This window comes from Erythrolamprus reginae, chromosome 2, assembly GCF_031021105.1.
Source record: "Erythrolamprus reginae isolate rEryReg1 chromosome 2, rEryReg1.hap1, whole genome shotgun sequence".
In the NCBI taxonomy this organism is placed as follows: Eukaryota; Metazoa; Chordata; class Lepidosauria; order Squamata; family Dipsadidae; genus Erythrolamprus; species Erythrolamprus reginae.
The window spans coordinates 142,580,726-142,707,363 of NC_091951.1; the positions used below are offsets into that span (position 1 = coordinate 142,580,726).

General features: G+C 41.2%; 2 protein-coding genes across 2 annotated transcripts; both read left to right on the plus strand.

Moving 5' to 3' along the window:
- Positions 1-5,374: 5,374 nt before the first annotated feature.
- LOC139159441 (cytochrome P450 2C23-like) lies at positions 5,375-39,167 on the plus strand. Its single transcript, XM_070736758.1, has 11 exons — positions 5,375-5,551; positions 6,687-6,842; positions 7,658-7,664; positions 8,770-8,916; positions 11,401-11,561; positions 20,884-21,060; positions 23,287-23,422; positions 24,407-24,594; positions 33,450-33,591; positions 34,466-34,642; positions 38,956-39,167. Exons 1-11 carry the CDS (start codon positions 5,375-5,377, stop codon positions 39,165-39,167), a joined length of 1,680 nt encoding a protein of 559 aa, XP_070592859.1.
- A 21,128-nt stretch (positions 39,168-60,295) lies between these two features.
- Positions 60,296-119,521, plus strand: LOC139159442 (cytochrome P450 2H2-like). Its single transcript, XM_070736759.1, has 11 exons — positions 60,296-60,466; positions 69,189-69,351; positions 81,954-82,100; positions 83,502-83,662; positions 84,319-84,495; positions 94,750-94,885; positions 95,877-96,064; positions 100,324-100,465; positions 107,637-107,813; positions 109,171-109,546; positions 119,251-119,521. The coding sequence occupies exons 1-11, from the start codon at positions 60,296-60,298 to the stop codon at positions 119,519-119,521; spliced, it is 2,109 nt and encodes a 702-aa protein (XP_070592860.1).
- The last annotated feature ends 7,117 nt before the right edge of the window (positions 119,522-126,638 follow it).

Below are 126,638 nucleotides of genomic sequence, written 5' to 3' on the forward strand. Positions count from 1 at the left end.
GTGGCGCCTGCCCAGGAGCAAAGGGAGGACCCCCTCCCACCGCAGGCCTCTTCATCCGAGCCAGGTGATGCTGACCCAATGGCCCAAAGACAGCTGGGTCGCCACAGCGGATCTTGCTGCAGAGCGGCCAGCCCAAAACATGCACTGCAACGCCGTTGGTTTCTCCCCACGAGGGCTATCTAAAAGAGGGCAGAGAAAGGTTAACATGCGTGGAGTCCTGCTCATCAGAACCAGCAGGCCAAACATAAGCCAAATAGGCCACCGACCTCCAGCGACCAATCTTCCAGATCCTAGCACCCAGGAAGCCACTGTGCTAGTGGCAGCCCCTATTCGGAATGAATGCATCCCGTACCAGGCAGGGTCAAGGCCGATCACAACCAGTGCCCTGGTCATAATTGCCAAAAATTGATACCGGGTGAGTGGAGAGCTATCCTGATGGCTAAAAAGATACCTCTGCCCCGTTCCTTGCAGATTACAAAATGAGGAAAGGGCAGCCACTGGACAGACAGACATGTCAGCAGCAGCTGCTAAGACTACCCTAGACCCCCTAGACCCCCTACCTAATTGATCCGTTTTAGACAACCTCACCAGCAAAGATACACCAGTGCCTTCAAACTGGAGGTCCAAAAACTGTAAGGCACCTGTCTCCGCGGGAGGAAGCCAAAGCCTCATTAACACGGAGAGCCCAAAAAAACATCACACTGGCCACTGCCTGAAAAAGGTGGGCTTCATAGTCAGAGGGACACAGCTTCATCCAGACTCTGCTAACGTCGGAGAGCTGCTGCAAAGTCAGTGCCTGTCTGCAGTCTACTGAGTGCCCGGGTTGATCTCTAACCCACCCTTCTAGCAAAGCGCTTCAAAGGCCGATATCAGAGCCAAACACTGCTCTGAATGTGCCGGCCCGGCCATCAGGAAGTCATCAAGGTAATGAATTATAGAACCCGACCCAGATCGCTTCCCAAGGGCCCACTCCAAAAAGGTGCTAATGCTCTCAAACAGGGAGCAAGATATAGAGCAGCCCATAGGCAATGCTTGGTCCACGTAATAGCCACCCTCAAAGTGGAAGCCCAGGAGCTCAAAGTCATCTGGGTGTATGGGGAGGAGCCATAATGCAGACTTGATGTCACATTTACCCATCAAGGCTCTCACATCACACTTCCTGACCATGGCCACTGCCACGTCGAAAGACGCGTAGCGGACTGAACAAAGCTCGTCAGGAATGTAATCATTCACTGACTCCCCTTTAGGGAAGGACAAGTGGTGAATCAACTGAAATCCACCACTGGCCTTCTTGGGGACCAGCCCCAGAGGCGAAACCTGGAGGACAGGTGATGGCAGGCTAGCAAAAGGGCCCAAACCCCTGCCCTCGGCCACCTCCTTCTGAATCTTAGATCTAACAATGTCCTCATGACCAACCACCGACTTAAGGTTGCTGGACATGAAGACCTTCCTAGGTCCAAAATAAGGGATCCTAAACCCCTCCTGAAAACCCTGCAGAAGCGCAGCCACGCTTCTATGTGGGTGATACTCCCTCAACATAACCTTCAACACTTCCAACCTAACTGGACTGGGGCCCTTTTCACCCAGGGGGAAGCTGCCATTTGGACGGCCCAGCCCCGTCCTTTCCATCCTTGGGGGACTTGGATTTAGGGCAAGCATGGGTGGCGTGAGAGCCGCCACAGTTCCCACATGCATGCCAAAATCTGCATGCAGGATGAAAAGAAGACCCCCTGGCCATAAAATCATGACACAGGCAGGCAGCCCTTGCCCCAGCCCCAACCCCCGTGCGAGCTGCGGGAGTCATCATAGGCTTGGCCTTCATAAAGTGGCCACTGTCCGTGCGCTCCCCGCCTCCCGCCCGTGCAAGCTGAGTTGCATGGAACCATAAATCGGGAATCACCATGTCCCAGGGTAGGGTGTGTTCAAATGCCACCTGCATCCGGAAAGACTCATCATACTGCAACCATGCAGTACCCTCGTACTCATAGTGAGCCTGAGCGATGAGATCAATATATTTAATCATGGAGGAAGCCCGCGCAGGCTCCCTCTCAATGACCACCGACATATAGGTCAAAAAGGCATACAGCCATGAGCTGAAACACCTATCCACTTTGACCTTTTTAGGCCTGTTGGCCTTTGCCTCATCATCCTTGTCCTTCTTGGGAACTTCGCGATTCAGAATGGAGAACAGATCAACATATTCGCCCTTCCAAATTCGCTCCCTAATGGAGGGATGCAAGTGAAAACCCAAGGGGGTGGAAGGCAACCCCCAGGGAATGGCAATAGCCCATATGGAAGCTAAAAGATCTGGCATGGTTAGCTGCCGCCACAACCCCCATGCCCTCCCCAGCCGGAGGGGCAGCAGATGCCACAGGGGCCTGGGCCGCCACAGCAGCAGCGGCAGATGCAGCCCTGATTACAGGTAAGGGCGGGGCAAATTGTGCTGTAGCAAGTGGTCCCACTCCCCAAAGCTGGTGGCATAAAAACCTGCCTGGATAAGGGAAGGGGTAATGTGTAGTGTGACTACATAACCATCTCACCTGACACCATGGTACCAGGCGTCCCTGAAGAAGATCCTGCAGAGACCGCTCCGGATGCTGCTGCGAAAGACGAAGCCTGCACGGTCTGGGCCTCCACGTCGCTCAGGGGTCTGCCAAGAGCCACAGGAGCCAAACAGCGTGCGCCTCCCGGCCTGTAAACCGACTGCCACCTGGTGTCTAATTCATCCAAATGCTCTATTACCCTAGACCAGGAATGAGCAGGTATGCCGGTGTGTCCCAGGGCCTACCCCCCACCCTCCTGGCCCTATTCTGAGCTTCCTCATTGGCCAGCCTAGCCCTGACCAAGGGCTGTAATACCCATTGCGGCCTAGCCGCCGGCTCTGGGGTGGGAGGCAAGGTCCTTTGCTTTTGAGGGGGCATGCCCACTAAGAACCCTAACAACCAGACCCCTGACTCCCTCTCAAAAAAGGGGGGTGCCAAGCTGGCTATCATGCCTGGCTCTTCAAACCCAGAGGGCTGTAAGCCCGAAGACAGGCCTGAAGGCCTGTTCAATTCCACCACCACCCCGAGCCTAAAGGCCGAAAGGGGCAGCAAGCCTCTGAAAGGGGCCAATTGCCACCAAGAATCCACCAAATACAATTGGGGGGGAGAAACCAAAGCTCCTCTCACCCCCTGAAAGGAAGCGAAGGGCAATCCAGCCCAGCCAAGCCTGTAGGCCTGGTCCTCTTTGCCCTTCCAAAATGGCCGATGCCATGAGGCCACCACAAGATGGCCGCTCCGCTCTTCAGCGAACACCAGCCAGATATTCACCTGCTCGTCGTTGGGGCAAAAAGAAAGCCCCAAGCCAGCACAGCCCTTTATAAAGGTCTGGCTGACCACACCCCGATGATGTCATCGTCCGGTGCTGATGAAAGACCTGGCCGGGCGAGATAATGCGAGATCCCAGCCAACAAGATGGCGGCTACGCATTTCCCTGGCACTGTAGCAAATCTGCCAGCTGGGCATTCCACAAATGGTATAAACAATGTTACTGAGATTTCAGAGTATTTGTAAATGCAAATGTATGTTTCACTCAGAGGTGAGTTCCTCCAGGTTCAAACTGATTTTATGGAATGGGTAGAAATGTGGTGTCCTGGGTCACTGGAACCAGCAGCATCCCAGGCCTGCCACACCCCTGAACCAGCAGTCTCAGAGGTGCCATAGGAATTGCTATTTTGTCTTTTGCTTCTGCACATGCACAGAAAGTGTTTTTTGCTTCTGTGCATCCTGTTCACTGTTGTTGTCAAAAGTTAGTAAAAATGACATGAATGCACATCTTTCGCTTGAACATCAGGCTAAATGCAAAGATGTTATTGCTTTGGTTTATTGGGTTGCTGTCATTTTGGCAGATTGCTAAATGCAGAAATATGCCAAATTCTTGTGTACTTTGGAACAGATGGACCTAAGTTTATCTAGGGCCATGATGTAGAACAGTGTTTCCCAACCTTGACAACTTGAAGATATCTGGACTTCAACTCCCAGAATTCCCCAGCCAGCGAAGTTGCCAAGGTTGGGAAACACTGGTGTAGAACCTATGGCACGCATGCCACAAATGGCACACAGAGCCATATCAATGGGCATGTGAGGTCAGCTGACTTTTGGGCCTTCTGGGCCCACTACAGGTCAGGAAACAGCCTGTTTTCAGCCTCCGGAGAGGATGGGAAAGGCCCATTTTTTTGCTCTCCCAAAGCTCCAGAGCCTTTCTAGGAGCCTGGAGAGGGTGAAAATGGCCCTCCTCACCATCACTACCCAGGAGGTCCTCTGGAGGCAAGAAATGGCTCATTTCCCAATATGAAGAAATTGGCAAACAGGCCATTTCTGGCCTCTGGAGGGCTTCCAGGGGTGAGATGGGGAAGTCTGTTTTTGCCCTCCCCAGGCTCCTAGAAAGACTCTAAAGCCTTGGGGAGCAAAAAAACAGAACTTCTGGTTCAACCAGAACTTGGCAAATGGGTCATTTCTGACCTCCCGAGGGCCTCTGCAGGAGGGAGGCTGTTTTCATCCTCCTCAGACTCCTAGAAAGGCTCTAGGGAGAGTGAAAAATGGGCATACCATTGTGTGCCAGGAGTGAGGGATGTCATGCACCTATGCACAGGGAGGCCTGCATGGAATTATGAGTGTGGTCAGGCATGCATGTGCCCCCCCCCCACCTCCTCCCTTTTTGGCACAAAGAAGTTTTACCATCAGTGAAACTAGGAGTTGGTAAACAATTATGGGAAAGATTATCCAGGATCAAAAGAGGGATCACTCTGGTATTATTATGCAACCACAAATGAACAAAGTACAATTCACACTAATCACCATTGACCCGTATCTACTCAGGTGCTGACCCTTAGATGAGAAGACTCATAAGCATAGGCTTGGAGTAATAAATCAAATTGAACCTTCATGTATGGTCATAGTGTTGTGGTTTTGTTTTTTTTGCTATCAATCAATTTTTCAGCTGCAACTCTCTCATTCTCTAGATGCTGATTATGCTGTTTTCGAATAAAGTCCAAATATTTAGAAAGTGCCAGGCTGTTCCTGTTCTTATTTTGCCACTGTTTGCCCAAACAGTATCGTAGATCAGGTGTATCCAACCCACAGCCCGTGGCCATATATGGCTTTTCACAGCAAGTAATTCAGTTTCATAAGATCATAAATGTTTAATATTGTTACAAACATTACCTATATAATGCATTTTACATGTGACACAAGACAATTTGGGGAGTAGATGGGAGAAGACTAGAGAAACAGTCACATTAACTTTGCTCCTCTCATTCTCATATGACTTTTGCAGCTTTTTTCCAGCCCCGAAGTCTCATTCCTTCTGCTCCATCAAGGCCAGAAGAATCAACATGCAGGTGGATCTGATCCCTGGGACAATAATACTGTTCATTCTCTTTTTGTTCATATTCTGGGCCTTCCGGTTTCAGCAAGCAAGAGGCAGGCTCCCTCCTGGCCCCAGGCCCTGGTTCTTTCTGGGGAATCTATTGCAAAAAGGTGTTCTGCCTCTGTATAAAAACTACCCAAAGGTAAGATAGTTTTTGATATGATTCCTTTCTTAATGGGAGAGAGATTAAGAAGTATTTGGGAGATTACCTGTTACCTCTAAATTTGAGTTTAAATCTTTCTTTGCATTTGTTTTTACCCCAAAGGAAGAAATAATCCAACCTCTCAAAAGCAACACTGAGAAAGATAGAATAGGCACACAAGTCAAAATACCCAAGAAAATAGTAAGAGAATGTCTAACCACTCTGAATGAGTTCAAATCATCTGTACCAGATGGTTTATATCAGAGGGTTCTGTAGGAGCTGTCAGATGTGATGGCTCAGCCACTGAATGTTGTTAGATATCCAGACTCCCTGTTTCCAAAGGGGTCCTGCATTCAGATGGGAAAATAGAGATCCCTGATTGGTTGGGCTACCTGACAGCTCCCTATATAACAAGCTAGCTGTCAGCTTGGCTGGCTGCTGGATTGTGTAGAACTATTGTCTTGAAGTATCTTCTGTCCCACAACTCAACAAATGTAACATATGAGAACTACCAGAGGATTGGAAGAGAGCTGATGTGATGCCCATCTAGAAAAAAGGGTGGAGATGGATCCAGAAAATCAACTTGACATCAATACCTGGGAAAATTCTGGAAAAAATAATCAAGTGGAGGGTTTCTGAGCTTCTAGAAACAAACAAGGCCATTAATTGAAGCCAACATGGGATTCTTAAAAAGAGATCATGCCAGACAAACTTTATATCTTCCTCTGATAAAGTGGATATTGGTGGATCAGCAAAATGCTGTGTATATATTTCATTGTTCTGTTCACAGTAATTATCTTATGACTTCATAAATTTCAATTAAAATAGTCATGAAATTTGGTCATAAATGAAGAAGTATGCCTGTAAAATTTGTAAGAGTTGTGTACATGGATGTGTACATTCTCTTACACAACAATGCTGTCTTTGCTAGATATTTCAAGTTGCTTCTGAATTCTACATGTTGGAATCACTTCTTTCCTTTCTCTTAAATCCTGTTTTCTTTCTTGTTTAAAGATTTTAAAGACATTATATTAAAGATTAATTTAATAAACTTTAGAGATCCTGTCAGCCATTAAATGAATCAGATATCCAACAAATTCTATTGATTCACACCTTTGATGGATTTTGTCCTCAGCTCAGTAAGACATATGGTCCAGTTTTTACTATCTGGGTAGGACCAAAGCCAATAGTTGTGATTTGTGGATATGAGGCTGTGAAAAATGCTTTGGTAACTCATAGTGAAGAATTTGGTGGGCGAGCTCCAGCACCTATCCTCGATCAAATAACAAAGGTATACAGATTATTTTCACATTGATTTCAAATGTAGTTTTCATTTCTAGAGGAAAGGGGAAAAAACCTTAACTTTTCCAGGCAAGTGAAGGCGTCCAATTTTTTTTCTTTTGAGGAATAAAAAAATGAAATAACTAAATCTGTTGGAGGTAGTTGAAAATCTGTTTACTTAAAATATAAATTAAAGGATAAAGTATTAAAACAAGAAAGCAGGGCACTGAAACCTGTGTTAATACATGTTTAGAAATTACAGATTTCAGAACTGCCATTTCCTCAGGGCTTTTAAAAACCAAATTTAAAAGTAAACTAATTAAATAGGGCCAAATCCAAATTTTAATAGTGGAAAAACTTTCAGTCAAATCCAACAGAAATATCTACTGATATGCTTTAAAATATATTAGATAGTGCTAGATATATTTTTTCTTTAGAATTTCATAGTCATTAAGTATCAAGTTTCAGCTAGAAGCTTTGACAAAATTTATTTCCAAACTACAACATTGTGCAATACTGTAACTATCAAACAAACAAACTTCTTGTTTGTTTGTTTGTTTGGATTTATATGTCACCCCTCTCCAAGGACTCGGGGTGGCTTACAATATATATAAAAAGAAAACAATACAATATAGTAGTCTCAATTCAATTAATTTAAAACTAGATATACTGTATTACTCTATAATCCCTAATTTTATTAAAAAAGCAATCTTACCCACTCAGACAACAACCATACGTGACATTTATTGGCCAAGGTGTTAGTGTCTAATCGCCCCAAGCCTGGCAGCATAGACGAGTCTTAAGAGTTTTGCAGAAGGCAAGGAGGGTGGGGGCAGTATGACTCTCCGTGAGGAGCTGATTCCAGAAGGCTGGAGTCCCCACAGGGAAGGCTCTTCTCCTGGGCTCCACCAAGCAACATTGTCTAGTTGATGGGACTTGGAGAAGGCCAACTCTGTGGGACTAGACCGGTCACTAGGACTCATGCGGCAGGAGGCGGTCCTGCCAGTAATCTGGCTCGATGCCATGTAGGACTTTATAGGTCATTACCAACACATTGAATTGCATTTGGAAACCAATCGGCAGCCAATGCAGTCCACAGAGTGCTGGAGAAACATGGGCATGCATAGAAAGCTCCAGGGCCACTCGCGTGGCTGCATTTTGCACGATTTGTAGTTTCCTAATGCTCTTCAAGGTAATACATTTTGAAGCCATCAGATACCACTTGCTGCTTTGAATGTTCATCATGCTGATCTGCACATCTACTTTGAGGGGGTGAATTGATAGAAAATCTATTGAAATGAAGCACTCTTTCAAAGCTGGGCATAGCCTAGATTCAAAAATTAATAGATTCAATAAATAATAAGATTCAAACCTTATAATTTATTGAAATGAAGCATTCTTTCAAAGCTGGGCATAGCCCTGTTAATGAGATACAAACCTTCTAAAATGAATAGTTTGCAGGTAGGTGTTTCAATCAGGAGCCCTTTATCCAGTAATTCAATTCTCATCAGATTGCTTCAAGTTCCAAAACTGAGGATGTCAAATTTCAGGGTATATTAAAGCAATAGAAAATAACACTTTTGTTTTTCAAATATAGCTTTTGTTTATGTATGTTGGTGGGAAGCACCTAAACAGGTATATTGGGTAAAATGAAAAGTACTTCAATCCTTTTCATGTGTTTATTATAGTTATCAAAATCCTTCTTAACAATGCCTAAGATATAAGGTTGAATAAGAAAAGTTCAAGCCCATAATCAAATTTAATTTCTTTTCCTTTTGCCAAAGTATCAATGTTTTCTCAAAGAAGAAATAAAACTTTATTTGAGAAGAGCAGATGCTTTGTAGATGGGATGAATATCATATAAATTGGTTTTTATATTCTTTAAAACAAATGTTCTAATGTCTGTTATTGGTTATTGTCAACTTTTATCCTTCCAGGGCTTATTAGTGAAAGCAAGAAATGGAATATTTTGCGTCGCTTTACTCTCACCACACTACGGAACTTTGGGATGGGACAGAAATCAATGGCTGAACAGATATTGGAAGAATCCCAATGTTTGGTGAAGAAGATAACAACCTTTGAAGGTGATCTTATGTTGCAGAAGATATTTATTTATTTATTCATTCATTCATTCATTCATTCATTCATTCATTCATTCATTCATTCATTCATTGAATTATATCCCACCTTTAGGCATATAATACAAGGTAAAACTGGAAGGGAAAAAAATGAATTGAAATTCAATGACAGATTCAATGATGCTAAAAATAGAATATTTAATTAAAAATCAAATAACAATTATTTAAAATTAAAGTTTATAACAAGGGAAAATATAAACTATTTGTACGGTACTAGCAGGGTTCACTAAGTAATAAAATCTATACCTTCCATAGGTACATGGATTATTTTTGGTTCTGTCACTAAATATGAACAAAAAGTCATTACAAATGTCTTTCTCCAGTTTCTAGGTCTGAGATAGAGGAGCAAGACAAAGCCGTGTAGTGTAATAATAATGTATCTAATAAAAAAGCTGACTAGCTCTTAATTGTTGATGGTAATATATATGGGATGACTTTTATAACAGCAATGTCTGGAGAAAGCATTGAACAGACTTGTTTCTAAGCAGACAAGTTCTATTGTCAATCATGGCAGAAAAAGACTCCATAGCTCCTGACTTGGCATTTATGAATTTTGACACAATAAGGAAAATTGGCCACCCATCTTTCAATTTAATTCCTTTTGTCTATCCCATATGAAAACACTGACTGCCTTTCTCTGGTGAAAAGGTCCTTAGGTTTGTAGAAAAAAGAGCTAGCAAAAAAAAAGGGCATTACAGTTGAAAACTAGGTATCGCTACAAAGGTGATCACTTCTTGGATTCTGGGGTCAGCACTAGAGTAATCGAGGGAGGACAGAATCCAGGAAGTGATCACCTTGCCATGCTTAGCAACCCGACTGCACAGCGCCCACAATGTGGAGCTTTGCCTCCGCGCGCCGCTGCTGTTGGGGTGGAGAAAAAGCAACAGGAGTGTCGTCGCTTACCGGCAGGCTGCTAAGCACACCAAGGTGATCACTTCCTGGATTCTGGGGACAGCACTAGAGTAATGGAGGGAGGACGGAATCCAGGAAGTGATCACCTTGGCATGTTTAACAACCCGACCGTGCGGCACCCACCCTGAAGCCAGTGCTCGGCTTGCGCGAGACCTCTGCAAACGACAGGGAGACTTCTTCCTGGTGCGTGGCTTTATTTCAGCTGGCCAGGAAGAAGTATCCATGACATCAAAGCTCTGCCCCCAGAATCCCATCGTGGGATTCCCCAGCTCCTTTTGCTTGCGGCGCGGCTGGGGCATCCTTCCACGCAAAAATAAAAAAAATTATGAAAGGACCTCCCTTTGCTTGCGGTGTGACTGCGGCCTCCTTTTTCGTAAAAATAAAAATTAACAATTCCGTAAAAATAAATAAATAAAAAAATTAAGTAAAAAAAAAATTATGGGATTCTGGGGGCGGAGCTTTGATGTCATGGAGACTTCTTCCTGGCATGTGGCTTTATTTCAGCCGGCCAGGAAGAAGTCTCTGTGTCGTCAAAGCTCCACCCCCAGAATCCCATCATGGGATTCCCCACCTCCTTGGCGTCCTTTTCCGTAAAAATAATATATATACTGTATATATTTACGGAAAAGGATGCTGCAACAGCGCTGTACCAAAAGCAGGTGGGGAATTCCGGTGTGGAGCTTTGACATCACAGATACTTCTTCCTGGCCGGCCGAAATAAAGCCACATGCCAGGAAGAAGTCTCCATGTCATCAAAGCTCCATCCCCAGAATTCCCTTGTGGGATTCCCCACCTCCTTTTGCGCCTCCCTCCCAGCATCCCAACCGGCCGACAGCTCCCTGGTGTTCACCTTCCTCTGCCGCTACCAGCGCCCGACTCCTCCTCCTCTTCTCAGCAGATGACAGCCGGGTGGCAGCGCTTCGCAGTGTTTGGCATGAACACTGAACTGGAACCCGAACTTTTTTAAAAGTTCGGGTTCGGGTTCAGCATGTGCAAGTTCAGTTCACCCAACACTAGTTATAAAGCTTGTTGGCCTCAACTTACCACACCCCATCTGGCCTCACAGAAGTGATCACAGTGGGATGGGGGGGATTGCGAAAATCAACTTATAGTGGTAACACCATGCAGAAGCAATTGCAGAGGGGGTGGCTATGTCAAGCAAAATGGACCAAGCCATTGCTGCCGCATTTGGGAATCTCTGTGATTCCCGTGCTGCTGAGGGATAGCAAAGCTGCAGGCAGGACAAGCTTTGGCTTAATTTTCTAACCAGAAGCAATTCAGAGGCTTCATTTAGTTCTCCCCCACCCCAAATCCCTTGTAATTTGATTTGGTGGTATGAGGGGATTGTCAGACCTTCACAATTAGATTATAACTCTATAATCTAACATTGAACATTGAAAAATCACTTAGCAACTGGTCACCTATTACCTGTATAAAAATTATTACAAAGTCATTACAGAAAAAAATTGGAAATTAAAATGTGGTCACACAACCTCTTCTTTCTTTTTGATGTTACAGATCAACCCTTTGACATAATCCTACCCATCACATCTGCTGTTTCTAATGTTATATGCTCTGTTGTCTTTGGAGATCGATTGTCTTATGAAGGCAAAACCTTCTCTGAACTATTGGGATTCATTGAGGCATTCACAGAATTCATTGGGAGTTTTCCAGGAATGGTATGTTAACTGTATGTGTTTCTGCAAGTAAATATTTCTTCTTATCAATCCTTCTTGCCAGTTATTGAATACATTGAGAAATGGTGGCACAGTGTTTAGAATGCAGTATTAGAGGGTAATTCTGCTCATAGTCAGAGTTTGATTCTCACTATCTCAAGGTTGACTCAGCCTTCCATCCTTTCAAGGTTGGCAAAACAAGGATTCAAATTGTGAGGGGAAATATGATGAGGGGGCTATAAAGCACTGTTAAACATAGAAACATAGAAGACTGAGGGCAGAAAAAGACCTCATGATCCATCTAGTGTAGCCTTATACTATTTTTTGTATTTTATCTTAGGATGGATCTATGTTTATCCCAGGCATGTTTAAATTCAGTTACTGTTGATTTACCAACCACGTCTGCTGGAAGTTTGTTCCAAGGATCTACTACTCTTTCAGTAAAATAATATCTTCTCATGTTGCTTTTGATCTTTCCCCCAACTAACTTCAGATTGTGTCCCCTTGTTCTTGTGTTCACTTTCCTATTGAACCTTATTTAACCCTTTGACATATTTAAATGTTTTGATCATGTCCCCCCTTTTCCTTCTGTCCTCCAGACTATACAGATTGAGTTCATTAAGTCTTTCCTGATACGTTTTATGCTTAAGACCTTCCACCACTCTTGTAGCCCGTCTTTGGACCCCGTTCAATTTTGTCAATATCTTTTTGTAGGTGAGGTCTCCAGAACTGAACACAGTATTCCAAATGTGGTCTCACCAGCGCTCTATATAGCGGGATCACAATCTTCCTCTTCCTGCTTGTTATACCTCTAGCTATGCAGCCAAGCATCCTACTTGCTTTTCCTACCGCCCGACCACACTGTTCACCCATTTTGAGACTGTCAGAAATCACTACCCCTAAATCCTTCTCTTCTGAAGTTTTTGCTAACACAGAACTGTCAATTCAATACTCAGATTGAGGATTCCTTTTCCCCAAGTGCATTATTTTACATTTGGAAACATTAAACTGCAGTTTCCATTGCTTTGACCATTTATCTAATAAAGCTAAATCATTTACCATATTACAGACACCTCCAGGAATATCAACCCTATTGCACACTTTAGAGTCATCGGCAAATAGGCAAACCTTCCCTACCAAACCTTCCCCTATGTCACTCACAAAGATATTAAAAAGAATAGGACCCAGAACAGACCCTTGTGGCACACCGCTTGTAACCTGTCTCTGCTCAGAATACTCACCATTAACAATAACTCTCTGATGTCTACGCTTCAGCCAGCTGCAAATCCACTGAACTATCCAGGGATTAAGTCCAATCTTCACTAATTTATCTATCAGCTCTTTATATGGAACCGTATCAAAGGCTTTGCTGAAGTCCAAATAGGCAATATCCACGGCACCACCTTCATCCAACACCTTTGTGACATAATCAAAGAAATCAATGAGATTAGTCTGACATGATTTGCCTTCAGTAAAGCCATGCTGATTTAGGCACAACACTGGCCATTGTCCAATCCTCAGGAACATCTCCTGTTAACAGGGATTGGTTAAACAAATCAGTCAGGGGGGTAGCAATGACAAAGCTGAGTTCTTTAAGAATTGGGGTGGATGCCATCTGGACCCATTGCCTTATTTATCTTTAATCGTTCAAGTTCTTCTAAGACATGGGCTTCTAAGATCACTGGAGCTGAATCCGTACAGCTGGAAGCAATGCTATATCCATCTATAGTATTATATTGTAAGGTGTCTTTTGAGAAAACTGAACAGAAGTAGCTATTGAAATGGTCAGCGATCTCCTTATTCCCATCAATGCATGTATTATTCCCGGTACTAAGCTTCATGATGCTGCAGTTTTTCTTATTCCTATCACTAATATATCTGAAGAAGGTTTTATCCCCTTCTTTACAGATTTGGCAATTTCTTTCTCTTTTGAGGCTTTAACAGCATATATTATCTGTTTCTCCTCCTTCTGTCTCATTTTATACACCTCTCTATCAGCTATACTTCCAAACTCTTTATACCTCCTATAGGCAGCCTTTTTTTCATTGACTATAGCCCTTACATCATTGCTAAACCATAGCGGTTTCGTCTTCCTTTTACCTTTAGTTATTTGCCTTACATACAGTCTTGTGGCTTTAAAGATGGACTTTTTTAATACAGTCCACCGGGTGCTCACTCTTGTCATTTTATCCCTCCCCTTTAATTCATTATTTAAATATTCCCCCATTGCATTAAAATTTGTTTTTCTGAAATCCAATACTTTGGTTGCAGTATAGGATTGCTCACAATCAGTTTTTACATCAAACCACAAACATAGATGGTCACTGCAACCTAAATTTTCTCCCACCTTAACCTCTGAAACCCAATTCCCATTCGTAAAGACTAAATCTAGAATATTCTCCCCTCTAGTGGGTGTCTTAACCAGCTGTGCCAGAGTTGCTCCTGTAATGGCCTGTACTATATTCTTACTTTTGCATGTAAGGGCACTGGGGATATTCCAGTCAACATCAGGCATGTTGAAATCACCAATAACCACAATATCTCCCTTCACTGCCATTTGAGTAATTTCATCCACCATCTTGTTGTCATATTCCTCAGATTGCCCTGGAGGCCTATAGATAACCCCAAGTCTAATGACAGAACCTTCTTTATTTTGCATGCAAACCCAGAGAGTCTCCATATCTTTACATGTATTTTGAATTAGTGTTGTTTTTAGACTTTCCTTAACATAAATGGCTACTCTGCCTCCCCTTCTCTGTATTCTATCCTTCCTATACAGTGTATATCCTGGTATGGATATTTCCCATTCATTAGAATCCTTAAACCATGTTTCAGTTATGGCAACCAGATCCAAATTATCTCTAACTCAAAGAGCTTGTTGCTCAAGCTTCAAGCATTCGTGCACATTACCTGAAAAACATTGTTTTCATTATTTTAGTTTGCCCCTTATCATCAACAACTACATCTATTTTATTTGCAGCTCCCTTATCATAAGCTTCCAGAAACTGATTTATTCTCACTGGTTGGGGACAGAAATCATCCACATCAGTTACATCTCTGTCCCCTTTACCTAGTTTAAATGCCTGTCCAAAAAAGTTCTGAACTCCACTTGGTAATATATAAGTCTAAGTACTATTGTTATAACGCTTCAGCCTTGCTTTTTCTGAGCTAACTATTATATTACCTATTTTAAAGTGACATTCAAAAATTATTGATCTTTAAATCTTCCAAAGCTACTCTATTATCATTCTACTATTTCTCATAGTAGCCAATGAGGGGGAGGGGAAACATAACTAGAGAAACTTAGTGTTCATAGCATAGATATCTTATATTCATTTAATCAGCAGGCACTATAGAAAATCAATAACTTGTCTTGCATAAGGAAGGAGGAACTCTAAGGAACTCTGAGAATGGAAACGCCAGAAGAGATGTCTGGAGAAGCGATGGAGGAAAAGCAAATCTGAATCTGATCGAACACTTGTAAGAACTCACATTAAGACTTACAAAGTGGCACTCAAGGCGGCAAGATATCCGTATCATGCCGCTTTGATTGCATCAGCAGAATCCCAGCCAGCCGCTCTGTTTAGGCTGACCCGCTCCCTCCTTAAAGTTTTCGCTGATAAAGATGCTCAGATCTGGATGAGCCTTGACTTCGATTGGACTGCAGTGTCGGCTGACAACGAGTCAGTCGAGGTGACCGGGGTTTGTCCTTGTCCAACTGTCTGGGAGGAGTTTGACCTGGTGACACCTAATGAAGTGGACAAGGCCATTGGAGCTGTTAGTTCCACCACCTGTTTACTGGATCCGTGTCCCACTTGGCTGGTTTCGGCCAGCAGAAAAGTAACACGGAGCTGAGTCCACAAAATTGTCAATGCTTCTTTGAGGGGGTTCCTTCCTTTTTTTTTTTTTTTTAAATATTTTATTTATTGATTTTTTAACAATTTAAAATCACACAACATAAAACAGTGCATAGTGAAATGTGAATTGTGCCCATCACCCCGACATACACACATTCCCCACCACAAGGGGGTTCCTTCCTGGCTTCCTACAAGGAGGTACTTGTGCACCCCCTCCTCAAGAAGCCTTCCCTGGACCAGCATGCTTAATAACTATCATCCAGTCTCCAACCTTCCTTTATGGGGAAGGTTGTTTAGAAGGTGGTGTCACTCCATCTCCACCAGTCCTTGGAAGAAGCCAATTATCTAGGCCCTCAACAGTCAGGATTCAGGCCCGGCTACAGCATGGAAACAACTTTGGTCACACTGATGGATGATGTCTGACAGGCCTGGGACAGGGGCCTGTCCTCTGTCCTAGTGCTTCTTGACCTTTCAGTGGCTTTCAATACCATTGACTATGGTATCCTTCTGCGCTGGCTGGAGGGGTTGGGAGTGGGAGGCACTGTTCTTCAGTGGCTCTTCTCCTACCTCTCCGGTCAGTCGCAGTCGGTGTTAGTGGGGGGTCGGAGGTCGACCTCTAGATCTCTCCCTTGCGGGGTGCCTCAGGGTTTGGTCCTCTCCCCCCTGCTGTTTAATATCTACATGAAACTACTGTGGCAGATCATCCAATGGCATGGGGTGACGTATCATCAGTACACTGATGATACGCAGTTGTACATCTCCATCCCTTGTGCAGTCAGTGAAGTGATAGAAGTGAAGTGTCGGTGGCTGGAGGCTGTTGGGGTCTGGATGGGTGTCAACAGGCTCAAACTCAACCCTGACAAGACAGAGGGGCTGTGGGTTTTGCCTCCCAAGGATAATTCCATCTGTCCATCCGTTACCTGGGGCAGGGAGTTATTGATCCCCTCGGAGAGGGTTCACAATGTGGGCGTCCTCCTCGATTCAAAACTAACATTAGAGCACTATCTTTCAGCTGTGGCAAGGACGTCATTTGCTCAGGTTCGCCTGGTGCACCAGTTGCGGCCCTATTTGGACAAGAAGTCATTGCTCACAGTCACTCATGCCCTCACCACCTCGAGGTTCGACTACTGCAACGCTCTCCAAATGGGGCTACCTTTGAAAAGTGTTCAGAAACTTCAGATCGTGCAGAATGCGGCCACGAGAGCTATCATGGGCTTTCCTAAATATGCCCATGTCTCATCAGCACTCTGCGGCCTGCACTGGTTTCTGGTCACAATTCAAAGTGTTGGTTATGACCTATAAAGCCCTACATGGCATTGGAACAAAATATCTCCAGGACCGCCTTCTGCTGCAAGAGATTAGGACTGTCCCCACCCTCCTTACCTTTCACAAACCTCTGAAAATCCACCTATGTCACCAGGCTTGGGGAAATTGACATACCCCTAGCTGTTCCATTTCATGTATGGTTTGTTTGGATTGTATGACTGTTTTATAATGGGTTTTCTAATAATTGTTTTTAATATTAGATTTGTATTTCTGTATTATTTGTTCTGAGCTGCTCCGAGTCTTCGGATAGGGCGGCATACAAGTCTAATAAATTATTATTATTATTATTGTTGTTGTTGTTGTTGTTGTTGTTATCATCATCATCATCATTATTATTATTATTATTATTATTATTATTATTATTATTATGTCAATGCAACGCAGCAAATGGGATCACTATGCTGGATTTTGTATTTCATCACCAGTCGGGCACTTCCCAAGCACCTAGGACTGGGTGATGTAGCGGAGAATTATGTTTGCTGATCCCAGTAAAGCGACCTTTTGCAATTGACAGATGGAGATTTTGTCAATTCCGATGGTTTTCCAATGTCCGCTGAGATCCTTTGGCACTGCGCCCAGCATGCCAAGGACCACTGGGACTACTTTCACTGGCTTATGCCAGAGTCATTGCAGCTCGATTTTTAGATCTTCGTATTTCACTAATTTCTCTAGCTGCTTCTCCTCAATTCTGCTGTCCCCTGGGATTGCGATGTTGATGATCCATACTTTCTTTTTCTCCACAATCATGATGTCTGGTGTGTTATGCTTCAGAATTTGGTCAGTCGGAAGTCGGAAGTCCCACAGTAGTTTTGCTTGCTCATTTTCAACCACTTTTTCAGGCTTATGATCCCACCAGTACTTTGCCACTGATAGATGGTAGTTCCAGCACAAGTTCCAGTGGATCATCTGTGCCACAGCATCATGTCTTTGCTTGTAGTCAGTCTGTGCGATCTTTTTGCAGCAGCTGAGTATGGGATTGATTGTTTCATCTGTTTTTTTTTACAGAGTCTGCACTTTGGATCGTCTGTTGATTTTTCAATCCTGGCTTTGACAACATTTGTTCTAATGGCTGGTTCTTGTGCCACCAGTATTAGTCCTTCTGTCTCCTTTTTGAGTGTTCCACTTGTAAGCCATGACCAGGTCTTTTCTTTATCCACTTTGCCTTCAATCTTCTCCAAGAACTGGCCATGCAATGCTTTGTTCCGCCAACTGTCCATACGACATTGAGTTACAGTTTTTCTGTACTGGTCCTTAGTTTGCTTCACCTTGAGAAGCTTCCTATTGTTGACCTCCATCAACGCTGACTCTTTGCTTTCCTTCACATAGTCAGCTAATGCATGTTTCTCTTCTTCCAATGTCTGCTTCACTTGGAAAAGTCCTCTGCTGCCTATTTTCCTTGGTAAATACAGCCTGTCAACGTCACTGTGGGGGTGTAGTGCATGATGGATCATCATTAATTTTCTGGTTTTCCTGTCCAGGTTGTCCAGCTCTGCTTGAGTCCAGTTCACTATGCCAGCTGTTTATCTAATGACAGGTATAGCCCACGTATTTATAGCCTTGATAGTGTTGCCACCATTCAGTTTGCTCTTCAAAATTTTTCTGGTCCTCTGGATGTACTCTTTGCTGATCACAGTTTTCACATGGCCATGCTTGATATTATCCAATTGCAAGATGCCCAAGTATCTGTATACTTCTGGCTGGTGGCACTTGATGGCTTGACCATTTGGCATTTCAATGCCCGCACTGTCAGTGATTCTCCCCTTTTTCAGTGCCACTGTGGCACATTTATCCAGGCCAAACTCCATGCTGATGTCATTGCTGAAAATTCACACAGTGTTGGTTAGTGACTGTATCGAAGTTTCTGATTTTCCGTACAACTTCAGGTCATCCATATACAGCAGGTGTGACATTTTTGGTGAATTCCTAGTGGTTTGGTAGCCTAGGTTTGTTTTCTGTAGGATGAGTGACAGCAGGATTATAGCTATGATGAATAGCAATGGGGACAAAGAGTCCCCCTGGAAGATGCCCCTTCTGATGTTGATCAGTCCATAGCTTTCATTCCCAACAAAAAGCTCAGTCTTCCAATATTTCATCACCTTTTCTATGAATTTCCTGATGTTTTCATTGACTCTAATGACTTCTAGACATTTTATGATCCAGCTGTGTGGCAATGAGTGAAAGGCTTTCTTGTAGTCAATCCAGGTCATATAGGTTTGTTTTCTTGTTCTTACAGTTCTCCGAAATCATTTTATCAGTTAGGAGCTGGTCTTTTGTACCGCTGCTTTGTGTTTGATTGCCCTTTTGCTCCACTGGCATGATGTCATTTTCTTCTAGGTAGTCCTCAATTCTGTCAGCTATGATACCTGTCAGCAGTTTGAGCATAGTCGGCAAACATGTTATTGGCCTGTAGTTTCCTGGTATGGCTCCTTTCACTGCGTCTTTCTGTATTAAATATGTTCTGCCAGCTGTAAGCCATTCACTGATATTTCCTGTCTGCAGCATTTTGTTGAACAATTCGGCCATTTTTGCATGCAGGCTGGCCAGGAATTTCAGCCAAAAACCATGCACCTGATCAGTGCCAGGGGATGTCCAGTTCTTTACCCTCTACACTCTTTCTGCAATCATTTCGGGTCTTATCTCCAGCTGCTGCATATTGCTTTTTGAGAATTTTTTCTCAAACTCCTTTATCCACCCAGCAGTCCTGTTATAGTCCTTTCCGACCTCCCAGAGATCTTTCCAGAACTTTGTTGTTATTTTCACCTCAGGCTTTTCAATTTTCTTATCTGTTTGCTGATGCAGGTTCTGGTAGAACTGCCTCTGGTTGGGTTGAAATGTTTGATTCTGCCTGTACTGTGTGATCCTAGCTTCATATCGCTCAATTTTCCTGGCTGTCGCTGTTATCTGCTGCTTTACAATTTCCAGAGCTTCCTCGATCTTTCTTGTACTAAGCCAGTACTTTTTTTGTCAAATAGCCTTTGATCTTCTGATTGTTCAGTTTCTGCTCCTTAATGTTTTTCAAGTTACTTGCATCTGATCTCAAGCTTTTGATTTTCAGTTCTAGTCGGATTTTCCATTTTGGTTTTCCAGTTGGTTTTCCGATTGGTTTCTGTTGCATTGACCCTAGTTCTTCAGTTACTATCACAGCTGTACTGTAGGCAAGCTGATTCAATTCTTCTTGAAGTTACATTGACAGTTGCAAGTGCAGAGCTAATATCTTCCATCAGTGGAACAAGTTGTTTCTTGCTTATGTTTTTTAAGGCTGGTAGTCTCTTTCGCTCTGCATTGGACCCTGCGTGAGCAAGTATTTGGTCCTTAAGTTCTTGCTGCCTTTGAGTCATAGTGACAAGTGCCTCATCTGCAGCTTCTTGCTGTCTTTCCAAGTTTTCATCAGGTTCCACTTGTGCAGTGACTCCAGATCTTATTGGAGCTTCTACTGGTGCCAGATCAGATTCTGGTGTTTCTCTTTTGCAAATTTTCTGTATTTCTTCTAATTCGACTTCACTGAACATTTGGTTCCTGATTATGAATCGTCGCTGATCAGCCAGTCGAAGTTCCATTATTTTTGAGTCTGCATATTCTTGTTTCTATAATTGGTACATCCATCTTTGATATCCACGTTTTTAAAGTTCCGAATTGTAATAGCACTTCATGATTGTGCAATTCTCTGCCGCTTTTTGGTTTGCAAGCTTTTTTTGTTTTGTTCCTGTAGCTCATTTGTCGATGGCTGCCCAGGTTCCAGAGCAGCCACCGCGGTCCTTTTTATCCTGGCGACGACTGAGCCAGTATGGACTTCTTTTTGTTTTGTCTCTCCATTAGTTTAAATGGGTTAGGTACGTTTAGTCTGGCTCCTCTGCTTTGACCACTCCGGCAAGGTTAGACCTACCAGTAGTTTACACTACCACTGGCACAGCTCTCAGCTTCATTCAAGCACACAAGCCCCACTAACACGACATTATTATTATTATTATTATTATTATTATTATTATTATTATTATTATTATTATTATTATTATTATCTTTATTTTTAACAAAGAGAAATAAAAGGGCACTTAATAGAGACATTGATTATTCTGTGTAGTTCTTAAACCAGAACACAACAGTTTAACTAACAGTGGTTAACTTTTACTATTATCATGTTTCAGGTGTACAATGCTTTGCCAAATATCATGAAATTCCTTCCTGGACCTCATAAGAAAATTTTCTCTGACTGTAACAAGGTCTGTGACTTTATTAGGAATAAAGTGAATGCTCACAAGACGACCCTGGATCCAGATAATCCTAGAGACTTTATTGATTGCTTCCTTCTTAAATTAGAAAAGGTACCATAGCAAAGATATTTTATTTGCAAGAATATTTCACACATAAGTGCAAAGCAGGTAGGGCTTCAGGTCTGCACTTGTGCCCTATTTTCTTGACATGCCCATGATGGTGAGCAAGCTGTACTATTGAAACAGCAGAAAGCAAAATAACCAATGTTTCCTAGCTCTGTCACAAATGCAATAGTCTTCTAGGAGTAGTGGCCATTATCATCAAACAAACTTACTTCTTAAGAAATAGTTGCATGGCTCTGCTCTGTAATATCCTTCTCAGCACTGAAGAAGGCACCATAGATCACATCTGCATCCTGTCGAACATTATTTAATCCAGTTTGGTAGTAGGTAAAGGTGCAGAACAGAGAAATGCTATCTATTTGGAGGCTGATTGTTCTGAAAATAATTATCTTTGGATGTGCTCCCTAAAGTGATTTGGGTTAGGACAAAAATTGAGTGTGATCTAATTGCTTTAAAATAAATTAAATAATTACCCATCCATTCAATCTATTGCACGTGAACTATAATTCAGTGGCAACTTTTCAAAAAGGTGACAGAATGCCAGTTTTGGATACTTTTTTTTTTTGTTTAGGTTGTTTTTTTTTTTGCCAAAATTAGAATAAGAGTGTAACCATTCAGAGGATTGCAGTCTCCAATTTCAATCCACCTCAAAACACACAAAATAACATCCACAAAATCAAAGTATGAATTACTGGAACTTTTTACATTGAGTTCTTTTTAAAATGTGGAAATAGGAGAATGTTTCTATCAAAGGGCTCCTACTCATTTTTCTATTCTTAAAAATGGAGGAGAGAGTTACAAATATCCATATCCTTGTTGGACAGTCCCTGGAAAACCTCCTGTGTCCCTTTTATTGGCGAAGGAGGCTATTGTTCCAATGCAGGGAAATTACCCATCTGTTATTTATGTTTTAGGATATTTGGCATTATCAGGAAAAGTGCCACACTCTGCTAGATTGTGGCCAGTAAAACATCCAGTGAAAGAGTAAGATGGATGCTGTTGAGTCTTTAGATAGCAAATGACTTTTGAACATTAAGTGGCTCTTGCTTAGAAAGGAAATATGAAAGGGGACATCAGTAAATAAAAGTTTACAAATGAAATGTAATACTTCAGAACAAGATTTCAAAAGCTCTGTTTGTGAGATGAAGATGGATCTTCTATTCCACGAAGAGCAGATAAGAGGGAAATTCTGTGTTACACTAGCTGCAAAACTGGTAAGATTTTAGGCAAGAGTTGATGATCAGGTGAGGGTTTCACTTACCAGTTGCAACTGGTACGCTCTCTGGGACCATCATGGGTGCGTGTATGTCTGGCAGGTACATGCGTGCCCATCGGTGCGAGATTCAATTTCTGCACATGCACAAGCAAAATCTCATGCGAGGACACTCTTTTGCATGACATTTCACTGATTTTGGGTGATTTCTTTGCTTCCACATATGCGCAGAAGCCAAATCTCATGTGTGCACGCATCCTGGGCACGGATATGCATGCACATCTCCATTTTCACTATCAGAGCCCCGATCCCAGCCATACCAGCTGCAACCCATTACTGTAATGATGATACAGGACAGAAAAAGAAGCTGCCTACTTCATTTGGATTTATTTAAACATTGATCTATCTGATCCAACCACACATTAACTTCATATTCAAATTAATATAGAAAATAGATTGTCAAGGATTATTACTATCCTAGGTAATATTCCATTTAAGGTTAAAAGGTTGTGGGTATGCAAAGCTGTCATACTGCTGAGTCATAGTGATTAAGCCGCAACCTGATTGGGCTAGAAAAGTATAAAAAGCAATGCACCTTTGCAGCGGTTGTGGTTAGTCTTCTGGTTAGTTTTGTGGTTAGTTCTGATGTATGGTTGGTTGTGGGTGGATTGGTTTACTGGTTTATAGTTATAGTAAAGTACTTTCTGTAAATAGAAGAATAGGAGAGATAAAACCTCTTCAACCAGTTTCTGCTGAATTTTCTTCATTCTACATCGGCTTCAGTTCCTGAGTTCCTGCGTTACACATTCTGTGCCTAGCCAGTAGCTTTTGAATGCAACTTGGACGTAGAGAAAACTCTATCTTGGATTATTCTCTGCCTACTCTATAAATTAATCTAAAAGAAAAGTAAAATGAGAAGTAGGTAGAATTTTCATAACATGATGATGAAGCAGTATGTTACAAATTGCTGCCTCTTTATTTTTTTCTGCCTTATTTTACAGGAAGAAGATTCTTCCAATCTCTCTGTTGAAGACTTGGTAATGTCTGTGTTTGAGCTTTTCATTGCTGGGACAGATAGCACAAGCACTTTAATCTCATTTGGCCTTAACCTTCTAGCAAGGTTTCCAAATGTTCAAGGTATATAAAGTGATATTCTTTGTTTGGATTTTGTCTGTCAGATATCAATTTCAAGGTACAAAGAAAAACTACGGGTTGGGATTTGCCCACCTTTTTACAGGTTATTTCCAGATATTTCTATTGACAATCCAATGTGTTAATGACAGCTTCCCAATTAGTCTTTTAAACAGATTTCAAATAACAGGATAATGAAAATGTTACAATAGTCTAAGCATTGTTTACAGTGATTTGCATGTCCCCTAGATCATGTTTGTTTGTTTTTTAAAAACCCACTAGATAACCCATGCAACACTTGGTCAGTGTTTCAGAGTTATTTTGCTGAAAAATAGAATGACAGCAAATTCTCCATCTCTAACTACAAGAATACGATCATCCAGATTTCTGTAATCAAGATCCAGAGTTCAAAAAAGGGATTTTGATGCATGACAGTGACTGTTCTCTGCTACACAGAGAGATTCTTCAAAATTATTCCTGAACTGTTGATTGACTAAAGGGCAGGAGCAAAGGGCTATAGTTTGGTATTCATTTTGCTACCATCTACTGTCACATTGACTGGGGCAGCCACAATGCTACCAAGGGATAAATTACTGAGTAGAGTAGGCAGGGAAGATAGCAGGTTGTATAAATGATTGGATGGAATGACTGAATCTTCGAAGCATCTTCCATTTTGGACCATATTCTGCATGGACTTGGTGATGGATTTATCCAAGCTAAATGGACAGTGGCACAGAATGGCCTGTTTAGCTATCCTTTAAAGGCACGTGGTGGGAAAGTATATTTTATGTTGATCTGCTTTCCCCCCCAATTCTAAGATGGGAGCAATGTATGACAAACATCTTTGTGAATGAGCTCAAACATCTGTGAAATTGGGAAATAAGAAACTAAAGTGCATTTTTGATTATCCATAATTAAGGTTCTGTGCATTTTGAGTCTGAGATAATTTTTAAATCAATATTTCTGCTTTAAAAATATGATTTATTGTAGCAAAAGCCCATGAAGAAATAGATGATGTTGTGGGAGCAAACCGTAGCGCCTCCATAGAGGACAGAATGAAGCTGCCGTACACCAATGCATTTGTTCATGAGGTCCTACGTTTTGTGCAATCAAGCAATAATGGCTTCCCTCGTATGACAACCCAAGATGTGATTTTCAAAGGACACTTCATCCCTAAGGTGTGAAAAATCAGATCAGTGTCTATGATCCATCTTGCATGTGGATATCTATCTATAACTGTAGTACGATAAACCTTCTCCAATAATTGTTGCTTATATATTTGTGAGCCTGATTGAATTTTAGGCTATTGGATTTTATAGTATACTTTATTTATTTGCAAATTTCATCAACAATCTTACACATAGAAACATAGAATATTGATGGCAGAAAAAGACCTCATGGTCCATCTAGTCTGCCCTTATGCTATTTCCTGTATTTTATCTTAGAGTAGATATGTGTTTATCCCAGGCATGTTTAAATTCAGTTACTGTGGATTTACCAACCACGTCTGCTGGACGTTTGTTCCAAGCATCTACTACTCTTTCAGTAAAATAATGTTTTCTCACATTGCTTCTGATCTTTCCCCCAACTAACCTCAGATTGTGCTCCCTTGTGTTCACTTTTGTATTAAAAACACTTCCCTCCTGAACCTTATTTAACCCTTTAACTATGTATTTAAATGTTTCGATCGTGGTTTGTACATGTCCCATCCCTGTTGATATCATTGGTATCTATTGTGGTTCTTAGCTAAGTTAATTCTTTTTTATTTGCATTACTGACTCGGGGATGTTTAGTAAGAAAATGAGGACTTTGTTCACATTTTAATCATAATTGTTACAGATAAACTCTGTTTATATAGCTCTATAGAACAAAGTGTTGACTAAGAACAGTCAACATGGGCCTTTCTGTTTAACAGTAGTGGCAGGAAAAGTGAACCTCTATTCAGAAAAGGTGAGAGAATAAGCTAGACCCTGGCAAGGGGCGGCCCGTGGGCCGCATGCAGGTCACCCACTGTCTATGACCGGCCTGCCCGAGAGAGATGCTTTGGCAGAGCCGAGCAAGCAGCCGAAAGAGAGAGAAGCAGCAGTGGCCATGATTGGGGTGCAGGCAGTCAGAGGAAGTGGCGGTGATGGAGGAAGGAGAGGAAAGAAGGAGAAGCAGCGGCGGCAGCGGAGAGGGGGCAGCAGCAGCTGCGGGCCAGGAAGAGCCTGTGCGAGTGCCCACACCCATAATTCAATGCCTGTGGAGGGAGAAAATAGATTCCCCCACCCCCTAGAGGCTGTCTGCAGGCCAGAAATGGACTGCTTCCCAATTTCTTATGGGCCTAGCAGGCTCGTGTTTCACCCTCCCCAGGCTCCAAATGCTTCCCTGCAGCTGGGGAAGAGTAAAGACACCCTCTCTCATCTCCCTGGAGGCTCTCTGGAAGCCAAAGAACGCCCTCCCAGAGCCTCTGTGTGAGCCAAATATCAGCTGGCCAGCACATACATGTACACTGGAGCTGAGCTAAGGCAATGGCTCACGTGCCAGCAGATAGGGTTCTGCATGCCACCCGTGGCACCCGTACCATAGGTTCGCCATCACTGTCCTACATCAATGTGCTTTGTTCTTGCATTGATCTTCTCATTAGTTGGTAGGTTCGATGCATCCTTAAATGTCCTCATATAGGAATGTAGACTAGGATATATTGTTTCTCTAAGATCTTCAAGCAATTGACATAACCCCACACCTTCATGAGTGACATAGGTAGCAGCAACATATTCTGCCTCTATAGAAGACAAAGCTACTGAGGTCTGCTTCTTGCTAGACAAAGATGTGGATTTCTGAGTACTTAGGTCACTTGCCCAATCAGAGTAAATAACCCATGAGGTTCAAATCACAACCTGCAGACAGCTTCAGACTCAAGCAAGAGTGGGCTATTGCCTGGACAGGGAGGGTGGGGAATGCAGGGGGGGTAGCTAAAATGGAGCTCCACCACAGAGCACCCAATTTGCACTGAAATATGATGAAAGAAAATGCAGGGTATCCTGCATAAGCCACGCCCACACTATGGTAGTAAAATTTTGGTAGCCCTTTACTGGTCAAGTCCTATGTTTGCTTGAAATATCTCATGACTCTTTTGAATGATGCCCAGTATCTCTGATGTGATTCACTTACACCAACGTTTTTACATGTATGTTAATTCCTAGGTAATATATCACATCTCCAAGATCTTTAGTCTCAAAATGCTATTTAAGCACTGCAGTCAACTCTGCAATTTTCTTATCTCTTTTGTGAGCAACAAACAAATCATCCACATAGTGTAAAATGTACAAATATTCAAAATCTACACATTTTCAGTGTAGACATGGGTCAGCTCTTCTTCATATGAATCTGTTGCCTAATAAGACTTTGTTTATTTTTAAATTTCATGCTTGAGCAGATTGCTCGAGTCTGTAAGATATTTCTGGAGATGGTGATTTGAATCTTGTAGGATATGTGGACTCTGACTGGGCAAGTGACCTAAGTATTTGTATATCCACAATTGGTTACTTATTTACATTAGGAAACAGTCCTATATCTTGGTCCAGCAAAAATTAGACTACAGTGGCTTCATCTTCCACAGAGGCAGAATACATTGCTGCTGCCCATGCCAGTCAAGAAGTTGTGTGGTTATGTCAATTGCTTGAAGATCTTAGAGAGCCAATGTCCCAGATTACAGTCTTAGCCTAACTTAATCTATACATTTCCATGTACGTTTCCTTATTAGAAACATCTTCATATTGAATTCCAAGACTGGTAGTTCTGGTTTGTCAGATTTGCAAATGAAAGTTTTGTTTCAGTTGTGTTACTGGCCTTTTTAAAAAAAATTCTGTAACAGTCTTCTTTCTCTTGCTGTATCTTGCACTTATTTGCTTGCTTATTTGCTAGGACTGGTCCCATAACCTGTTAAAAATTGTATTTATATAGCCCTACAGAACAAGCGAAGATTACAGGTCAGCTGGGCTTTTCTGCTTTACTCTGGCAAGAAACAGGAAACTCTACCCAGAACAAAAGGACATAGAGTATAGTCATAGATGCAAAAATATAAACTCAGTCATCATTTCTGGTGACGTTTCGATGAGGTCCCACTCATCATCTTCAGGCTGGTGTTTCTGTCCTTTTTCTAAGGCGAACACTGCGAGACCTAAGCTGCCTTCCTTCTATAAATACTGGTGGCTGGGTGTGGTTTGATGGCTCAGCAATTGCCTGCTGTGTAGAAACTTCCTGGTGAGTCAGTGGGGTAACATCTGGGGTCGTTGATGTAGCTGAAGTATGCTGATTAGTTAATGGTTGTTGATTAGGCGTGATATCCTGGGTAGTTGGAGCTTGCAGGCTACTTGATTGTTTTGCAATATGTGTTCTGAGTCTAGTTTCTGTTTTTATGGCTGGGTTACGCTTGAGGGCTGGTTTCCAGATGTCTGGTAGGCGGGAGGTATCATCCCGCTTGTTCATATTTTGGGGTTATAACTCAATATGGAAGAGACTTCAAAAGCAGATAAAAAACTGGAAGAAAAAAAGGTTGAGAAGAATGGCAAAGATTAGAGCCCTTAAAATGATGATTATTCCAAAAGTGATGTATTTATTTCAGGTTTTACCAGGTACCTTTCCTGGGGCAAAATTGAGGGAATGGGACAGTAAACTAAACTTTTGGATTGAAGGAAACAAAAGACCTAGAATAAGAAAAAGATGGCTGTTTGCCCATGAGAAAGAGGGGGGTGGGGAAGCCCGAGCTTAGAGTTATATAGGGAAGCATTTCAAATAGAAAGATTAATGGAACTACAGTTATGGGGGGGAAAGAAGTGGGTGAAATTGGAAAAGGAAATCAATAATATAAATAATAAGGAGTTATTATTTAAAAAATGGAGTAAAATAGAAATTAATAATTTAACTGACCCTCTGAAAGCAGTTTTAGAAATATGGTTTAAATGGCGGGGGAAATTGGGAATTGGTAATTCAAAATTATCAACGTTACATGTATTGAATACAGGTAATGATGTTAACTTAAGCAGAATTATAAAAGAATTAAATAGTAAAGGGATAATGAGAATTGAACAATTATATGAGAAGGATGGAAGAGTTAGCAGAACTCGGCTGGAATGGTGGCTGGGTCAACAGAAATGGCTGCAGATCAATGCAATATATAAATATTTAAATAAAAGTGAGAATAAAGGAACTGTCTTGAGAGAAGAAAATTTCTTAGAGAAAATATTAAAAGAAAAGATTAATGATACAAAAGCCAAGCTAATAATATATACAGAATGTTATCGCAAGCTGAAGAGGGAGTAATAAAAGGCTTAACAAGATGCTGGCAAAATGATTTATAAATAGACGAAAGTGAAATGAAAGAAATAGTAGAAAATATATATAAGATTAAGAATACAAGAGTTAAAGAGATGAGAAGAAAAATTTTACATAAATGGTATTATACACCAGCACAACTTGCACACTTCCAGGGGAAAGGGAAAGGTAACTGTTGGCACGGTTGCCAAAAGAAAGGAATTTTTATGCATATGTTCTGGGAATGTGTTGAACTTCAGAAACTTTGGAAGGAAGTACAGAACGAAATAAATAAAATGCTAAATATTAACTGGATAATTACAAAAGAAATAGTGATATTAATTAAACAAAGAGAACTAAGAGATTTTAAAGAAATAAAAACTGCAGCACTGGAAAGTGCTCAAGCGGTAGTGGTATTGGGTTGGAAAGAGTCTATAAAATGGACATTAGAGAACTGGTACTGGTACATGGTGGATCACATTCATTCTGAAATCATGGAAATAAGATTAAACAATTTTGATGAAAATAAATTGGAGAAGCTGATGGCTGATGGAATAAGGTGAAAGGTTATATGCTGAGTAGAATCTGTGGCAAAAACGTAAAAAATAAACTCCAATCATGCTTTTAATAATAACAAATGCAAAGTAGAGCTAAGAAAATTATATATATATACAAACCTAATCAAAAAAGAGACACCCCCCAAAAATCAAGATCAAGAACAGGACAATGGTACCACCCTCCTCCCTTACATCAAGGGCACCACAGACAAAATTAGTAAAATTCTGCACAAACATAACATCAAAACTTCATTTTTCACTAACCAAAAAATATCAAATATCCTAAGGAACCCAAAAGATAAAATCCAATTAGAACACCCAGGAATCTATGAAATCCCTTGCAAAACATGTGCAGCCACATACATTGGACAAACCAATCGAAGAGTAAGTGCACGCATTGCAGAACATAAGAATGCAGTTAAAAAAGAAGAAAAGACTTCCTCCCTTGTCCAGCACATTAAAAAAACAGGGCACGAAATTGACTTTGAAAAAACCAAATTACTTTCCAAAACAGAAAATTTATATAGAAGAATCACTTTAGAAGCTATAGAGATTCAGAAACACCCCCTCTGCATGAATAAAAGGGACGATACGTCCTGCCTACCAGAGATTTGGAAACCAGCCTTAAACAAAAAAACACTTCATAATAATCACCATGTCAATCATTCTAGTAATTATGATTCCACCAACCAATCAGATCACTAAAACATAGTCACCCAATCTATTTGCTACATTCAAACCAAATCTCCACCCCTAACACTATATACAAGGAAGAAATGGCATTTGTTCTGGCCTCATCAGCTAGCCACACCCTTTCCTTTACTGGGATTCGATCTGGTGAACTCTGCCTTGTAAAGCAGAGAACTAGCAGTTAGAGCTATCAGATCAGAACCCTTCATGGATACATGCACTGTGCACCATTTTATGTTTGTTTTATGTAACTCTATGTGCAAAACCAATAAAAATATATATTTTTTTTAAAGCATAGTAGGAAGCGGAGTGTAGTATTGAGGGAAAGATCACATATAATGGTTTCAGGGAGGATAAGATCATGTGCAATTTGGATGTTTTTTAGATTGAGTGTTTTTTAATAGAATATAGCTACACCGCCTCCTCTGGGGGATTCTTGGTCAGATCAGAAAACAAGGTAGTTATTTGATGTGATGATGGAGTCATGATAGGATGAATTTAGCCATGTTTCACAGACAAAGATTACATCAAATATGTTGGTGTCTAATAATAGGAGGAATTCAGACAACTTGTTGGTTATACTTCTTGCATTGATTAGTTTACATTTAAGGTTGATTTTGGGTTCTGGATTGAAATAGGGCCGAGTTGGATTGAAATTGGATTGCCTTAAGGTAGTAAGGGGGGCGCTTCCCTATTCATGGTTGGAAGTGTTAGGGATGTCCATTTGCTGATGAGGGGTGGTAGGGATAGAAGTGTAGGATGGCTAGAAGATGAAGGGAGGGTTGTGTGTCTTGGTTTTGATGCATTCAGTGCAGTAATCTATGTATGGGTCAGTTTCACCAAGATCTTGACGTCTCTTAAGTTCGGCCCGAAGTTCATGAGAGTGGATCCGTTGAAGTAGAGATAGATCTGGTCTGGATCTAAGTTTGCTGTAGTTGGTGTTATTTCTGGCGATGGAGTTCAAAGTCTTGATGAATTGTTGTTTGGTAGTTTCACTTTTGCAAACAACTCTACAGAATCGGGGAGCCATTGATCCATCACTGTACCTAAGTTCAGGCCCGTTTCTAGTGACCTCTAAGATGTCATCAGGGACAATTGTTTTATGATGCTGGCTGCGAATGATGTTATGTATATTTGCTAGATCAGATTCCCCATTTTCCTCAAGGCCAAATAGGATGGCATTCTGACATTTTGTTCATGCTCCATGGCATCTTTCATGAGGGTGGGGATGTTGGCAGTTGGATTTGGAGGTAGCGGTTGTAGAGGCCTTGGTGGAATATAAACTGGTAGTGGTAGAGTGGTGTCAGGTATTTGTTTTGGTCCTTTAGCGTTTATCAAATCTTGGATGGTTTTTTCAATGGAGGCAAGCCGTGGTTCGATGTTTTGTATGTATGATTGTTGTGTTTTAGAGAATGCTATTAGGGTGAAAATGTCATCAAATGAGTTGCTGAAGGAGTTAGGTTTGGGAATATAAGATGGGCAGAAATAGTAGAAGGAGGAATTATCTTGAAGAAAAGCCATTATATGTTTATTTATGTTAAGGCAGGTGTGGTGAGCTGTTTTGTTGCAGGAGTGACATTTTTTAGATCCTTCTTGTATATTAATTGAGTCATTGCATTTAAAGCAAAGTTTGCTGGAGTTATAAGGATTATTTACCTGGGAGTTTTGGGAGTTTTTTTAGCTGGCATATCTGAGCACAGGGTTATTGTTTGCTGATATAGCGTTTATTGCTTTATAGCACTCGGGTAGAGTATAAATAAATAAGTGGTGCTGCTGATGCTGTGAGGAGGCTTGAAGAGGGTATATCTGAAAATGTGATTGCTAGGTTCCTTCACAACCACTAGGGGGGGAGGGAGCATTGCTGCCAGATTAAGTGACTTTTAAAGTTGATAGAAACTTTCACTTCCGAGACCAGAGCCATGTTTTATTTATTTATTTATTTATTTGTTTGTTTGTTTTGTCCAATATACAATACATATAGAGGAGAATAGACATGAGGTAATATATATCAAGAAAAATATAAAATAGAGGAGAAGATATATGAAAGGAAGAAAATATATATGATATATGGGATAAAGGAAAGACAATTGGACAGGGGACGAAAGGCACACTAGTGCACTTATGTATGCCCCTTACTGACCTCTTAGGAACTTGGAGAGGTCAATTGTGGATAGTCTAAGGGAGAAATGTTGGGGGTTAGGGGTTGAGACTATTGAGTCTGGTAATGAGTTCCAAGCTTCGACAAATTCACACAGGGCTGAAAATAGCAAACCAACTTATTTTTCCATTTTAAAGCGCAAATGATATTATTAATCTGGCAATGAAATTCCTGCAAGAAAAAACAAACTGAAAGGAAGGCCTGTCAGAGAATTGTGAAGAACACATGCAACAGCCGCCCCGAGTCTTCGGAGAGGGGCGGCATACAAATCCAAATAATAAATAAATAAATAAATAAATTATTAGTGAGCAACTGGACAGCCACTCCGAGTCTCCGGAGAGGGGTGGCATACAAATCTAATAAATAATAATAATAATAATAATAATAATAATAATAATAATAATAATAATAATAACAGCAACAGCAGCAGCAGTAGTAGTAGTAGTAGTAGTAGTAGTCATCCTTGACTTATGATCACAATTGAGCCCAGACATTTATGTTGCTAAATGAGACATTTTAACTGAATTTTGCCCCATTTTATCATCTTTCTTGCCACAGTTGTTAAACTAATCACTGCTAATTGTGGTATTATTAAATCATTATTCACTTAATTATTAAATTAAGTGAATTGGTGTTTGTTGTATTATTAAATAATTGTTTAGTTAATGGCATACTTGTTAAGTGAATCTGGTTTTCCCATTGGCTTCACTTGTCATAAAGTTGCAAACAGTGATGATGACCCTGGGACACTGAAACTATCATAAATATGAATCAGTCGCCTCTGAATTTTGATCGCGTGGGGATGCTGTAACGGTTATGTGAAAAACATTCATAACTCTCTTTTTTTAGTGCTAATGTAACTTCAAACACTCACTAAGAGAACTTTTGTAGTCAAGGACTTCTTGTAATGTACTAAGTAGGCCTCCATTGTCTCTGTCCAAGTCTTCTGTGTGGGTTTGGAATGTTATAAACCCCCAATGTCATTCTGGATAAAGAACACTATATAGATATGTGTTAAAGCCTCTAAAGAAAAATAATATACCAAAGCAATACAATGTTAACAAAACTAGGTGGGATTTCTAAAATAATTCAAAATAAGGCTTTTCTTCGGTTGGAGAAAAGGAGTAAGCTCTTGAATAAATAACTTAAAAATGCTCTACACTTCAAATAACATAATTTTTGTAAGGTTTTTAATCCCGTGACTTGGTCAAACACCAGACATATAGAAATGTTGCAAATTGCATCAATGTTACTTTTTATACGATCCGAGAATAGTCTGTTTTATTATGGGAGAAAACCTACCTTTGCTCTCTGTATTTTTGTCTTCATAAAGGGCACAAGTGTTTCTCCATTAGTCATTTCGGTACATTTTGATCCTCTCTGCTGGGAACAGCCTAAAGAGTTTGATCCATGTCATTTCTTGAATGAGGAGGGTAAATTTCAAAAGAAGGATGCCTACATTCCTTTCTCTGCAGGTAACATAGGGGTTATGGATGATTTGGTGTTCTGAGGTCTCCATGGTTTGTCCAAAATTACCTATAATATTTCTGAAATGTTACCTCACCTATGCTGAGGGGGCTGTTCTTTCTGCTGCTCTTGCTGCTGGCTATACCTGTTCCCAGATTTAAAACAAGCATCCCCAGAAAATGCTTAGGTAAATGGCTAATTCATTGAGATAATCTGACTGAAACATGGAGAGTGTTCAGTCTTTTAGAACCAGAAGAGATTTGTGGAGCTGTCTTCAGTTGGATATCTTCAATGGTGGGATTCAAAATTTCTTAGGCCCAGTTTTGTGGGCGTGCTTGGGTGAGTTTGGTATGGCTTGGTAGGTGTGACTTGGTGGGTGTGGCAGGGGAAGGATACTGTAAAATCTCCATTCCCACCAGGGGAGAGTTAACACAAAATCCCCATTTGCTCCCATTCAGCTGGGTCTTGGGAGGCAGAGAATAGATGGGGGCAGAGCCAGTCAGAGGTGATATTTACTAGTTCTCTGAGCTACTCAAAAAAATTTCTATCAGTTCTCCAGAACTGGTCAGAACCTGCTGAAACCCACATCTGGATATCTTCCCTGGAAGTGTTGTCTGTTGATAACATAACATAACATCTTATGTTATTTTTTTAAAGTATTAAACAACTGAATAGTTTTGCAATCAAAACTTTTCAATAAAAGTTTATCTCTTTCTCACTATGTCTTCTTATTTCCAAGATAATACCTTATATTTTTATAAGCATAAATGATTTGGATATTTATTTGATTAATTGTTTGATTGATATAGTTGCCCTTTTCAATGAGTCACTGATTAATTAATTGACAATTAACTACTTCATTTTGCATGTGTTTGTGTGCAGGGAAGAGAGCATGTTCAGGAGAGGCGTTGGCGGATATGGAACTCTTCCTGTTCTTTGCCAATCTGCTCCAGAATTTCACTTTTGAATTGACAATGGACCCTGAAGAAATAGACTTAGAGGACTTGTATATGGGATGTAGGAAGAACGGGAAGTATAGCAAATTACGGGCCATCAAACGTAAATTTTAAATAAGCAACAGAAATAAATATTGTTTCAACTTTCACCAGTCCATACCTATATTTTTTAAAGCTAGATGTAAGGTTCTAAAAGGATCAGAAAGCTTTGCATTAAGGGACCTGAAATACTTGTGGGAAGAAATTATAAATTTATATAACCGTGTTAGAAATATTGTATAGGAAATCGTATGTTCACTTACGATGGTCTCCAACCTTTCACCTGGTCTCCAACAATGAAACATTTGATTAATGAAACAAAGTTGCGATAACATTGAATGGAAAACTACAAATTAATTTTAAAAAATTCAAATTGTAAACAGACCCAAAATTCAATTAACATAATGTAAATATAATTTTAGCACTCCCAGTTCAACCAAGAGACTCAATCTACATTGCATGATGCCACATAATAAAACCAGTGCTATATGCACCCACCTCCTCAAACCTGTGTATTTTTCCATTTTCTCTGTAGTTATCCCCATGGGGACTGGAAGGGCCAGCTCACTTGGCACTGTAGAGGCAGGAGGAGCGGGAGAGTCTATCTCTGGGGTGGTGAGGGGCTGCAATATTCCGGTTTTGCTGCGGAAAGGCAAATGTGGCGGGAGGCATGGGGTAGACCGCTCTCAGGGAACTAGAAATCGCTGCTTGAAAGTGATCCCTTTTCCTGGCCCCATTGCCACCCCGAGTCTTCGGAGAGGGGCGGCATACAAATCTAAGTAATAAATAAATAAATAAATAAATAAATTGCCTCAAATTACGGGCCATCAAACGCAAAATTTAAATAAGCAACAGAAATAAATATTATTTCAACTTTCACCAGTCTAAACCTATATTTTTAAAGCTAGAGGTAAGGTTTTAAAAGGGTCAGAAAGCTTTGCATGAATGGACCCAAAATACTTGTGGGAAGAAATTATAAATTTATATAACTGTGTTAGAAATATTGTATAGGAAATCATATGTTCACTTACCCAGATCTCCAACAATGAAACATTTGATTAATGAAAAAAGTTGCAAACATTGCATGGAAAAACTGGCAAGCAATAGTAACAAAATCACAGCAAAGATACAAATTAATTAAACATTTATTTCAAATTTTAAACACACCCAAAATTCAATTAACATGATGTAAATATAATTTTAACACTCACAGCTCAACCAAGAGACTCACTCTACATTGCTTGATGCCACATAATAGAACCAGTGCTTTATGCACCCACCTCCTCAAATTTGTGCACTTTTCCATTTTCTCTGTAGTTATCCCCATAGGGAACAGAAGGGCCAGCTCACTTGGCACTGTAGAGGCAGGAGGAATAGGAGAGTCTTTCTGGGTGATGAAGGACCACAATATTCCGGTTTTACTAGGGAGAGGTAGATATGGAGGGAGACATGGGGTAGGCCATTCTCAGGGAACTAGAAATCACTGCTTGAAAGGGATCCCTTGTTCGGGCCCCATTGCCTCAACCCAGGGGACTGATGACCAGCAAAATCCAGACCCTGGGCTCAGACTGTTGCTGCTTAATGCCAGGTCAGTTGTAAATAAAGCTCTCCTCATCCAGGATTTATTCCTGGAGGAGGAGGCCAACCTAGCATGTGTGACTGAGACCTGGTTGGGCCTAGAGGGGGGGATTCCTCTCTCAAAAATGGTCTCAGATGTGGCACCAGCCACGACCCCAGGGAGGGGGGGAAAGAGTGGCTGTTATAGCCAAGAAGACCACTAGCTTGCTGCTCATGAAATATTGGGTTGCGAGTCCCTCTTTGTGAAGTTGGACCTAGGGGTACAGGTGAGCTTGTTACTAATGTACCTGCCTTCCAGCTGCATGTCAATAGCCCTGCCTGTGCTGCTTGAGGAGGTAGCTGGACTGGCAGTGGAATTCCCCAGACTTATTGTCTTGGAGGTTTTTAATCTGCCGTCACTCGGTGAATCCTCTGGGTTCGCGCGGGAGTTCAGGGCCACCATGGCAACCATGGACCTGACCCAAATATTTTGAACATGCAAATAAACCTGGATGATGGCTGGCTTTTAAATTGAGAAAACACAGAGAATCTAAAATGATAAAGAAACTGGAAGATAGTAAAGGTATAATAAGATATAGAACAAATGAAAAGAAGGAAATAGTGATGGAATTTTATAAAAATCTATATCAAAAAGAAGAAATAAAAAAAGAAGCTGACCGAACACTTTTAAAAGATTTACAAAGTGGCGCTCCGGGTGACAAGATGTGCGTATAATGTCACCCTGATCGCTTCTGTGGAATCCCACCCAGTGGCTCTGTTTAGGGTGACTCCCTCCCTCCTTAACCAGTGGGGAGTTGACGAACCCTTTCAGGGTAGAGCTGAGGACTTTAACAAGTTTTTCGCAGATAAAATCGCTCAGATCTGGACAGACTTTGACTCCAATTGGAATGCAGTGTTGGCTGACAATGAGTGTTCAGAAACTACAAATTGTGCAGAATGCAGCTGCACGAGCAGTCATGGACCTCCCAAGGTATGTCCATGTTTCTTCAGCACTCCACAGCATTGGCAGCCAATTGGTTTCTGAGCACAATTTGAAGTGTTGGTCATGACCTATAAAGCTTGGGACCTATAAAGACTCAGACTATGGCATCAGATCAGATTACTCACAGGACCACCTTCTGCCGCATGAATCTGGTTAGGTCCCACAGAGTCGGCCTTCTCCAGGTCCCATCAACTAGACAATGCCATTTGTTGGGGCCAAGGAGAAGAGCCTTCTCTGTGTGGGGACCGGTCCTCTGGAATCAGCTACCCCCAGAGATTCATACTACCCCCAGAGATTCATATTGCCCCCACCCTCCTTGCCATTCGTAAGAACCTGAAACCTTATTTATGCCATCAGGCATGGGAGCATTTGACCCTAGCCTCTGGCCATTGATCTTCGGCTGCAGCGAGCGCCGAGTGCGCCTCTGGGAGGAGAAACTCGAAGCGCTGCGGACAGCGAGCGCCAGGAAGGGAGAAGAAGAGTCAATGAACGGCGCCAGCCGCCGCCTCACCCAACGCAAAGCACGAGAGCCCAGACCCGGAGGCAACCCGCTCGCTGTCCGCGGCGCTTCGAGTTTCTCCTCCCGGAGGCGCGCTCGGCGCTCGCTGCAGCCGAAGATCTGGGTTTCCCCTTTCCGTGGGCAGCAGACAAAGGAACCTTCCCTGGGTCTTCCCCCGCTGCAGCGAGCGCCGAGCGCGCCTCCGGGAGGAGAAACTCGAAGCGCCGCGGACAGCGAGCGGGTTGCCTCCAGGTCTGGGCTCTCGCGCTTTGCGTTGGGCGAGGTGGCGGCTGGCGCCGTTCATTGACTCTTCTTCTCCCTTCCTGGCAACCTCGGCGGCGGAGGATGGAAGAGCGGGGAAGAAGAGGAGGAGAAGGGAGAAGGAGACACGGCAGCCGGAGCAGCGTGGACTCCTCTCTCGGTTGGAGTGTGGAAAAGGGGAGCGAGGGGCCGGGCGGGTTGAGGGAATCAAAGAGGGGTGGGGGTGCTGCTCTGAGGCACTCAGAAAGAGTTTTCGGAAGGCTCTCGTGTTACGGCGAAAGGGCGTGTGGAGAGCCTGATGTTGGCGGAATTGGGGACCAGCGAGGAGCCGAAGATCCGGTTGGGGAAACCCTGATCTTCGGCTCCTCGCTGGTGCTGCGCTGCCGAGCAGATCAGCTGCTAGGCGGCCGCTCGAGAGCAAGAGGGGGAGAGATAGAGAAAGAGAGAGAAGGAAAGAAAGAGATGAGAGAGGGAGGAAGAGAGTGTGAGAGAGGAAGAAGCAAGATAGAGAAAGAGAGAGAGAAAGAAAGATGAGAAAGGAAGGAAGAGAAATGAGAAAATGATTGAAGCAGAGAATGACAGGAAAGAAAGAGAAAGAGACAGAGAAGTGACTCTTGGTGATGACGTATGACGTCATCGGGTGGAAAAATCGCGATATAGCGTTTTGCGAAGAACGAGATCGCGAAACTCGAGGGATCGCTGTATTACAAAATTTTTATATCAATATTTGCTACTAGGTTTAAAAACATTATAAATGGAATAATACATGAAGACCAGAATGGATTTTTACCAGGTAGAAATATTAAAAATAATCTAAGAACAATAATTAATACCCTAGAATATTATGAACACCTAATGCCTAAGGGTGTTGAGGGACAGTCCCTGTCTTAGGAATTGTAGAACATCAATGATGGATAGATATAGGGGAAAACATTTCATTTTTGTGCATCATCAGCAAAAGGCCTTCCAGGTGGATGAGTATATCCTCTCTGTGGATGGCCTCCTGGAGGCCAAAATTATGTCACCTAGATTATCTGGTACCCCCTGTTGTTTCAAGGTGAGCTGCTCAAGTGCCAAGTGGTCAGTTGCAACCAGCCTGGATCTGATGCTGGATTGAGCCCTGAGATAGCAACCACTCTGTTGTTGGGGGCCTCCAAGGGGGAGCTATGGCTAGCGACGTCAGGTCCACAAACCATGCTCTTCTGGGCCAGTAGGGCACCAGAAGGATCATCTTTGCCTGTTCCTGATTATTCTGAGTATGACCAGTAGGGGGGAGAGTGTAAAGCAGTCCCCCAGCCACTGGCAATGAAGTGCCCTCGGATCCTTGCACCTTCAGACCCTTGTGCCTGATATAGTGTCATGAACATGGGTAACTGGGCATTGTTTATGTGAGCCTTGGTAGTCACATTGTCCATTAGTACCAGCACATGTTTCCCTTGCAGCTGTCTTTCAAAGTGTGCCAGGGCTAGAACGACTGCCCGCAACGCTAGGAGATGTATGCTGCAAGCAGACTCTTCTAAGGTCCATGTGCCCTGGGCCACCCTGCTCCTCCACTGAGCCCCCCAACCCAGAGTATTTGTGTCCATGGTCACTGTCTCCCTCTGCAGCTCTGGAAAACACATTCCTTTGTCAACAGCCAGAGATTTCCACCATTCCAGCGATGCTCTGATCGTCCTTGGGAGCCAGACTTTGAGTGATGATGCTCCGTATCCCAGAGAATAAGAGAATAAACCACTGCACTTCTCTGGAGTGTAGATGTGCCCATGGGACAATGTGTATGGCCGATATCATTTTTCCCAGGAGGGAAGATAGACTGTGCAGCTGGATAGAGGAACTGACCTCCATGGAGGTGATAAGTACACCATCCACTCCCATGAATCTATGACGAACCCCAAGTATGCTATTTTAGTGGAAGGGCTTAACTCACTCTTTTTTTCATTGATCAGGAACCCATGGCTCTCTGGGGTATACTGATGTCCCTTAAGGTTTGGTCTGGCTTTACCTCAAAATTCTTTCATGAAGCATCATGGCTTTTAAACTCTCAGAATAAAATATTGTTTGACTTGGCTTTGTTTCATAGCCCTTCTTTGAATAGCTTCTTCAGCAGAAGTTGCTCCTGAAGAACACATTCTCAGTTTTCCCTAAAACTGTTCTCCAAAAACCTTTGGAAATTCTGTGGGAGGATGTGTCACTTACCTACTTGGGCTGAAAACCAGAGATTTCTCCTTGTAGATGAGCTTTGCAGGGTAAGTGACAGCCAAAAAAGGGGGGAAATGTAATCAAAGTAGATCATGATGCCTCTTTGCACGCACACAAAGAGCAGTCTACTTTCTTCTTACAAATCCCCAGTGATGGAGAACCCAGAACTTCTAGAGCCAAATAATTCCACTGATTAATTTCTCCTGGTTCTGGATTTTTTCCTTGACAAGTTTCCATCTGTTACTTCTTTTCTTACCTTCAAGTGCTTTGGAGAATAGGGTGACCCCCTCTTCTCTGAGATAGCACCACAAATATTGGAAGACTGTTACAAGTATTCAAATCTTGACAGATTTGAAGGTTTTTACAAGGTCACCCCCAGTTCTTCTTTTTGTATGACTACACATAATCAATTCCTGCATACATTACTCATGTGTTTTAGCCTCCACCAAGGAGGGGGGGTGTTTCCAGTTTTCTTTACTGCCAGTTCGCTCAGAGATGTGCTTCGCACATGTGCGCATGCATGTGCAACAATAAAACAGAGAAGCAAAAAATGAGGTGGTGGCGTTTATGGTGCCACCAAGAGAACCAGGTTAGGGGCATGGCAGGACTGCGTCACTGCTGGTTCCAGCAACCTAAGCCACTAAGTTACTACTGGTTCTGTAGAACCCGTAGTAACTTGGTGGCCTGGGTTTTATAGAACCGGTCCAAACCTGTAGGAACCCACCTCTGCCCTCCACCACTCAATCATCTTTGTTGCTCTTCTCTGCACTTTTTCTAGAGTCTCAACATCTTTTTTTGTATCATGGTGATCAAAACTGGACATAGTATTTGAAGTGTGGGCTTAGCAAGGCAATATAAAAATGCTGCTAACACTTTATGTGACATTTATAGTATCCCTCTTTTATTTATTTATTTATTTATTTATTTATTTATTTATTCATTCATTTATTTATTTATTTATTTATTAGATTTGTATGCTGCCCCTCTCCATAGACTCTGCTGCTGCTGCAACCGCTTCCTCCTTGGCATTCCAACCTGCCGCTCAGGGGAGCAGAGACACTCCGGGTATGCTGGCGATCCTGGCGCGAGAAAAGAACCGACAGAAAAAAGCTCTGACATCCAGGAAAATCAAGGCTGTGCCACGTGGAGTAGCCAGCAGCTGTGCAAACCCCATGTTCGCTTCAGGATAGCCGAGGGCAAAAGGAGGAGGTCCGCTTCGTTAAGGGCGGCTTAGGACCTCCTCCCAGGCCCAGGAGGCAGCATGCCGGCCTGGCGCACTGCCAGAAGCTGAACTACCGATTTCCCCCCGGAAGCCGGAAATAGCACTGGCAGCATCTCCCGGCTCTGGGGGCAATTTCGGCCAGCTCTTAAAGGTGCCGGCCATGCATATTTGAACATGCAAAGAAACCGGGAAGATGGTTGGCTTATAAATTAAGAAAAGAAAGAGAATCTAAAATTATTAAAAAACTATTAGATAGCAAAGGTGTAATAAGACACAGAACAGATGAAAAGAAGGAAATAGTACTAGAATTTTATAAAAAATTATATGAAAAAGAAGTAATCAAAGAAAAGGAAATCTTTGATTATTTAAAGTTCTATAGATTTACCTACATTAACAGAAGATCAACAACAAAAACTTAATAAACCTTTTACAATGTTTGAATTACAGCTATCTTTTAAAAATAAAAAAAAATAACAAAGCCACGGGCCCCAATGCAATACCTGCGGAATTCTATAAATTATATAGTGATATACTTTCCTCGAATATGTTAGAAATATTCAATAAGATAATAGCAGATGGTAAACTACACAGATCATGGACAGAAACTTTAATAACATTAATACATAAAGTTGGATCGGAAAAAGAAAAAATTCAAAATTATAGACCAATTTCATTATTAAATGTAGACTATAAAATTTTCATTTCAGTGTATGCACTTAGGTTTAAAAACATCATAAATGATATAATACATGAAGATCAGAATGGATTCTTGCCAGGTAGACAGATTAAAAATAATTTGCAGACAATAATAAATAGTTTAGAATATTATGAACAACATCCCGAAAAGCAAATGGCACTAGTATTTCTCGATGTCAAAAAAACATTTGATAATGTAGATTGGATTTTCATGAAAATGCAATTAAATAAGATGAATGTGGGAACCAAATTTTTAAATATAATTGATGCTATTTATTCCAATCAATCAGCGAAGATTATAATAAACAATGAGCAAACAGAAATATTAGAAAAACAAAGAGGAGTTAGACAAGGTTGCCCTATATCACCATTATTATTTATTTTAACATTAGAAATATTACTAATAAAAATAAGAACAGAAAATGATATAAAAGAATGACAGATTAAAAAAGAAACATACAAAGCCAATTTGCCAATGACATGGTTTTTATAATAGAAGACCTCCTGACATCAATATCAAAACTAATATATTTAATAGAAGAATATGGGAAAGTGGCAGGTTTGAAAATTAATAAGGAAAAGACACAAATATTTACAGAAAACATGAAGGATTTACAGACAAATCAATTAGAAAAATTAACAAATATGAAGATGACAAAAAAAGTAAAATACTTGGGTATTTGGATTTCTGCTAAAGCTATATCATTAAAAATGATAACTATACAAAACTCTTAGGTCAAATTAAAAAAGATTTGGAAATATGGAATAATTTACAGTTATCTTTAATAGGAAGAATTTCTACAATTGAAATGAATATTCTTCCCAAAGTATGTTTTGATTTCTGGTAATCCCAATAAACCCAGTAGGGAATTTTTTTAAAGAACTAAGATTGCTAAAAAATTTATATGGCAAGGCAAGAAACCTAGAATAAAACAAAGTTCACTAGAATATCAGAAAGAAAGAGGAGGGCTCTCTCTCCCAAATTGGACATTATATTACCAAGTGGCAGCACTATCCTGGATAAAAGAATGGCTAATTTTGGATAATAGAAGATTATTAAATTTAGAGGGCCATGACTTAATGTTAGGTTGGCATGCCTTTGTGTGGTATGAAAAGTTCAAAACTCATTCATATTTTAAAAGAAACATAATTAGGAAAGCATTAATAGAAGTTTGGATTGAAATTAAAAAAAAATCCTGTAATGCCAGAATGGATTTCCCCGATAGAAGCTATCTCTCATCCTAATTTATTAAAAGAAGGTAAAATATGGAAATATAGAGATTTACTTGATAATCAACTAAAATTGAAAACAAGGCAAGAATTACAGAAATTGAGTGTAGAAATAGATTGGTGGCAATACGCTCAGATTAACTCTAGATATCAAAAAGATGTAAGAACATTTATATTTCAGAAGGATAATAATATATTTGGGAAATTGCTAACCCAAAACCAGGGAAAATTGATCAGGAAGTTATATAAATACTTAATAAACTATAAGACAATAAGTTAGATATTAAAAAATAATATGATCAGCTGGTGTAAAAATTTTGGAAAAGAAATAGATTTAGATACATGGGAAAAGGTTTGGACATATAAATGGAAAATAACTAAATTGGTCTCTTTTAAAGAAAATCAAATAAAGATGTTCTATAGATGGCACTTGCCACCCAATAGGATTTCAAAGATGTTTCCAAGTGCTTCACTTATTTGTTGGAAATGCAAAAAAGAAATTGGACATGCCCCAAAACCAAGATTTATTGGAACAAGGTAGAAAAATTGTTAAAAGAAATTGCAAATAAAGAAATCAGGAAGACCCCGGAATTTTTCTTATTAGGTATTACAGATGTTAGAAACAAAAAAGAAATATATTATTTAATAATTCATATATTAGTAGCAGCAAGGATTACATTTGCACAAAAATGGAAAGAAAAGGAAATTCCAAAAGACGAAGAGGTCTTTAGAAAAATTATGGAATGTGCAGAATTAGGCATGATGACGAGATGGTTAAATAACCAAGTTGAAACAGAATTTTACAAAACTTGTCAGAAAGTTTATAATTGGTGGAATGCAAAAAAGGATTTTTAAAGATATTGAAATAAAGTATAAAATATTAAATTGTTTAATATATTAGATTGAATATATCACATAATGATACTTGATAGATAAGTTTACTTTTGCAAGTTGAATTAAATTATTTTAATTATAACTAAATAAGTATTAGAAAGTATTGAGAAATCAAGATTTCTATATTATTATTGATTATATGGAGATATTACATTGATAAGTTTACCTTTCTGTATTGATCTAAACTAGAATTAGGGTTTTTTCTGTATTAAGAAGACTTCTATACTCATCGAAGCAATTGTAGCTCCTTTACATGTTAAATGTTGTTTGTCTTGTTTTGTCATACATTTAAAAAAAAACTTAATAAAAATATTTTTTAAAAAAATTTCGGTTATTTACTTAATTTACATGTTTGTTATACTTTCAACTGCCTATAATAAATCAAAATAACATATTTCATATACATCAAACCATTAATTATTTATATCTAATAATTAATTAGTTATATAAGTTCCTCTTTTTTATTTTACATCTACTTCATATATATATATATATATATATATATATATATATATATATATATATATATATATATATATATATATATATATATATGTGCAATTAAGATTCTGGCTACTGTTAAGATATGTAGCTTTAAGTAATACTGATTTTTTTCCCCAACTTCTGGTCAATAATACCTAATAGAAATTATTCCGGTTTTTTATTAATTTCATTTTTTGTCAACTCCTCTAACCAAGTTTGTAGTTTATTCCAAAACTTCTTAATTTGTGGACATGTCCACCATATGTGAAAATAAGTCCCTGCTTTCTCATTACCTCTCCAGCAATTCAGTTTCAAAGAGGGGTACATTTGCACCAATCACACTGGTGGGAGATGCCACCTATAATACATTTTGTAAATGTTTTCCTTATAAGCCACAGATTTAGTTAATTTGTAATTTTTATTCCACAATATAACCCATTCGTCTGAATTAATATCGTATCCAAAATTTTTGTGCCAGCTATGAATATTCCCTTTCCCTCTCCTGCTTCTTCCTGGTGTCTCATGGGCTGCCATATCTCTGGGAAAGCTGAAATCACTTGCCTCTTTTCCGACTAGTATGGAGGTTTCCAGTGCACAATCGCGGGGGTTTGCACCTCCACTCACAATGTACAACTCACCCTCTTTCCGTTGCACCCCTCCACAAGGTTAGCAATGCAATTTAAAGGCAACTAAAACTGGAAAATTTCACGCTGGAAAGCAGCAGTTCATTTCCCAGCCATGCAGCGGCACAGCCCCACCCCAGAAGTTGTCGCTAATGTAAACAGCTCCAAACTTGATTGCAAAAAATTTGACTACAGCAACAGAGTGGTCAATGACTGGAATACATTAATTGACTCTGTAGTTTCTTTCCCCATACTATCAAAACTTTAACCTTAAACTGTCTACCATTGACTTCACCCCATTCCTAAGAGGTCTGTAAGGGGCATGTATACGTGCACTACCATGCCTACCATTGCTGTCCTACAATCCCCATGTATATTGTAAAATATTATGTACTCAGAACCATGCTTGTACTTTTAATATATTCATATTAATGTTTATACTTTGTTTGTATTCATACACACACTTCACAAAATAAATTAATAAATAAACAATAGTAGAAATCTAGCATATGCTGTTGTTGCATATTTGTAATTAAATACAAATCAAACAGTCTCTTGTGGATCTATTTTGACCATAGATTCTTATTTGAATCATGGAACATAAATAACATTTCTGTTAGTAAGGAAACTGACAGATGCCCTTTCCCTCCTTTTTTTTCTTAGAAAAGATTGTAGCTCAAACCACTTAGAAACTATTTTTAAAGAGTGATTCAAGATAGATAACCTAATACTCTTAGCTTCTACAGAAAACTAATAAAATGTCACAACTATGCATCGTTGTTCAGCAACAATATTTAACAATGGTTTTCTATTTAAGAATATTATTTATTTATTATTATTTATTTATTGGACTTTTATGCCAACCCTCTCTGAGGACTTGGGCAGCTCACAACATATACTAAAACAATGCATAACAACCTAAATCCAATTAATTAAATATAAAATCTGAAACATCTAAAAACCCCAAAACCATAACAAACAATCATTCCCATTCAATCAACTTTCTTTCACACATTCATCGGCCAGTGGACAAGGATCTATGGTCCCAAGCCTGGTGGCATAAATGAGTCTTAAGATTCTTATGGAAGGCAAGAAGGGTGGGGGCAGTACGAATCTCTGGGAGAGCTAATTCCAGAGGACCGGGATTATGACCTATAAAGCCCTACATGGCATTGGACCAAATTACTAACGGGACTGCCTTATTCTGAATGAGCTCCTGCATCATAACCAACACATTGAATTGTGTCTGATAACCAATTGGCAGCCAATGGAGTCTGCGGAGTATTGGAGAAATATGTGTATATCTGGGCAAGCCCATGACTGCTCGTGCGGATGCATTCTGCACAATTTGAATTTTCTGAACACTCTTCGAAGGTAGCCCTATGTAGAGAGCAGTGCAGTAGTCGAACCTTGAAGTGATAAGGGCACGAGTAACTGTGAGTAAATACTCCCTATCCAAATAGGCTGCAAGTGGTGCACTAGGCGAACCTGGGCAAATGCCCCCCTCGCCACAGCCGAAAGGTGGTGTTCTAAAGTCAGCTGTGGATCGAGGAGGACGCCCAAGTTGCGGACCCTCGCTGAGGGGGTCAAAGGTTTCTGCCCCCTAGGGTAATGGATAGACAGATTGAAGTGTCCATGGGAGGCAGCACCCACAGCCACTCCGTCTTGTCAGGATTGAGTTTGAGCTTGTTAACACCCATCCAGACCCAACAGGCTCCAGACACCGACACATCAGTTCTACTGCTTCACTGAGTTGGCACGGGGTGGAGATGTATAGCTGAGTATCATCAGCATACTGATGACAATTCAACCCGTGCCCTCAGATGATCTCACCCAGAGGTTTCATGTAGATATTAAACAGTAGTGGGGAGAGGACAGACCCCCAAGGAACACCGACTGCGACTGGTCAGAGAGGTAGGAGGAGAACTACCATAGAACAGTGCCTCCCACTCCCAACCCCTCCAGTTGGCGCAGAAGGACACCATAGAAACATAGAGGACTGATGGCAGAAAAAGACTTCATGATCCATCAAGTCGGCCCTTATACTATTTTTGGTATTTTATCTTAGGATGGATATATGTTTATCCCAGGAATGTTTAAATATAGTTACTGTGGATTTATCTACCACGTCTGCTGGAAGTTTGTTCCAAAGATCTATTACTCATTCAGTAAAATAATATTTTCTCATGTTGCTTTTGATCTTTCCCCCAACTAACTTCAGATTGTGTCCCCTTGTTCTTGTGTTCACTTTCCTATTAAAAACACTTCCCTCCTGGACCTTATTTAACCCTTTAACATATTTAAATGTTTCGATCATGTCCCCCCTTTTCCTTCTGTCCTCAAGACTATACAGATTGAGTTCATTAAGTCTTTCCTGATACGTTTTATGCTTAAGACCTTCCACCATTCTTGTAGCCCATCTTTGGACCCGCTCAATCCCGTCAATATCTTCTTGTAGGTGAGGTCTCCAGAACTGAACACAGTATTCCAAATGTGGTCTCACCAGCACTCTATATAGCGGGATCATAATCTCCCTCTTCCTGCTTGTTATACCTCTAGCTATGCAGCCAAGCATCCTACTTGCTTTCCCTACCGCCTGACTGCACTGTTCACCCATTTTGAGACTGTCAGAAATCACTACCCCTAAATCCTTTTCTTCTGAAGTTTTTGCTAACACAGAACTGCCAATGCAATACTCAGATTGAGGATTCCTTTTCCCCAAGTGCATTATTTTACATTTGGAAACATTAAACTGCAGTTTCCATTGCTTTGACCATTTATCTAGTAAAGCTAAAGCTAAATCATTTACCATATTACATCAACCTGGAGTGTTATGTATCCTCAGCGGATCGATTGGGTAAAACCTCCCCCACGGCCATTGGTTGTTGTTGGGAACTAATTGGCGGGCATATTATAGTTACATGATTGGATGTTCTGTCAGCAAGTTGTTAGCTTAAATAACTTGCTGAGGGAGTTGTGACGGAATTCAATAAACCTGTTCTTGCCGTTACCTGCTCTCCAGGGGGTTTCTTCTGACTGATTAATATGGTTTTAGCAAACCTTGCACAACAGTCATAGATCAACCGGGTAAAAACAATGTCAAAATACTTGTTATAATAACTTATGCAACATTTAAATAGTGTCAGAAGGTTATAGATAAATTTGTTTTGAAGGGGGAAAACCTAAATTAAAATGTGGCTGTTCTGTCCTGCAACATTTCTGATATCTATAACAAGAAAATCCAGTTCTGGTCCTGCAGCTTTGGTGGGCAAAGAGGAAGAAGGGATTAGATCAGGGATCCTCAAACTGCGGCGCAGGGGACACATCAGGCCCAGCCACACACTCTATCTGGCCTTGCCAGTGGTGGAATTAAGCCACACCCTTCACCTCCTAGCCACTCTTTGCAAGGCTGGCTTTTCCTGCTGCCCTCATTGCTCCTCCTCTAGTCTATAACATCTTGCATGTTGCAGCTGCATGTCTGTGAACTTCAGCTCATTGCTGCACACACACTTCTGCTGAATACATCTTGTAAGGTAAGGATGAAGGGCACAAGCTGGGTGGGCAGGGATGAGCTGGTAGAGCAGTTATACTGGCCAGTTGAGTGATGGTGGACTGATGCACAAGGATAGAGCTTTGATGGATGATCTCTGGCGGGCCTAGGATAGGGGCTTGTCCTCTGTCCTGGTGCTCCTTGACCTCTCAGTGGCTTTCGATACCATCGACCATGGTATCCTTCTGCGCCGGCTGGAGGGGTTGGGAGTGGGAGGCACTGTTCTTCAGTGGTTCTCCTCCTACCTCTCCGGTCTGTCGCAGTTGGTGTTAGTGGGGGGTCAGAGGTCAACCCCGAGGTTTCTCCCTTGTGGGGTGCCTCAGGGGTCGGTCCTCTCCCCCCTGCTATTTAATATCTACATGAAACCGCTGGGCGAGATCATCCAAGGGCATGGGGTGAGGTATCATCAATATGCCGATGATACCCAGTTGTACATCTCCACCCCATGTCCAGTCAACGAAGCAGTGGAAGTGATGTGCCGGTGCCTGGAGGCTGTTGGGCCCTGGATGGGTGTCAACAAACTCAAACTCAACCCAGACAAGACGGAGTGGCTGTGGGTTTTGCCTCCCAAGGACAATTCTATCTGTCCATCCATTACTCTGGGGGGGGGGAATTATTGACCCCCTCAGAGAGGGTCCGCAACTTGGGCGTCCTCCTCGATCCACAGCTCACATTAGAAAAACACCTTTCAGCTGTGGCGAGGGGGGCGTTTGTCCAGGTTCGTCTGGTGCGCCAGTTGCGGCCCTATTTGGACCGGGAGTCATTGCTCACAGTCACTCATGCCCTCATCACCTCGAGGCTCGACTACTGTAATGCTCTCTACATGGGGCTACCTTTGAAAAGTGTTCGGAAACTTCAGATCGTGCAGAATGCAGCTGCGAGAGCAATTATGGGCTTCTCCAAGTATGCCCATATCACTCCAACACTCCGCAGTCTGCAATGGTTGCCGATCAGTTTCCGGTCACAATTCAAAGTGTTGGTTATGACCTATAAAGCCCTTCATGGCACCGGACCAGAATATCTTCGGGACCGCCTCCTGCCGCACGAATCCCAGCGACTGGTTAGGTCCCACAGAGTTGGCCTTCTCCGGGTCCCGTCGACTAAACAATGTCGTCTGGCGGGACCCAGGGGAAGAGCCTTCTCTGTGGGGGCCCCGACCCTCTGGAACCATCTCCCCCCTGAGATTAGGATTGCCCCCACCCTCCCTGCCTTTCGAAAACTCCTTAAGACCCACCTCTGCCATCAGGCATGGGGGAACTAAAACACCTCCCCCTTGCCCATGTTGTTTTGTTGATTGATTGACTGTGTGCCTGTTTTTATATATACTGTTTTTATGAGATTACTAATTTTAAATTGTAATTAGATTGGTGGGCATTGGATTTGGTGTTATGTACTGTGCTGTTTTTTATTATTGTTGTGAGCCGCCCCGAATTTGCGGAGAGGGGCGGCATATAAATCCAATAAATCTAATCTAATCTAATCTTTGAGCTTTGAATTCTTCTCAGGCTTTGGAGAAGCTGCCCCAGTCCTAGGTGGGAAGGAGGAGGATGTGCATGAGAGTGCTTTGCTTTCTTAATTGATGCAGTTTTCTGTCTGGTTTATTGTGTGGCCAACTGTTATTTTGAAGAAAATTCTGTTTGTTTTATTCTTTTTTTTAATTACCTATTTTAAGGAGCCTAACACTGCTGCTGTAAAAATGTTAGGCAAGTGGCAAGAAAGTTTGCATTTCTTTTCCCTTTGGGGGATGTTCTTATTAAGTAAATAGATTCCTTGGGTTGAGCAACTGCAGTTTATGAAAGACAAAGGCAAATTGGACTGCTAAATTGGTGAAGCCCACCCAAACACGTGACCACATGACCACCTAGCCATGACCATCCAATCAAATAACCACCGAGCCACACCCGCCCACCTGGTCCAGCCTCCCAACAATCTGAGGGGTGCTGAATTTGCACCCTCTTTAAAAAGTTTGAGGACCTTGGATTAGACAGAGAGATTGGCAATATAAAACCAGATGTTCATGTAAAAAGGAAACATTCAGCACTAATATTATGGAGGATAAGTCTCAAGTAGATTGCTGAAAGGTATATGCACTGCAATCATTCTCCAAATGGTATAAACAATGTTACTCAGATTTCAGACTGTTTGTCTTGAAAATGCAAATGTATGTTTCACTCAGAGGTGGGTTCCTCCAGGCTTGGACTGGTTATATGGAATGGGTAGTAACTTTGTGGCCTGGATCACTGGAAGCAGCAGTGACCCAGGCCTGCCACGCCTCTGAATCAGCTGTCTCAGAGTGCTATAGGAATTGCTATTTTGTTTTTTACTTCTGTACATGCACAGAAAGAATTTTTTGCTTCTGTGCATTCTGTTCACTGTTCACTGTTGTCAAAAGTTAGTAAATAATGACATGAATGCACATTTTTTGGTTGAACATCAGGCTAAATGCAAAGTTGTTATTGTTTTGTTTGGTTTATTGGGTTGCTGTCATTTTGGCTGATTGCTAAATGCAGAAATATGCCCAATTCTTGTGGATTTTGGAACAGACAGACCTAAGTTTATCAACTAGGGCCATGATGCAGAACTTATGGCATGCATGCCACAAGTGGCACTTAGAGCTATCTCATTTTTATTTATTTACGGTCAAAGACCATCAATATAATATTAATAATAATTAAAAGGAAAAAGAACAGGAAACAGGACTTTTGGCTGAGCAACCAAATTGACCCATTGTAATTATACAAGAGATGTACATATCTCGCTATGAAGGCACACATTTGCGATGAATCCCCGCTGCTGCCACGCAGAATCTGGCCACCTGTGCCATGATCCTGGCCTGCTCATCCCCAAGCAACCGCCGGAGACAGGCAATGTCCAAGCAGCCAGGATATCCCTCAATAAGTGGTAGAATATGTTTTCTCATAATGTCAGTGTAAAAGGAGCATCTCGGGAGCATGTGTCCCTCAGTCTCCACCTCTCCTGAGCCACAAGGGCAAAATCTTTCAGTGGCTGGAGTTCCCTTGTACTTGCCGTACAAAATGGCTGATGGAAGCGCACGACACCGTACAAGAGCAAATGCCTTTCGATGGCTTGCTGACTCTAGTTGTCCCAGGTATCTTGCAGGAGCCATAACATATCTAGTGGCATCTGGGGCCAGAAACAGCGGAGCTCTACCCTATCCTCCTGCCTCTCAATGTCCTCCAACCTTTGTCCTGCTAGATCATAGTTCATCTCGAGTATTATATCTGGGGAGAAGCCTAATTTGTGAAGATTGAACTTGATGGCCTTAATCCATGAGGAGGAAAATTCATCATGAAGGATTAACGGAGCAAGACCTTGCGGGGGGAAAAGTAAGCTTTAACCACATATTTAGAGGCGCTATACAGATTCTTGCTTTGACTTTTATCAGTCCAGTCTCCAGGCGCAGAAGTATGTATGAGACGCAGCATGGCATCTGGAGAATTGCTCTAATAAATTTAGATTGAACTAATTCTAGTGGTGTAAAGTGTGAGGGATGTCTTGGTATGTAGGGCACGTAGTAAATGAAGAAGCCTTTGATCAATGGAGGCAGCTTCCAACTTCTCCCATAATTTAGTCCTAGTAACTGAATCAAAGGCTGCCTTGAGATCTATAAATCCAGAATATAGTGATACAGGACTATTTGAGATGTATTTTTCTATAAGATGGCGGAGGGCTAAGCACTGATCAATAGTGAGCTGCCCCGAGTCTTTGGAGAGGGGCGGCATACATCTGGACTTCAGCAAAGCCTTTGATACGGTTCCACATAAAGAGCTGATAGATAAATTAGTGAAGATTGGACTTAATCCCTGGATAGTTCAGTGGATTTCAAGCTGGCTGAAGCGTAGACATCAGGGAGTTATTGTTAATGGCGAGTATTCTGAGCAGAGACAGGTTACAAGCGGTGTGCCACAAGGGTCTGTTCTGGGTCCTATTCTTTTTATTACATTTGTGAGTAACATAGGGGAAGGTTTGGTAGGGAAGGTTTGCCTATTTGCTGATGACTCTAAAGTGTGCAATAGGGTTGATATTCCTGGAGGGGTCTGTAATATGGTAAATGATTTAGCTTTAGTAGATAAATGGTCAAAGCAATGGAAAGTGCAGTTTAATGTTTCCAAATGTAAAATAATGCACTTGTGGAAAAGGAATCCTCAATCTGAGTATTGCATTGGCAGTTCTGTGTTAGCAAAAACTTCAGAACAGAAGGATTTAGAGGTAGTGATTTCTGACAGTCTCAAAATGGGTGAGCAGTGTGGTCGGGCAGTAGGAAAAGCAAGTAGGATGCTTGGCTGCATAGCTAGAGGTATAACAAGCAGGAAGAGGGAGATTGTGATCCCACTATATAAAGCGCTGGTGAGACCACATTTGGAATACTGTGTTCAGTTCTGGAGACCTCACCTACAAAAAGATATTGACAAAATTGAACGGGTCCAAAGACGGGCTACAAGAATGGTGGAAGGTCTTAAGCATAAAACGTATCAGGAAAGACTTAATGAACTCAATCTGTATAGTCTGGAGGACAGAAGGAAAAGGGGGGACATGATCGAAACATTTAAATATGTTAAAGGGTTAAATAAGGTCCAGGACGGAAGTGTTTTTAATAGTAAAGTGAACACAAGAACAAGGGGATACAATCTGAAGTTAGTTGGGGGAAAGATCAAAAGCAACTGAAAGAGTAGTAGATCCTTGGTGCAAACTTCCAGCAGACGTGGTTGGTAAATCCACAGTAACTGAATTTAAACATGCCTGGGATAAACATATATCCATTGTAAGATAAAATACAGGAAATAGTATAAGGGCAGACTAGATGGACCATGAGGTCTTTTCTGCCGTCAGTCTTCTATGTTTCTATTCAAATCTAATAAATAATAATAATAATAATAATAATAATAATTATTATTATTATTATTATTATTATTATTATTCTGAGAATCTGATCACTGAAGAGCAAGCTGGCTTTAGAGAGGGAATAATAATAATAATAATAATAATAATAATAATAATAATAATAATAATAATTATTATTATTATTATTATTATTATTATTATTATTATTATTATTATTATTATTATTATTATTATTATTATTCCCTCTCTAAAGCCAGCTTGCTCTTCAGTGATCAGATTCTCAGAATCCAGCCACTCCTTTAGCTTGCCTTGTAGGTGTTTGGCATAAAGTTTACTAATTATATTTAATAGACTTATTGGTCTATAGTTGGCAAGGTCATCTCTTTTCCCCCTCTTAAAAATTGGGATCACAATTGTCAAGCCCCAATCCTCTGGGACGTAGCCAGTGGAATCAATATACGTGAAGAGCACTGCCAATACTGGTGTCCACTACTGCAAGTTATTCTTCAATATTTCTGAGGTAACCGAGTCAGCTCCTGGGGCTTTGCCTGACCTGACTTGACCAATGAGCGATTTAATTTCAGACTCTGAGACTGGGGGCCAATTTGGCAAGTCCTTCTTTGTAGATCTTATACTTTCTTTAGATGGGTCTTCGTACATCCTCTGAAAGTGAAGTTCCCAGGTGTTAGTAGGTATAGGAACATCTAATGGAGTATGTATTTTATCTGAGTGTCTGGCTATTAAATGCCAGAATAGAGAGGAGTTCTTTTGCTTTGCAGCCCCAATAAGCTGTTCGCAGGAGGACCTTTCATCTTGTCTCTTCTTAAGGGAAATTCAATTCAATTCAATTCAATTTATTAGATTTGTATGCCGCCTCTTTCCGAAGACTCAGGGCAGCTCACAACAATAATAAAAACAATATAACAGTAAACAAATCTAATATTAGATATATAAGAAAAGATATATAAACCCCCAACATTTAAAACCATGCAACACATACATACCAAACATAAAATAGTTGCTTATACTGTTTTTTGAGGGTAACAAGATGGTTTAGGCTTGTTTTGTTGCCGTTCCCAGTCTCACCTTTTTACCGCTTATAAGCCAAGGTGAGAGCTTACTTGGCTTCCACACAGTCCTTGTCAAACCATTGTTTCAAGGTAGTACAGGACCTCTTAGCTGAAAAGTTTCGATCATATACTAGAATTGGTTGAAGCTTATGGATTGTACTTGTATATGATTCTAGTAAGTTTTGAGAAGGGTTGGCTGTGATAAAGGCTGAGCAAAGTTTTTGAAGATTATCCTCTGATAGAGCTTTTTTCACCTTTTGGTCAAGTTGTTGGGACCATTTGGTTCTACATCTTGTTGGGCCTGCTGGAGAAATTGCAGGGATAAATTGGTCTGCAAAGGGCATTTGCCTGATGAGAGACTTCATGTATATACATAAAGGTAGATGATAGCTGTCCAAGTAAGGAAGGACTTCAATTTTTTTTACATAATGTAATAAGTCCATAGAGATTAGAATATAATCAATAGTGCTGGTTTTGGACCCTGCCATAAAGGTGATCTCACCAGGATAATCTCCAGCCCAGGATCCATTGGCTATATAAAGATTAAGTTTATTCGCCATCTTTGCAAGACAGAGCCAGCAAAATTTGCTTTCTTGTCTTTGGAGAGTCGTGTGAGGGAGACTCTTGCTTTTGGATGGCCCATGTGTAGTTTATTAATATAATGTTTCAACTCCATCCATACTACAGTGATTTCAGCTTTTCTTACCAATAGTGGAAGATAAACGTTAATTATTAAAAGCAGGACTGAATCTATCTTGAGGAGAAGGGCCATGGCCATGTGTTTTAGTAGGGCAATAAGAGTAGGCTCTGCTCTCAAATTGGTAGAAATGAAAATACCCAGCCCTCCCTTCAGTCTCCTTGGCCCTCTACCTGCCCTTGCTTCTAGCTTATACGAGTGATATCCATTTAACAGAAGGTCATCCCTCGTCCAGGTCTCTTACACCAAAATGATATCCTTATCTATCAAAGGATCAGGATGATTTAAACCTCTAAAGCGATACCACCCAGCTACACTCCATGACACAGTACTTAAGGTGGTTTTCTTACATTGGGTCTCTTCTTTTACAGCTTGTCAGGATATTTGATTTATATAGAGGGAATTTGTGGGGCTGTTGCAATGGATTGGGGTGTCATCACACTCAAAGTTGGCCTTCTCTAAAAGAGGGGCGGTCCCGTCTAAATCCTGTATAGACTCCTGGGGAAATTGTTCAGGGTAAGAGTTTTTAGCACCCGCTAACAGGGCTTGCCATTTCAGATACCTCCTCACTAGATGTAGAAGAGGGGGTTGTTAGATCATACACCTTTCGGCTTTGTGATGATGACACTGACGTGGGGCTTCTCTCACTTGCTTGTAGTACTGAGGGCATCATTGGGTAGTTACATAAGGATGCTAGTATCTCCTTCTCAGATGGCCCCTGTGAGTCTTGGCTTCTCCTTTCCATAAGCTCACATTCATGCAAACCCCTCCTTCCTGGAGGAGAAGCAAGAGGCACCACCACCGGGGAAACCAAATCTATAAGTGGTTCAGCTGTGTCCACTATGGTCAATAGAGATTTCCTTAAATTTTCCAGCTTAAGTAATATATTATCTTGTTCTTCCCTTGAGAGAGCGCCAAAAGCGTTAATACGACCAGTTTCTGAGATGTTAAGTGCATCCTCACTGAGCAATGCTGGCTTACTCCTGCTTTTTTCCTCTCTCTTTCCCAAGGTTGAGAGTGTGGAAGAGACAGCATCTTTAGAGGCTCCCATGTTGACAGTTAAGGGTTTAACATTTTCCTCACAGAAGACTCTGATTGGAAAGATTTGGAAGGAGGCTAGATGTGCCTTCATCTTAAGTAACATTAATGGAATGGTGGGCTGTTTAAAAGTCAGAAGTAATCTTTTCCAATTTGGGGGCTCTGGAAGCCACTCCACAGCATGGAGATCAATCTGCCCCCTCTGACAGTGGAGAAGCTGGCATAAGGAATTTAGTATGGCATTCTTAGTATTCCAACGTCCATAATTAATTCTAGTCAAATGAATTCTAAGAGCAACCTGATGTGTTTGTAGTAGGGGAGATACTTTTCTGTCTTCTAATAAATTTTCTAATAAATCTTTTCTATTAGTGCCTCCCTCTCTTGCAACCCTGCCTGGTGAGGGCCTAATTTTCTGCATGGGCTGCCTTTTTTTTTGTGGGCTCTTTAAATTTCTCCTCTTCCTTATCCTGACTATGGGGTTTGTTTGTTTGTTTACTTATTTACTTATTTACTTATTTACTTATTTACTTATTTACTTATTTACTTATTTACTTATTTACTTATTTACTTATTTACTTATTTACTTATTTACTTATTTACTTATTTACTTATTTACTTATTTACTTATTTACTTATTTACTTATTTACTTATTTACTTATTTACTTATTTACTTATTTACTTATTTACTTATTTACTTATTTACTTATTTACTTATTTACTTATTTACTTATTTACTTATTTACTTATTTACTTATTTACTTATTTACTTATTTACTTATTTACTTATTTACTTATTTACTTATTTACTTATTTACTTATTTACTTATTTACTTATTTACTTATTTACTTATTTACTTATTTACTTATTTACTTATTTACTTATTTACTTATTTACTTATTTACTTATTTACTTATTTACTTATTTACTTACTTATTTACTTATTTACTTATTTACTTATTTTGTATGCCGCCCCTCTAAGTAGACTCGGGGCGGCTCACAGCAGTGATAGAAACAATCTACAATACAAATCTAATAATACGAAGTTAAAAACCCATAATTTAAAAAACATGCACACAACACACCATACATAAATTATATAGGCCTGGGGAAGATATTTCAATTCCCTCATGCCTGACGGCAGAGGTTGGTTTTGAGAAGTTTACAAAAGGCAAGGAGGGTGGGGGCAATTCTGATATCTGGGTGGAATTGTTTCCAGAGGGCTGGGGCACCACAGAGAAGGCTCTTCCCCCGGGTCCCGCCAAATGACATTGTTTAGTTGACGGGACCCGGAGAAGGCCAACTCTATGGGACCTAACCGGTCGCTGGGATTTGTGCGGCAGAAGGCGGTCCCGGAGATATTCTGGTCTGATGCCATGAAGGGCTTTATAGGTCATAACCAACACTTTGAATTGTGACTGGAAACTGATCAGCAACCAATGCAGACTGCAGAGTGTTGGTGAAACATGGGCATGATTGCTCTAGCAGCTGCATTCTGCATGATCTGAAGTTTCCAAACACTTTTCAGAGGTAGCCCCATGTAGAGAGTGTTACAGTAGTCAAACCTCAGGGTGATGAGGGCATGAGCGACTGTGAGCAATGACTCCTTGTCCAAATAGGGCCACAACTGGTGCACCAGGTGAACCTGGGCAAATGCCCCCCTCACCACAGCTGAAAGATGTTTCTCTAATGTGAGCTGTGGATCAAGGAGGACACCCAAGTTGTGGACCCTCTCTGTGGGGGTCAATAATTCCCCCCCCCATCCAGGGTAATGGATGGACAGATGGAATTGCCTTTGGGAGGCAAATCCCATAGCCACTCTGTCTTATCTGGGTTGAGTTTGAGTCTGTTGATACCCATCCAGACCCTAACAGCCTCCAGGCACCGGCACATCACTTCCACTGCTTTGCTGACTGGACATGGGGTGGAGATATAAAGCTGGGTATCATCTGCATACTGATGATACTTCACCCCAGTGGTTTCATGTAGATATTAAATAGCAGGAGGGAGAGGAAAATTGCCATATCCTTCTTCATTGTCTCTACATCATGCTGAATGGTTATCAGTTGCTCAAATATTGAAACTACTGTTTGCGCTGTGAGTAGGCATTGCTTTGCCATAAACTCTGTTGTGTTTTCCCACGGTAAGCTCTCCACATTCTGAATTAGTTTGTTTCTTGCTCTTTTTTAAGACTTTTTCTCAGCCTCCATATCAGCTGTTGCTGTAACTGGATTCCTTGGTTGTAGAAACTGCTGGCTGTTTGGCAGGGCCTGTTATGGTCTCTCTAGATTGTTGAAAGAGCTATATCAATGGGCATGTGAGGTCAGCTGACTTTTGGGCTTTCTGGGCCCACTACAGGTCAAGAAACAGCCTGTTTTCAGCCTCCGGAGGCGATGGGAAAGGCCCATTTTTTTGTTCTCCCAAAGCTCCAGAGCCTTTCTAGGAGCCTGCGGAGTGTGAAAATGGCCTTCCTCACCACCACCATCCCGTAGGTTCTCTGGAGGCATGAAATGGCTCATTTCACAATTTGAAGAAGTTGGCAAACAGACCATTTCTGGCCTCTGGAGGGCTTCCAGGGGTGAGGTGGGGAAGGCTGTTTTTGCCCTCCCCAGGCTCCTAGCAAGGGTCTAAAGCCTGGGGGAGCAAAAAACCCAGAACTTCTGGTTCATCCGGAACTTGTCAAATGGATCATTTCTGGCCTCCCGAGGGCCTCTGGAGGAGGGAGGCTGTTTTCATCCTCCTCAGGCTCCTAGAAAGGCTCTAGGGCAGTGGTTCTCAACCTGGGGGTTGGGACCCCTTTGGGGGTCAAATGACTGTTTCACAGGGGTCACCTGAGACCATGGGAAAAGACAAATTTCCCCTGGTGTTAGGAACAAAAGCTTCTATTCTGGCGCCTTGGAACATGTTTTTACAATCCAACTAATCAGACGTTTACAGTGGGGGTGTCTTTTTGACCTTCCTATCAATCAGCTTATAGCTCTGTTGGGAGAATTGACTTATGGTTGGGCGTCACCACAAGATGAGAAACTGTATTAAGGGGTTGTAGCATTAGAAAGGTTGAGAACCACTGCTCTAGGGAGAGCGAAAAATGGGCATGCCATTGTGTGCCAGGAGCAGGGGGTGTAATGCATGCATGCACAGGGGGGCTTGCATGGAATTATGAGTCTGGTCAGGCATACCCCCCCCCCACCTCCTCCCTTTTTTGGCACTTGAACCAAAAAATGTTCACTATCACTGAACTAGGAGTTGGTAAACAATTATGGGGAAGATTATCCAGGATGAAAAGAGGGATCATTCTGGAATTATTATACAACCACAAATGAGCAAAGTCCAATTCACACTGATCACCATTGACCCATATCTAATCAGGTGCTGACCAAATGAGAAGACTCATATGTATATACATTTGAGTAATAAATCAAATTGAACCTTCATATATGGGCATAGGGCTTTTTACTATCAATCAACTTTTCAGCTCAGCTCTCTCAATCTTAGAATAAAGTCCAAATATTTGGAAAGTGACAGGCTGCTGTTCCTGTTCTTATTTCATCACGGTTTGCCCAACTGATATTGTAGATCAGGTGTATCAAACCCACAGCCTATGGCCATTTCACAGCAAGTAATTCAGTTTCATAAGATCATAAATGTTTAATATTATTATAAACATTACCTATATAATGTATTTTACATGTGACACAATTTGGGGAGTAGATGGGAGAAGGTTAGAGAAACATCACATTGCTTCTCTCATTCTCATGTGACTTTTCAGCTTTTTTCCAGCCCCAAAGTCTCGTTACATCTTCTCCATCAAGGCCAGAAGAATCAACCTGCAGATGGAGCTGATCCCTGAGACAATAATACTGTTTATTCTCTTTCTGTTCATATTCTGGGCCTTCCGGTTTCAGCAAGCAAGAGGCAGGTTCCCTCCTGGCCCCAGGCCCTGGCTCTTTCTGGGGAATCTACTGCAAAAAGGTATTCTGCCTCTGTATAAAAACTACTCAAAGGTAAGATAGTTTTTGATATGTATTTATTTATTTTATTTATTTATTAAATTTGTATGCCGCCCCTCTCCGAATATGATTCCTTTCTTAGTGGGAGAAAGATTAAGAAGTATTTGGGAGATTATCAGTTACCCATAATTTGAGAGTTTAACTCTTTCTTTGCATTTATTTTTACCCAACCTCTCAAAATAACCCAAACTCTCAAAAGCAACACTGAGAAAGATAGAATAGGCGGCATACAAATCAAAATAGCCAGGAAAATAGTAAGAGAATGCCTAACCACTCTGAATGAATATAGAGTTCACTTCTATATCTCATATTTCTTCTCTACTATATCCTCTATAACCTTCATTGTGTATTATTGTGTATTGGACAAAATAGATAGATAAGTAAGTAAGTAAGTAAGTAAGTAAGTAAGTAAGTAAGTAAGTAAGTAAGTAAGTAAGTAAGTAAGTAAGTAAGTAAGTAAGTAAGTAAGTAAGCAAGCAAGCAAGCAAGCAAGCAAGCAAGCAAGCAAGCAAGCAAGCAAGCAAGCAAGTAAGTCAATCAATCAATCAATCAATCATCTGCACCAGGTGGTTTATATCAGAGGATTCTGTATGAGCTGTCAGATGTGATGTCTCAGCCAGTAAATATTGTTAGATATCCAGACTGCCTGTTGCCAACCAGGTCCTCCATTCAGGTGGGAAAATAGAGATCCCTGTTTGATTGAGCTACCTATATAAGGGCTATCTGTCAGCCTGGCTTGCTGCTGGATTTTGTATATAGTTGCAATACAGAACTATTTTCTTGAAGTCTCTTCTGTCCCACAACTCAACAAATGTAACCTTTCAAAGCTCCTGTAATATATGAGAACTACCAGAGGATTGGAAGAGAGCTGATGTGATCCCAATCTAGAAAAGGGGTGGAGATGGATCCAGAAAATTATAGACCAATCAACTTGACATCAATACCTGGGAAAACCCTGGAAAAAATAATCAAGCGGAGGGTTTCTGAGCATCTTGAAACAAAAAAGGCCATTAGCTAGAAACCAACATGAGATTCTTAAAAAGAGATCATGCCAGAAAAAACTTATATCTTCCTCTGATAAAGTTACTATATTGCTGGATCAGCAAAATGCTGTGTTTATAATATACCATACTTGGTTTGTTTTTCATTGATCTGTTCACAGTAATTAGCTTATGACTTCATAAATTTCAATTAAAATAGCCATGGAATTTGGTCATAAATGAAGAAGCATACCTATAAAATTTGTAAGAGTTGTGTACGTGGATGTATATTTTAAAAGAACTACATTCTCTTACACAGCAATACTGTCTTTGCTAGATATTTCAAGTTGCTTCTGAATTCTACATGTTGGAATCATATCTAATACTCCAAATATTGTAAAGCAAATATTAATGCATGAATAGAGGGACCAGGGGAGACATGATAGCAGTGTTCCAATATCTCAGAGATTGTCACAAAGAAGAGGGAGTCAAACTATTCTCCAAAGCACCTGAGGGTAGAACAAGAAGCAATGGGTGGAAACTAAATAAGGAGAGAAGTAACTTAGGACTAAGGAAAATTTTCCTGACAGAAAAATTAACCAGTGGAACAGCTTGCCTCCAGAAGTTGTGAATACTCCAGCACTAGAAGTTTTAAAGATGTTGGGTAACCATTTGTCTGAAATAGTGTATGGTTTTCTGCCTAAGCAGGAGGTTGGACTAGAACAGTGTTTCCCAACCGGTGTGCCGCGGCACACTGGTGTGCCGCGAGACATGGTCAGGTGTGCCGCGAAGAAATAAGCTCAGCTTCTGGTCTCGCAACTTTTTGCGAAGAGAAAAAAGTTGTGAGACTGGAAGCTGAGCTTGCTTCTTTGCGCCTTCCAAGTTTTCCAGCAGCTGCGGTGCCCCGCCCGGCTGGAGCTTCCCTGTCAGCAGGTGAGCTTTGGGGCTTGGTGGGAGGGCGGCGGGAGGGCGGTGGGAGGGCGGCGCACAGCGGGAGGGTGATGGCGGCGGCAGCGGCAGTGGGCAGGAGCCATGCCGTGGGGCGGTGGCAGGGTGGTCCCTCTCTCTCTCCCCTTCTATTGATTTCTCTTTCTCTCCCCCCCTCCCTCTCTCTTTCTCCCAGTAGCCGTGGGGCGACGTCAGGGTGATCAGCTTTGAGGCGGAGCTATGGAACAGAGGAACAGAGGCAACGACGGCGGCGGCTGGAAATGCTGGAATTGCGTGGCTGGCACTTGCCTGCTGGCTGGACCAGGACGGAGGCTCAAGCCCCACGTCCATGCCCAGCGCAATGCCAGAAATGTACGGCGTCTAGCCACCGCCGTCTGTGCCTCCGTTCTGGAGCTCCGCTTCACAGCTGATCACCCTGCCGTCGCCCCACGGCTACTGGGAGAAAGAGAGAGGGAGAGAGAGGGGAGAGAAAGAGAAAGCAAGAGAGGGAGAGAGAGAAAGAGAGAGGAAGAGAGGGGGGGAGAGAAAGAGAGAGAAAGATATAGCAAGAGAGGGAGAGAGAGAGAGAGGGAGAGAGGGGGAGAGAAAGAAGGAGAGAGAGGGGGTAGAGAAAGAGAGAAAGCAAAAGAGAGAGAGAGAAAGAGAGATAGCAAGAGAGAGGGAGAGAGAGGGGGAGAGAAAGAGAGAAAGCAAAAGAGAGAGAGAGAAAGAGAGATAGCAAGAGAGAGAAAGAGAGAGGGAGAGAGAGGGGGAAGAGAGAAAGAGAGAAAGACAGCAAGAGAGAGAAAGCAAGAGAGAGAGAGAAAGAGGGGGGAAGGAGGGTGAGGGAAAGACAGAGAGAGGGAAGGAGGGCAAAAAAGAGAGGAAGGAAGGGAGAAACAAAGAGAGATGGAGAGAGAGGGGAAAGAAAGAGGAGGGAAGGGGGAGAGAGAGAGAAAGAGGGAGAGAGAAAAATAGAGCGAAAGGGAGGAAGAGAGATTTTTTTGTCCAAACTTTTTTTTACACACACACACACGCCCCACATGCCCCCGCTCAATGTTCCCCAGGATTTTGTAAATGTGAATAATGTGCCGCGGCTCAAAAAAGGTTGAGAAACACTGGACTAGAAGATCTCCAAGGTCCCTTCCAACACTGTTATTATTATCAATTAGCTTCACCTAACTCATTATGCTTAACAGGCCATTTTGCTTAACAGCCCATAGTGTATGGATCAACAGGCTATATTATCAGCGTTTTAATTAAATGAGTAGTCTTCAACTAAAAAATGGATCCTCTACCAAAAATAAGACATTCCTGATAATGTCAGGACAGTCCTGTGAGGTATGCATGTTCACTCTCTCTCTCATTGTCAAAGGAGTGCCGCTGGAGAAAGAGTGGCTCCAGGCTGGGAAAGGGAGAACAAGGAAGAGGCAGGTGTGCACACATTGCATGGGACTATCTCCTCTGGGCTTTGCCTACTGCAATTTAAAATGCACCCCTACTTGTGGTGGTGAGGCTGGTCGTGTACAATGAGCCCATTGGGAGGGGGGTGATAGATGGAATGGAGTGGGTGGGGGGGATTATAATATGTATGAAATGAATGAATATGACATAAATGGAATTTTTGGCACACCTGACGCTGGAAGGGCAGGAGGGGAGGGGACACTTAGCTCTGGGGTGGCAGAGGGTCAAAATATCCCGGTCTTGCTGGGGAGAGGCAGGTATGGCGGAAGCCATGGAGCTAGCCGTTCCAGGGGAAGGAGGGATCGCTGCTTAGTAGTGATCCCTCCTTCAGGCTCCATGAGCTTAACTCAAGGCACTGGTGATGAGTGTAATTCTGGCCCTGGGCTCAAGTTGTTGCTACTCAATGCCAGGTCGGTGGTAAATAAAGCTCTCCTCATCCGGGATCTGATCCTGGATGAGGAGGCCGACCTGGCTTGTGTGACCGAAACCTGGCTGGGCCCGGACGGAGGAGTTCCTCTCTCTGAAATTTGCCCAGCTGGGTTTCGGGTATGGCACCAACCTCGACCCCAGGGAAGTGGGGGGAGGAGTGGCTATTATAGCCAGGGAGAGTCTTGGCCTGCGTAGGCTCATTGCTCCAGAGGTTGCGGGTTGCGAGTCCCTCCTGGTGAAGTTAGACTTAGGGGTTCAGGTGGGCTTGTTACTCACGTACCTGCCTCCCAGCTGCGTGTCAACAGCCCTGCCTGTGCTACTCGAGGAGGTGGCCGGGCTGGCGGTGGAGTTCCCCGGACTTATCGTCCTGGGGGACTTCAATCTGCCGTCGCTCAGCGGTTCCTCTGGACTGGCACAGGAGTTCATGGCCACCATGACAGCCATGGACCTGACTCAAGTAGTTCAGGGTCCGACTCACGAGGGTGGGCACGCACCCAATATGATATTCCTCTCTGAGCAATTGAGTAATGATCTGAGATTAAGGGGCTTAGAAGTGTTGCCTTTGTCGTGGTCAGATCATTTCCTACTGCGGCTTAACTTCCTGGCTCCAATCCTTCCCCGCAGGGAGGCGGAACCAATTAGGAGGTTCCGCCCCAGACGCCTGATGGATCCAGAAGGCTTTCAGATGGCGCTTGGGGTTATTCCAGATACACTTGTCCACAGTTCGGCAGAGTCTCTTGCTGAGGCCTGGAACAAGGCAGCAGGGGAGGCTCTTGACCGGATTGCGCCATTGGAACCTCTCCGCGGCACTAGACTCCATAGAGCTCCATGGTTCAACGAGGAGCTCTGGGTGTTGAAGCGCCAGAAGAGACGTCTGGAGAAGCGATGGGGGAAGAGTAAGTCCGAATCCGATCGAACACTTGTAAGGGCTCATATTAAGACTTACAAAGTGGCGCTCAAGGCGGCAAGATGCGCGTATCATGCCGCCTTGATTGCATCAGCGGAATCCCGCCCGGCCACTGTGTTTAGGGTAACCCGCTCCCTTCTCAATCAGAGGGGAGTTGGGGAGCCCTTGCAGAGTAGTGCCGAGGATTTTAACACATTTTTCGCTGATAAAATCGCCTGGATCCGAGCGGACCTCGACTCCAATTGTGAAACAGAGTCAACAGACAATGAGTCAGTCGAGGTGACTGGGGCTAAACGTCTTTGTCCATCTGTCTGGGAGGAGTTTGACTTGGTGACACCTGATGAAGTGGACAAGGCCATTGGAGCTGTGAGTTCCACCACCTGTCTACTGGATCTGTGTCCCTCTTGGCTGGTTTCAGCCAGTCGAGGGGTGACACGGAGCTGGGTCCAGGAGATTGTCAATGCCTCCTTGGGGAGGGGGTCCTTTCTGCCCCTTTATAAGGAGGCGGTTGTGCGCCCCCTCCTCAAGAAGCCTTCCCTGGACCCAGCCGTGCTTAATAACTACCGTCCAGTCTCCAACCTTCCCTTCATGGGGAAGGTTGTTGAGAAGGTGGTGGCACTTCAACTCCAGCGGTCCTTGGATGAAGCCGATTATCTAGGTCCTCAGCAGTCTGGATTCAGGCCCGGCTATAGCACGGAAACTGCTTTGGTCGCATTGATGGATGATCTCTGGCGGGCCCGGGACAGGGGCCTGTCCTCTGTCCTGGTGCTCCTTGACCTCTCAGCAGTTTTTGATACCATCGACCATGGTATCCTTCTGCGCCGGCTGGAGGGGTTGGGAGTGGGAGGCACTGTTCTTCAGTGGTTCTCCTCCTACCTCTCCGGTCGGTCGCAGTCAGTGTTAGTGGGGGGTCAGAGGACGAACCCGAGGTTTCTCCCTTGTGGGGTGCCTCAGGGGTCGGTCCTCTCCCCCCTGCTATTTAATATCTACATGAAACCGCTGGGCGAGATCATCCAAGGGCATGGGGTGAGGTATCATCAATATGCCGATGATACCCAGTTGTACATTTCCACCCCATGTCCAGTCAACAAAGCAGTGGAAGTGATGTGCCGGTGCCTCGAGGCTGTTGGGGCCTGGATGGGTGTCAACAAACTCAAACTCAACCCAGACAAGACGGAGTGGCTGTGGGTTTTGCCTCCCAAGGACGCAACTTGGGCGTCCTCCTCGATCCACAGCTCACATTAGAAAAACACCTTTCAGCTGTGGCGAGGGGGGCGTTTGCCCAGGTTCACCTGGTGCGCCAGTTGCAGCCCTATTTGGACCGGGAGTCATTGCTCACAATCACTCATGCCCTCATCACCTCGAGGCTCGACTACTGTAACGCTCTCTACATGGGGCTACCTTTGAAAAGTGTTCGGAAACTTCAGATCGTGCAGAATGCAGCTGCGAGAGCAATTATGGGCTTCTCCAAGTATGCCCATATCACTCCAACACTCTGCAGTCTGCATTGGTTGCTGATCAGTTTCCGGTCACAATTCAAAGTGTTGGTTATGACCTATAAAGCCCTTCATGGCACCGGACCAGAATATCTTCGGGACCGCCTCCTGCCGCACGAATCCCAGCGACCGGTTAGGTCCCACAGAGTTGGCCTTCTCCGGGTCCCGTCGACTGAACAATGTCATCTGGCGGGACCCAGGGGAAGAGCCTTCTCTGTGGGGGTCCCGACCCTCTGGAACCAGCTCCCCCCTGAGATTAGGATTGCCCCCACCCTCCCTGCCTTTCGTAAACTCCTTAAGACCCACCTCTGCCGTCAGGCATGGAGGAACTAAAACACCTCCACCTTGCCCATGTTGTTTGTTGATTGATTGACTGTGTGCCTGTTTTTTATATATACTGTTTTTATGAGATTACTAATTTTAAATTTTAAATTAGATTGGTGGGCATTGGATTTGGTATTATGTACTGTGCTGTTTTTTATTATTGTTGTGAGCCGCCCCGAGTTTGCGGAGAGGGGCGGCATATAAATCCAATAAATCTAATCTAATTTAATCTAATAAGTGCAGGGTGAGCAGTGGGTGTCCCTGTCACCACCTCTTTGGCTCTGAATCCTGCCACCGCCTGCCTCACTTGCTTGCCAGCTCGGGCCACTGACCCTCCCCTGCCTCCAGCTCTTAAGCGAAGCCTGGGATGACTACGCAGCATCTGTGGGAGAAATGGAATGCAGGCAAGGTCCTATGAGGCTCCTCTCCCCAGGAATGGTCTGACTCAATTGCCATCCCAAGGTGGATGGCCTTCCTGGGTATGCTGGTGGGCGTTCTGGTCAGTCAACACTCAGGTGGGAGATCCACAGGGAGATTGGAGTGGAGAGGAGCAGGGGGAAGTGGAAAGGGGACCTTGAGGTAAGCAGTTTGCCAAGATTCAAATGTTAATAAACAACACATGTAAATTTAGAAGATTTTAAAGATGAATATGTGTAGCTGAAGATAGATCTTCTTCAAGATCATGTGAAAGGTTAATACCACTGCATTCAGTTTGTTTGCCATAATGTAAATGTGGAAAGGTAGAAAGAGTGCAGAGAAGAGCAATAAAGATGAGTACGGGACTGGATGGAATATAAAAAATATGAAGAATGGCTGTAGCAACTAGGTATGTTTAGTTTAATGAAAAGAAGGACTAGGGGTGCATAGCAGTGTTCCAATATCTCAGAGGTTGCCACAAAGAAGAGAGAGTCAAGCTATTCTTCAAAGCACCTGAGGCAGGACAAGAAGCAATGGATGGAAACAAACCAAGGAGAGAAATAATCTAGAACAGTTGGAACTATTAATCAGTGGAATAACTTGCCTCTACAAGTTGTGATTGGTCCAATGCTAGGAGTTTTTTAAAAGGGATTGGACAACCATGATGGAGCTTGAGAGATGACTAAAATGAGTGCTTTGATCAGAGAAAAAAAACACTAATTAATCTTTTTTGGATATTTTTCATGAAACAAAAAAAAGGATATGTGGATTTGATGATTATAAATGATCGACAGTAGAAAAAATGATTCAGCCTGAGGCTCCTCAGGGACCGGCTGGAGCTCTGCCGGATCCATGCCCAGAGGAGGAGGACAGTGACCAGGAGGGGGAGGACCAGGCAGACGGGGGAGAGGAACGTCAGGAAGAGGAGGAGGGAGAGCAGCCTGAGACCCCCCGGGGGGGCCTCTCCCCAGCTAGTAGCCTGGATTCATTGGATGAAGATGCACAGGCTATAATAGACATGAGGCAGAGACATGCAGCTCAAAGAAGGAGCCAATTAGAAAGGTATTTCCATCCCTGAATTGGCAACAGCTGGGTTTGGTTGTGGTTCTCCTCAGCAGGGTTGAAAAGGCAGGCCCGCCCTTACAGTCTTGTGGAGAGTTATCAACTGGGAGTCCTGTGACCTTGCTTCGATTCTTGGCATCTCTGATCTTGGCTTGTGGCCTAGAAGGCTGAAAGACTTGGGGAAGGTGTGGGTTTTATTATCTCCAGTGTTGTTTTTGCCAGCAAGAATCCTGTTTTATTGCCTGGCCTTCGTGAAACCTCTGTGAAGCTTCATCGTGTTCCTGTCTGTAAGAACAGTTTTTGTTACCTGTGTTTGCTTTCCAGTATATAAACTGCCTTTGCTTTTTACCAGTGTGTCTGGATATTCTTTTTGGTTGGTGTTGGCATCTGGGGGGACCCAGACAGAACACCTTGCAACCATAAATTAGGAGTTTAATGCAATTTTATAACAGTTGAAAAAAAAGAGAAATCAACTTCTATTTATTTCTTCCTTCTTTTTTCCTGCACAATTTAGCTTTGTTCTTTTTTTCTGTTCTTTTTTCCTTTCTCTTAATTACTGTTTTCTGTAAGTTATCTTTCTTGTTTAAAGATTTTAAAGAGATTATATTAAAGATTAATTTAATAAATTTTAGAGATCCTGTCAGCCATTAAATGAATCAGATGTCCAACAAATTCTACTGATTCACACCTTTGATGAATTTTGTCCTCAGCTCAGTAAGAAGTATGGTCCAGTTTTTACTATCTGGGTAGGACCAAAGCCAATAGTTGTGATTTGTGGATATGAGGCTGTGAAAAATGCTTTGGTAACTCATAATGAAGAATTTGGTGGACGACCTGCAATACCTATCCTCGATCAAATAACAAAGGGCAATGGTGAGTGTACAGATTATTTTCACATTGATTTCAAATGTAGTTTTCATTTCTATAAGAAAGAAGAAAAAATTTAACTTTTCCAGGGAAGTGAATGTATCCATTTTTTTTTTTTGAGGCATTAAAAAAATGAAATAACTAAATCTGTGGCAGGCAGTTGAAAATCTATTTACTTAAAACACCAATTAAAGGATAAAGTATTAAAACAAGAAAGAGCAGGGCACTGAAACCTGTGTTTAATATATGCTTAGAAATTACAGATTTCAGAACTGCCATCTCCTCAAGCCTTTTTAAAGCCAAATTTAAAAGTGAACTAATTAAGTAGGGCCAAATCCAAATTTTAATAGTGGAAAAACTTTCAGTCACAACCAACAGAAATAATCTGATACATTAGATAGTGCTAGATATTTTTTCTTTAGAATTTCAACTCATTAAGTATCAAATTTCAGCCAGAAGCTTTGACAAAATTTATTTTCAACTATTAGTTTATGTTTCCTTTAAAAAAATGGAAAGGAGGAAGAAAAGAAGGAAGGGAGGGAGGAAAATTTGTTCTATGCCATTTATTTTTAGGGTATATTTCAGTGCCAAAACTACATTGTGCAATACTGAAACTATCAAACATCTTATTTGTTTGTTTGTTTGTTTGTTTGTTTGTTTGTTTGTTTGTTTGTTTGGATTTATATGCCGTCCCTCTCTGAGGACTCAGGTGGCCTACTACATATAAAAAAATAAAACAATACAATATAGTAGCCTAAATCCAATTAATTTAAAACTAGATATATTAATCTATAATCCCTAATTTTATTAAAAAACCAATGATACCCACTCAGACAACAACCATACGTGACATTTATTGGCCAGAGGGCTAGAGTCTAATCGCCCCAAGCCTGGCAGCATAGACCCCAATGGAAGAATTAATTATAGATAAGATATATATATGCGTGGAGATGGACGAACTCACTAAATCAATCAAGGGGAAAAAAATCACGGAATCAAAACGAACATGGCAAGAATGGGTTCAAAAGAGAATATAGAAACAATATAATAAGAAGCAACAGTACAATGGAAACAATCTACAGCTACCTTGTAAAAAGTTTTATTTACCAGTTATTGAATATAACAAATATTAGAATATAAAAGTATAAAATATAATGTATATAATGGAATGTAACAGGTAAAAATCTATTATAAGAATTTTAATAGAGATGGTTTATAATCTGTAAAACAGAATAATGTGTGATTTGAACCATATGGGAAAACTCAATAAAGAAATTAAAATAATAATAATAATTTATTAGATTTGTATACCGCCCCTCTCCGAAGACTCGGGGCAGCTCACAACAGTAATAAAAACAGTATAACAATGGAACAAATCTAATAATAAAAATTATATAAAAACCCCCAACTGTTAAAAACCATACAGCACATACATACCAAACATAAAATATAAGAAATCCTGGGGGAGATGTTTGGTTTTTTATATTAAGGGGTTTTTAATCGTTTTTAGTATTGGATTATTATTGTACGCGGGGCGGCATGTAAATAAATAGATAGATAGATAGATAGATAGATAGATAGATAGATAGATAGATAGATAGATAGATAGATAGATAGATAGATAGATAGATAAACAAACAAACAAACAAACAAATAAATAAATAAATAAACAAACAGGTGGGTCTTGAGTAACTTGCGAAAGAGAAGGAGGATGGGGGCCGTTCTAATCTCCGGGGGGAGTTGATTCCAGAGGGCCGGGGCCACCACAGAGAAGGCTCTTCCCTTGGGGCACGCCAAACAACATTGTTTGGTCGACAGGACCCGGGGAAGGCCAATTCTGTGAGACCTTATCGGCCGCTGGGATTCGTGTGGTAGAAGGCGGTTCCGGACCAGCTATTCTGGTCCAATGCCATGAAGGGCTTAAAAGGTCATTACCAACACTTTGAATTGTGACCAGAAACCAATCGACAGCCAGGGCAGGCCACGGAGTGTTGTAGAAACGTGGGCGAATCAAGCAATCCCCATGATAGCTCTCACGGCCGCATTCTGCATGATCTGAAGTTTCCAAACACTTTTCAAAGGTAGCCCTATTATTATTATTGTTGTTGTTATTATTATTATTATTATTATTATTATTATTAATTAATTTATTTATTTATTACATTTGTATGCCGCCCCTCTCCGTAGACTCATAGATCCATGTACAGAGCGTTGCAGTAATCGAACCTCGAGGTGATAAGGGCATGAGCGACTGTGAGCAATGACTCCTTGTCCAAATAGGGCTGCAACTGATGCACTAGGTGAACCTGGGTAAAAGCCCTCCTCGCCACAGCCGAATGATGGTGTTCCAGTGTTAGCTGTAGATCAAGGAGGACGCCCAAGTTGCGAACCCTCTCTGAGGGGGTGAATAATCCCCCCACCAGGGTAATGGACGGACAAATGGAATTGTCCTTGGGAGGCAAAACCCACAGCCACTCCGTCTTGTCTGGATTTAGCTTGAGCTTGTTGACACCCATCCAAACCTAACAGCCTCCAGGCACCGACACATCACTTCCACTGCTTCACTGACAGGACATGGGTGGAGATGTATAACAGGGTATCATCTGCATACTGATGATACCTCACCCCATGCCCTTGGATGATCTCACCCAGTGGTGCAGAAGGATACCATGGTCAATGGTATCGAAAGCCGCTGAGAGGTCAAGGAGCACCAGGACAGAAGATAAACCTGTCCTGGGCCCCCCCGGAGACCATCTTTCAACACGACCAAAGCAATTTCCATGGTGTAACTGGGCCGGAAACCCGACTGTTGAGGACCTAGATAATCGGCTTCTTCAAAGGACCGCTGGAGCTGGAGCACCACCACCTTCTCAACAACCTTTCCCATAAAGGGAAGGTTGGATACTGGACAGTAGTTGTTGAGCACAGCTGGGTCCAGGGAAGGCTTCTTGAGGAGGGGGTGCACAAGTGCCTCCTTATAAGGAGCTGGAAAGGACCCCCTCCCCAAGGAGGCATTGACAATCTTCTGGACCCAGCTCTGGGTCACCTCTCGGCTGGCCGAAACCAACCAAGAGGGACACGGATCCAATAAACAGGTGGCAGAACTCACAGCTCCAATGGCCTTGTCCACTTCATCAGGAGTCACCAAGTCAAACTCCTCCCAGATGGATGGACAAAGATGTTTAGCCCCAGTCACTTTGACTGACTCGTTGTCAGTCAATACTGCTATACAATTGGAGCCGAGATCCACCCGGATCTGAGCGACTTTATCAGCAAAAAACAAGTTAAATTCCTTGACACTGCCCTGCAAGAGCTCCCCAACTCCCCTCTGATTTAGAAGGGAGTGGGTCACCCTGGCATTTCAACTCCCGGAGCTCCTTGTTGAACCATGGAGCTCTACGGGGTCTAGTGCCACAGAGAGGTCGCAGTGGCGCAATTCGGTCAAGAGCCTCTGCTGCAGCCTTATTCCAGGCCTCAGCAAGAGACTCCGCCGAGCTGTGGACGAGTGAATCTGGTAGAACCCCAAGCACCCTCTGAAAGCCCTCTGGGTCCATCAGGCGTTTGGGGCGGAACCTCTTAATCGGTTCTGCCTCCCTGCGGGGGAGGATTGCAGCCAAGAAATCGAGCCGCAGTAGAAAATGGTCTGACCATGGCAAAGGCAATGTTTCTAAGCCCCTTATTCTCAGACCATTACTCAATTGCCCCGAGAGGAATGCCATGTCGGGTGTGTGTCCCCCCTCGTGAGTCAGACCCTGAACTACTTGGGTCAGGTCCATGGTTGTCATGGTGGCCATGAACTCCTGTGCCGATCCAGAGGAACTGCCAAGCGATGGCAGATTGAAGTCCCCCAGGACAATAAGTCCGGGGAACTCCACCGCCAACCTGGCCACCTCCTTGAGCAACATAGGCAGGGCTGTTGACACGCAGCTGGGAGGCAGGTAAGTGAGTAACAAGCCCACCTGAACCCCTAAGTCCAACTTCACAAGGAGGGACTCACAACCCGCAATCTCAGGGGCAACGAGTCCACACAGGCAAAGATTCTCCTTGGCTATAATAGCCCCTCCTCCCCCCCTTCCCTGGGGTGACATCTGATGCCATACCTGAAACCCAGGTGGGCATATTTCTGAGAGAGGAACTCCTCCCTCTGGGCCCAGCCAGGTTTCAGTCACACATGCCAGATTGGCCTCCTCATCCAGGATCAAATCTATGGCAGAAGGCAAGGAGGGTGGGGGCAGTACGAATCTCTGTGGGTAGCTGATTCCAGAAGGTTGGAGCCCCCACAGAGAAGGCTCTTCTCCTAGGCCCTGCCAATCAACATTGTCTAGTTGATGGGACCTGGAGAAGGCCAACTCTATGGGGCCTGACCAGTTGCTGGGACTCATGCGGCAGGAGGCGGTCCCACAAGTAATCTGGCTCAATGCCATGTAGGACTTTATAGATCATTACCAACACATTGAATTGCATCTGGAAAAAAAATCGGTAGCCAATGCAGTCCGCAGAGTGCTGGAGAAACATGGGCATGCTTAGGAAGGGCCATGACCACTCATGCGGCTGCATTTTGCATGATTTGTAGTTTCCGAATGCTCTTCAAGGTAATACACTTTGAAGTCATCAGATACTATTTGCTGCTTTGAATGTTCATCATGCTGATCTGCACATCTATTTTGAGGGGTTGAATTGATAGAAAATTTATTGAAATGAAGCACTCTTTCAAACCTTTGAATCAAAGATTCAAATATTCAAAAATTAATAGATTCAATAAATAATAAGATTCAAACCTTCTATTTTTTAAAAAAAATATTTTTTATTATTTTCAAAAAAGGACAAACAAAGACATACAACATTAAACATTTAAGGAGTTGCCATTGCTCCGCTTATCGTAGAAGTCTAACTAATACAGAATATAAAAAACCCTAACTATTGCCAGATCTATGCAGAAATACCACACTTGTGGATTACATCATTATTAAATTTAATTCTATGTTTTTAACATTAAACTTATTGATTAAATTTCTTTGTATTTTAAAAAATAATATACTTGTATATATATATATATATATATATATATATATATATATGTATGTAAAGAGAAATAAACAAGTTATTAGTAATACAAAAAGAAGATAAAATAAGCACTTCTAAGTTAGTTATAGTATAAACTATTTAATTCTATCTTATAATTCTTCAAATAATCATTTATTCTTATATATTTAATTTTTAATACTATTTTTAACATTCCACCAATCATATACTTTATCCCATATTTTATAAAATTCTGTTTCGGTTTGGTTGTTCAAACGTTTAGTCATCATGTCTAATTCTGCACATTCTATAATTTTTTTGAATACCTCAGTATCTTTCGGTATCGTCTTTTCTTTCCATTTCTGTGCGAATACTATTCGTGCCGCCACCAATATATGTATTATTAAATAGTAGATTTCTTTTTTATACTTTATATTTGAAATACCCAATAAGAAGAATTCAGGAGATTTTTTAATCTTCTCCTTTGTTATTTCATTTATCCAATTCTCTACTTTATTCCAAAATATTTTAGTCTCAGGACAGGTCCTCCATGCATGATAATATGTACCAACTTCTTTTTTGCATTTCCAACAGATAGGCGATACAGATGGAAACATTTTAGAAATTCTATATGGTGGAAGGTGCCATCTATAAAACATCTTAATTTGGTTTTCTTTAAAGGAGATTGATTTTGTTATTTTCCAATTATACATCCATATCTTTTCCCAAGTATCTAAATTGATCTCTTTACCAAAATTTTTGCACAAACTGATCATATTATCTTTCAATATCCAACCTATCGTTCTATAATTTAATAAATATTTATAAACATTTCCAATTGTCTTTGTTTGATTTTGGAATAATAATTTACTCAATACATAGAAACATAGAAGTCTGACGGCAGAAAAAGACCTCATGGTCCATCTAGTCTGCCCTTATACTATTTTCTGTATTTTATCTTAGGATGGATATATGTTTATCCCAGGCATGTTTAAATTCAGTTACTGTGGATTTATCTACCACATCTGCTGGAAGTTTGTTCAAAGGATCTACTACTCTTTCAGTAAAATAATATTTTCTCATGTTGCTTTTGATCTTTCCCCCAACTAACTTCAGATTGTGTGGGGGAAAGATCAAAAGCAACATGAGAAAACATTATTTTCTTTTTTAAAAATATAAGACTTTACGTCTATTTGATATCTGGAACTAATCTGCATATAATGCCACCAATCTAAATCTATACCTAACTCGTATAACTCTTGTTTTGTTCTTAATTTTAATTGATTATCTAACAAGTCACTATATTTCCAAATCTTACCTTTTCCTTTAAGATTCGGGTGTACAATGGCTTCAAAGGGTGAAACCCATTCTGGCATTACTAAAAAGTGATTTTTCTTTATTTCATTCCACACTTCCATCAATGCTTTTCTAATAACATTATTTTTAAAATATGAGTGAGTTTTTAATTTATCATACCATACGAATGCATGCCAACCGACCATCAAGTCATGACCTTCTAGATTAAGCAATCTTTGATTTTCTAATGTCAGCCATTCTTTTATCCATGTCAGGGCCGTGGCATGATAATATAGTTTCCAATTTGGGAGACCGAGGCCTCCTCTTTCCTTACAATCTTCTAATGAATTTTGTTTTATTCTTGATTTTTTACCTTGCCAAATAAATTTTCTTATTATCTTATTCAATTCGGCAAAGAATTTTGTTCCTGGATTTATTGGGATCACTTGGAAAAGAAACAATATTTTTGGAAGGATATTCATTTTAACTGTGGAGATTCTTCCTACAAATGATAATTGTAAATTATTCCATATTTCTAAATCTTTTTTGATCTGACTTAATAATTTTAGATAATTATCATTTTTTAAAGATACGTCTTTGGAAGTCATCCATATCCCTAAATATTTCACTTTTTTCGTAATCTTCATGTTTGATAGATCTCCTAAATATTTTCTCTGTATTTCAGTGATATTTTTTGTTAATATCTGTGTCTTTTCCTTATTTATTTTCAATCCTGCAACTTTCCCATATTCTTCGATCACATTTATTAAGTTTAAAATAGATTCTGTTGGGTCATCCAAAACAAACACTACATCGTCAGCAAATGCTTGTGTTTTATAAGTTTCTTTTCTAATTTTCAATCCTTTTATTTCCTTATCTGCTCTTATTTTTATCAACAATGCTTCTAAAGTTAAAATAAATAACAATGGTGATATTGGGCAACCTTGTCTTACTCCTCTTTGTATAACTACTTTTTCTGTCTGTTCACTGTTTATTATAATTTTAGCAGTTTGTTCGGAATATATAGCGTCTATTATATTAAAAAAATTTGTTCCTACTTCCATCTTATTTAATTGTATTTTCATAAAATTCCAATCCACATTATCAAATGCTTTTTTGGCATCCGGAAATATAAGTGCCATTTGCTTTTCCGGATGCTGCTCATAATATTCCAAAATATTAACTATTATTCTTAAATTATTTTTAATTTGTCTTCCTGGTAAAAATCCATTTTGATCACTATGTATCATATTATTTATAATACTTTTAAATCTATTGGCAAATATTGATATAAAGATTTTATAATCAACGTTCAACAATGAAATAGGTCTATAATTTTCAATTTTTTCTTTCTTGGTATCAGTCTTATTTATTAAAGTTATTAAAGTTTCTGACCAGGTTTTTGGTAATTTACCTATTGTCAATATTTGATTATATATCTCCAGCATGTTTGGAAAAAGTATTTCTAGTTCTAATTTATAAAATTCAGCTGGTATTGCATCTGGACCAGTCGCTTTATTATTTTTTTGGTTCTTTATAGATTGTTTTAATTCTATATCTGTAATAGGTCTATTTAATCTTTGCTGTTGTGTTTCGGTTAAAACTGGAAGTTCTATTTTTTCCAAATATTTAAAAATTCAATCCTCACTTATCTCTTCTTTCTTATATAATTGTCTATAAAATTCCAATACTATTTCCTTTTTATCTTCCATTCTATGTTTTATTGTTCCTTTTGAATCTGTCAAGTTTTTTATAATTTTATTTTCTCTCTCTTTTCTTAGTTTGTATGCCAACCATCTTCCAGGTTTATTCGCGTGTTCAAAATGTTCTTGTTTTGCTCTCTTTATCTTTTCTACAATTGGTTCTTGTTCTATTAATCTCAGTTTATGTCTTATTAATTCTCTCTGATTTTTTAATTTGTCGTCCTTGTCCTCTTTTTGCATTAAAATTTCTAATTTTCTTAATTCTTCTACTAATGTTCCATGATATTTTTTCTTCTCTTTATTTTTTTTTTGCTATAAATGATATTGTTAGTCCGCGTATATATGCTTTAGTTGTATCCCATAAATTTTGAGGAGTGGTATCAATATTTTTATTTATTTTTTTAAAAATCTCTAGTTCCTTCTCTATCCATTTCTTATATTCTGGATCTTTTATTATAGTTCTATTCATTGACCAATTCTTTATTTTCCTTTTACCTTTCCAATATATGGATAGAGGGTTATGATCAGCCCAAGTATTTGTCTTTATTTCTATTTCACTTATATGTTCCATTATATGGATAGGAGCCCAAGCCATATCAATTCTAGACCATGTCTTATGCGGGTTGGAATAAAACGTATACTGTTTATCTTTTAAATGCTGTTCTTGCCATACATCTTTTAATAATAATTCTGAACTCATTTTCCAAAATGTCGCCGGTAAAATTACCTTTTTTTTCTTTTCTTTTCTTTTCCCATTATAATCCATTTGGTCATCTGAGATTGCATTAAAGTCTCCTATTATTATCATATTTTCAATTGATAGCTCATTAATTTTTTCATGTAAATCTTTATAAAATTGTTTTTGATTATCATTTGGTGCATAAATTGAGACAATTGTAAGTGGTTTTGTTTCTAAATCTAGTTGTACTATCAACGTCCTTCCATCCCCATCATTATATATTTCTTTAGATTCAATTAGTTCATCAATATACATTGCTACACCTCTTTTCTTTTGATTGGCCAAACTAGTGTATAATTTTCCCAATTTTGAATTTTTAAGAAGACTTCTTTTTGATTTTTTGATATGGACTTCTTGTAGAATGTTTATCTGGGCTTTTTGTTTCATAAGTTTAGTTAATACTTGGTTTCTCTTCCTTGGGTTATTCAATCCACTTACGTTGACTGAAAATATTTTCAGATCATGTGTCATCTTTATTTATAGTACCTTTTGGCTTCTTTTGGTTCTCGGAGTCGGGTATCCAAAATTAAGTCCTGTTAAATCTGTAGTTGTTTCTGCTTCACCACCAATGCTTCTTCACCTGTGGCCCCCATCATGTCGTCGCTACGCTTTGGTTGGATCTGAATTTGTGCAGTGCTGTCCAGTCCACTGCGTGCTAGGAAAGATCTTGCTTGTTCCACACTTTCTATTTTCACTCTCGTTGATTGCCATGTTAGAGTCAACCCTTCTGGTATCAGCCATATAAAAACAATTTTCTTTCTAATTAAGATGCTTGTAAGAAAATAATATTGTCTTCTACTCTCTCGGACTCTCCTCGGAACTTGTTTCAGAATCGTGATTTCTTTCCCATTACGTTGAAAGGACTCGTTTTTTGTCAATCTCAGTATCTCGTCTTTGACGATTCTTCTTGAAAACTTAATGTGGACTTCTCTGGGTAAATTATGGCGCCTTACATAGCCGGTCTGGACTCGGTAAACTTCGTCGATTTCTTTTATCAGTTCTGTTGGTTCTAACTGCAAAATAGCTCCCATGACTTCTGCCATTTTTGTAGGCAAATCTTCATCTCTTTCTTCTTCAATATTTTGGAACCTCAAACCATGTAATGCGGAGTGGAGTTCTAAGTTGGTTATTGCTATATCAAAGTCTCTGCGGGCTGCATAGTTACGGTCTTCATATTCTTCTACTCTCTGTCCCACATCTTGGATTTTTTCTTCTGTCACTTGTATTCTCTTTTCACTGTCTTGTAGTTTTTGTTGCATGATTTTTATATTTCCATCCATTTCGACGACATTTCCTTTTACTTCAGTTAATTCGGTTTTAAGTTCCGCAATTTCTTTTTTAATTTTGTCTTTCATCTCCTTCATCTCTTGCCTCAGTTCTTATAGGTATGTTTTCATTTCTTCTTTGTTTGTGTCACTTTGAGTTTTTGCCTGGGTTTGTGATGCCTTGATATCTGCTAGTGCTTCTTGGATAATCTGAAAGCTAGGGTCCATCGTAGGCTTGTCCTTTTCTTTCTCTTTGGCCAACATTGTGGTTATGGTCCTTTGTTGTAATGGTGATGTAGTTGGGGAAACCCTGGGTGTAGAAGTTGGGGCAGGGATAGTTGGTTGTTTTCACATTGTTATTGTGGTCACTGAAGTCGCACTCTGTGCCCTGTGGGAACCTTTCATAATCCAAAATTACTATTATTATTTTATTTAAAAATTATTTTAATTTAATTCTTGTATATTCTTAATATGAAAATGGAACAAAAAAAGAGAGAGAGAAAAGAAATTAAGTGTATCAATTCAATTCAATTAGTAGTAATCAGTATGATAACAGATTAGGCAAGTATAATTAATTGTTTGGTTTTAATTAAAAAGAAAAAAAGAGAAAAGAAAGAAGAAAAAAGAGAGGGAGAAAGGTAAGAAAATATTTCAGTGAGTTCCTAGACTCCTTAAAAAGGGGATCAGGTGGGGGAAAGGAAGAAACCAATATTCTAGCACATGACTATTTAATAATAATTAAAAATAAAGAATAGAAAAGGGAGAGAGAGCAAAAAGAAAGAAAGGAAGGAAGAAAGTGAAAAGGAAGGAAGATAAAAAGGGTTTCTTTAAAGAAAAGAAAGTAATAGAAAAACAACTAGGAAGAGTTTCTTTAAAAAAGAAAAAAGGAAAGAAAATATGAAAGAATATATATAACAAAAATAATAACAGTACAGTGGTAATAATCAATTAACTAAGAAAAGGTGGAAAAAGGAAAGATCTAAAATCTAAAAATCTAAAAAATCTAAAGGAAATATCCAAAAAGGGAAAAAGGAAACAAAAAAAAGAAACTATTAAGTCCAAAAATGCCAAATATAAGTTATACTTTAATAAAAATCTCCAAAAAGAAATGCTCCAAGCCAATGTTCAATATAATATCCAATATAATGTCCAATTAAAATAGATGTCTTCTTATTGTATATAAAAAAAGATTAAAAAATGAGAGAGAAAATAAGTACAAAAAATATCATTACGCATCCAAATTCATGTTGAAAAGAAAATAGTCCCACTTAGTCCATAGAAAAGAGAAAAAATCGAATAAAAAAATTATAAAAATAGAAAAATAAGATATGCCATCCAAAATTTGCTCCAAGTAATTATAATCTCAATAATCTCAGTAAAATTCCATTATAATAAGGTGATTTCAGTTCAATCCATATGGTCGTATATTCAATTCATTTAGACCTTTTTGCTTTATCAAATCAGGTAGTTGTCAAATCAGTCTTTAATTGTCAGGGAAAAATATAACTTTAAAGGAAAAACAATAGTAAGGAATAGAAAACAAAGGCACCACACTATCTTAAAATTGTAAAAGAAAAAAGGATTATACTGTTGGGTTTAACAAAGGCAAGTAGTTCCGGCTAGGTTTCTCCTCCGCGTATGGATATCACTTACAGTTTGTTTATTTTTCCTCTGTTTGTGTTCGCCTTCAAAGTCCCTTCTTTTTCCTGAAAAGAGTTTCTCCGATCCGAAAGATTCCGTGTGGTGCTGTGGGTCTCCCTTATCTGCCGATCTGCTGGTTTGTAGACTTCTTATTCTTTCTTTAAACTTCCGCTATCGGCGATCGCTATGGCTGTGCCCAAACGGCCGTCTGGTTGCAGCTCTCCATTCCTGTAGCTGCGGGGCTGTCCCTAACCCCTGGGGTCATGGCGATCCGTCCCGGGGGGTCCAGGAGACCCCCTGTCCTGGGCCGACCCCTCCGGGTGTCGGCACAACGCAACGCGGTGTCCTACAGGGTGGAAAGAAGGCCACAGAGCCGGAGCTTGGCTTCCGCACCTCCGGCGCGATCGAGCTCCACCCGGAAGTCAGATTCAAACCTTCTAAAATGAATCGTTTGCAGGTAGGTGTTACAATCAGGAGGCCTTTTCAAACTTTATCCGGTAATTCAGTTCTCATCAGATTTCTGCAAGTTCGAAAATTGAGGATTTCAAGTTTCAGGATATATTAAAGCAAAAGAAAATAACACTTTTGTTTTTCAAATATAGCTTTTGTTTATGTATGTTGGTGGGAAGCACTTAAACTGGTATACTGAATAAAATGAAAAGCTCTTCAATCCTTTTCACGTGTTTATTATGGTTATCAAAAACCTTTTTAATATTGCCTAAGATATAAGGTTGAATAAGAAAAGTTCAAGCCCTTAATCAAATTTAATTTCTTTTCATTTTGCCAAAGTATGAATGACTTCTCAAAGAAAAAATAAAACTTTATTTGAGAAGGGTAGATGCTTTGTAGATGGGAGTGAATATCAGATAAATTGCTTTTTTATTCTTTAAAACAAATGTTCTAGTGTTTGTTATCAGTTATTGCCAACTTGTATCCTTCCAGGACTTATTAGTGAAAACAAGAAATGGAATATTATGCGTCGTTTTACTCTCACCACACTACGGAACTTTGGAATGGGACGGAAGCCAATGGCTGAACGCATATCGGAAGAATCCCAACATTTGGTGAAGAAGATAACAACCTTTGAAGGTGATATTATGTTGCAGAAGATATTTATTTATTTATTTATTTAATTAATTAATTAATTATATCCCACCTTCAGGCATATGACACAAGGTAATATACATAATATTCCTGCCTCAATGTGCCTCACAACAACAATACTGTGACATGGTTAATTTGTTTATATATAAGTCCAGAAACAAATATTTTGTTTTTATTGAATTAATACTCTACCTTATACACTGGATTATTATATGCAAATTCTTTGAGGGCCAGCAGTAATGACAATAGTCCTGGCTGTAAATTCAATAACATTAAGAACAATAATATTGTTGTAACATCTAGTTAGTTTTCTCAGTATTTCCATTTGCAGCGGTGGGATGGGCAGATGACAAACTGAATTGGCCCTTCAGAAGTTGGAACAGAATCCTCCAAAATCTGGAAGTAAATTGACTTCTGCAATCTGACACCAGTCCATTGCTCTATCATGAAAGAAATTATCCAAAAAAAGTGCCATTTGGGTGAAAAGTTTGACCATCATGAACATGGATGTATAATCCTGCACTAGTGTCAAAGCCAATTGGCATTGAAAGCCCAAACTGGAAAGAGATATTTCTGGGGACTATACAAATCTTTTGGCTTGCAATAGAATAGAATAAAAGAATGGAATGGAATGATAACAGAACAGAATAAACATACAGCTCTAAGCCAGACATGTCAAACTCAAGATCCATAGGCCAAATCTGGCTCACAATGTGATTAGATCGGGTCTGGCCTGGAATTGGTGAGAGGCCAGACCCAGACCAGCATGCACTGGAGGCTATGAGCATTCAGGGGCTAGCCCCTTGCCAATTCCAGAACAGACCAGATTTAACTGCATTGCGGGCCAGATATGCCCATGTGCGCACACAGGAAGTGGCAAGAGTTCAGGGACTGGCGGCACCTGGCGTCAACTGCAACTTGTTGGCCTCAATTTACCACACCCCATCTGGCCTTGCAGAAGTGATCACAGTGGGGTGGGGGGAGTGCTAAAATCAACTTGTAGTGGCAATACCATGCAGAAGCAATTGCAGAGGGGGTGGCAACATCAGGAAAAATGGCCCAAGCCATTGTTGCTGCATCTGATGCCTGTGCTGCTGAGGCAGGAATGGCTTTAGCTTAATTTTCTAACCAGAAACAATTCAGAAGCTTTATTTAGTTCTGCCCCACCCTGGACCCTTGCAATATGATTTGGCGGTATTAGGGAGGTTGTCAGACCTTCAGAATTAGCTTATAACTCCCTATTTCCAGAGAAAAAGTAATATTGAAAAATCACTTAGCAACTGGTCACCTATTACCTGTATAAAAATGATTGCAAAGTCATTACAGAAAAAAAATTGGAAATGAAAAGGTGGTCAAACAATCTCTTCTTTCTTTTTGATGTTACAGATCAACCCTTTGACATAATCCTACCCATCACATCTGCTGTTTCTAATGTTATATGCTCTGTTGTCTTTGGGAATCGATTGACTTATGAAGGCAAAACCTTCTCTGAACTATTGGAAATCGTTGAGGCATTCACAGAATTCTTGGGGAATTTTTCAGGAATGGTATGTTAACTGTATGTGCTTCTGCAAGTAAATATTTATTCTTATCAATTCTTCTTGCCAGTTATTGAATACATTGAGCAATGGTGGCGCAGTGGTTAGAATGCAGTATTGCAGGCTAATTCTGTTGACAGTTTGATTCTTACTAGCTCAAGGTTGACTAAGCTTTCCATATTTTCAAGGTTGGTAAAATAAGGACCAAGATTTTGAGGGAAAATATGATGAGAGGACTATAAAGCACTGCGAAGCAGTATGTAAGTCTAAGTACTATTGTTATAATGCTTCAGCCTTGCTTTTTCTGAGTCAACTATTCTATTACCTGTTTTAAAGTGGCATTCAAAAATTATTGCTCTTTACGTCTTCCAAAGCTACTCTATTATCATTCTACTATTTCTCATAGTAGCAACTGCAGAGATATAAACAAAGGATATGTGTGAAACATAACTAGAGAAGCTTAGTGTCCATAGCATACATATCTTATATTCATTTAGTCAGCAGGCACTACAGAAAATCAATAACTTGTCTTGCATAATGTTTATTTTTAACAAAGAGAAATAAAATGACACTTAATAAAGTGATTGGTTTTTCTGTGTAGTTCTTAAACCAGAACACAAGAGATGAACTACCAATGGTTAACTTTTACTATTACCATTTTTCAGGTGTACAGTGCTTTGCCAAATATCATGAAATCCCTTCCTGGACCTCATAAGAAAATTTTCTCTGACTGTAACAAGATCTGTGACTTTGTTAGGAATGAAGTGGATGCTCACAAGAAGACCCTGGATCCAGACAATCCTAGAGACTATATTGATTGCTTCCTTCTTAAATTAGAAAAGGTACCATAGCAAAATATTTTATTTCCAAGGATAGTGCAAAGCAGGCAGGGTTTCAGTTATGTACTTATGTCCCATTTTCTTGAGGTGTCCATGACGGTGAGCAAGCTGTACTAGTGAAGCAGCAGAAAGCAAAAGAATTGATGTCTCCTAACTCTGCCACAAATCATATGGCCTTCTTGGAGTAGTGGGCACTATAAACAAGCATTACAATAGTCGAACCTCGAGGTGATGAGGGCATGAGTGACTGTGAGCAGTGACTCCCGGTCCAGATAGGGTCGTAACTGGTGCACCAGGCAAACCTGGGCAAACGCCCTCCTCGCCACAGCTGAAAGATGTTTCTCTAATGTGAGCTGTGGATCGAGTAGGATGCCCAAGTTATGGACCCTCTCTGAGGGGGTCAATAATCCCCCCCAGGGTAATGGACGGACAGATGGAGTTGTCCTTAGGAGGCAAAACCTATAGCCACTCCGTCTTATCAGGGTTGAGTTTGAGTCTGTTGACACCCATCCAGGCCCTAACAGCCTCCAGACACCGGCACATCACTTCCACTGCTTCATTGACTGGACATGGGGTGGAGATGTAAAGCTGGCTATCATCCGCGTACTGATGATACCTCACCCCATGCCCTTGGATGATCTCACCCAGCGGTTTCACGTAGATATTAGATAGTAGAGGGGAGAGGACCAACCCCTGAGGCACCCCACAAGGGAGAGACCTCGGGGTCAACCTCTGACCCCCCACTAACACCGATTGCGACCAGCTGGAGAGGTAGGAGGAAAACCACTGAAGAACAGTGCCTCCCACTCCCAACCCCTCCAGCTGGCGCAGAAGGATACCATGGTCGATGGTATCAAAAGCCGCTGAGAGGTCAAGGAGCACCAGAACAGAGGATAAACCCCTGTCCCGGGCCCGCCAGAGACCATCCATCAACGCGACGAAAGCAGTTTCCATGCTGTAACCGGGCCTGAAATCCGACTGTTGAGGACCTAGATAATCGGCTTCTTCCAAGGACCGCTGGAGCTGGAGCGCCACCACCTTCTCAACAACCTTCTTTATAATGGGAAAGTTGGAGACTGGGCGATAGTTATTAAGTATAGCTGGGTCCAAGGAAGGCTTCTTGAGGAAGGGGTGCACAAGTTCCTCCTTGTAGGGAGCCGGAAAGGATCCCCTCTCCAAAGAAGCATTGACAATCTCCTGGACCCAGCTCCGTGTCACCTCCCTGCTGGCCGAAACCAGCCAGGAGGGACACGGATCCAGTAAACAGGTGGCGGAACTCACAGCTCCAATGGCCTTGTCTACTTCATCAGGTGTCACCAGATCAAACTCTTCCCAGACAGGTGGACAAGTATGGGCCGCAGTCACATCGACTGATTCATCTGCATCCTGTCAGACATTAGTAAAGCCAGCTTGGTTGTAGGTAAAGCTGCAGAACAGAGAAATGTTATCTATTTGGAGGCTGAGAGTCCTGAAAATAGTGACCTTTTGGATGTGCTCCCTAAAGTGATTTGGGCCAAGATAAAAATTGAGTGTGTTTAATTGCTTTAAAACAAATTAAATAATCAACCATCCATTCAATCTTTTGCACTTAAACTATAATTCAGTGGCAACTTTTGAAAAAAGTGACAGAATGCCAGTTTTGGATAGGGTTTTTTTGTTTAGTTTTGCTTTGTGCCAAAATTAGAATAAGAGTGGAACAGTTCAGAGGATTGCAGTCTCCAATTTCAATCCTGTAATCCTCCAATCCACCTCAAAACACACAAAATCATAGTATGAATTACTGAAACCTTTTGCATTGCATCCTTTTTAAAATGTGGAAATAGGAGAATGTTTCTATCAAAGGTCTACTACTCATTTTTCTATTCTTAAAAATGGAGGAGAGAGTTACAAATCTGTCTTGTTGGACAGTCCCTGGAAAACCTCCTATGTCTCTCTTTTTTTTTTTTTTGTAAAGGAGGCTATTATTGCAACACAGGAAATTTAACCATCTTTTATTCATGTTTTAGGATAATTGGCATTATCAGAAAAAGTGCCACACTCTGCCAGGTTGCTAGATTGTGGCCAGTAAAACATCCAGTGAAAGTGTAAGGTGGATGCTATAGAGTCATGAGATAGCAAATTACTTTTGAACACTAATTGGAGCAAAGCCTTGTGGCTCCTGCTTAGAAAAGAAATATGAAATATGAAATTATTTACATCAGCAAATAAAAGTTTATAAATGAAATGTAATACTTCAGAACAAGATTTCAAAAGCTCTGTTTATGAAATGAAGATGGATCTTCTATTTCATGAAGAGCAGATAAGAGGGAATTTCTGTGTTACACTAGCTACAAAACTGATAAGATTTTAGACAACTGCAACCCATTACTGTAATGATGATCCCGGACAGAAAAAGAAGCTGCCTACTTCATTTGGATCTCAGCTTAAACATTGATCTTTCTGATCCAACCACACATTAACTTCATATTCAAATTAATATAGAGAATAGAGTGTCAAGGATTATTACTATACTAGGTAATATTCCATTTAAGGTTAAAAGGTTGTGGGTATGCAAAGCTGTCATACTGCTGAGTCATAGTGATTAAGCTGCAACCTGATTGGGCTAGAATAGTATAAAAAGCAATGAACCTTTGCAGTGGTTGTGGTTAGTTGTGTGGTTAGTCTTGTGGTTAGTTTTGTGGTTAGTTCTGGTGTGGTTGTGGGTGGATTGGTTTACTGTATCATGGTTTATAGTTATAGTAAAGTACTTTGCAGCAGAGGCGGAGTAACGACACGGACACAAAGAGCTAGATTTAAAATGGGTCATTTTTATTAATTAAATTTATTCATTAAATTAGCATAAATTTAACTATAACCCTAACAAGGACCCGCAGGGTCAAACAATTGCTTCCGGGGCGGAAAATGACGTCAGAAAAACTTCCGGGGCAACTTATGGGCGTAGCTCCATTGTGATCCAGGTGAAGGGCCCTGCCCTCACCTGGATCTCTGCCATGCACCTGCATGTGGGAGATCTCACTGTCTAACCCCTACAAGGGGAAAGAAATGGGGAGGACTCAAAGACAGGTTCCCCCCAATTGCTCAGGCCATTAGCACCATGAGCCTTTGGAGAGAACCTGTCAATCATCCCCAAAGATGCCCAATGGAGAACACGCAGTTGCTAAACACCACCCAGTTTTCCGCCCCTAACCTGCCTACCCAAATGACCAGAGGTAAGCCAATTAGCCTAAATAGGGGGGCGAAGCACCCCCTAACCACATATCCATCACCGCAGTGTGGAATAGGCGAAAAAACGGTCGCAGAAAATACTGAGACCACCAAAAATTCCCATTCGGCCCCCCTAAGGGCGACCCACAGTGGCACACTAAAAGATAGGGAGGGCGGGCGGGTGTTCGCTCTGTTGTTGTCAGGGCGAAAAGGAGGCCCAAAGCCTGCACAGCCCTTTTATAGGGCTGGCAAGCTCCACCCCCGACGACGTCATCGGCTATGGCCGATGCTTCTAGAAATGGCCGAGATGGCGGCTATGCCAAAGGGCCATGTCTCCCTGGCCCTGCAGCAAATCCGGGCTGGGGGGGGTGAAGCACCGGCCGTGCATTGCAGCAGAGGCGGAGTAACGACACGGACACAAAGAGCTGGATTTAAAATGGGTCATTTTTATTAATTAAATTTATTCATTAAATTAGCATAAATTTAACTATAACCCTAACAAGGACCCGCAGGGTCAAACAATTGCTTCCGGGGTGGAAAATGACATCAGAAAAACTTCCGGGGCAACTTATGGGCGTAGCTCCATTCTGATCCAGGTGAAGGGCCCCGCCCTCACCTGGATCTCTGCCATGCACCTGCATGTGGGAGGTCTCGCCGTCTAACCCCTACAAGGGGAAAGAAATGGGCGGGACCCAAAGACAGCTTCCCCCCAATTGCTCAGGCCATTAGCACCATGAGCCTTTGGAGAGAACCTGTCAATCATCCCCAAAGATGCCCAACGGAGAACACGCAGTTGCTAAACACCACCCAGTTTTCTGCCCCTAACCTGCCATGAAGTGGGAGTCAGATCTCTATCTTGGCCCCCCGACTCCCCCCTCAAACTGCACCAGCTCACACAGTGACCTCTGCAGGTCCTGTATGAAGATGGTGTTCCCCTGATCTGACAGGTGAAACGCCGTCAGCGCGGTGAAGCCACGGCTGATCTATGGTGATGTTGGGATAGGAAACCACTACCCCCCAACTCTCTAACCAGCCAGCCATAGCCTTAGTCACCTTTCCTGACCTTATGAGTGGCCCTAAGGGAAATGGCATCCCCAAACGATCCTCAGGAGGATCTCAGATCAGACCACTTGTGTGGTTGGCCAAGCTTTGCGAAGAATACGCAAGTCTTCGCGGGTGTGGCAAAGCAGTGCCAGACCCCCAAGCACACACAGGTCATTGCCACCGAAGTGCAAGACCGACCACCTGGGCACAAAACCTCTTGTGCCGCCCTCCCAGGAGCAGCAGGAGAAACCCCTCTCTTTACAGGCCTCTTCCTCCCATCCAGACGATGCTGACCCACCGGACCCAAAGACAGCCGGGTCCCCACGGCAGTTCTTAGAAACATAGAAGTCTGACAGCAGAAAAAGACCCCATGGTCCATCTAGTCTGCCCTTATACTATTTTTTATACTAGTTCTTGCTGCAGAGCGGCCAGCCCAAAAGACCACTGTGGCCACACAGCAACGCCGTCGGTCTCGCCCTGGTGGGACTATGTAGAAGAAGGCAGAAAAAGGTTCCCTAGCCTGACATCTTATCCTATTACTGCAACTGGCCATTCATAACCTAAATAGGCCGCTGACCACCAGTGGCCAATCTCCCGGGTCCAATGACCCGGGAAATCAGACACTGCTGTGCTGGTAGCAGCGCCGCTACAGAACGAATGCGTTCCATATCCAGCGGGGTCAATGCTAATCCTGACTAGAGCCCTAGTCACTAAAACCCAGAATTGGTAGCGGGTAAGCGGGGTACCGTCCTAGTGTCTAAAAGGTACCCCTGCCCCGCACCCCTAAGAATGCAGAAAGTAGAAAGAGCTGCCACCGGGCACGCAGACTGATCGGTGGCAACCGTCAACTCTATCCTGACACCCCTACATAACTGGTTAGTTTTAGATTGTCTCACCAATGGGGAGACACCCCCCTGCCTAAAATACAGGTCGAAAAACCGAGAAGCACGGAGGGACCTGTCGCCCTGAGAGGAAGCTAAAGCCTCGCTGACCCGAAGGGCCCCAAAAACATCCCACTGGCCGCCTCTTGCAAAAAGGGGGGGCTCGTACAGAGAGGCGCACAGGCTGTCTCCAGCATGATTAATAATGGACCGCTGCTGTACAGTTAATGCCTGTCTATTGTCCGATGGGGGCGCAGGCCACTCCCTAACCCAACCTTCCAGCATCTTCCAAAATACGGAAGTCGCAAGAAGAGTCCGGAAAGCCACTGGCCTTAGAGAGAAAGGCCAGGCCAGCCAACCTGGACCTAATAACAGACAAGCCGCGCTGCCCAAGCAGCATGCAGAATTCCATGAGGTGATCTACCGGGAAGGGCCAAATGTGAGGGTAACCCCTGGTTTGCTTAAAGTCCCAAAACTCCTCACCTGAGTTCTGATATGCCCTCAAGGTGCTGGGTGCCACCGAGAGGGCCATGGCCCTGCTTGCTTCCGCCCTCCACCATTCGTGAGCCCGCCCAGGCTCCACAGGTGGTTGGGGCAGACTTCCGGTGATGCGCGAGCCCACGGAGCCAGCGTCCGAAACCTGGACAACTGAACATGGGACAAGGCGTCAGCGATCTCATTATCTAGCCCGGGGACATGCCGATCCAGAAACATTTAGAGACAACGACCTGTGCACAAAATGGCAGACAAGCCGCATGAACCTGTTGCTCTTAGAGGACAGGGCATTCACAACGTGGACCACTGCCAAGTTGTCACACCAGAAGTGCACCGTTTTGTCTCTAAATTGCTCTACCCACAGCTCTAAAGCTACTATCAAATCCTTGACCAGGGAAGAGGGCCTCCATTCTGGAGGCCACATGGAATGGCACCACTGGTCGCCTAAGATAACCCCGAACCTGCAGGTCCCCACAGCTTCTGAACATAATTGCAACTCAGCTTCCAAAAGAAGCTCGTGCCTCCAGAAGGAACGACCATTGAAGTGGGCCAAAAAGACCCGCCATATGCGCAGGTCATCCTTGACCCCAGCGCTCAGGCGGGTACAATGATGAGGCAAGTGTAGTCCCTTCATTGCGGTATATACCCTCCGGGAGAAAGCCCTGCCAGGAGCCACCACCCGGCAGGCAAAGTTAAGAAGCCCGGCGAGTTCCTGAAGCTGATGAAGGGTCACCTTCTGACTACCTAACACTATGTCAAGCTTACTCTGAATCTTGAGCAGCTTGTCTAGGGGCAATCCACAAGATTGCTCCTCTGAGTCCAATTCAATACCCAGAAAAGTAATCCTGGTAGCAGGACCCTCGGTCTTCCCAGGGGCCAAAGGGACCCCTAATTGAGTGCAAAGGGCTCCAAAGGCCAACATCAGGGCAGAACATTGCTCTGAATGCGCAGGCCCCGCCAACAGGAAGTCATCAAGGTAATGAATGACCGAACCCAGACCAGAGCGCATCATGAGCGCCCACTCCAAGAAGGTGCTAAAGCTCTCGAAAAGGGAGCAAGATATAGAACAGCCCATTGGCAGTGCTCTGTCTACGTAAAAGCCACCTTCGAAGTGGAAGCCCAGGAGCTCAAAGTCATCTGGGTGTATGGGGAGGAGCCGGAATGCAGACTTATTGTCGCATTTACCCATAAGGGCTCCCACTCCACACTTCCTTACCATGGCCACCGCCGCATCAAAGGACGCATAGCAGACTGAGCAAAGCTCATCAGGAATGAGGTCATTCACTGATTCTCCCTTCGGGAAGGATAAGTGGTGAATCAACCGAAATTCACCACTGGCCTTCTTGTGAACCACCCCTAAGGGGGAGACCCGAAGAGCTGGCGAGGGCGGGCACGGGAAATGTCCCAGTACCCTGCCCTCGGCCACCTCCTTCTGAATTTTAGCCCTAACAATGTCCTCATGACCCACAACTGATCTAAGGTTGTCAGACATGAAGGCCTTCCTAGGCCCCACATACGGAATCCTAAAACCCTCGGTAAAACCCTGTAAGAGAGCAGCCGCTCTCCCACGAGGGTGATACTCCTTCAGCAACTCCTCTAGCACTCCCAGACTCCATATAGTGACCACTGTCCGTGCGGTCGCCACCCCCGGCCCGGAACATGTGTGTTGCGTTAAACCACAAATCAGGGACAACCATGTCCCAGGGAGCGTGCGCTCAAATGCCACCTGCATCCTAAAAGCCTCATCGTAGTGGCGCCACACCGTGCCCTTGTACTCAAAATGAGCACGGGCAATCAGGTCAATGTATTTAAGCATAGAGGCAGCCCGGGCGGGCTCCCTCTGTATCACTACTGAAGCATATGTCAGGTATGCATACAGCCATGAGCTGAAGCACCTACTAACCCTGACCTTCTTGAGCTTATCCACCTCATCCTCATCCTCTTTCTCCTTCTTAGGGACTTCCCTGATAAGGAGGGAGAAAAGATTTACATACTCTCCCTTCCAAATACGTTCCCTGACAGTGGGTGAAGGTGAAAACCCAAAGGCGTGGAGGGTAACCCCCATGGAATGGCAGCTGCCCAAACAGCAGCCAAAGGGTCTAAGACCATGGGAATCCCCACAGTCGCCTCCCCTGACCCTGTCGAGGGCACTGAAGCCGTCGAAGGGGCCTGGGCCACCGCAGTAGCAACGGGGAAAGCCCATACCTGACTACAGGTGATGGCTGAACTACCCAAAGAGTTGACCCCACTCCCAAAACCCAGTGGCACAATGGCCTGCCTGGTCAGAGGGAGGGGCGGTGTGAATGTTATGTGTGGTGCAGTCTCAACTGCCCCCAAAGGGGTAGAAGCCATCCATGAAGGCCCAGCTCCTACTGAGCCAGGCGTCGCTGACATCTGCCCGGTCTGGGCTGCTGGTTCCCTGGTGGCCTGCCAAGGCCGCTGGACTGATGGGATGATGCCCCCAGGCCCATACACTGACCTCCAGCATGCATCCAAGACATCCAATCTCCCAATTAACCTGTACATTAGGTTCAAAGGGGAGATCCCTCACCCTGCCCCCCCCTGGCCCTGACTTGAGCCACCTCTTGTGCCAGCCTGGCCTTGACAGAGGGCCTCATGGCTCTCCTAGGCCTCACCACCATCTCCATTAGTGGAGGTAGGGGCTTCTGCCTTTAGGAGCCATAACTACCAATGATAAAGCAAGAGTAAGGGAAAATTTACAAAAACTCTGGCCTATGAGGCCCACAGAGTGCAGGCCTGCCTCAGGCCTGAACAGGCTGCACCACAAATTGGGGCCTAAAGGATCAGGTCCACCGGGCCTGTAAGGCCACCCACCTCCCCCAAGCCCTGGCATAAAAAGGCCAAATGGGGAATTAGGATAGGGCCATTTCGGCCTTGTTCTGGACTTGATCCTGGGGAAGGTTGTTTTTTTTTTTTTTTAACAATCAGAGCTCAAAAACCCCTTCACTGGGATTTGCTCCAGCAAATAATAATAATTTAATAATTTATAATAATAATAATTTATTAGATTTGTATGCCGCCCCTCTCCGAAGACTCGGGGCGGCTCACAACAACGATAAAAACAATATTATGCTGGCACAAATCTAATATAAAAAAAAACTAAAAACCCTATCATAATTGAAAAAACCAAACAGCACATACATACCAAACATAAATTATAATAAGCCTGGGGGAAAGATGTCTCAAATCCCCCATGCCTGGCAGTATAGGTGGGTCTTAAGTAGTTTACGGAAAACAAGGAAGGTGGGAGCAGTTCTAATCTTCAGGGGGAGTTGATTCCAGAGGGCTGGGGCTGCCACAGAGAAGACTCTTCCCCTTTAAATGTGAGCAGAGGCTCACCCCTGGGCCCCTGGGCCTAAGAGGCTGAAGGCCTCAACTTGGCCTGCAAGGCCGCACCCTCCCCCCCCCCCCGGCACCAGGCTACCCCAGGCCGAAATGGGGAAAAAAAAACCAGAGGGGAAAGGCAACTGCCCAGGAAAATTCCCCCCTGTATTCCAGGGGGGGTCACTAATCTCTCTGCCCCCCCCCCATGACCCCCAAACCAGACCTCCATGTTGCAGCCTCCAAAATGGCTGACGCCACAAGGCTGTCTTTCAGGATGGCCAAGGTTGAAGAGCGAACCCCAGCCGGGTGTTCGCTCTGTTGTCGTCGGGGCGAAAAGGAGGCCCAAAGCCTGCACAGCCCTTTATAGGGCTGGCAGGCTCCGCCCACGACGACGTCATCGGCTATGGCCGATGCTTCTAGAAATGGCTGAGATCTCGCGAAATCTTGTGAGATCTCGGCCCCAAGATGGCGGCTACGCTGAAGGGCCGTGTCTGCAAATCCGGGCCGGGGGGTGAAGCACCGGCCGTGCATTCTGTAAATAGAAGAATAGGAGAGATTCTATTTCTGATACACTGAAGAGTAAAACTTCTTCAACCAGTTTCTGCTGAATTGTCTTCAGCAATATGATCTATATTGGCTTCAGTTCCTGAGTTAGTGTGTCATATATATTCCTGTGCCTAGCCAGTAGCTTTTGAACGCAACTTGGATGTAGAGAAAACTCTACCTTGGATTATTCCCTGCCTACTCTATACAGTGTTCCCTCGCTTTTCGCGGGGGATGCGTTCCAAGACCGCCCGCGAAAGTTGAATTTCCGCGAAGTAGAGATGTGGAAGTAAATACACTATTTTTGGCTATGAACAGTATCACAAGCCTTCCCTTAACACTTTAAACCCCTAAATTGCAATTTTCCATTCCCTTAGCAACCATTCAGATTATTTATTACATAAATTCAGATTTATTATTTAATAATTATGTTTATTTATTAAAGTTTTTTTTAAAAAATTATTTATTAAAGGCAGACGAAAGTTTGGCAATGACATATGACATCATCGGGTGGGAAAAAACATGGTATAGGGAAAAACCCTGCATAGTATTTTTAATTAATATTTTTGAAAAACCGTGGTATAGACTTTCCGTGAAGTTCGAACCCACAAAAATCGAGGGAACACTGTAAATTGATCTGAAAGAAAAGTAAAATGAGAAGTAGGTAGAATTTTCATAACATGATAATGAAGCAGTGTGTTTCAAATTGCTGCCTCTTTATTTATTTTTCTGTCTTATCTTACAGGAAAAAGATTCTTCTGTGCTCTCTGCTGAAGACTTGGTAATGTCTGTGTTTCAGCTTTTCATTGCTGGGACAGATAGCACAAGCAGTTTCATCGTATTTGGCCTTAACCTTCTAGCAAGGTTTCCAAATGTCCAAGGTAAATAAAGTGATAATCTTTGTTTATATTTTCTCTGTCAGATATGGATTTCAAGATACAAAGAAAAACTACGGGTTGGGATTTGCCCACTTTTTTACATGTTGTTTCCAGATATTTCTAGTGACAATCCAATGTGTTTATGACAGCTTCCCAATTAATCTTTTAAAGAGATTTCAAATAACAGGAAGCTAATAAAAATGTTACAATAGTCTAAGCATTGTTTGCAACGATTTGCATGTCCCCTGGATCATGGTGTGTGGGGTTTTTTTATTAAAAAAACCCCACTAGATTACCCATGTCACACTTGGTCAGTATTTCAGAGTTATTTTCTTGCCTAAACTCTTCCTGAAAAATAGAATGACAGCAAATTCTCCATCTCTAATTACAATCAAGATCCAGAGTTCAAGAAAGGGATTTTGATGCAAGATAGTGACTGTTCTCTGCTACACAGAAAGATTCTTCAAAATTATTACTGAACTATTGATTGACTAAAAGCCAGGAGAAAAGAGCTATAGTTTGGTATTCATTTTGCTGCCATCTGCTGCCACATTGACTGGGGCAGCCACAATGCCACCAAGGGATAAATTACTGGGTACAGTAGGCAGGGAAGATAGCAGGTTCCGGAAATGATTGGATGGGATGAATGAATCTTCAAAGCATCTACCACTTTGGACCATATTCTGCATGGAATTTGTGATGTATTTATCCAAGTGAAATGGACAGTGGTACAGAATGGCCTGCTTAGCTATTCTTTAAGGGCACATGGTGGGAAAGTGTATTTTATGTTGATCTGCTTCCCCCCCCCCCCCAAATTCCAAGATGGGAGCAAAACATGACAAACATGTTTGTGAATGAGCTCAAACATCTGTGAAATTGGGAAATAAGAAACTAAAGTGCATTTTTGATTATCCATAACTAAAGCTCTGTGCATTTTGAGTCTGAGATAACTTTTAAATTAATATTTCTGCTTTAAAAATATGATTTATTGCAGCAAAAGCCCAGGAAGAAATAGATGATGTTGTGGGAGCAAACCGTAGCCCCTCCATAGAGGACAGAATAAAGCTGCCGTACGTCAATGCATTTGCTCATGAGGTCCTACGTTTTCTGCAATCAAGTAATAATGGCATCCCTCGTATGACAACCCAAGATGTGATTTTCAAAGGACACTTCATCCCAAAGGTGTGAAATATCAGAGCAGTGTCTATGATCCATCTTGCATGTAGATCTATAATTGCAGTACGATAAACCTTCTCCAATAATCGTTGTTTATATTTTGTGAACGTCGTTGAATTTTACGCTTTTGGATTTTATAGAATACATTATTTATTTGCAAACTTCATCAACAATCTTACACAATCTAACACATAGAAGATTGACGGCAGAAAAAGACCTCATGGTCCATCTAGTCTGCCCTTATGCTATTTCCTGCCCTTATGCTATTTTCTGTGTTTTATCTTAGGATGGATATATCTTTATCCCAGGCATGTTTAAATTCAGTTACTGTTAAATTCAGTTACGTCTGCTAGAAGTTTGTTCCAAGCATCTACTACTTTTTCAGTAAAATAATATTTTCTCATGTTGCTTCTGATCTTTCCCCCAACTAACCTCAGATTGTGCCCCCTTGTTCTTGTGTTCACTTTCCTATTAAAAACACTTCCCTCCTGAACCGTATTGAACCCTTTAACATATTTAAATGTTTCGATCAGGTTTCGAACATCTCCCGTCCTGTTGAGTTTCATTGGTATCTATTGTGGTTCTTAGCTAAGTTAATTCTTTTTTATTTGCATTACTGACCCGAGGATGTTTAGTAAGAAAATGAACACTTTGTTCACGTTTCATTCATAATTGTTACAGATAAACTCTGTTTATATAGCCCTATCGAACAAAGTGTACAGTCGACATGAGCCTTTCTGTTTAACAGTAGTGGCAAGAAAAGGGAAATTCTATTTCAGAACAAAAGGACAGAGAATTAGCATAGATGCAAATTTATAAACACTGCCATCTACTGCTTAGCTGTAGTAGTTGAATAAAATATATCAACATGTATTCCAACACATCCGCTCAACAACTTCTCCTTGTATTAGTCTCATTTTGGATCTCAGTTCTATAACTCTCTTTCTAGTAAATGGTTTTGTCAAAGCATCTGCACTCCTGTTATTAAATTCACAATACATAAACACAATTGCATTTTGATCAACCTTATCATGAATGTAACGATGTCCTACATCAATGTGCTTTGTTCTTGAATTGATCTTCTCATTAGTTGGCAGGTTCGATACATCCTTAATTGTCCTCATATAAGATTGTAACTAGGATATAATGGCTCTCTAAGATCTTCAAGCAATTGACGTAACCATGGACCTTCGTGACTAACATAGGCAGCAGCAACATACTCTGCCTCTAAAGAAGACAAAGCTATTGAGGTCTGCTTCTTGCTAGACAAAGATGAAGGACTGTTTCCTAATTTGAACAGGTAACCACTTGTGGATTTATGAGTACCTAGGTCACCTGCCCAATCAGAGTCCATAACCTATGAGGTTCAAACCACAACCTACAGATACCTCTAGACTCAAGCAGGAGTGGGATACTGGCCAAATTGTGGGTAGTGGGGTAGCAAAAATGGAGCTCCTCTCCAGAGCACCCAATTTGCACTGAAAGATGTTGAAAGAAAATGCAGGGCATCCTGCCTAAGCCATGCCCACACTGTGGTAGTAAAATTTTGGGAACCCTACACTGGTCAAGTCCTGTGTTTGCTTGAAATATCTCATGACTCTTTTGAATGATGTCCAGTATCTTTGATGTGGTTCACTTACACCATCTTTTTTTACATGTATGTTAATTCCTAGGTAATATGTCATATCTCCAAGATCTTTAGTCTTAAAATGCTATTTAAGCACCGCAGTCAACTCTACAATTTTCATATCTCTTTTGTGAGCAACAATCAAATCATCCACATAAAGTATTATGTACAAATATTCAAAATCTACATATTTTCAGCATAGACATGGGTCAAATCTGCTTCATATTAATCTGTCGCCTAGTAAGACTTTGTTTATTTTTAAATTTCATGCTTGAGCAGATTGTGTGAATCTGTAAGACATTTCTGCAGATGGTGATTTGAATCTTGTAGGATATGCGGACTCTGACTGGACAAGTGACCTAAGTATTTGCATATCAACAACTTGTTTACATTAGGAAACAGTCCTATATCTTGGTCCAACAAGAATTAGACCACAGTGGCTTTGTTTTCCACAGAAGCAGACTACATTGCTGCTGCCCATGCCAGTCAAGAAGTTGTGTGGTTATGTCAATTGCTTGAAGATCTTGGAGAGCCAATGTCCTAGCTTACAGTCTTAGCCTAACTTCATTTATACATATCCATGTACCTTTCCTTATTAGCAACATCTTCAAATTGAATTCCAAGACTGGTAGTTCTGGTTTGTCAGATTTGCAAATGAAAGTTTTGTTTCAGTTGTGTTACTGGCCAATTTTAAATTCTGTTACAGTCTTCTTTCTGTTGCTGTATCTTGCACTTATTTGCTTGCTTATTTGTTATGACTGGGCCCATAACCTGTTAAAAATTCTGTTTATATAGCCCTACAGACCAAATGAAGTGTACAGTCCAGATGGGCTTTTCTGCTTTACTGTGGCAGGAAACAGGAAACTCTACCTTGAACAAAAGGACATAGAATATAGCCATAGATGCAAACGTATAAACTGTCATCTATTGGTTGGCTATAGCTGTTGCATAAAGTACATGAACATGTATGCCAACATAAGTTGGAAATCTTTCCCTTGAATGTAAAAAGGAAGCACAGTAAAATGATGGATCACTGAATAGCCTGCCTCCTTTGAATTCTAGAATTCTGCCTTCCTGATAGTGGAAAAGTAGGAGTATCAAATATGTTTTTTTTAATTTATATTTGCTTTTCATCAATCATAAAACACAGCCAGTTTGGTCCAGTAGTTAAGGTACCCAGTTAGAAACAGGGGGACAGCAAGTTCTAGTCTCAATTTGGACATGGAGCTAGCTCGGTGACATTGGGCTGGTCACTTTCTCACAGCCCTAGTAAGGAAGCAATGGCAAGCCACTTCTGAAAAATCTTGCCAAGAAAGCTGCAGGGATTTGTTTATTCTTTTTGACTTCTAATTAAATGTGTTTGGGTATCCGTATTTTTTTAAAATGTTTCAACCGTCATAATGATTTGTAAATGTTATGTGCTATCATTTTAACTGTGATGATATAAAATGCTGTATTGTTAGATAAATATAGTTATAATCTAGCTATATAAGTAAATAGCAATAGCAGAAACAAATTGGATCTCTCAATTGTCTGTGACATAATGATTTTTTTTTTTTAAATTACAAAACACATAAAGGTCCCCTCATCCAGGATTTACTCCTTGAACTAGAATTTCAGCTCAGAAACTTGTAGATTCCTTACATCAAGAAAGGCAGAACGGAACAGAATTCCTAGAAATTTGGCACTCTGAAAAATGAGCCATCAGCAGATGGCAGCAGTAATAAAGCTAATTTATAAATCATCACACCTCCTCCAACCAACAGCAAACTAAGCAGGAACAGTCAAATAGGGGGAAATCTCTCCAAATCCACACAAGGCTGAAAATAGCAAACCAACTTAATTTTCCATTTTAGAGCGCAGATGATATTATTAATCTGGCAATGAAATGCCTGCAAGAAAAAACAATCTGAAAGGAAGGTCTGTCAGAGAATTGTAAAGAACACATGCAACATTATTTAGTTAATGGCTCTCGTTAGGTGAATCAGGTTTTCCCATTGGCTTCACTTTGCAAATAGAAGTCAAAAGCAGTGATGACATGACCCTGGGACACTGAAACATGAACATAAACATGAATCAGTTGCCTCTGAATTTTGATCACGTGGGGATGCTGTAACAGTTATGTGAAAAACATTCATAATTTTCTTTTTTCAGCATTAATGTAACTTCAAACACTTTGTAATCAAGGATTACTTGTAATGAATTAAGTAGGCCTCCATTGTCTCTGTCCAAGTCTTCTGTGTTGGTTTGGAATGTTTCAAACCCCCAACAGCATTTTGGATAAAGAACACCGCATAGTTATGTGTTAAAGCCTCTAAAGAAAAATAATGTACTAAGGCAATACAATATTAACACAATTAGGTGGAATTTCAAAATAAGGCTTTTCTTCGGTTGGAGAAAAGGAGTAAGCTCTTGAATAAATAACTTTAAAATGCTCTACACTTCAAATAACATAATTTTCCTAAGGTCTTTAATCCCGTGACTTGGTCAAACACCAGACATGTAGAAATATTGCAAATTGTATCAATGTTACTTTTTATATGATCCACGGAGTCTCATTTTTAAAAGAATTAAGAATAGTCTGTTTCATTATGGGGGAAAACCTACCTTTGATCTCTGTATTTTTGTCTTCATAAAGGGCACAACTGTTTTTCCATTAGCCGTTTCAGTACATTTTGATCCTCTCTGCTGGGAACAGCCTAAAGAGTTTGATCCAGGTCATTTCTTGAACGAGGAGGGTAAATTCCAAAAGAAGGATGCCTACATTCCTTTCTCTACAGGTAACATACGGGTTATGGCTGATTTAGTGTTCTGAGGTCTCCATGGTTTGTTCAAAATTACCTATAATATTTCTGAACTGTTACCCCACCTATGCTGAGGGGGCTGTTCTTTCTGCCTACCCTTGCTGCTGGGTATACCTGATTGCAGATTTAAAACAAGCATCCCCAGAACATGCTTAGGTAAATGGCAAATTCATTGAGATAATCTGACTGAAACATGGAGAGTGTTCAGTCTTTTAGAACCAGAAGTGATATGGTGATTGCTTTTTTTACATAATAAAACTATTGTGAAGTTTAGAATTACAATGTTTTTAAAACAGTGTTTCCCAACCAGTGTGCCGTGGCACACTAGTGTGCCGCGGGACCTGGTCAGGTGTGCTGCGAGCCCGGCCTGGCTGGAGCTTCCCTGGCGGTGATGGCAAGTGAGCTTTTGGGGCCCGGTGGGAGGGCGCCGGCCACTGTTGCTTCTAAGCTGCGTGGGTGTGCGCCCGCACAGCCATTAGGAACCCCCCTGCAGAAATTTTTGAAGTGGCGCAAAGCCATGCAGTTCTGAATCGCTCCCTTCTTCAGCCAGAAAAGTTGGCTGCCCAGGAAAGCGCCGCATTTGAAAAGCATGTGTTTAAAAAGCGCGCCGCTTTCCCAAGCAGCCGGCTTGCTGGCCAGAGAAGCAAGCGATCTGGGACTGCGTGGCTTTGCACTGTGATGACAACAACGGCGCCGTGGTGGCCTTCAAGTGCCACCCTTCATGGCGCCCCACCACCCATTCCTGCAGGTAAAAGTCGGGCAGGGTACTGGGAGGCGGAGGCGGCGTGTGGCCAGGTGCTGAGCGCCATGGACACCTGGGAGGGCGAAGGGGTGAATGTGGCTGCTGCCTCTTAGGCAGAGGCGAAGACGACGGTGGAGTCCACACTGGGGCCATGCGGGGCCGCTGATCCAGGGGGCAGCGGACCGACAAGCCGCCCTCCACTCTCTCTCCTCTCTCTCTCTCTCTCTTTCTCTTTTGCCGGCATGGTGCACGAGAGAGACAGAGAGAGAAAAAGAAGGAGAGAGAGAAAGAAAGAGAGAAAGAGAGAAGGAAAGCAAGAGGGAAAGCAAGAGAGAGAGAGAGAAAGCAAGGGAGAGAGAGAGAAAGTGTGTGTGTGAGAGAAAGCAAGAGAGAGAGAAAGCAAGAAAGAAAGAGAGGAAGAGAGAGAGAAAGAAAGAGAAAGAAAGCAAGAGAGAGAGAAAAAGAAAGCAGGAGAGAAAGAGAAAGAGAGAAGGAAAGCAAGAGAGAAAGAGAGAGAGAGAAAGCAAGAGACAGAGAGAAAGCAAGGGGGAGAGAGAGAGAAAGCAAGAGAGAAAAAGAGAGAAAGAGAAAGAAAGAGTGTGTGTGAGAGAGAAAGCAAGAGAGAAAGAAAGCTAGAAATAGAGAAAGAGAGAGGGGAAGAGACAGAGAGAAAGAAAGAAAGAAAGCAAGAGAGAAAAAGAGAGAAGGAAAGCAAGAGAGAGAGAAAGAGAGAGAAAGCAAGGGAGAGAGAAAGAGAGAGAGAAAGAATGCAAGAGAGAGAGAGAGAAAGAAGGAAAGAAAGAGAAAAAGAGGGAGGGAAGGAGGGAGAGAGAAAGAGCAAAAAAGAGAGGGAGGAAGAAAGAAAGAGGGATGGAGAGAGAGAGGGAAAGAAAGAGGGAGGGAGAGAGAAATAGGGCGAAAGAGAGGAAGAGAGGGTTTTTTTGTCCAAACATTTTTAGTCCCCCGCCCCCCCCCCACCCCCACCCCCCTACTCAATGTTCCCCAGGATTTTGTAAATGTGAATAATGTGCCGCGGCTCGAAAAAGGTTGGGAAACACTGGTTTAAAAAGCTAACAGACTAGTAAAGAGTAAAAAATACAAATACAAAGAGTAAAAAAAAGAGAGAAAGTATTAAAATTCAAATATTCCAAAATATTTTACAATATTTTAAATTATGAAAAGTTGAAATATATATCGGTAAATCCAAAAAGAGCCATTCAAAATAACAACATATCACACTTTACCCTGGTCTAATAAACTCTACTCTTTTTTAAGTATACAGAACAATCTTTCTCTGTAATCCATTCAGATGGTTATTCATCATTGCTACAAATTACTTCAATACAGTCCCTTCCATAAGTTCAGCAAAAAAATATATTTTTTAACCCTGCTGTTCTGTTTAAAAAAAGTTACAAATCTTCTGTTCCCGGGTCACCCTGACCCGGACCGAAAACTCTTCATTTGCAGTGCTTATGTTTGGTCAATTTGAATACTTTTTTCACTTGGAAAGTAGTCTGAACATTTCTGCACACAATGATATAAAAATTGAACTGAAGAAATTAATCCTTATTGGTTTATTTTGCACATAAATATGCCTCCCCCCGTTTTTGTGAATTTTTTTTAGGTTTATTGATAGTTATGCCTGCAAAATACATTCTATTTTACTAAAGTTGGTGTGGGATTGGTAGCTTGAACATTTCTGAACATAATGATATGAAAATTGAACTGGAAAAATTGATGCATATTGGTTTATTTTGTTGATGAAATGCACGCCCCCCCATTTTTTAAAAATAGTCTTCACTTTATGGATAGTTTTGCTAGCAAAATACATTCTATTTTACTAAAGTTGGTGTGGGATTGGTAGCTTGAACATTTCTGAACATAATGATATGAAAATTGAACTGGAAAAATTGATGCATATTGGTTTATTTTGCACATAAATGTATGCCTCCCCCCATGTTCAATTATTTCAATTTATATAAAAATTATGCTGTTAATTTCAAACTTACATACTTTTTTTTAGTAAAATGGATTTGTTTCATAAACTTAGTTCTCTGGCTACAATGTGGTTGATTTTCAAAAGGATATTCCAAATATTTCTAGCCAAATATGTATAAAAAGTGACAATAATGGCACACAGCAAGGCCGAGGGGGGGGGGGTGGCCCTTTTGTGGCAAAAATAAACCAATAAGAACCATTTTTTCCAGTTCATTTATTTTTTTCTTATATTCATAAATGTTCAATTTAGTATATCAAACCTTTTGGGGGCGAACTCCTTGGGGATTTGTAGCCTTAAAAAATAGAAATTGACACGAAATTCAGAAAGGATGGGGGGAGGGGCTTTTTGATCAAAATAAAAATATAAGTCTCAATTTTTCCAGTTCAATTTTCATATCATTATGTTCATAAATGTTCAAACTAGTTTTCCAGTTGAAAAAGTTTTCAAAAAGACCAAATTCAAGTACCTAAAAAAAATCATTTTGGTCCGGGTCTATATGACCCGAACAGACTAAACGTGACTTTTTTTTTGCCCAGAAAAAAAAATTTCCCCCCACCCCCACAAATATTTTTTTGATGATCAGCATTGTTAAATTGAGTAAATGAATGCCTAAGATTTTAAAGAATATTTCGGATTTGGAGCATAAAAAAATAAAAAGTGAAAATGGTTGCAAACAGCTGAGGGGGGGGGAAGGCCTTATTTCTGATGTTAGAAAACCAGTAAGAATCATTTTTTTCAGTTCCTTTATATTTTTCTTATATTCAGAAATGTTCAAGCTACCAATCCCACACCAACTTCAGTAAAATAGAATGCATTTTGCAAGCGAAACTATTCATAAATTGGAAAAAACTTTCATAAAAACGGGGGGGGCGTGCATTATATCAGCAAAATAAACCAATAAGATTTACTTTTTTCATTTCAATTTTCATATCATTGTGTGCAGAAATGTTCAGACTACTTTCCAAGTGAAAAAAGCTTTCAAAAAGACCAAACATAAGCACTGCAAATGAAGAGTTTTCGGTCCGGGTCAGGGTGACCCGGGAACAGAAGATTTTTAACTTTTTTTGCCCAGCAAAAACTAAGCCCCCCACCCCCCCAAAAAAATTCTCATAGAGAGAACCCCTGAAATGATGAATAGTCATGAAATTTCAAGTTTCAGATATGCAGGGAAATTTTTTTAAAAGGACTCAAACTTGGCTTCGGGTCAAATAGACCCGAAACAGAACAGCAGGGTTAATCCAATTGTTCTCTTGGATTTTCATTTTATTTCCTTCTTAATATAATGGTATTTGCAGCATTCTCTCTTTGAAAAAAAAAAAAGGCTGCCTATAGGAGGTATAAAGAGTCTGGAAGTATAGCTGATAGGGAGGTGTATAAAATGAGACAGAAGGAGGCGAAACAGATAATATATGATGCTAAAGCCTCAAAAGAGGAAGAAATTGCCAAATCGGTAAAGAAGGGGGATAAAACCTTCTTCAGATATATTAATGATAAGAAGAAGAAAAGCTGCGGCATCACGAAGCTTAGTACCGGGAATAATACATGCATTAATGGGAATAAGGAGATCGCTGACCATTTCAATAGCTACTTCTGTTCAGTTTTCTCAAAAGACACCTTACAAAATAATACTATAGAGGGATATAGCATTGCTTCCAACTGTACGGATTCAGCTCCAGTGATCTTAGAAGCCGATGTCTTAGAAGAACTTGAACGATTAAAGATAAATAAGGCAATGGGTCCAGATGGCATCCACCCCAGAGTTCTTAAAGAACTCAGAACTGTCATTACTACCCCCCTGACTGATTTGTTTAACCAATCCTTGTTAACAGGAGAAGTTCCTGAGGATTGGAGAATGGCCAGTGTTGTGCCTATTCACAAGAAGGGCAGTAGAGAAGAAGCTGGTAACTACAGACCAGTTAGCTTGACATCAGTTGTAGTTAAAATGATGGAGACTCTACTCAAAAAGAGGATAAATCAGCACCTAAAAAACAATAACTTATTGGACCCAAATCAGCATGGCTTTACTGAAGGCAAATCATGTCAGACTAATCTCATTGATTTCTTTGACTATGTCACAAAGGTGTTGGATGAAGGTGGTGCCGTGGATATTGCCTACCTGGACTTCAGCAAAGCCTTTGATACGGTTCCACATAAAGAGCTGATAGATAAATTAGTGAAGATTGGACTTAATCCCTGGATAGTTCAATGGATTTGCAGCTGGCTGAAGCGTAGACATCAGAGAGTTATTGTTAATGGCGAGTATTCTGAGCAGAGTCAGGTTACAAGTGGTGTGCCACAAGGGTCTGTTCTGGGTCCTATTCTTTTTAATATATTTGTGAGTGACATAGGGAAAGGTTTGGTAGGGAAGGTTTGCCTATTTGCCGATGACTCTAAAGTGTGCAATAGGGTTGATATTCCTGGAGGCGTCTGTAATATGGTAAATGATTTAGCTTTACTAGATAAATGGTCTAAGCAATGGAAACTGCAGTTTAATGTTTCCAAATGTAAAATAATGCACTTGGGGAAAAGGAATCCTCAATCTGAGTATTGTATTGGCAGTTCTGTGTTGGCAAATACTTCAAAAGAAAAGGATTTAGGGGTAGTGATTTCTGACAGTCTCAAAATGGGTGAACAGTGCAGTCAGGCGGTAGGGAAAGCAAGTAGGATGCTTGGCTGCATAGCTAGAGGTAAAACAAGCAGGAAGAGGGAGATTATGATCCCACTATATAGAATGCTGGTGAGACCACATTTGGAATACTGTGTTCAGTTCTGGAGACCTCACCTACAAAAAGATATTGACAAAATTGAACGGGTCCAAAGACGGGCTACAAGAATGGTGGAAGGTCTTAAGCATAAAACGTATCAGGAAAGACTTAATGAACTCAATCTGTATAGTCTGGAGGACAGAAGGAAAAGGGGGGACATGATCGAAACATTTAAATATATTAAAGGGTTAAATAAGGTCCAGGAGGGAAGTGTTTTTAATAGGAAAGTGAACACAAGAACAAGGGGACACAATCTGAAGTTAGTTGGGGGAAAGACCAAAAGCAACATGAGAAAATATTATTTTACTGAAAGAGTAGTAGATCCTTGGAACAAACTTCCAGCAGACGTGGTAGATAAATCCACAGTAACTGAATTCAAACATGCCTGGGATAAACATGTATCCATCCTAAGATAAAATACAGAAAATAGTATAAGGGCAGACTAGATGGACCATGAGGTCTTTTTCTGCCGTCAGACTTCTATGTTTCTATGTTTCTATGAAGGTATTTAACTTATATGAAAGGGTTAATAGACAGTATCCAAAGTGGTTAACAAACTTTAACATCTTGTAAAAGACTCAATTTGCAATTGGAGGCAATACATTGAATTTTCTTGTCCCCCAATTTCCCCCCTTCCACATACATTTTTTATGTGTGGAGCAACTAAAAGGAGATACAGATTACCAGTGGTTTTCAACCTTTCCAATGCCATGACCCCTTAATACAGTTCCTCATGTTGTGGTGACCTCCAACCATAAGTCTAGCACCAATTCTCCCAAAAGAGCTTTAAGCTGATTGGCAGGAAGGTGAGAGGAACATCCTCACTGTAAAAGCCTGCTTGGTTGGATTGTAAAAATATGTTCCATACAGCCAGAATAGAAGCTTTAATTCCTAACATCATGGGAAATTTCTCTTTCCCCATGGTCTTAGGCAACTCCTGTGAAATGGTTGTTTGATCCCCAAAGAGGTTCCAACCCCCAGGTTGAGAACCACTGGCTTAGGTAATCTTGAGAGGGCTGTAGGAAACAGCCTACTAAGTGTCTCCTTAGTTTGTGGAGTGTCTTCAGTTGGATATCTATCAGTGGGATTCAAAATTTATAACTCCCAGTTTTGTGGGTGTGCCTGGGTGGGTGTAGTATGGCTTGGTGGGTGTGGCAGGGGAAAGATACTGTAAAATCTCCATTCCCACCAGGGGAGAGTTACCGCAAAATCCCCATTTGCTCCCAATCTGCTGGGTCTTGGGAGGCAGAGAATAGATGGGGACAGGGGCAGTCAGAGGTGAGATTTACCAGTTCTCTGAACTACTCAAAACTTTTGCTACTGGTTCTTCAGAACTGGTCAGAACCTGCTGAAACCCACATTTGGATATCTTCCCTGGAAGTGCTGTCTGTTGATTTAATCTTAAGTTAATTTTTTTTTAAGTATTAAAAAACAGAATAGTTTCACAACCTTCAATAAAAGTTTATCTCTTCCTCACTATATCTTTCTTATTTCCAAGATAATACCTTGTATTTCTATAAGCATAAATGATTTGGATATTTATTTGATTAATTGATTGATTGATATAGTTGCCCTTCTTAATGAGTCACTGATTAATTAATTGACAATTAACTACTTCATTTTGTGTGTGTTTGTGTGCAGGGAAGAGAGCATGTTCAGGAGAGGCATTGGCGGATATGGAACTCTTCCTGTTCTTTGCCAATCTGCTCCAGAATTTCACTTTTGAATTGACAATGGACCCTGAAGAAATAGACTTAGAGGACTTGTATATGGGATGTAGGAAGAATGGGAAGTATAGCAAATTACGAGCCATCAAACGTAAATTTTAAATAAGCAACAGAAATAAATATTGTTTCAACTTTCACCAGTCCATACCTATATTTTTTAAAGCTAGATGTAAGGTTCTAAAAGGATCAGAAAGCTTTGCATTAAGGGACCTGAAATACTTGCGGGAAGAAATTGTAAATTTATATAACTGTGTTAGAAATATTGTATAGGAAATCGTTTGTTCACTTACCCTGGTGTCCAACAATGAAACATTTGATTACTGAAACAAAGTTGCGATAACATTGAATGGAAAACTACAAATTAATTTTTAAAAAATCAAATTGTAAACAGACCCAAAATTCAATTAACATAATGTAAATATAATTTTAACACTCCCAGTTCAACCAAGAGACTCAATCTACATTGCTTGATGCCACATAATAGAACCAGTGCTATATGCACCCACCTCCTCAAACCTGTGTACTTTTCCATTTTCTCTGTAGTTATCCCCATGGGGACTGGAAGGGCCAGCTCACTTGGCACTGTAGAGGCAGGAGGAGCGGGAGAGTCTATCTCTGGGGTGGTGAGGGGCTGCAATATTCCGGTTTTGCTGGGGAAAGGCAAATATGGCGGGAGGCATGGGGTAGGCCGCTCTCGGGGAACTAGAAATCGCTGCTTGAAAGTGATCCCTTTTTCCGGCCCCATTGCCTTAACCCAGGGGGATTGATGACAAGCAAAATCCAGACCCTGGGCTCAGACTGTTGCTGCTTAATGCCAGGTCAGTTGTAAATAAAGCTCCCCTCATCCAGGATTTACTCCTGGAGGAGGAGTCCAACCTGGCATATTGGCCCGGGGGAGGGGGGGTCTTCCTCTTTCAAAAATGAGCCCAGCTGGGTCTCAGGTGTGGCACCAGCCACGACCCCAGGGAAGGGGGGAGGAGTGACTATTATAGCCAAGAAAACCACAAGCCTATGCAGGCTCGCTGCTCCTGAGATATTGGGTTGTGAGTCCCTCTTTGTGAAGCTGGACCTAGGGGTACAGATGGGCTTGTTACTAATGTACCTGCTTCCCAGCTGCGTGTCAACAGTCCTGCCTGTGCTACTTGAAGAGGTAGCCAGGCTGGCAGTGAATTCCCCAGACTTATTGTCTTGGGGGATTTTAATCTGCCATGACTCGGTGAATTCTCTGGGTTGGTGCGGGAGTACATGGCCACCATGGTAACCATGGAAACCATGGACCTGACCTAAATAGTTCAGGGCCTAACAAAGGGGGACACGCTCCTGATATGGTATTGCTCCCAGAGCAGTTGAGCAATGATCTGAAATTAAGGGGCTTAGATATCTTGCCTTTGTCATGGTCAGATATTTCTGTTATGGCTGGATTTTAAGGCTTCAATCCTCCCCCGCAGGGGAGACAGAACCGATTAGGAGGTTCTGCCCCAGGTGCCTGATGAAGCCAGAGGGCTTTCAGAGGGTGCTCTGGGTTTCGCCGGATTCACTCGTACATGTTGTGGTTGGCTCTGGACCAGCTCCTGCAACAGGGAATTTGGACGTTAGTTTAGGGGAATCCTCAGAGTCACAGAGACTTGTATTATTGCCAGCAGCTTCTGATAGTGAAGATTCATTGCTAAGGTCAGATGGTGGGGAAGCAGAATCAGATGGAGAGATGGGTGCAGCCAGTCCATTAGTTAATGACCCCATTAGTGAGTCATCAGACTTGGAGGAGGATCGGTGGATAGATACCCGTATGCACAGGCTCATGGCTAGAAGGGACCAACTGCGCAGGTATTGTCGGAGATAAGGGAGAACACCTGTTGCTGAGGCAATTAGGTTAATGATAAATTACGGGCATTGGGGAGTGAGCATATGGGTGTTTATTCATTTGGAGAAGGATCATTGCCAAGGTTTGGAGTATTTCAGGACTTCTGTTGAATCATTTGGACAATTCACAGTTTACTGTTGTGGACTCAAAGAGGGGGGAGCTGTGCAGAATCACAGCTGCCTTAATTGCTCTGTTTTGTTCCTGATTTTGACTGCATTGCAGGATTGTAATCTGGGTGAGAGAAATTTGCCTCTGCTTAAACGTGTGTGCTTTCAACACTGTTTCAGATCATTACTTTTATTTCTTCTGAGCTGGTGTGTGCGTGTTTGACTTTGCCTTCCTCTCTCACTGGGGGCTGTTAATGAGAAACCTGGAATAACAGTACACAGTTTGGCAGAGTCTCTTCCTGCGGCCTGGAACAGAGCTGCAGTGGAGGCTCTAGACCGAATTGCGCCTTTGCAAGCTCTCTGTGGCAGTAGACCCTGTAGATCTCCTTGGTTTACTGAGGAACTCTGGGGGATGAAATGCCAGAAGAGATGTCTAGTAGTAAAACATCTCCTGCATGAAACAGAACCTACATGGTTAGATAGAGAAGAACTACTAGATAAATATCAACTAGGATCAGCACATGGATTGCCATATGCTGAAATACAGGGTTTTCTAGTACCTAAAATGATGTAAAAAATGAAATCAGACAAAATGAAATGGATAAAATCCTCTCACTAAATCTAGGGACCAGGACAGTGACAATGCTGTATCTCCATATGAGAAATCTAGATGTGAAAAGACATTCTGAAACTTTCTTCTCCTCATGGGCATGACAGTTAGGGGATAAGGGCATTGGGGATACAATCCTAAAGGATGGAATACATTACGCAAGGCCATGATCAATGAATATTGATGTGAGACTCAATTCAAAATTATACATAGAACTACAGTATATATGCATTCAATCTCCCAATAACAACAAGTAGACCGGACAGATTAACAGCATGCCCAAAGTGTGGAACATCCAACACTGACTTTTTTATTATTATTATTTATTAGATTTGTATGCCGCCCCCTCATGGATTGTGGGAATGTCCATATGTCAAAATTCTGGCAACAGAAGAAATTATTTAAAAGATTTGGCGAAAAGAAAATAATCTTTCTTCTAAGTTATGTTTATTCCATTGTGGACATGATGATTCCCTGAGTAAACCTAAGCTAATGCATATTCTATAGCTAATTAGCAAAACATGTTTACTAAAATGCTGGCTGGAACTCGCAGTCCCTACGGTGGGCATGGTGATAGATCAACTGAAACGACTCTTTCATGTAGAATGCTTAGAATTAGAAAAATCCAAAAGTAAGTTCACAGCCCCATTTTTTAGAAAATGGAGGTGCTTTCTGAGTATATACTTTACACAGACAGAGTTGGACATAGTGGTATTTACAAGAAAGGTTAAAACCTTCCTTGGGGATACTCCAAATAACTTAAAGAACAGATGATGAAGGAAGGAAAAATAATATGTCTGCTTCAAAGGTTAGGACTACAGTTCAAGTATATGGTATATTTTGTATGTTTGCAGAAATATATGAATCTTTATTTCTGATTAAAGGAATTTTTCATAAAGACTTATGGAACTGTCTAATTTCTTATGAATCCAATGACCTGGGAATCAAAAACGATTTATTATATAACTGTGTAATTATTGTTTCGACACTTTGTCATGTTTTATTGTTGTTTATAACATAAAATTTGAAAAATAAAAAAAATTTAAAAGAAAGAAACCAACTTGTAAGACACTATTTGAAGGGATTAAAGATGAAGCTGCTTAAAAATAAATGGAAGGAAAGAAAGAAAGGGGACTTCTTTGGCAAGATTAAAATATATGTTCTTTCCCCCTCTCGTAACTCTTAATGTACTATTTTTTACTTGTGCCAAATGATGAAGCTCTAAAGATTTGTTTCTAGATAATCATCGTCATTGTTATTGTTAGTGTTACTGTTATTTTTATTATTATTCTCATCCTCATAACAAAGTTGGAAGGGGCCTTGGAGCTCTTCTAGTCCAACCCCCTGCTTAGGCAGGAAACCCTGTACTACTTCAGATAAATGGCTATCCGACATTTTCTTAAAAACTTCTAGTGTTGGAGCATTCACAACTTCTGGAGGCAAGCTGTTCCACTGATTTTGTTCTATCAGGAACTTTCTGTTTAGTTCTAAATTACTTCTTTCCTTGTTTAATTTCTACCCATTGCTTCCTGTTCTACTCACAGGTGATTTGGAGAATAGGTTGACTCCTACTTTGTGACAACCTCTGAGATATTGGAACACTGCTATCATGTCCCCCCCCCCAGTCTTTCTTTTCATTAACCTAGACATACCCAGTTCTTGCAACCGTTCTTCATATGTTTTAGCCTCCTGTCCCCTAATTATCTTTGTTGCTCTTCTCTGTACTCTTTCTAGAGTCTCAACATCCTTTTTGCATCAAAGATATTGACAAAATTGAACGGGTCCAAAGACGGGCTACAAGAATGGTGGAAGGTCTTAAGCATAAAACGTATCAGGAAAGACTTAATGAACTCAATCTGTATAGTCTGGAGGACAGAAGGAAAAGGGGGGACATGATCGAAACATTTAAATATATTAAAGGGTTAAATAAGGTCCAGGAGGGAAGTGTTTTTAATAGGAAAGTGAACACAAGAACAAGGGGACACAATCTGAAGTTAGTTGGGGGAAAGATCAAAAGCAACATGAGAAAATATTATTTTACTGAAAGAGTAGTAGATCCTTGGAACAAACTTCCAGCAGATGTGGTAGATAAATCCACAGTAACTGAATTTAAACATGCCTGGGATAAACATATATCCATCCTAAGATAAAATACAGAAAATAGTATAAGGGCAGACTAGATGGACCATGAGGTCTTTTTCTGCCGTCAGACTTCTATGTTTCTATGTTTCTATGGTAACCAAAACTGAATGCAGTACAGTATTCCAAGTATGGTTTTACCAAGGCCTTACAAATCGGTATTAACATTTTTCATAATCTTGATTCTATCCCTCTCTTAACAGGGCGAGCCTCGCTCCTGAAAACATCTCACTCAAAGTGAACCTGTCTTCTCTCCCCAAATTTGTACTGATGCTACCTCCCTCTCCCCTTCCTTTCCTCCAGTCACATCTTTATGGGTCCTAGGAGGGAGAGAAGGAAGGAGTGCCAAGGCCAAGAAAGGAAGTGCTTGGAGGGAGGGAAAGAAAAGGCAAAGGAATAAAGTGCTTGGAGGGAGGGAAGAAGTCAAAGTGAGCTTGCCTTTCTAACTTTCCCCCAACTCCTGCTCTTTGGTTTTTGTGTAGATGATTCCCTCAATTCTGGTTGCTCTTTACCCAGCATCTTCTGCCTGTCCCTATTTTCCCATTTGCTCTTTTTTACACTTTTTTACCAGCACAACACCAAAACGGAAGTGCGTTTTTCTGAATTTCCGTTTTGTCTGTTGGGTGATTTTTTTTTCACCTACTAGGCTTCAAAAAGACCTGTGTGCATGTGCACGGGCAGTGGGGGGGGGTGCGCATGCACAGGGGAAGGGAAGGGGTGTGGGCATGTCACGCATGCTAGTACACACACCCTTTTGGCACGCAAACCAAAAAAGGTTCGCTATCACTGTTCTAGTTGAACTGCTATCCATAAGCATTGGAGTCTCAACTACAATATTATCTGTCATTCTTTCATCTTCCTGCTCTAGCCTATTCCATCCAACATGCCCCATAAACTTAGCACTTGCACTAGTATATGTATATTTAGTGCCTTTATCCCAAAATTTAAATGCTGTATCATTTTTCTTATATCCAATAAAATACAACAACTTAGCCCTATGTTGCCCTTTCCTTCTTATCTGTGTAGGAATATGCACCCAAGCTGGTGCACCAAATGTATGCAATCAGGCTTCCTTCCATGCCACCTGGTACATGGTATTTCTCCAGTTGTTGCATTAACTACATGGTTAGCACACATAAGAGCTTCACCCCAAAGCTGACCTGGCAAACCAAAATCAGAAGTCATAGTTTTAATCATAGCTTGAAGTGTCTGACCAATCCTCTCAACATAAGCATTATGTTGAGGTATATAAGGAGCAGAATGCCTATATTATATTCAGGCAGGGGTTCCTCATTTCCGCTGCTACTGGTGCAGTTGCAGGCACAGCTCTGGGTGACCGGCATGCGTGCACATGCGCCCATGCAAAATTTGGCTTCTGCACATGCACAGAAAGCCAAATCTCCCACGAGAATGCACACATGTGAGATTTTGCCAATTTTTGGCAATTTCTTTGCTTCCCCGCATGTGCGCAAGCAAAAAAGCACCAAAAATTGGTGAAATATTGCATGCACAAGCATCCTTGTGCAAGATTTGGCTTCCTGAGCAGTTCCATTTTCAACTACCAGTGTAATGACACCAAGTGCACTAGTAGGAACCCAATACTGGTTCTATTCCAGCTCCTTGCAACCTGGTTATACTAATCTGTTATTAGTAAATTCGGAATCATTGTCGGTAACAACACTAATAACTTTCTTATTGATTTTCCTTTCTAAAAACTTTAACCAAGTGAAAAAATGTTGATACGTTTCTGCCTTTGATTTCATGAAATAACAGAAACCAGATCTGGAATAATGATCCACTATGCTTAGTATATAATATGCTCCACCTAAACTAGGTTTCTTTGAAGAACGGTTATTATATTATAATATATATATTATAAATTATATTTGCGAATACTACTTCTAAAGGTTTTTTAGTCTTAAATCCATTTAATGTATCAGCAGGAGTTATCTTGATTTTTTCTTCATTACATACATTGCAATTTACATATTTTGAACAACGTAGTACAGTATTAATACTACTAGAGGACATTTTTTAAATAATTCAAAATCAAGTTTTTCTTTCATTAGAGAAAAAGGAGTAATATGCAAAATCCATGTATAAAGAAATTTTATAAATTACATACACCATTCATGGAGTCTTATTTTTGAAGGACTTAAGAACAGTCTATTTCTTTATTGGGGGGAAATCCACCTTTTCTCTCTGTATTGTTTTATTAAAGGATAGAACTGTTCTTCCATTGTTGGTTTTGATTCATTTTGATCCTCTCTGCTGGGAGCATCTTGAAAATTTTCATCCATCTCATTTGTTGGACATGAATGGTGAATTCCAAAAGAATGATGCCTACTTGTCTTTTTCTGCAAGTTAACAGAGAGGCTGTAGCTGATTAAATGATTTGAGTTTTCAAGCTACCTGTAAGGCTGTTGAACTCTTACCTCATCTCTGCTCATGGATACTGGAAGAATCCTTCTGCCCTTGCCAATATCTGTATTAGTTTCAAGATGTGCATCAAATCATTGAGAGAATAGATACAACTATTGAGTCATTCTCAAAAAACTAGGATAGGGAGATATTGGTTTTTTCATGATATTATTATCACCATATGCAAGATGCTCCCAATAAATGCTCAGCACTGAAAGTAATTCAGGTTGTGCTGCACTTATTTTGGGATTGTACAGGCCATGAAGCAGGCCTTCATAAAGGAGCCTATCTTGAAACATCCTGACCTTCACCATCCATTTGTTGTGGAAGGGCTTCAGGTAGAGTTCTGAGAATAGATCAGAAATGCCTGACATAGCTCTAGAGAGGTTTAAGATTACAGAACCACTAAAACAAACAATAATGGCTTTTTCTGATAAACATGTATTTAATGGGACTGTTAATTAGTGCCCCAGGAAATATTCCCGTTGAGCAGATATCCTCTTTCCTCATTCATGAGCATTACACAACCGGCCACCTCAAGAGAGTTTGCTCAAGGAAATAGGACAAAAAGAGATAATTAACTCTTTTGGGTCCAATGATATATCTGGTGAACACAAGCACTTATATGCAATTTTAATCTGCTGCCCCCTATGCACTCATATACATCAACATATAAATATGTAAAGAAATAAATAAGAATGGTTCCCAACAATACACATATTGCTTTTCTCTCTACTGTGATTTTGACTTAGTATTTCTGCATTGCAATATCTTTGGTGATGAACTGAGGAGTAACTTGATCTCCAAAGTCAGAATAGATAATAATGATACAATAATAGTACAATAGCATTATGATCCTGGAAGAAAAATAATGTTATTCACCAGCAGACTAGATTGTCTGACCTAACAAATGGTCCATATGCATTTGGGTCTGTTCCCAAACCACAATGATGACAAAATCAGCATGAATACATAAGTGGTAGAGTTTGTATCCCCACATCACAAAACCCATTTCCTCATTTTCCTCTCATTCTTCCCCAAGAAGGATATTTCTGTGACTGTATCTCTATAACTCACTTTCCCATTGGGATGTTTGGAAAGAATTGGTCCATATATAAGCAAATTTGTAAAAGAAAGTTGGAAAGTCAGAAAAAGACTTGATAACTAGAAACAGAAACAGAATAACAGAGTTGGAAGGGACCTTGGATATCTTGCAATCCAATCTCAAGCAGGAGACTATATATTACTCCAGACAAGTGGTTGTCCAATCTCTTCTTAAAGGCATCCAGTGATGGAGCATCCACAACATCTGAAGTCAAGACATTCCATAGGTTCACTAGTTAGGAAATTTCTTCTTAGTTGTAGGTTGTTCTCTCTTGGATTAGTTTCCATTCATTGCTTCTTGTCCTGCCTTCTGATACTTTGGAAAATACCACCCCCACCACACACACACTTCTTTGTGGCAGCTCTTCAAACGCTGCTAATTCTTCTTTTAACTAAATTAAACATACCAAATTTCAGGAACCGTTCTTCATATGTTTTAGCCTCTAGTCCCCTAATTATCTCTGTTGCTTTTTCTTTTTTTGCACTCTTTACAGAGTCCCAATATCTTTTTTATAATATGGTGACCAAAACTGGATACAGTATTCTAAATGTGGTCTTACTAAGGCCTTATAAAGTAGTACTAGGTCTTCCCGTGTTCTTGATTCTGTCCCTCTGTTAATGCAACCCAGGATTGCATTAATTAGATTAATTAATTAGATCAATTAATCTAATTGATTAATTGATTGACTAATTAGGATTAATTAGAGGAGTAAACATTCTAAAATTTCTTGAAAATACTTCTTGAATACAGACAGACAATATCAATTTGTTCCTTTTCTCAGTTCATTAAAGTTTTATACACAGGGAACATGTTTACTGTGCTCCTGTTTTTTATGTTTGCCCTCCTCACATTCTTTCTGATGATCACTTGCAAAGAAACTCTGTTTATGTTTGTGCAAGTATGTAGCTTTACACACCACTAAAGGTGATAGAAATATCAAAGTTGGAGTAATGGAGAAATCACTGAGAATCTTGAATGGGGCAAGAGGTTCAGTCAAGAGGTAAAGACTTGGAAATACTGCAGGAGTGGAGGAGCAAAGGCGATTGTGGACCCAGATAAAAGACCTGAGAGTGCCAGCCAGTGGCAGTGGCCGGCACCAAAGACCCTGGGGAACAATATGCCAGGACTTCTTCCTGAACACTAATTTTTTTTTCTCCCGGAACACAGAATCTTTTTTCCAGAACTCACTTTTTTAGAACTGGTGCTGTATTGCTGACTTGATGGACAATTGACCTTAATTATTTCCTATATTTTAGCACTTTATAACCTAGCACTTTATAATTTTAACAATTTTTAATAATTAATATGTTATTCTATTAAGATCTTAAAAGCAACCTAGAGTAATTGGTATTTTAGTATTAGAGTAATTTGATCTTTAATATTAATTATTAATAGGATTGTATGTGGAGATTTTAGTAATTTTATTATTCTTTGCATTGATGTGATGTAACCTTTTATAGTAAGATGGTGAGGGAAAATTTTTACTTAGATTTTTAAGAATTGATTATGGTGTATAAAATTAATAGAAAATTTTAGACAAGGATAAGAGCCTCCATTGAGGGAGTAATAAGAAAAGAAAAGTTTATATATTGTTGATTTTAGCATTGTTGTTGTTGTTGTTGTGTTTATAATTACGTATTGTTTTACTTTATGGTGGAGAAATTAAAAAAAATTATACCTGGAAAAAAAATGGTGTTATCGCTCTCACTCATACTGATCGCTTGATGTTCAACAAGGTATTTCATGACAATGAACTCTCTGAGGATCTGAAAAAATGACTTGTGGCTGTACAAAAGATGGTCTATGCTATAAGAATATTGTCAAGACCCTGAAACTCAGCTGCAGCCTGGTGGCCAAGACCATACAGTGGTTTAACAGGACAGGTTCGACTCAGAACCAAAGAGGTTGCGTGCCTGTGCTCAGCATCATTCCAGAGGTTGGATTAGGGAAATGGATGTATGAGTGCTGACAGCATTGCTGCAGAGGTTGAAGGGATGGGAGAGTCAGCCTGTCACTGCTCAGACCATATGCCACACACTGCATCAAATTTGTTTGCAGGGCTCCTGTCCCAGAAGAAAGCTTCTTCTAAAGATGACGCAGAAGAAAGCCTGAAAACAGTTTGCTGCAGGCAAGCAGACTAAGGACATGGACTTCTGGAACCATATCCTGTGGTCCGATGAGACCAAGATAAACTTATTTGGTTTATTTATTTATTTATTTATTTATTTATTTATTAGTTGGACTTGTATGCCGCCCCTCTCCGAAGACTCGGGGCGGCTCACAACAAGTAAAAACCGTCACAACAATCCAATTAATTAAAATATTTAACGATTTAAGAAAAACCCCATGTAATAGCAAACACACACACAAGCATACCATGTATAAATTAACATGCCCAGGGGAGATGTTTAGTTTCCCCATGCCTGACGGCAAAGGTGAGTCTTAAGGAGTTTTCGGAAGGCAGGAAGAGTAGGGGCAGTTCTAATCTCCGGGGGGAGTTGGTTCCAGAGAGCCGGCGCCGCCACAGAGAAGGCTCTTCCCCTGGGACCCGCCAACCGGCATTGTTTAGTTGACGGGACCCGGAGAAGGCCCACTCTGTGGGACCTAATCGGTCGCTGGGATTCGTGCGGCAGGAGGCGGTCTCGGAGATATTCTGGTCCGATGCCATGAAGGGCTTTAAAGGTCATAACCAACACTTTGAATTGTGACCGGAAATTGATCGGCAGCCAATGCAGACTGCGGAGTGATGGTGAAACATGGGCGTACCTAGGTAAGCCCATGACTGCTCTCGCAGCTGCATTCTGCATGATCTGAAGTTTCCGAACACTTTTCAAAGGTAGCCCCATGTAGAGAGCATTACAGTAGTCGAACCTCGAGGTGATGAGGGCATGAGTGACTGTGAGCAATGAGTCCCGGTCCAGATAGGGCCGCAACTGGTGCACCAGGCGAACCTGGGCAAACGCCCCCCTCGCCACAGCTGAGAGATGGTTTTCTAATGTGAGCTGTGGATCGAGGAGGACGCCCAAGTTGCGGACCCTCTCTGAGGGTTCAGATGGTGTCAAGCATATGTGGTTGCAACCAGTGAAGGACTATCAAAAATTTTACTACCACACTGTGGGCGTGGCTTATGCATTTTCTTTCAACATCTTTCAGTGCAAATTGGGTGTTCTGGGGTGGAGCTCCATTTTCGCTACCCCACTGTGTCGTCGTCCCCGGTCCAGGCAGTAGCCCACCCCTGGTTGCAACCAGGTGAGGAGTACAAAGACAAATGTGTCTTGTCTACAGTCAAGCATGGTGGTGGGAATGTCATGGTCTGGGCTGCATGAGTGCTGTCGGCACTGGGAAGCTACAGTTCATTAAGAGAGCCATGAATGCCAACATGTACTGTGACATACTGAAGCAGAGCATGATCCCCTCCATTTGGAGATTGGGCTGCAGTCCAGTATCCCAACATGATAATGACCCCAAATACATCTCCAAAATGACCACTACCTTGCTAAAGAAACTAAGGGTAAATGTGATGGGCTGGCTAAGCATGTCTCCAGACCTATATTGAGCATTTGTGGGGCTTGAAATGGGAGGTGAAGGTGTGCAAGATCTGTAACATCCATAAACACGGTAACATCATCATGGAAGAGTGGAAGAGGACTTCAATGGCAACCTGTAAAGCTCTATTGCCCAAGAGAGTTAAGGCAGTGCTGGAAAATAATGGTGGTCACACTAAATATTGACACTTTGGGCCCCATTTGGACATTATTATTTAGGGATGTACTCATTTTTGTTGCCAGCAGTTTAGACATTAATGGCTGTGTGTTGCATTATTTTGAGGGAACAGCACATTTACACTATTATACAAGCTGTAAACTCATTACTTTACATTGTAGCCAAGTGTTATTTCTTCAGTGTTGTCACATGAAAAGATATACTTAAATATTTATAAAATGTGAGAGGGTGTACTCACTTCTGTGACATACTGTATATGCGCTATCAAATAAGTATCTTCTTTACTATATTTTCCACAAAATAATAAGATACACAAAAAGAATGCTTCTAGTCTTAGTTTTATCTTACATTTTAACATTTTTTTCTAATCGCATTTGTATTTTAGTCCAAAAATTTCTTTCTTCTATACACATCCACCACGTATGATAATAAGATCATATATGGTGGATGCTAACACCACAGCAATACAGCACAGAACTCTGGAACTCTGGAAAAAAGTGCTGAATTCAAGCCATTTTTGGGGGGTCTTTGAGGCCATAGTCATTCTGTAGGAATGATGAAGAACCAGGGCAGGTAAAGACAGGGAAACTGCATTTTCCTGGAACATCAGCAAAGACCTTTAGATCAGATGGCTTCAAAGACAGCTATTGTGAAATGTGAATAGCTGGGGCAGCCACTCAAAAAAAGGAAAGAAAGCCAAGTGAATCATCTGGGTGAGATCTATTTAATTTTGTCTTATGTACAAAATGACTTTGATTTTAAGTGGTTCTTCCTTTGAATAAGAAGATTGTTTAAGAAAAAGTTTGGCAAGGAAAAGTGAAGAGGGGCGGAATTTAATGGCTGCCTCCTCACTCTAACTAAAAGTGGTGAAGAATCAGGATTCAAAAAAGAATTTGATTGAATAAGTTGAAATTGTGAAGTTTAAATTACAGAATGGTTGAAAGTATATTGAAACTAATATTAGATAAGTTATTTTCCTTTTTTCTTTATGATTGGGATAATTTAAAGTGGAAGTTTTTTGGACAAAAATTAAGTTATAGTTCCACTTAGTGGCAGGAGAAAAGAAAAAGAGAGACAGGGGAAAAGGAAAGTTCTGATGACCTTCCTTTCCCACATGTACATGTGAATACATTTAGGTTTAGACCATGTGTTTAAGATGTATTTCACAGTCAACATTCTGATGATCTCAATCCCATCATCTCACCAACTAGGAGGAACATGCCTCCAGGCACCGGCACATCACTTCCACTGCTTCGTTGACTGGACATGGGGTGGAGATGTACAGCTGGGTATCATCAGTGTACTGTTGATACCTCACCCCATGCCCCTGTATGCTCTCACCCACTTAACGGACAAATGACCAAAGTCAAAGGATCATTCTTCAGGAAAATTGTGCAAAAATCTATCTCGCTAGAGCAGGCTATAATGGCAGGAAAGATGAACAGGGAGGAAAGAAGAGGAGGGCCTTCGGCAACATCATTGGACTCAGTTAAAATGATGACAAATGTACCCTTCCAAATCCTGAACAATTAGGTTAGGGATAGGTCATGTTGGAGGAAATCTAATGGTTGCTAAGTGTTAAGCACAACTTGTTAGCACACAAGCAAGCAAGTAGATAAGTAATTGCATAAGAAGCAACTTATTTTGTCAATAAAGCCTCTTCAGAAAAATAAATAAATCCAGAACTCAAAACTACTCCTATTTTCTTCTGCTTACTGAAAATTGCATCTCAGTATAGAGTTCCATATCTAGTATAGGGATTTCTTTCTGTCAATAACACATTTACAGAAACCTGTGACATGATTTTCATAGCCTTGCTCTACAGCCTCCTAGCAATAACTAAATTGCCACACATTCAAGGTAGAGAAATATTCACAAATATATAAAGGTCTCAGTACAATTAGAGCTCCCCCTGTTAACTCTGGAAAAAATAAAGATGCTGTTGTGAACTCACTGCAGTTGCATTTCTGACATTTTCCTGGGAAATTTTGGGAAGTGTTTTTCTTATGGAATATTTTGTTTTTAGATTTCTCTGACAAGCTAGCATGCCCTTAGAACAATTGGGCCTTCCATCAAGTATTGAGATTACACGAAGATAACTCTAGTGAAGTAATATCCCCTTGATCAGGGTTCCAAAATCCTTAGTCACCAAACCAGTACTTTTGGGAACCAGGTTACAGAAGTGGGCAAGTCCACAAAGTCTGGGAACTAAGTTGTGCATGAGAAACCAATCCCTCCCCCCCACATCATCCCCACCGCCACTACTGCTGCTAGCCTGTGGAGCCAGAGAGGTTGGAGAATCACTGCATGGGATCATGAAAAGGCAGACATAATTGGATTAGATTAGATTAGATTGGATTGGATTGGATTGGACTGGACTGGACTGGACTGGACTGGACTGGACTGGACTAGACTAGACTAGACTAGACTAGACTAGACTAGACTAGACTAGACTAGACTAGACTAGACTAGACTAGACTAGACTAGACTAGATTAGAAGACTTGAAAGGGACCTTGTAGGTCATCTAGTCCAACCCCCACTCAAGCAGGAGTCCCTGCACCATTTTGGACAAATGGCAGTCCAATCTCCTCTTCAAAGTGTCAAGTGTTGGAGCTCTCACAATCTCCACAGGCGTGCTGTTCCACTGGTTGATCGCTCTTACTGACAGGAAATTTCTCCTTATTTCCAGGTTGAATCTCTCCTTGGTCAGTTTCCATTCATTATTCCTTGTCTGGCCTTCCGGTGCTTTAGAAAACAGTCTGACTCCCTCCTCTCTGTGGCAGCCTCTGTGGAACAGTGCTATTATGTCACCCCTGGTCCTTCTCTTTGCCAGACTGGCCATGCTCAGTTCCTGCAACCGCTTTTCGTATGTTTTAGTGTCCAGTCCCCTAATTATCCTGGTTGCTCTTTTTTGCTCTAATATTACCCCTACCCCCAAAATAACCCAGGGAAATGGACCTGGTCAGCAACTGTGGTGGCACAGGGGTGAGGGGTAACTTTCCAGCTGCAGCTGCAGCCTGATGGCCCCTTGGAGCAGTGCAAATAATGCATTTGCCTTTCTTTTTCTGGGCCCTATGCTTCTGCTTATTGGGCCGCTTCTCTGAAGCCAGCAGCTCTGCAGCCAGCTGCTTTACTTTGTCCCTCTTTTGGGGAGGCTCGTGGGAGGCTTTTTGGCCAATGGGATGAAAATGGAGGATGGGGTTCTTGCCTGTCCTCCATTCCTCAAGATCAGCACAGACTGAAGGAAGGATGGCAGGCAGGAAAATGCCCCTCTCCATTTTCTTCCCGTTCACCAAAAAGCCTCCATTCAAAGCAATGAAGGTTCAGAATGGAGGTGACTGCACATCCAGCTCACTGAGTCTGGCCTGCTGCATCTCAAAAAATATTAAACCACATCAAAAAATAAGCCCAAGTGCTTATTTTCAAGTCTAAAAGAAAAGAAGACTTGGTCTTGTTTTCTGAGAAACAATGTATTTTTAACATTTTTAACATTTCCTGTCTTGTTCTATACAGAGAGACATCTTCATGTTTTAATGCAAACATTAAATATAAATATAAATTTCTTATAATAAAGTAAAAATAAAAGCTTGCATTTGCTCTATCAGTCCCTTTGTTTTCTTCAGTTGCCTTGCTTATAAGCTTCTTGTTAAACTAATGCAGTGGTTCTCCAATCTGATATCCTCACAATCCATGATGACAGTAATGTTTAACTGTGGCCATAATTCTTACCAGATAGATTGGAAGAGGTTGATTTAATTATGATAGCATTTATGGTCAGATAAATATTTTAGGGTTAAAAGTTGTACTTTTTTAGCATTATCTGATATTTTAAGTATTTCCTTAGTAAAATTGCAAAACAGAGGTCATTTACTTGCATTACTTTTAGCTGCAGGACTTGCTCTTCAACATGATCTGTTTTTATCTGCTGATCAGTTCCCTTCTCAAATGTTGCATCTACTTTTTCCTCCAAATATTTAAATGATTGGAAGGAAAGGTCGCAATAGTTTTTCAGTAAATGGTTTCTCTTCTAATTCTTAAATATTTAAGCTATATTCATTCTGATAGATTGAATTAGAGATACAATGTCTAATGGACTCAACTAGAAAAATAAATAAACACAAGTACCAATTTCTTTGACAAACTTTATACATTTAGGAACCAAAATTATTTTTAGCAACTTTGTTCATAAAGTATAGTTTATTTGCCATATTTGTATTCACTGATTTTCAGGGTCTTTTTAATATGAACAATACTAGAGTATTGTTTTCCCACATTTGGCCTTGAGACCATAAGAAACAAAATGTCCTGTTACCAAGGCCCTCAAATTAAATTTGGCTGATAAGCACAAGCACATTTTCAAAGGGGATCATCTTATTTAAACAGAGAAACCCAATGTACAAGGACAATTCCCCAATCAGGGACTAAGTTGTAAAATTTGCTGTTGCTGCAGAAAAGTTACATGTTCCTTGTTTGAACAAGATACCAGAAATTGAAAAGAAGGAAATCCTGCAGAGCATCATTTCTGGAATTCTTTTTCAATATCTTAATGCTAGTTTGGTTCTCAATCATGTGGTTCTCCATGGGTGGGACCAAGAAGGGGGTCTTAGAAGGAAGCAATAGCAAACATTCCTAGTTGTTGCCCAATTGCCTGGGGGAAACTTTTTTCAATAGTATTTTCTCCACAGCCCAAGCCTGAACTGGTTCATTTTCAAATGCAATATTTCTTTTGTCAGCTGCTACCCATAAGCCAAGTGTTGTCCAGTTGTATTCTATTTGGGGAGTTTTATTTTAATTTTATTGATGACAGATAGGTAGACAATTTCCCTCCATCATTCTATTAGTTTTGAAAGAATTAAAAAAATAGAGTGGGCTTTATTTATAATATTTTATATCTATAAAATGAATATTTTGTATTTTAACTGCATGGCATCATTTATTGTTTGTGGTTGGTTATTTTATGAAGAAGTGAGCCAAGAAGCCAAGAAAAGCATGGGAATGACACATTAATAGCATTGAAAGGCACAGGGCAAAATGCTGCTCTTTTGATATATTTTGCTATAATATTTCAACAAGGAATAATTTGCCCATATTATGAAATATATATTTGACATAGAAATACCTAGTCAATGAATAATATACTGTATATCAACAATAAAACTTTAATTCTAAATAAAATTAATACTGTGTAATTATATATGGATTGAATATAGTAGACAGTTAAAAATGGATAAAAAGTAATTATCTCAGAATATCATATTTCAATGGCTAAAGGGAGACTTTTATTTCACAAAAAGAAAGGTTACCCCTCCCCAAAGAATTATAGATAATAAATGCCTTCAACTACTTAGAAATCAGTATCATATTAACAGAAATAGTTTTTATTTTAAGGTGACCAGATGTCCTGCTTTGGGCGGGAGAGTCCCGTTTTTGAATAATTTTCCCCGCATCCCGCAGTGTTTTTAAAAAGTTCCGATTTTTAAAAAACGGGACATTTGGTCACTTTACTTTAAAACCTCAGAGATTGAGGAAAAACACGGTGTGAGGGTGTGAGGGAACTTGAGAAACCCCACGTGATTTTCCCCTTTCTCCCCCCACTCCTCAGAGAAGATGCCCCTCAGGAGATGAGCAGGCTGATGGCACAGCTGCCACAAGACCTGCCTGCCCATCTCAGTGCCGCTGTTGCCTCCAACCTGAGAAAGCCAGATGAGTGAGTGGCGGCATCAGTGAAGGGTGAACTGGTGCTCTGCATGGGCGGCTCATTGGTGCTGGGCGTGCTACTCTCGGTCTGGGCGGTGGGCGTGGTGGGCTCGGCACATCCTTCACCGAGTTCCTGGCCGGTGAGCTGGGTCTGGGCATCGACAGGATCTTGATCCACTTCCACCTGCTGGAGCAAGAAGGGGACGGTGATGATCTTCCTGTGAGAGCACCCACTCCTGCAGTAAAACCCTGTGCCCCCCCCAAAAATGATGCCACTTGCCCGCTTGGCTCTCCTACTTGTTGGCATTCCCGAAGCCGCCACCCTCCTCAGCAAGCGGCCCTGCACCGTCCAGACAAGGAGGAAACACCCCTGCCTGCAGCCACTATCCTAAAAGTATTTTTACACACACACACACACTCAGAGTCATCCGTCATCCTCCCCCCACCCTGGCAATGGTGTCCCGCTTTAGCTAAATTATAATCTGGTCACTTTACTTTATTTAGCAACTGCTTTGATAGTAGCCATTCAAAATAGGACAGTAATAAACAGTAGTAAAAAATTCATTTTCTGACCACTAGTGCATTTAGAACAATTCAGCATTTTGTGAAACTGATTAAAGTCTTGTCAGTTCCTAGCAGCAGATGCAAACAGAGGGTTCTAATCAACTGAATAAAGTTGTTAATGTGTTTAGTTTATTAAAAGATTATCACTTCTTAGGGAATTGGGACAAGGCAAGGAAAAGCAATTCAGGAAGAAGCAACTCCTGCAAAGGGGCAAAAAAAGGGAAAAAATAGGTCAGGCACAGGACAGTGGACAAGAGATGAGATGACATCAACCAGTGATCGTGAGCTCTTTCTCTCAGCCATGTTATTCATTTAACAAATATTTTGCCAGAACCAACTGCAATCACTAAATAAGGATTACCAGGAAAAAAATATTCTAATGTTATTTGTTTATTTGTCTTGTGTGTGTGTGTGTAATTGTATCCTACCTTTATTATTTTTCAAAAACCTCAAAGCGGTGAACATATTCAACATATCTTCCTCCTGCTATTTTCCCCACAGGGACAAACATGTGAGGTGAAATTATTTTGTATAGGCTTTTGACAATATTTTTTTTTAAAATCCAGTTTATCTTCATATCTTTCTACTCTGTATCTCCTATATATTTGTTTATTTCTGACCTCTATATCTCTTTTGTCTTAAACCCTCTTTATCCTGATGATCATTGCCTGTAGAAAATATATTTATA

Coding starts and splice junctions, on each gene's coding strand:
- LOC139159441 (XM_070736758.1), top strand. CDS start 5,375: ATGCAGGTGGATCTGATCCCTGGGACAATAATACTGTTCATTCTCTTT. Junction 23,423..24,406: donor AAGGTTTCCAAATGTTCAAG/GTATATAAAGTG, acceptor GATTTATTGTAG/CAAAAGCCCATGAAGAAATA. Junction 24,595..33,449: donor AAGGACACTTCATCCCTAAG/GTGTGAAAAATC, acceptor GTCTTCATAAAG/GGCACAAGTGTTTCTCCATT.
- LOC139159442 (XM_070736759.1), top strand. CDS start 60,296: ATGGAGCTGATCCCTGAGACAATAATACTGTTTATTCTCTTTCTGTTC. Junction 69,352..81,953: donor TCAAATAACAAAGGGCAATG/GTGAGTGTACAG, acceptor GTATCCTTCCAG/GACTTATTAGTGAAAACAAG. Junction 83,663..84,318: donor TGGGGAATTTTTCAGGAATG/GTATGTTAACTG, acceptor ACCATTTTTCAG/GTGTACAGTGCTTTGCCAAA.